The following is a 144,179-nucleotide window of genomic DNA, read 5'->3' as shown; positions in this document are numbered from 1 at the left end:
TTGAACACCACAATCGTCGCAGTTTCAGACAGAGATAATTACAATAACTACATATTTTCTATAGTGACTTGAAAACGTCTAAAAAGCTTGGCCGTCAATTTAATTTCATCCAAACAACTACCAAGAAGATTTATTTGAGACTTTGGTATCTCAATAGTTTACTAACAATTTACATTGCAGTTTGGCGTAGTCATGTCGTACTATAATAGGCGCTTGTTACCCAGTAATGGACTCCTATATAAGTTGTCTCCATCAGTAGCCTAATCAAGTATATACTCATACAATTCAAAGCTTATGCCGTGTTGTTAACAAAAACGAGCAAAATTCAGTTTAAAAGGTATATACCATATGTCAAATAAATCTCTTTCGACACCTAACTGGTTGCTTGCTCTGTCAGTTAGCCTATTCATACTCTCACATGCCAATCACTGGCATTATTGCTCACCGCAAACCTTCTCTGATTGCGGCGATGCCACAACCATTCTACGAGTGTAGTTGAATAAAGCAGTGACTTTAGAGAACTGCTGAGTTTATAGTGAGTAAGAATTTTTGTAAGCGAGGAAAAAACTGACAACTGATTAATGTTGTTATATCCCGAAGATTTCAATATAGTATAAAAAAACTTATTCACTCATTTTCTGTGGGATTTTGAATGCCAAAAAAATGAAGCCCAATGGAAACAGATTACATTATGATTCATAGACAAAGCTTATCTAAAATAATCTGAACGATTTTTAATATTTTCGCTACGAGAGTGTAGAGAGTTTTTTGAAAACAATATAGTAATGAAAGAAATGATTTGTTATATCCGACGTTTTTTAATCTCCCGCGTTGTCTGTTGTACTAGATTGATGGCAACTTGCAACTAAATTTTCCGCTTAATCCACAAGAAGTGACGATCTGGTATGTTGAAGTAACCGATTGAAATCTTTTGTTGACTTCAAATGTTTCCTTCATATTTGAGCTTTCATTAAAGCCCAAACCTTTTCTATTGTTTTGGATTCTGGTGACTATGTTGACCAATCTGAAGTATGGACTTCCTGCTTCTATGTTTCAGAATATTGTAAAACATTTTCACTTAACCCTTTTTATACAATCTATCCTTCAGGTTTTCTGTAAAGCACCTAAAAAACCCAAATCCATGAGCGGAAGAGTATGCATAAACATGTACCTTCTTTGAAGAAATATTTGTCATTTTTTTAACAATACAAGCCTTGTATCAACATACATCATTTAGGTGTCATGATGAGTTGTCTGTCTGTCTCATCTTCAGAGACATCAAATCGACATGTTATAAGGCTTAAGTGGTATTATGTGGGTATTCCAGTCAAGAGGCCTGAATTTAGAACGTGCTTTAGCAATTGAATACAAAATTCATTGAGAGATGACACTAAACGGTTAGCTCGGAAATAATTTGACTTTTGAAAAATTTTCGAAACGAAATATTTTCGAAAACCTAAACTTCTAGAAGCACAGTTGAAGAAATGATTCAATAATTAATAGTAAGCTAAAAGTAAAGCTTAGTCAGAACCAGTTTCTGCGAACAACATTCTACGATAAGCAAAGCATAGTAAGAATTTTTCCAAAATTTTAAAATTCCACATTTATTTTACAAAATCTATACCACCATTGTTAAAACGGTTTCTCCGGAGCGGTCGTTTGCTGAATAACCAAAAGTCACACGAAGTTAAATCTGGCGAATTCGGTGGTTGTGGCACGATTCTAACTGAAAATGGGGCGAATAGCTTGAATCTTCGTAGTGCAGAAACCAAAAGATGTCGGCCAAACAACGCATAATACTGAAATGGTATTCCTTGTTGACAGTTTGGCCGACCGGAAGGAATTCGGAGTGCACCACACCTCGGTAATCGAAGAAAACTGTCAACATAAACTAGACTTTTAACTTGCTTTGACGTGGCTTTTTCGGCTTCGGCTCACTTTTCTCACCATACTCGGCCGATTGATCGTCTGTTTCTGGATCGTAAGCAGAGGTTCAAATCTCATCGCCAGTAATAATATGTTTAATGACATTCTGGCAGTCTGATAGGATTGTTTCACAGACAATAATGCGATTGTCTTAAATTAATTAAATGGTTATGGAATTCATTGCGCTTTCACTTTTCTTAGACCCAAATGATCTTTCAAAATGATTTTCACTAATCCTTCCGATATTCCAAGATTGCCATTAAGATCTCTAGCTGTTAAGTGTCGGTTCTCAAACACCAATTCTTTTATTTTATTGACATTTTGATCATCAGTTGAGGTCGATGGTCGTCCTTGACGTGGTTCTTTGAATAATTTGTATGAATCAAAAACCTTTGCTTGCGACAAACAATTATGACCGAAGGTCTTTTCCAACATTCTGAACATTTCGGCAGCAGAAATTTGATTTCGCACACAAAATTTAATGGAACTTCTTTGTTGTATAGTTTGGCTCTTCTAAAAATGCGTCGAATGTACTTTATGTAGAAAGACAAGCGTATACTAAACACTAATGACTATTTTGATGTAACATTTGGCATAAATGTGTCGGACAGTCATACCAACTTGGAAACATTTTTTGCGACATATTGCTTTTCGCGCGAAATTTCAATTAAAAAGTCTTACTCTTTTTTGCCCACTGTAGTATGTCTTAAATAATTTGAAGTTAATGCCCTTGGCATCATCAAATAATAATGGAAGTACTCGTACAGCATATGTATGAGTACAATTCAAATATAAAATATTTTGTATATTCATGAAGCATAGCTGACAACGGGTCTGTGTAGTGCAAAAGTAGTCAAAATTATTTTCAAATGTATTGTATTAAGATACGAGGTCTGACAATTAAGTAATGAGACTGATTCCATAAAAACCGTATATTTGAAAATTATTCTACAACTCTGCCATCCCCTTGGGCAGCCCTTGGACAGCGATTCCAGCGCGTTTTCCATGCTTCGTAACATTTCTGGAACGCTTCGACTGGAATGTCCGCGAGTACCCTCGTCGAGGCCGTCTGGATGTCCATAATCGACTCAAAATGGGTTCCTTTGACCACCGATTTTGTTTTAGGAAACAAAAAAAAGTCACTGGGTGACATGTCGGGAAAATAAGGTGGCTGTTGCAGCACGGCGGTTCCTTTAAAGGCCAAATATTGGGAAACGCTGAAGGCGGTATGGTACGGCGCTTTGTCGTGATGAAGTATCCAGTTACGTGCGATGTCTGGGCGCACCCTGTTGACTCGTTTTCGCAATCTTTCGAGTGCTTGGCAATAGTAGACTTGATTCACAGTTTTCCCCGGGGGAACGAATTCCTTGTGGACGATTCCGTGGCTATCAAAAAGGCAATAATCAACGGTTTTCAGCTTCGACTTGCTCATGCGACCTTTTTTCGGGCGGAGGGCGCGCGGAGACAACTATTGTGAGCTTTGGAGTTTGGTTTCAGCGACTAAGAGCACTATCAGCGTACACTCTTACAATTTGAGTGTACGTTTCCGAAGCTGTTTCGCCCAATCTGGCGCAAAATTTTATCGCGACGCGTTGCTCTTGATTTCGTTTTTCCATTTTCGTGACGAGCACTACAAACACACGTCTACTCAACTTGGCGCAGCAGGCGAACTAAACAAGCAAGAGCGATTGTACATATATCAATGGAGAGTGGAGGGATGATGATAGTACACTCGTATGATAGTACACCATGTCGCATGAGCAACTCAGAATGCATACATCACTTGCATGTATGCTCAAGTCATCTCATATATTGTATAACTTTACATGCTTATAAATTTGAAAAAAAAAATAGATTTTTTGTAAAAAAACTGTGCAGAACTTTTTTGTAGAGCGGACAATTTTGTATCCGAATATTACCCTTTCAAAGCTATAGATTTACCTTCATAATGCAAAATATTAATAAAATCCATGTTATATTTTATTTCTTACGATAAAAACTTAAGCTTCAGAGGTATCTGCAAAAAAGTAAATTTGAAAAATAACGGACATCCTGTTACGTTTTGCTATAAGGTGTAGGAACTTATAGTGATGCTTTTTTCTTCTATAACACTATAGACTCTATAGCGTTAAAGAGCCTTAAGCATTTTTTAAAGCTACGACGAAGAGCTAAGTCCGTCTTTATTTAGCGCCAATAAAGACCTGGATCCTGAGCTAATTTATTGCAATTTCATCAGCCAATAGGAGGTTATGTTAAAAATCCATTCTAATCACTAACAGGCACATCGAAACATCCTCGTACACGCAATTCAGCTTATTTCGCTGGCTGGTCAGCGACGCGTTTGACCGGCAAATAGAGAAAATCCACACATAAATGCACACAAACACATGAACACATGCAGGCGTACAAATATAATCAGCGAGTCGTAGCTGCTGACAGCCATGGCGCAGCATGAATGGCAAAAATTTTCAAAATTTGTTTCGTTTAATTGAAACGAAAAACTTTCAAAGCCTTTAAGCATGCGGTGCTTAGCCAACAAAAACAAAAAAAGCAACAACAACAAATGCGAAATAATAGGCGCACGATCCACAGGCAATTCAGCCGAATGAATGCCAAAATGCTAACGCAGTTTACACAATCCAATGAGCAACCCACACATACACATAGAAAAATAAACATACACGCATACAGCAATAAAGTCACACACACACATTAACAAACAAATGTGCACACATACATACATATATAATCACGTCGTGCAACCGCTAATGCCAATGGCCGCATTACGTGCTCGCACATAATTACACATACACACATGCTGTCGTCCACACACACACAGCCACACAGTCACACGCATATATTGCAAGTACTTTATAAAACCGAAATTACAAACAAACACGCTGACTCACACTCGCTAGAGTAAAGCATGATTTTCGAGCAATTACAGCTTTAGAACATTTAATGAATAAATGGGCGCAAAATTTTGTGGAATCTTACACACACACACCCATAGACAAACATACGCTTTCGCAAAAATAATAACTCTAATACAAGCCAGGCCCTTGTGTGCTTTTGAATTTACAGTTACAATTTGCTTGTATATTTTTCGCAATTCAGTCGCTTTCGCTCACTCGCCAGTCTCTGCTCACTAACGCATATACATATGTGTGTGCTTGTGCCTGTAGTTGATTTTATATTTAGTTTTTTGCAATCGTTCGTTGCAAATTTCAGCCAGATTTTCGTTTGCTCGAACTCTGTGCTCAACTATACCGCAACTGCTGGCCGCCTCTCGACCTCTTTCGCTTTTTGCAACTTGTTATTTTTTCATTTTATATAATTTTGCTCTTTCCTTGATATAGTCGCCGTGAGGCGTTGCAAATTAGTGTGGACACTGTGCGATTATTTGCTAATTTCTTTCGTGACTTGGCTGGTAGGAAACACTTTCTGATTACAGTTATATTTTATATTAGAAATAGCTTTTGCCATACTAAAAAGTTACGACAATCTTGAACACGTAATATCCCAAGCTGCCAACTAATATTTCTTTTGGTTTCCTTTTAGTGTATATTCCGTAAAATTTCAGCGTTTCATGAAAATCATCAAAATATATACAAAAACAAGAAAAAACGTTAACTTCGGCTGCACCGAAGCTAATATACCCTTCACAGGTGCATTTCTTTTAGTAACTATGTGTTCAGTTTGTATGGCAGCTATATGCTATAGTAAGCCGATCTGAACAATTTCTTCGGAGATTACATTGTTGCCTTAGAAAATAATCTATACCAAATTTCGTGAATATATCTTGTCAAATGCAAAAGTTTTCCATACAAGAACTTTTTTCCGATCGTTCAGTTTGTATGGCAGCTATATGCTATAGTAAGCCGATCTGAACAATTTCTTCGGAGATTACATTATTATCTATGAAAATAACCTGAGCCAACTTTTGTGAAGCTACATTGTCAAATGTGAAAGTTGTCCATACAAGAACTTGATTCCGATCGTTCAGTTTGTATGGCAGCTATATGTTATAGTGGTCCGATATCGGCAGTTCCGACAAATAAGCAGCTTCTTGAAGAGAAAATGACGTTTGCAAATTTCAAAACGATATCTTAAAAACTGACGGACCAGTTCGTATATATACAGACAGACGGACCTGAGAGAGTGTGAGATGGCCCTACCTAATTAAAGCTCATTGCTTCAAAAGCGACAATAAAGAAATCATATTGATATTGAAAAACCCGCTCATATATTTATACTTAACATTTTTCTAAAATACATTAACCCTCTTTATTTTAAGTATTTTTAAAAATTTCTTTAAAAAAAAATTAATTAAAAGTACAGTGGATCTTGTTCTCAGAGTCCTATACAATTTCTTTGGAAAGTTACATGCAGCTTAATAGCCTTTTACGCACGAGAGATGTGGAGCTCTCTTGCCTTCTCTCTAACGCTTGCCTAACAATTTTCAAGCACCATTTCCTTCACTTGTTTAATATTTTCTTTAGTTTAAAAGGTCGAAGGTCGTCTAGAACGAGGCATGTCTTCAACGATCACTCGAGCGCCTTTGAAGTCTTTATACCACTTGCAGACTTGCCTGGAGATAGAGTGTATTCTATAGTAACATGTTCCAAGGACATTCACAATAGACTGTGCATTAAGTGAAGGTTATGTAAATAACTAAAACTTTCCCTGAAACTTTTGCGAAAACGGCGCCGAGCAGAGGTCGCAAAAGATAAACTTGACAAGGTCGCTGAGGATCCTACATGCACCAAATACAGCATCACTGATGATACAACGTGGCTTTATGAATATGCCATCGAAATTGCGAAACAGCCTAGCAGATGGTATAAGAATATGAGTGAGCACTTCATCCTTATTTTAGAGTAGAATTTTGTTTAATATAGATTTAACGGGTTGAATATGGATCCTGAATATCATAAGAAAAAAGTATAAAGTTTAGAAGAAAAGCTGTGATAATAAAACCAGTGTTTGATCTAGGTTCAAGGCCATTTGGAGATTCCAGCTGTAGTCTGGTTCTTCTCCACCTAATCTCTCGAACGGAGTGGAGGTTTTCTTCTTCCTCAGCTTCTCCCGGCGGGTACTGCGTCGAAACTTTCAGAGCTGGAATGGTTCCGGCCATTCGGGCGACATGACTTAGCCAGCGTAGGCGCTGTCTTTTAATTTGCAGCACTGTGTCAGTGTCGTTGTATAACTCGTACAGCTCATCGTTTCTTCGCATGCCATATTTGCCGTTGGCAATGCTCAAAGGACCATAAATCTGCCGCACATGCTTTCTCTTGAAAACTCCTAGCTTCAACTCATCAGTTGTTGACATCGTCCAGGCCTCTGCACCATATAGCAGGACAGGAATGATGAGTGACTTATAGAGTTTGGTTTTTGTTCGAGAAAGGACTTTACTTTTCAATTGCCTACTCAAACCGATCTTGCCCCTGTTGGCAACGGTTATTCTGCGTTGGAGTTCAAGGCTGTTCTACAACATCGAAGTTATGATGGCCAAAAGTGACGTGGGAGCCAAATCGTGGATGCGACTACTGTTTGCTTTATGACAGTAGATATTTCGTGTTGCCCTCGTTTACTACCAGACCCATTTGCTTCGCTTATTTGTCCAACCTGGAAGCAAATGATAGCGATGTCATCGACGTACGCCAGCAGTTGTACACTCTTGCAGAAAATTGTGCCCTTCCTGCAGCTGGAATTATTTTCTACAGAAGGAGATTGAACCGATAGAACCTTATACGCGATGTTGAGAAGGCTTATCCCGCTCTTGCTTGATTTAAGAGGCTTATCTCACGGCAGTTGGCGCAGATTGTGGGGTCTTCCAGATTGAGCAGAGCACACTTAAATTCCAATCATCAGGCATGCTCTCGTCCGACCATATTCTACAAAGAAGCTGATGCATGCTCCTTATCAGTTCTTCGCCGCCGTGTTTGAATAGCTCGGCCGGCAATTCATCGGCCCCCGCCGCTTTGTTGTTCTTCAGACGGGTAATTGCTATTCGAACTTCTTCATGGTCGGGCAATGGAGCGTCTGCTTCATCGTTATCGATTGGGGGATCGGGTTCGCCTTCTCCTGGCGTTATGCATTCACTGTCATTCAGCAGGATGGAGAAGTGTCTCTGGGCCTAGATCACTAGATCACCTTTGCGGGTTCTACAAGAGTATGCTCCGGTCTTGAAATCTACTGTTAGTCGCTGCATCTTTTCGTACAACTTTCGAGCAGATACAATTTTCCCTAATGGTTGAAGTTGGATACACGATAAATGGCACTAAAAAGTATGCTTTATTATTTTCCACGGTCTAATACGACACGATTGATTGAGTGTTGCCAGCTCAATTAGGCAATGCAGGAAAGGCAAGAACATGTTCACCGCTCATCGAGTGCATAACCTACATTCTTGAAAGTTGAAGTTGAACTCCAAATGAGACCATGGTGCTTTTTGGTGCGAATTTAAACTCGAAAACATATTTTGTCCGCTGTATATATATAATTGGCCATAAGTTAAGAATCTTTGTGGCTCAAATCTTTCAAATTATTCACGATTAACGTCTAAAAAACGATTTACTAGAGTTTTCATTCGGAATCGGTTTCTCATCCCAACGAGTAAGTATCCAACGCGGATTCAAATTGAAGAAAAGTGCACAAAAGCATCTGAAAACGGTATATTTATTCACCTTTGCAGCCAAAGTTGTATTTGAATATATGTCTGAATCTCTACAAATACACACAAATAAACAGTGCTGCCAACAAGCTTAAATTAAAACCTCAACACAAATTAAAAGTCCAGCAGCAGGTGACCTCACCAGTCTTAAGCAATTTCATGCTAAAGCATTCAAGCAAATTGTTGCTAATCAAATTCGATGCAAATAAATTAGCTACGAACGAAATTCCCAATTGGATTTGAGCAATAAATGCAATGAATGTGATTTACGGTTGCAACATATTGATGATGTTGCATATATGTATGTATGTATGTATGTATGTGTGAGTTAGTGCGCATACTACTTGTTATTGTTGTTGTTTTTGTTGAAATCTATGGTTATATTTGCAGTCAAGCAGGTTAAAATCGCCTTATTGGGTGCATGCCACAAAATCGCTTGCGGCACATTGCACGTGCTCGCACACATGCTGTCTTTGACAAGCTTGCAACCCAACCTGCAACATATACACATACATACATATATGCAAACAAAGTTAGCTGTACTTGCTGGCGTGTAGTTGTGTTGTGCCGAGCGCTGTTGCTTTAGCGGCTGCTTCCTGTGGTTGCTTGCTTCATTAATGACACTCGTGCCTGCCAAGGAGGGGCGGTAAGTAGCAACAAATAGCAACAGACACAGTAAAACTAGAAGTGGCATCATGCTGTGCAAGGCACTTCAACTACACATATACAGCTGCGTACACGCACACACACACACACATACTTATAAGTGTATGCGTTTGTAATAGTGTTAGTGGAAGCTGGGCGAGTAATCGCTGTCCAAACGGTCGCCGAGACAAACGAGCGCTGTCGGGCGCCATTAACACGCAATACTTCCACTAGCATACACACACATACTCATATATACATATACACACATATAAACTCTTTTACACATACATACACACATACAAACACATACATCCCTGCATAAGCGTGTGATAAACTTTCGCCATTAGTAATCGTTATGCTATGCGCTGTTGCTTACCATTCACACACACACACATACATACACACATGCATGCCGTCCGGAGGTAAAATGTTGCAAATAAAAGTGGAAAGGTTATGTTGCACGCTGTGACTGCTAACTTTGCTCAGCTTTGCTGGTGTTAATAATATTTAGTTACAAATGTAAGCTGCGCTGCGGCAAATTGCATAAGCAAGGTTTTATAGAAAACCCGTTATGAGCGTTCATATGACTGTTGCATGCGGTTAAGTGGCAAGCAAGTTTATTTCATTGTGGTAAGGGCGTGTGTATGAACAGTTATTCTTTTTTATTTGCTACAAATTTTAAGTAGATTAATTTACACGAAATAAAAGCGACGAAGTGCCGACCAACACACGCTGCTTAAGAGTGAATGCGGTTTACGAAATGTGCTTGAGGCACATGAATGTTAACGGCAGATAAGCAGCGTATTCTGCAAAATAATAAATAACAAGAAAGAAAAAAATCACTTCACTTGCACCAAAGCTATAATACCTTGAAAGGGTATACAACATCTTTTTTCTTGATTTTGGTCGACCAGTTTGTATGGTATTGTAATGTCGAAAATCGAAAGTCCATCAAGATCTATACCAAGAGTTTGAACCCATTTACAAACCTTTTTTGCCACTCTGATTGAGATATCTCTAAAACATGCTTTTTGAACTCTTCAAGTGACGAAAAACGTTGACATTTTAGTTGATATTGGATAGTCGAAAAAGTCTTTTCGTATTTGGCAGTAGGTATCGTTGTATATATATATCGTATATCTTCTGTGCTACCAATCACATTGTTTCATGCCATATAGTTTTGGAAAGGTGAAATTTTGAGCTACACTCAACCGGAATAAAATTAAATTCGGAGAAGTTGAAAAAAAGTTACAGCTGTTCAAAAATGAGTGAAAATAATGAAGAAATTCACTATATTTTGAAATTTTGTATAAAAAGGGAAGAATGCCACACAAGCTATCAATGAAATTTGTGAAGTTTACGGAGACGATGCTGTATCAGTTCGTGTAGCACAACAATGGTTCGCTTGCTTCCGTTCTGAATGGACGTGAAAGCTGCATCTCGCTCTGGTCGACCTGTCGTTGAAAAAGTCAATGAAATTATGTAAAAGGTTGACCAGAACCGAGACATAAACAGCCATGACATCGCTAAGGAACTTAACATTCATCATCAAACGGTTTGGAACCATTTAAAATAGGCTGGCTACAAAAAGAAGCTCGATGTTTTGGTACCACATGAATTGTCTGTGAAAAATTTAATGGACCGAATTAACACCTGCGATTCTTTGCTTAAACGAAATGAAATCGAAACATTTCTGAAAAGAATGGTAACAGGAGGCGAAAAATGAATTAAATACGACAGTAATGTGCGAAAAATATCTTGGACCAAGCGTGGTGAAGCTGAACAAATGGTCGCAAAGCCAGGATTGATGCTTCGAAAGGTTGTGCTGAGTGTTTGGTGGGAGTAAGAAAGGAATAATTCACATTGAGCTGTTCCAGTCTGATCGAACGATTGATTCTACATTCTACTATCAACAACTGATGATATTGAAGCATTCCATCGAAAAAAATTGCCAGAACTGATCAACAGAAATGGCTTCGTCTTCCATCAGGACAACGCTAGACCACACACATCTTTGATGACACGGCAAAAGCTGGGAGAGCTTGGCTGGGAAGTTTTGATGCATCCACCATATAGCTCTAACCTAGCATCATCGGACTACCATTTGTTTCGTTCAATGCAGAACTCCCTTAATGGAGTAAAGTTGGCTTCAAGAGAAGCCTGTGAAAATTACTTGTCGCAGTTATTCGCTCAGAAACCAGTAAAGTTTTACACTGATGGAATATAATGTCTCTAGCGAAAAAATGGGAAAAAGTAGTGGACCAAAATGGTACACATTTGATTTATTAAAGTTTGTTATAAACATAAATAAAAAAATAAGGTGAAATTTAATTAGAAATATGAAAAGTCTTTTTCGACTACCCAATCTAGTTGAGATATCTCCAAAATCTGCCTTTTGAACGCATCAATCGCCTCATCAGGTATAGAAAAACGTTGAACTGTTAGTTTATCTTTTACGTAAGAAAATAAAATAAGCCATTCGGTGCTAAGTTAAGACTTTACAGTGCTTTACTTATCAAACTGGTGTTTTGAATGCTCAAAAATGCAGTTGTCGATGTGTGAGAGCTCGCATTGGTATTGTAAAGACTGATCCGTTTTTGGTGGTTGATTTTCCTGATTTCTTAAAAGGCAACTAGCAAACAAATGGTTGTATACCACTTATATATCGTCTTGCAGGGATCTACGACTCCGATTGAATTCGTTATATCATCGATAAGCGATGGCTCAGAGACAATAACACTCATCTGCAGTCGGTTTACGACTAAGATGTTAGAGGCGGTTTCCTGCTAATATTGTGTTGCTTAAATCCAAAATTAAAATACAAATTTCCTAACGAGTAGGATATCTGTGTTGTAGTAGAGTGATGTAGGGGTCGAAGCTCTACCATTTACTGAAATTTTGTCATTTCATTAGCTATTTTAATAGCTATACGTTATGAAAAAGCATCACTCTTCAAATAACGGGTGATTTTTTTGAGGTTAGGATTTTCATGCATTAGTATTTGACAGATCACGTGGGATTTCAGACATGGTGTCAAAGAGAAAGATGCTCAGTATGCTTTGACATTTCATCATTAATAGACTTACTAACGAGCAACGCTTGCAAATCATTGAATTTTATTACCAAAATCAGTTTTCGGTTTTTTTTTTTTTTTTCGGACAAATTTTGTTCAGCGATGAGGCTCATTTCTGGTTGAAATGGCTTACGTAAATAAGCAAAATTGCCGCATTTGGGGTGAAGAGCAACCAGAAGCCGTTCAAGAACTGCCCATGCATCCCGAAAAATGCACTGTTTGGTGTGGTTTGTACGCTGGTGGAATCATTGGACCGCATTTTTTCAAAGATGCTGTTGGACGCAACGTTACGTTTGTGAATGGCGATCGCTATCGTTCGATGCTAACAAACTTTTTGTTGCCAAAAATGGAAGAACTGAACTTGGTTGACATGTGGTTTTTCAACAAGATGGCGCTACATGCCACACAGCTCGCGATTCTATGGCCATTTTGAGGGAAAACTTCGGGACAACAATTCATCTCAAGAAATGGACCCGTTAAGTTGGCCACCAAGATCATGCGATTTAACGCCTTTAGACTATTTTTTGTGGGGCTACGTCAAGTCTAAAGTCTACAGAAATAAGCCAGCAACTATTCCAGCTTTGGAAGACAACATTTCCGAAGAAATTCGGGCTATTCCGGCCGAAATGCTCGAAAAAGTTGCCCAAAATTGGACTTTCCGAATGGACCACCTAAGACGCAGCCGGGGTCAACATTTAAATGAAATTATCTTCAAAAAGTAAATGTCATGAACCAATCTAACGTTTCAAATAAAGAACCGATGAGATTTTGCAAATTTTATGCGTTTTTTTTTTTTAAAAAGTTATCAAGCTCTTAAAAAATCACCCTATAGGTCACAACCCTCTTAGCACGTAAGTCGCAAATTTTTGCTTTAAACTTGTTGAGTTGTGTAATTTATATACTCTGTACGGAATATATTGGGTGCGGTACGCTGATGGTAAAACTCGATTTTTTTGCTCAGTTTCAAACAAATGCTGATTAAGCTAGTTGTCGAAGAAAAACAGATCTAAGAAGCCTGCAATACTTGTGTGCATGTCACTTACAAACTTTAGAACGTTTTGAAGTCATTTTATCTGCGTGTAATCTAGATCTGGACACAGTGATATGTTCTAAGATACCTGGTCTTTTAAACAAATTAGAGGTCTTGCGCTACTCCCACTGGCAGGTATTGAATTGAAAATTTTCAAAACTGGAGTGTGTTTCATACATTCATTAGGTCGGCCTGATCTACCCAGCGCAGCCGCTGAGTAGGACGGGGATGCAGTGACTTGTAAAATTTGGTATTTGTTCGTCGAGGGAGGAACATCTCTCTTAGGAGGAACTGAGAATTGTCTACCCAGTCCGAAGTAACACCTGTTGGTGAGAGTTAATCTGCGTTGGATTTCTAGGCTGGTTCCAAGATATGGGAAATTATCTAGAACTTCGGAAATATGACTGTTAACAGTAACGTGGCATCCAAGTCGCGAACGCGACTCCTGTTTGGTTGATGACAGGATATATTTTGTTTTGCCTTCGTTTACTACCAGACCCATTTGCTTCGTTTCTTGAGGCCAATGATGCAAATATCATCGACGTGCGCCAGCAGTTGTACACTCTTATTGAATATTATACTTCCTTTATTCAGACCTGCAGCTCGAATTATTTTCTCCAGCAGCAGATTAAAGAAGTCGCACGATAGGGAGTCCCCTTGTCTGAAACCTCGTTTGGTATCGAACGATTCGGTGAAGTCCCTCCCGATCCTGCCGAAGCTTTAGGTGTTACTCAACGTCAGTTTAAATACTCGTGTAAGTTTTGCGAGAATACCAAATTAAGACATCGCGGCATAAAGGCTGCTCCTTTTCGTGCTGTCAAAAGCAGGTTCGAAATCGACGAAGAGGTGGTGTATTTCGATTCTCTTTACACGGGTCTTTTCCAAGATTTGGCGCATGGTGAATATCTGGTCAATTGTTGTTTTTCCAGGTCTAAAGCCACATTGATAAGGTCCAATCAGTTCGTTGATGGTGGCTTTAATGTTTCACACAATACGCTCGATTGAACCTTAAATGCGGTATTGAGGAAGCTTATCCCACTGTAGGTGGCGCAGATTGTGGGTTATGCCCTTTTGTAAATTGGGAAAGCCTTCATCCACCCACATCTTACAAAGAGGTTGATGCACTTCTTCATGGTCGGGCAGTGGAACGTTAAAAAAAGAATCCATTAACGTTCAACATATTAGCAGAGAAATTGGCACTATTTTGATTCAAACCACATTTCGAGAGATATTTTAAAGTCCCTACCCTCTTTTAACATCTCTTCTTCCTCATAAAATGTCCACTAAAAGTTTATCACTGTCATAATTTATCTTTGACAACCCATTTGGATATACTTATGAGTAAATCAAAGAAAAAATCTTCAAGAAGTAAGCACACTTATATTTGGCCTAAAGTCATAACCTATAAAATTAAGGCTTGTCAGTTGGTTGTGACAAACGTATATACTTGTACGTATATGCTGTTACTATAAAAGGTAAAACAACAAATATTTTGGCATTTTGCATTTCAGTCATGAAATAGTTAACATCAGCTGCTGCTAGAGGTCGAAGATACATAGTACATGTATACTTACATACATACATATGTATGTGTGTATGTATATATTCAAATTTGTATGTGCAATTACATGAATATTAAATTTCACGCCAATAAAAACCATTTAGAACACTACCACAAATAAAATTTAATGAAAGAGTCTAACAACTTCGAATAATTTGCACACTCACACCAACAACAAAAGCAAATAAGAAGTAATATATTTTCGAAACAGTTGTAAATCCCAAGAAGAACAATTCAAAAGGCAATATACAATTTAACCGTTACTAGTTTCATGTCTGAGACCTAAAATCTTTCGGCTTAAAACAACAAAAGCAACAAAAAACGTCGAGTAATATCGATTTTATGCTAACTATGCTGCCAACATTTAATTTAGTTCGTTTTTGCTTTGTTATTGTTGCTTTGATATTATTGTTGTTGGTGCAGTTGTAACACTTGTTTTTGCCATTAATGATGATGCTAACGATGCTCTATGTAAATGACGGTTATGTTGAGACAGCCGTAGATATGTGTGTAGCTATGTATTGGTTGGTAGTTGGGTGCAGGTGTGAGTACAGTTTTGGGAGAAAAAATTTTATTAGTTTAACATAATGAAAGAAGAGCATACTAGTGTTCCTTGCCGACAGTTTGGCTGGTCGGAAGGAATTCGAAGTGCACCACACCTCGATAATTGAAGAAAACTGTCGACATAACCTTGATTTTTGACCTGCATCGATGTGGTTTATTCGCCGATTGATCGTTTGTTCCCAGATCACAAGTATAGATCCAAGATCCATCGTCACTAATAATATGTTTCATCACATCCAACAGTCTTTTGATGTAGAATATTTATGGGGTTTTTGTATAACTAGAGTAGCTACGGATTAATCTCACAATAGTTCTCTCCACAAACCTTAACTTCTACAAATTTTCTGCACATCACTGTACATGTGAATGTAGCATTGCTTTGTTTGAATATTCTTATATATATGTACATACATGTATATATGTGTGTTGGTTGTTAGGATGCTGTTGACTCGCTGATGAGCAGTACGTGCTATTGTTGCTGTGATATGTTGTTATAGTTGTTGTTGTTGCGCTGGGCAAACACACAAAATCGACGTTAGTGGGCTTTGTCAATGATGAGCATGTCTGCTTATGTAAATATGTACATATGTATGTACGCTAGTTGCCGATGTGGGTGTGTGGGTGTGCCTACATATCGGCGTTCTTGTGGCCGGCACGGACCTTTGTTTGCCATGCCGTGGCGAAACCACGCAAACTGCTTGTACAGAAATAAAGGGTGATTTTTTAAGAGCTTGATAACTTTTAAAAAAAAAAAAACGCATAAAATTTGCAAAATCTCATCGGTTCTTTATTTGAAACGTTAGATTGGTTCATGACATTTACTTTTTAAAGATAATTTCATTTAAATGTTGACCGCGGCTGCGTCTTAGGTGGTCCATTCGGAAAGTCCAATTTTGGGCAACTTTTTCGAGCATTTCGGCCGGAATAGCCCGAATTTCTTCGGAAATGTTGTCTTCCAAAGCTGGAATAGTTGCTGGCTTATTTCTGTAGACTTTAGACTTGACGTAGCCCCACAAAAAATAGTCTAAAGGCGTTAAATCGCATGATCTTGGTGGCCAACTTACGGGTCCATTTCTTGAGATGAACTTGTTGTTGTCCGAAGTTTTCCCCCAAAATGGCCATAGAATCGCGAGCTGTGTGGCATGTAGCGCCATCTTGTGTGAAACACATGTCAACCAAGTTCAGTTTCTTCCATTTTTGGCAAAAAAAGTTTGTTTAGCATCGAACGATGATCGCCATTCCACCGTAACGTTGCGTCCACCGCATGCTTAAAAATGTCCAAAGAATTACGATACGGTCCATATGATTCCACAGCGTAACAAACCACCAACAGTGCATTTTTTCGGGATGCATGGGCAGTTCTTGAACGGCTTCTCTGGTTTGCTCTTCACCCCTAATGCGGGCAATTTTGCTATTTACGTAGCCATTCAACCAGAAATGAGCCTCATCTCATCGCTGAACAAAATTTGTCGATAAAAAGAAAAGACCGAACACTGATTTTGGTAATAAAATTCAATGATTTGCAAGCGTTGCTCGTTAGTAGTCTATATCATGAAATGTCAAGCATACTGAGCATCTTTCTCTTTGACACCATGGTCTTAAATCCCCCACTGTCTAAAATCTGCAATTAAATCCTAACAAAATGAAATCATCCCAAAAGAAATTCACCCGTTATATATTTGTATAGGTTGCTTGCTTGGTGGTTGCCATGTGTAGGCAAACTCTTGCATAAATTTGCATGCATTAGCTTTGTATATGTATATATATATATATGTTTATATGTGTGTTTGTGTTGCTGTTGTTTGACGCATGAATTTAAATTTCAATTTAAATGCGATAACGGTTAAAATGGAAAACAGTTACACGCACACATGCACACAACTCCTGTGCTCCTTTCCATCTTTCTTTGCCGCTCTGGTTCCATATAAGTTTGTATATGTGTGTGCGTAGGTATGTGTGTATGTAAGCTAACTGCCCGTAAAAGATATTTACGACTGTAGTGAAAGTTCAAGTTTATGGCACTAGCATAAAGCCTTCGAAAGCTAACTGTTTAATGTTGTTACTTGGTGGATGGGCTATTCTGATAATATTTTTCTTTTGGTGAAATTCAATTATTTATATATATTTTATATGAAATTTCCTATTATACTATATACAATTTTTATTATATGTCGGAGGAGACATATTGAACTTATACCTACGAATTACATGATCATCTCCCATTCACGGAATCATCTTTTAAATATAAATAAATCACGCAGATTTGTAGAATAACTAGTTAGTTTAGGAAAACATACAAAAACTTATTTGATTCGATTTTATACGAAAAAAATTAAAGATATTCAATAATCAGTACGACAAAACATATGATTGTTATTCAGTATTTTATAGCATAAGCATTAATTTTAGTTACTTCACTGTATCTATTTGGCATAAACTTTTAAGATTTGCTTAACTTAGAGAATGCTAATATTGCAGCTTTCACTGGCAGCTTTTTTGCTTTTATCCTGCAGCTTCACGAAAAATCGTGCTTTCTATCTTCTTCTATCTTTTTATTTATTATCTCCCAAAGATTCTCAATAGGATTGGCATCCGACGATAGAGCTGCCTACCTTAGAACATTAACATTTTCAACTACGATCCCATTTGCCACTAGTTTCGACGTGTGCTTTGGGCCGTTGTCGTGTTGAAACGACCATGAAAGTGGCGTATTCCACTCCGCATGAGGAAGCATCAAGTTCTCAAGGATATTCTTTTATATGAATCGATCCATAATGCCATTGTTACAATGAAGAAGGCAAAAAAAAAAAACGCAAAAACATCCCCATACCATAATGTCACCTCCACCATTCTAAATCGTATCTTGGCAATTTCGGGAACTAACTTCTCATTTTTGGGTGGTCGAACTCTTTTCTTTCCACTTGAATATTTCAAATTAAATTTTTATTTAACAGAGAAAAGTATTGTTTTCCATCGTTCACTGGCCAGTTGATGTGTTTCCTAGCAAATTGTAATCATCTTAGTCGATTTTGTTTAATATAAAACGCTTTTGAGCTGTCCTATAACTTGTAAATTTCCTTCGTATAAAATGTAATTATAGTATATTAAAAAAAAAGGATAGCAGGTTGGTATTTAACCTTGAATTACTTTGTAGACTTGAATTACTTGGCTTTGACCGTAGATTTGGGTACTATAGATTTATTCTTATATAGATTGTTATTCTTGTATTAATAATACGTCTTCGTTTTCTTATTATATATTTATTAGTATATTTTTTATTAATTATTAAAACGTACTCGTATTTATAAATCCAATAAAAATGAAAATACTCTGGATATTTATATGGGGAATTCACAAAATTTAGCGATACCTGTCAATATAAATATTAAAACCTTAAACTTACTCAGAACTTTTTTCTAGAAATTTATAGTAATTTCTGTCCGGTAACCCTGTTTCAGTAACTCTTGTACAAACTGTCGTTAAATAATTATGCAGTCAGTTTGATATCGAAATTTTTTTGAATTTTTTTTCAGGTCCAGCTTTTTTCGGCGTAGCAAAATTACTGCGTATTTCTAGATAATCTCTAGTTGTTTCGCTCTACAGCATGGCATCAATTAAATTGCCCACATTTATTGTTTATTTTATGTGTGCAATACACATTTAAAGTATGTGTGTTTTGTATCGTCTTTCTGTCGTGTTATTAGACATGATGGCTCTACGACTTTGCACATTCTAAGAAGGTAATTTCTGAAATATTCGGTATTCAGGTTCGGATATCAGCTGTGATGTGTAGAAGTCGACTTTTACAAATTTGCAACCTGTCCATAAGTTAAAAATAAAACTGGCCGCCCATTTGCCGCGACTCTCATTTATCCCATGTCCCTAGAATATCCTTAGTCATTTGTGATATAGTAACTCTATGTTTTCTGTAGCGAGCTGGAGGTTATGTGAGTTAAGATACTATATCTTTGCATCCGCATTATGACCTGATTTAGCTTTCTTGGGGCTTTTGGTTGTCTCGAGCTGTGATTACTGCTGCTATGTCGCCCATGTAGCCGATTAAATATGATTCGTCTGGCATTTCAAGTTTTGGTATTCCGTCATAACTATTGTTTCACAGGTGTAGGCCTAAAATGGATTCTTGTGCTGCTCCTAACGTAACCTCTATTTGTCGTGATCCCACTCTAGTCTGATACAGTAGTTTTCTGTTAATAAGATAGCTCCACACCACAGCAATGAGCTAATCGGGGGTTCTGAATTTTTTTTCTAAAGCGGTGATCACGTCTGCCTCTCTCGCGCTATTGAAAGCGTTTCAATGACGCTTCAGATAGCGAATAGAGTTGAATTTCCGGGTCTAAAATTGTGCTGTCTGAGGAAAAGTCCACCAGCTTCATCGATAGCCGCTTTCAGTCTTGGTTTAAGTAGTCCTTCATGGAGCTTTCCTGCTATAATGTCGAATATTCATAGTGATCGTTTGCTGATAGCAAGCTGGGATCTCCTTCTACCCTCCTGTTGTTTTCCAAGTTTGTTTCAATAGACATCTTAACAATTTCAAGCAGTTCCTTCAAGCATATTTCAGCTTGATAGCGACGCTGTGTAAAAATTATATTTTAATTGGCTTATAACGAAATAGATGGTATCATCCTTTTTTGCGTTTTTTTTCAATATTTTCGATTTTCATTTTATTTTTTATTCTTCAAATATTTTCATAGCTTTAAGTTTATAAAATGTATTGCTAATACTGGGAAAATTGATCCAGACATTTTTCAACCTACTTTACTGACTTTCCTTAGCACAAACAAGCTTTCTCTTCACAAATAAAGCCTTGTCTGCGTAAATACAAATAACTTAAAAGCCATTTCCTCAATAATACATAAATATCTAACAATTTTCGATTGCTTCGCCATATGCGCTTTAAAGTTGAAATTTATTCTTTTCCTCACTTTTCTCCATCAATTTTACGAAAGGTCAGACTATGGAACCTTTTTCGCAAACATAACATTTCCAATTTTATTGCTGATAATTTGTCCAAACACAAAATTAGTTTAAGAAACAACAGCCAACTAGGCCACAAGCCTCCGTGCGGCCAATCAAGCGAGAATTTGGCTTTGCCCTTTTCTTGTCGGCTTGCGGGTGCCTCAAATTCATTTCGACTTTTCACTTCACTTTTCAATAAATTATCATTAATCTTTGGCTAACCATATTTTACAAACGTATATGTATTTATATGTGTATGTATGTATGTATATTTGTATATAAGGTAGCAAGTAGTAGGTAGTTTATTGGGTAGTAGCAGGGAAGCAACGATAATAATAATATTATGAGTTTTATAAACAAACACACACAATAAACATGAAAAATTTTGATTTATTACACATAAGTACATACAAATATATTGCATGTAAATATTGTATATGTATATGTGAATATCCTATATAAATTTATATATTCAAATGCCTGTCTCGACATCTTCATCATCACTTTGGCGCTTTGCTTTCACACCAAAGTGTCAGACTCACCCAAAAGGTTTAATATTCTTGCCGCCTTAGACAGCAAATACAAATATATGTTTGTGTGTCTTCAACGCGTTGTTTATGTGTTTGTGTACTAAGAATAATGGCAGCTTTTATTAGCTTCGGTGTGTATTTTATGGTTTAAGAAGTCGACTTTCAGTTGAAAGTCGTTGAAAAATCACTTTTAGTGATGTTAACTAATTGGAGTTGATTAACTTCACGAGTTTACTTCATGGAGTCAGGTAGCTTTACAAAAATCGCTAGCAAAGTTCCTCTAAATTCAATTATTGTTCTTGAGTTCTAATCTTCATATACTACATGTACATCTTCACAGAAAAAAATCTAACAGTGTGATATCACATGATTCTAGTGGCCAACCAACCGACCCAAAACGTGCCGCTCGCCCAAATGATCTCTCCATTGATTTATGCGATGTGTGGAAAGAGGTGCCGTCTTGTTGAATCAAAATGTCGCCGAGAACACGAGCTGCCATTTCGGGTATCAAATAGTCGGTTATTAGGTCGCGGTCCCACAGTTGATTTCGTTCGATCGAATATTATCCAATAATGAATGCTGGGTCTCTGAATGGGTGGTGCTGTTGCGAATATGGAATACCCGTTATTAATGCTCATCCAGCACCGATCTACGTGCCAAATTTTTGTTTGGAAGCACAAGCAATACTACGATATACGAGTATATTGGAAAATATTTTCGTAAGCTCAAGGTTTGATTTAGGTTAACAGAAAAACAATATTTTTATATTTTTTAGTCTTTATTATAGCCTTGAAAATAAGCTCCTGTTGTACCAATACAGTGATCCCAACACCTTATTCAATGACCGTCCGAGCCTGCAGCGAATGACTTTTAAAGGCTTTAATGAAAATAAAATGCAAGTCACAGGGAGCCAAATCTAACATATAAGCTGTCTGAGCAATGGCTTTCGTTTCGTCTACGGCCAAACAGTTAGTCACAAAATTGCAAGAATATGGGGGCATATTATCATAATGAAGAATCCATTAAATTTCAATCCAAAAATTTGGAAATAGACATCCTGAAATGGTCATGTAGTAATTCTTGTTTAACGTATGGGCCTGTGGACTGAATACATAGTGAATTACATCACGGTAATCAAAAAAAAAAGAAAAGATGAGCATCACCTTGTATTCTCATTTTTGGCTTATTGTTTTCGGTTTCGACTCATTTCTGGAGCTGTTCCTGCTAGATTATTGGACAATTTCGACGTTGTATTCATAAACCCACGTCACATCACTAGTAAGAAGTCGTTTGATGAATGTGGAACCCCATCTACGTGGTTCCACCTCTCTTTTACTAACATACCACTACTCTACCCTTTTCGTGTTTGCAAAAGAATTCGATATTTTGGTACGATTTCAGCATTGCCGCGTTTTATCCCCAGAAAATTAACCAAAATATGTTGTGTCGATTCATAAGACATATTGAGATCCTCTGTTATCTCTCTGATGACGATTTTCAAGCAACATTTCTATAATTTTTTCGCTGTTATCGTCAATAACAGTGGCGACTTTGTGCCAGAGAGTATCTTATCTTTACGTTCTTAATCCTTAATATAATGACTTTATCTTTTGTTTTGGCCTACTAAACTCTATCAATAAATCACATGAAAAACTCTCAATAGCCTTCAGCTACTAAAATTGCACTCTTAAAGCTATAAAAAGTAATTTCGTTGCATGTTCTAAGAAATTTGAATAAATCGGCCATTTAAGCAGATATATAATCAAAAAATATATTTCATTTTAATTAAAAATATCTCAAGAGTATTTAATTATATGGTTGCCTTATGAATAATAGAGTGTGTATGGGTGTGTGTGTTGGCATGAATATGTGTGTGTGTATGTAATTAAAATGAGAACAGGAGATTGTAAAATTGTAAATGACTTAAGCTGCTCATCAAATGAATATTAAAATCGTAAAATTACCATGAACTGCGTAAAGCGTACTACCACAACACAGGGTGGTTCAGAATATTAATTTTAATATGTTTCAATGTACTTATACCTTGAATAGGGTATTTTAAGTTTTGCATTGAAGTTAAAGCACACATAAGAAAGCGTTGGAGATCCTCTGAAGTATATACCATATACATATAAGTTACTAGCATGGCGGGCTGCGTCGATTATGCCATTTACTTCTATATTCTGTTTTTGCATCTGGATATCATATATTCGAACTAGTGCCTCAGTTTTTGAAATATTGCTCTGAAATCTTGCATACTTCCTTTACTCCCTAAGTGGCTGCTCATTTGTCGTAATGGTAGGTATAGCTTCACTATAGCATATAGCTGCCATATAAACTGAACAATCAAACTCAAGTCTATGTATGAAGCACTCTCTTAATTGAAAAGATATCTTCACTAAATTTTACATAGACTATTGTACAAGCAAATGCTACAATTTACGAACAAATTGTACAGATCGAACCACTATTTCATATAGCTGTCATACAAACTGAACGATCAAAATCTAGTTTTTATACAGAAAACTTTTAAATTTGACAAGTTATCTTTGCGAAATTCGGCATGGATATATGTCCAAAGCAATGTTATAATTGTCGAAAAAAAATTTTCGGATCGAAGCACTATTTCACATAGCTGTCATACAAACTGAACGATCAAAATCTAGTTCTCGTATGAAGAACTTTTTTATTTGATGAGATATCTTTACGAAATTTGTCACAGATTATTATTGAAAGCAACACTATAATCTCCCAACAAAATGTTTAGATCGGACCATTATAAGATATAGCTGTCATATAAACTGATCGATTTGAATAAAGTTCTTGTATGTAAAATGCTTTTATTTGGCATTATATTCATACAAAATTTGGCAAGAATTATTACTATAACAATCATTGTTACAATCTCAGTAGAAATTGTTTAGATCGGACCACAATAGCATATAGCTGCCATACAAACTGACTTATCAAACTCAAGACATAGAGCCTTTTATACCCTTTTATGCTATATGAAATGCAACTGTGAAGGGCATATCATCCGAAAACATTTCTCTATTTTCTATTTAATTTTTTTTAACCCTCTTAAATCCACTTTTTATGCATGTGTACTACCCCTTGCTTATACGCAAACAATATCACGTGTTACACGGCGTATGAGCAACTTTGATTGTCAACCTTCAAAATGGCAAATAAAAGTGAATGCACAAAGCATTAAATAATTTTCAATACACACACACACACATCTTCATACATATATTTACACACATACATATATACATGCATACTCACACACACATACACGCACATTTAGATATATGTAAACAATTAAATTATATGTGTGGTCGTAAATGAAATGTGAAAATGTGTCATTTCAACTGTAGCACTCGCGCAACAGAAGGCGTTAATGAAAGAGGAAGCAACAAGCCATGCCAACAAAGCGTTGAAGTAACAATGCAAAAAGTAAAAACAAAGGTAAAAAACAGCAAACAAATAAAAAAGCGTGAGCTTGCTATTATTTAATGCAACTTGATGCGACATTTATCCAGCACACCCCCGCCACTCACGCCTCAGCAGCGCTGCGCCCGCGACAACTCACTGTATAAGTGTGTGTGAGCGTGAATGTGGTGCGACAAGCGCTTTGGTTGAAATCTCTTTGGTAAACCCAGACATGACACCACGGTAAGACTTTCGTTTGAAAGCTGAGATCAGGCAGTCAGGCAGCTCTGCACGCCAACGGGATCAGCAGCAGTGTGGGGTGAAGGGAAGAAGGAAAACTCACGCACTGCTGTGTTATCATCAATGTCAGCGGCGAAAGCGAGTGTAATGACGCGTCATTGTTGCTGTGGAAATCAAGCTGCAGCAGCGTGGAAATCAAATAGCTAGTGCCATCCAGCAGTGCTCCCACCTGGCAGCCGCTTTACTGCTATTACTTCGCACAGAGAGACGCATTTTGCTTTTACGAGTGAAACTGCTGAGGGGAGTAGTCCTTGAACAGCATGGAACACGGTGTAATTTTCTTTTATTTACATTTTGGCTTTGTTTGTTGCTGTTGAGTTGGTCACCGCTGATGCGGTGCATTAAGTGGACACTTTAACGTTTGGTATTGTTTAATAAACCGCACTTAAATCATTAGTTACTTCACAATGTGTATGACATACATACACAAATAGCTTGAATAATATGGAGTATTTTTATATTATATATTACAACAACAACAAGAATTTTAAACTTCTCAAAGCAACTAATAAACGTTAGGCGATATGTAGGATATTTCATATATACATAAACCCGCGTGAACCAAACAGCAGTTATAAATTATTATTTCGATTCTCAAACCTTATGACATGAGTTTTGCATTTAAAAAATGTGGCAACGCTTTTTTAATATATGTACATATATATACCATGAAGTTATTTTGCTTTATTAATATTCCACTTTATTTATTTTTAAGTCAAATGTTTCAAATTTTGTAAAATCTGGCAACTCTTTTGCAAAGTTAATTTCCACTATAACCTTGCTTTTTCCCTTGGATACCAAAACTACTTTTATAAAATTTCGCCTTACTTACTTTTTGTTCAAATATTTAAAAAAATTAAAAATCTGGCAACCTTATTCCAAAATCAATTTCCACTGTAATTTTGATACTTTCCTTTGTTACCAACAATGTGTGATTACTTTATCGTGTATGTTTTTTAAACTTAAACAATGTAGCAAGTGGCAACTCTTGTCTAAAATATTTTCAGTAGAAAGCTGTGTTCTTTGATAAACATAGATTAATCATTTGTTTTATTTGTCTTTTTTTAATTAAAATAAAGTTTTATACAGTTGGTAACCCTGCGGAAAAGCATTTTGATCCCATAATTTTTGATTGCATTATAAAGGTTACTTAACGGTTCATTTTATTTATTTTTAAAGATTTTGTTTAACATTTCCCACATTTCTCCTACATATCGTGTAACCCTATTAATTTTGCACCTCTAATTTTGATTGTAACGTACAACGTCTATAAATGTTGCTTTTTATCGTGCATATATTGTAAACAGGTGGCAACTTTTGTCTAAAATATTTCCAATGAGAATCTGCGTCATTTGATGATCATAATTTAATTATTTGTTTATAAAAAATTTTAAATTTAAACAGCTGGTAACCCTACACAAAAAATATTTTCATCATACATTTTTTTTTTTGTTAGGCCGTAAGGAGGGTTTAAAATGCCTTCGCACCATATAGGGATCGTCATCCTACGTGAGTGGTGTACCCACTAAAACACTCCCCCCCTTCTATCATTGAATTTGTTTCCCTACCCTGGGACCGCTTTCGCATTACTTCAGGGCAAGGTTTCCTGATGGACCCATTACAGGTCAATTCCTACTCTCCCTGCGTCCAGAGTTGCCTACGATTTTGTAGCCAGCATCAAGCTATTTGGCTCGTCTTCTATTGGGATTCCGACAATTCTTTTCCAGTTTTCGCTGTTAGATATCATTTTTTCTAAGAGATTTTCCGCACTTAGTTCTCCGAGTTTCTTTTGTACAGTCTTTTGTCCTTCTCCTTTGCGAGAAGGTCTATTGGGATCTATTGGGCTTATCACTAGCACTGCGGATTCGGATACAATGCGGTACGCCGAGGCGACTCTCAGGGCTGCTGTTCTCTGCACTTTAGCAAGCACTTTTCGTCTATGTTCTGCATTTAATGTATCGGCCCATATTTCGCTACCGTATAGTAGCACTGTTTGTGTTGTGTCCATAAGCAATTTCCTTCTACTTGCAAGTGGGCCTCCGGTGTTTGCCATGAGCCTTGATAGCGTCACGGTTATATTGGCTGACTTTTTTGCAGCGTGTTGGATTTGAGCCCAGTACGTCAATTTGTTGTCCATTCTTATTCCTAGTTAGTTTAGGGTTTTCGTCGTTTTAATAGTTTCTGGCCATGTGGCATTCCATAGATCTGGTCCAAGTATTGATCCCTGCGCTGCTCCAGAGGTTATTTCCTTACTTTGCGGGCCGTCTCTTCCATATTTCTGGGAAAATACCCTCGTTCAGATATGCGTTACACATGGATAGCAGTAAGTGCGGGCGTTCCATAGCGATTAGCTTTAACACTTCCACTGGTAACCCATCAGGCCCAGGGGCTTTTTTAGTCTTTAAAGTGTTTGCTGCCGTGTTCATTTCCTCCAAGGTGAAAGGCGGACATGAGCTCTGGTGGTTGTGCTCATACATATTAAATATGAGCATATTAAGTTATTATAATATTCCTACACACATATTTTTTATATTTAAAGTTTAAAATTTTTTAAACATCTGGTAGCTTTATTAATTTTTTTTCCACCAACAACATTGATTCTTACTTTTGATGACAACAATATGTGGTTTCTTAATCTAACATTTTTTCTCAAAATTAAAAATTTTAAACATGTGACAAATCTTGTTTAACATAATGTTGTTTGATTTGACAAACATATTTTAATAACACTTTTATTTTTTTACTTAAAAAATTATATACATTTATAAATTTTAAACAGTTGGTAACCCTGCACAAAAAGTATTTTGAACTATAAGCTTTATTTTTCCATTGTATATCAGTAAAATAATGTTGTTTTATCTTATAGTATTTTTTTATTTATCAATTCAAATTTCCAAACAGATGGCAACCATTTCAAAAGTGTATCAGTAAAAATATTTTTTCACCTGCAACATTGATTCTTAAGTTTAATGTCAAGAATATGTTGTTTCTTAAACTTACATTTTTTCTCAAAATTAAAAATTTTAAACAGGAGGCTACTCTTATTTAAATTATTACCAACATAATGCTGTTTAACCTACATACGTATGGATATATTTATTAGCATGTTTATTTATTTTTTCAAAACTTATACATTTTAAACAGTTGGTAACTCTACTCAAAAAATGTTTAAAACTGAAAGCTTTATTCCTCATTGTCAATCAACAAAGTTTTGGGTTTACCTTATATTTTTTTTGTATTTTAATTTAAATTTTCAAACAGGTGGCAACCATTTCAAAAATTTGTTTCAAGAAAGTTTTAAGTTGTAATTTTTTTTCAATTATTATTACATATATACATATCTATGACTATTTTCTAAATTTAAATTGATAAAAAAATTAAAACTGTGGCAACACTTCACAAATATATTTTGACCTAATACTAATCAGTTCTGTCATCGATTTTAAGTTCTCATAGCTATTTAAAAATTTGCAGCCAAAACAAAATAAAAATTTTAGCAGAAAAAATTAAATGTGTGGCAACACTTCATAAAAATATTAATCAGATATTTCGTCGATTAAAGGATTGAAAGCTTTTAAAAATTTGCAGCCAGAAAAAAAAAATATTTTACTGAAAACTTGGCTTGAAGAGATACATATTTATGTTAACTTCGGAATCGCCTTTGAAACCTATTTCATTTTTCTGTGGATCCGTTGTCAAAGACTACATAATGGCTTACATGAAAAAAATTTAATATCGAATCAGCTATTGACCATATTTTATTTACAGCATTCTGTTGACATTCTTACACCTGGAAAATGGGAAGAATCGAGCTTTCAAGAAGGTTTTAATTTTTGAAAAAATTTGTATGTAGATACTTAAAAAATTTAATTTTTAATTAAGTTAAATATTGAAACAAATTTTTCAAAAGTACTTATTACCATATTAAACTTCAACCGATAAACAGTTAATACAAAAAAGCAAGTAAAATGAAAAAGCTTTAGCGTTCAGTTATAAAAGCTCTCAAAGCACACACATATTTGTGCGCTCTCTCTCCTTTCAAGCAGCAATTCAGCGCAGCGGCAGCTAACCCAACAGCGAATTCGCCTCAAACTCGCACAACAACTTCGGGATAGACCTGCACATGCACAGTGCTAACAACAACAAAGAGTATACAACAACAATAAGGAATGAAAGCGCTTTTTCCCGGAGCAGATAGCGAACTAACGGCAATGCGCTGTGGCATACAAGCAATGCGTGTGTGGGAGAGTGCGTGCCGATAACTGTATACAACGGTATGTGTGTGTGTGTGTGCGGCGCGTACTCAAGTCACACACTTTCGAGGCATCGCATGCATCAAGTGAAAAACAGTTTTCCCGGGAACGCGTAGCGTGTTGAACGTACAAGTTCGAAAGCAGCAGCGACCAAGCGAAAATTATGAGAAAAAAATATTGAAAAAAAAACACCAAAATATAAATACAAAAGGCAAACAGTGAAAGTGTCTGGCAAAATAAATGAGCAGCTTAACAATCTAACGGAAATTGTGTGCGGAATTGAAAATAAAAGTTTACCGTTAACTTGTGTTTGGAGGATTTCAATCACAGTGTGGCGGAGATCAACGGCCATAATTGAGTGGAAAATCAAAAACAGCAAAAAGTGACAACACAACAGGCATATTAATTAGAAATACGCTTGTTTACAAATATAACGGCAAACATTATATATGTGCTTCGGTAAAAGTTGAACTAACGGTGCTTTTTTTTATTGAAAAACTTGTTTTCGAAAATTCGCGTAATTTCGCAGTGCTTAAGTTCTTAAGAAAGTTGCGACTCTTCAATAACAACAACAGTGTTTGTTGTTTACTAAAGCAACAAGCAAGGTTTCGCATAACAACCACACAGGTAACAACAACAAAATTACTGGCTTATATTTGAAAAAGAACACAGCACAAAAAGTGTTGATAACTTCTTTGGCCTTTCGAAAATGTGGAAACACAAACACACACATATACTAATACACACATGTGCGCCATTTGATACGTTTCGGGGGCAGCGCATGTCGCGCTGATAACGGTTTAGCATGCGTCCAAGGGGAATTGTGTTGCGCTCGCTTTTGGGCATTGAAATGAAGGTGGCAGTTAAATTAAAACGAATGCGATTTAACTGTAATTCCGCGCTGTTGCGTTCGGGCGGTTTATCAAACACACACACACATATATATATGCATTTGTTATAATTCAAGCGTGTGCTTGTGGGCTTTATAATCTCTTTTTGTATGAATTTTTCATTGTTTTCGCGAATGTGCGCTTCAACGAAATTAAGCCGTGACAAATTACCGCTATAAAGGCAGCGCGTTTTTTCTTTAAACAAAGGAGGTGATTATTTTGTATATGCGAATTGAATTGAAAGTCAAATGTCATGTGATGAGACCTCAATCTTATTAATGTTTTCAATTAAGCAATCAATTTCTTAAATAAAAATTTTTAAACTTAAAATGTAAGCATTAAAATTTTTTATATGAACCACGTGAAAAGTTCCCGGCCTACCATAATAAAACACATTTTTTTTTGACAAAATTGTTTTTTTTTTTTTCAATATAGTTCCCTTCAAGGGTGATACACTGATTATAATGATACCATTTTTGTAGTAGGATTAGATCCTTGTTTCAAAATAGGCCTTACTTAGGGACATCGTCTATTTATTCGACAACAATTTCTTCCCAGCGAGCATTCATTTGAGATCTGAAAACAGAAAATATTCGCATGGGGTCAGATCTGGATAATGCAGTGAATGCAGAGGCAATTTGAAGAACAATTCATGGATTTTTTTCATCAATTTGAGTGTCTTGTAATGTTATGTAATAATCGCTGTGTATGGTCCTTCGTTTTTTAAAGCAGTCAAGAAAGAAGTAAAGAAGAGCAACTTGCAGTAAACAAAGCCGTTTTACCTTAAAGTGTAAAACGTCAACCAGAGAATCGGATAACTCATATACTAAGCGACATATTCGGCATAAGAATTGTTAGAAAAACAAAAATAATTATATGTAGTGTTGTTATTGGTTGGGTCAAGCTTTCGCCCTTTAATTTTCATTGAGATAACTTACATATTCTCCGATATATGCGGTACAAAGTCACCCACATGTTCGAAAATCTTTATATTAGGCATATGGAGACTCTAGGGCGAATTGACTCGACTCCACCTATTTTTTATATACACATATACTATCATCTGGAAAGGCTTATTTCTAAATTTCAATTGTATTATATATCCCATATTTTCGGTCAAAAGTCAACTGATACTGAAGTCCACATACTCGGTACCTAGGGGCTTGAAGAGTTTTTTCTGGACTTGTACAATTTTTGGTCATTGGTGAGATACTTTAAAAAATTATTAGTGCAAAATAGTATGCTGTTATATTAATTAATTCTTGATTTGTGTACTGAAAAGTGGAAGAATGCCACGTACTTAATTTAGTAGAAATCAGTTGATCAGGTCCCGAGATATGCGAATTTATATCGGCCAATAGTCAAGTGAGATCCTTTAAAGCCCTCTCATACTATCTTGGTGGTGAAATTGAATATCTCTGACGATTTTAGATTCTAATTTAACGCGCTTTTAGTAATTTTCAACATAACCGTTATATGGTGAGCGAATAGGGATGTCATCTGATTTCATCCATTTCTTCACTGACGGTAGAAATTCTTATAATATTTGAGCTTAGCGAATTTGATTTTGTAGCTTGTGTAGTTTAAGATATATGGGCATTAAACTTCTTAAGGGGCGGAGCCACGCCCACTTTTTAAAAATTTTTTGCCCACAGATGCATCTTACTACTGCCATCCCCTGGACCAAATTACAGTTTTATATCTCAATTTAGAGCTTAGTTATGATACCTTTAATGGTGATTTAAACAGCAAAAAAAAGGAAAGTTATCGGTAAAAGCGCGGGCTACTAACTCCTAAAGCTACTTATATTTGTCAGTGAGGAAAACAGCATTTGTGTGTGTAACGAAACATTTTTTTTATTATATTTTGCGGTATATGGGGTCAGTGTCCCATATTTTTGAACATTGGTTTTTATGTAAAATTTAACGAAGAATCGAATGGAAAAGTCAATTTTGAAAAAAACTTGGAGGAAAATCCCAAAAAATTGTTTTTTTGGAAAAAAATGTTTTCTTTTTGGATTTGGAATTTTTTTTTTGGATTATGGTAATATTTTTATCAGAAAGCTGAGAATCTTTTACATAAAACTGGCCATATAAAATTTTAAATTTAAAAAGTCAATAAAAAAAATGACTTGATAAATTTCAAAGTTCTAACATTTATTTAAAAAATTGTTTTTTTGAAATTTATTAGTGGAAAACAATTTCGGACAAATGACTACCACGGCTGAGTTTACAGTAGCTTATCCGACCACCCATTTTTGGAGTACTTTCTCGATGGTTTAAGGTCTTATGGCAGCTACAGCAGCCTGAATCTCGTACTTTAGATCTTGAATTGTTTCTGGATGGTTGGCGTAACATTTATCTTTAACAGCTCCCCACAGAAAATAGTCCAACGGAGTTAAATCACAGCTTCTGGGAGGCCAATTCACATCACCTCTTTTGCTGATTATGCGATTTTCGAAGATAGGGCGTAAAAGATGGATTGTAGCGTTTGCTGTATGGCACGTAGCGCCATCCTGCTGGAACAAAATGTTGTCCAAGTCTTCTTCTTCAATTTGCTTGAAGAAAAATTCGGTTAACATTGCGCGATGTCGCTTCATTCATCATATCATATCATATTCTTCATTTTCGAAGAAAAATGGGCCGATGATTCCACCAGACCAAAATCCGCACCATACAGTGATTCGTGATGGGTGCATTGGCTTCTCAACGATTACGTGCTGGTTTTCTGTGCCCCAAAAGCGACAATTCTGCTTGTTAACGTAACCATCGAAGTAGAAATGAGCCTCCTCCGAAAAGATGATTTTTCGGTAAAATTGACCATCCTCGGTCAAACGATCTTCTGCCCAATCTGCGAACTGTAGACGACTTTTTTCTAGGGAATAGCGACCCATTTCGTAAATTTTAGACTTTTTACTGAATATCTGTCACTTTCCGAATGGTATTTGACGTTTCCAATGTCGAAATATAGATAATTCAAATTTAAAACGTTAGATGGCCCACCCTGTATAAAAGCTACTGACTTAAAATATTTTTGAAAGTTTGGATTAGGATTCATTAGTACATTAAATTTCAAATATTTGAGTATGTTTAGAAGTTAAGAAGGTAAATTTACACCAAATTCCTTGAAAGAAAAAAATTTAGGAATTTTTTACTTTTATTTTCAGTTTTAGCAATCCAAAATTACCAAGCAACAGCCCCTAACATCACAGTCGCAAATTGACTACAAACTAGTTTTATATAAATTTTTCCAACCTCAAAATAAAAAAATTTGTTTTTGTAAATATTTAATATTCGTGAAGATTCCATGTAACAAAAAATCTTTTAACAAAGCAAATCCTTTACGCTACTTAAGCGCTAATTTAATATGTTTAATCCGCAGTTTTTCACATTTGCCAAAATAATATAGCATTTAGCTTATAATAAACTGACAACGATTTAAATATAACTGTACAGATAACCATTTTATTTCATTACAAAACGATTATTAATTCACAAAGTTAAAAATTATTTAAAATATATTTAGATCCTTTATCCTGCACTAGTTTGAATAAATTTTAGTTTTACTGCATTTCTAAGTGCTGATAATTGAATTTTGGCTAGACATTAGCACACATAAAATTACAAAAGGCTTAGTGCCGTTGTAAGCTACTTAAATTTACAACCACAAAACGAATTTTGTGTCTACTTACACAGAATATATATACAGACAAACCTGCGCTACCACAAGCGCATTTCACGCTTTCAAAGCAACGAGTTCGCATATACATATGTTACTAGTATTGTGGTTATGTAAATATGTGAATATGTTTGTATTCATATGAGTATGTTTGTCTATGCCCACTCACAATTGTTTATTAATGAATTAATCTTGTTGGTTTTATAATCGCGAGTTTGTATCCCAAAAACCCCATTCACTATCAGCTTCGACAAGTTCGCTGCTGCGCATTTTGTTACTCATACGCCGTGGCAGCGGCGTCGGTGGTTAATGGAAATCAATTTTAGTAAGCGTAATTTTTCGATGTAATTTATTTCTGTTACACGCGTGAATATTCTGCATAAATTTGCAATATTTACTGGCATTGTGGTTAAGGTTTTTCGAACTCTGCGTGCTTTCGACCTGTAAGTTCACTTCAATTTTATGGACACTTTGTGGTGAACTTGTTTTTTTTTTTGCAGTGTTGTGGCGCAAATTGAATGTTGATTGCATGAAAATAGCGGAAATTGTTTAATAATGAAAGTTTTTCACGAAAATTGTACATATGTGTTATTGTACGCCTTGCATCTGTTGAGGTTTGCAGAGACTACACAGCGTATGAGTAACCTTTAATTTTATGAATAATTTATTGGGAGTTTTTCTGTGTTTTGGCATAAGTTTTAGCTGTTTAAAGAAAATTGCACTAAAAATAAAACAATTAGCAAACTCGTTAGCACAATGACTGAAAAAATTCTTGTTTTTTTACAAATAAATATTTTTTCCCCGAATTTTTTATATTATATATTTTTTAATGCTTTTGTGGGGTTTTGAAAAATGAAAAAAAAAAATTGGAAAACATTTTTTCATGTAAATGTTTGTATTTTCTACTTTTGATTATTTTTTTTGCATTTTTTTTGGCATTTTGAAATATTTTTATTATGTTTCTTTTTCAGATAAATATGTTTTAAAGTATTTTATTAAAATTATTTGAATGCTTTTTTGGAATTTTAGATTTTTTTAATTTTATTTTAAAATAAATTTTTGGATTTTTATTTGAATTCTTTTATGGAATTTTCGATTTCTTACTATAGCTAATTTTTTTTAAATACAATTTTTTACAAGTTTTCTATTTTTATTTTTAATGCATTTGTGGTATTTTGACCCTCAATCTCGTAAATATTATTGGTGGAAAATATTTTTCTAATAAATGTTTACACAATCTATTTATTAAATGTTTTTTATGATCTTATGGCATTTTGAAATATTTTTATTATTTTATTATCGTTATGTCTTTTTTTTTCAAATAAATATTTCTTTTTAACTTCTTTACTTAAAATTTTGAATGCGTTTTAGTTACTGAAATTTTTTTCAAATAAATATTATTTTATTTTTTTAATATTAATTTTAGATATTTTTCAATTTTTTTATTTTTTTTTAGAATTTTTTTGTGATATTTTGAAATCTCGTCAATATTAGTGTTGGAAATTGTTTTTTCAAATTAATACATATATTTTTTTATTATTTTTTGGTACTTTATTTTTATTATTTAATTATATTTAATTATCGCTAAAAAACGTTTTTTTCAAATAAATATTTTTTAAATTTTTTAGTTTTTCAAATTTTAGACATTTTTATTATTTTACTATTGCTGCTGTATTCCTCAAATAAATTTTTTTTTTAATTTCTTCTTTTATTTTTTGAATTTTTGTATAAAATTTTGAAATATTTTTATTACTTTTATGTCACAATAATTATTTGTTAACAATAAGTTTGATTAAACAAAAAAATACCATATTTTGTATTTTAATGCTGGTGACTTTCATATTAAATTTTCCTTTTTTCATATAAATAAATTTTGAAAATTAATTTTTTATGACATTTTGAACATTTCTTTATTTTTTACATCAAAATAAATATTTATTGAAATAAAATTGACTATATTATAATATAATATATTTTTTTTATTTTTTAACTTCCACCAAAAAATTTGAATAAAATATACTTTAATTTTTTTTGGGTTCGGTAACCCTCAATTCCCTCCCTACACACTTCAACCCTTCCTCCCATCAAATAGACATTTTAATTAAATCACCAGAACAGCTGTTGTATTTCTTGTCCGTCAGCTGCAGCCGCTCGAAAAGTTCAGTTGCAAGCAACAACAATGCAAACTAGAACACATTAGTCTGTAGTAATACCGTTAAATAATATTAAACACCGGGCGAGTTAAACATCATTCAAAGCGAGCGCAGAATCAACAAAATATGCGCACTCAGCGCATGAATCATTTCAGTCAATGTGTAATCTCATGTAGCGTTGCTTCGAAACCAATCCATTTCAGTTACATTCATAACCGCGCATATGTGTGTCTGTGTGTGCTATTGTGTGTATGTTTGTTTAGGGGTAATGGCTGCAAATATTTCGCCTTCACTCAATATCAAATCGCAATTACTTATCAAACAGTTAACAGTATTCATGGTGAACCAGCAGTAAATTTGCACGCGCACACACACACAGACACACACGTGCACTTGCGTGAGCACACGCATATGCGCCGAAAAGCATACATCATTTCAACGCTCATTATTTGCATAAACGCAGACACCAGTTAGTGGTTTACAGCATTATGGGCAGATTAAATGCTGAATTACTATTGTGGCAAATAGAATTTTGTGTTCACTAATATTTGCGTGCCATAAATTTCGCTTATTTATTTATTTTGTTGGATTATTTAGTTTTTGGTGTTTAATGTTTGTTGTTCAGCACTTGCTTACTTTTAATCTGGCTTGTTTGAGTTAGAATTCTAATTTTTGTTTTTAGTTAATGAATTATTTTTTTTTATAAAAAATAGTATACATGTTAAAATGGAATAAAATTATTACAAATTAAATAATGGAAAGACACTTTAATGTTTGATTTCATTCGTAGGAAAAAATTGATATTCAATAATTTTGTAATTAGTGCAAATAAATTCAGTATAGAAACTATTTAATTCGTAATAAATTTATTGTCTTTTAACATATATAAAACTTTTTATATAAAATAAAAATATTTATAAAAACAAAAAAATAAAAAAATTAATGCTAAAATTTCCTTGGCTACATAAATTAATTTTTTGGTTAGTTCCTTTTTGGAAGTAAAATAATTAAATATTTTTAATTAAAATCTTAAAGATTTTTTATAAGAAGATATGTTTTAGTAAATTTGTTTTAAATTTTTTCATTTTCTGTTTCTTTTAATAAAGTTTAGACTCAAATTAATTCAATTACTTAAATAAAATTTATATATTCAAAATTAAAAATTCTTTTTTAATTAATTTAATAAATACATAATTTTATTCTATTTAAATTTATTAAATTAAGTTCAATATTAATTTAATAGTAACAAAAGTTGATGTTCAAATAAATTTTTTTATTACAAATAATTTTGATAAAATGACTTAATTTCAAAAATTTAAATTTTATAACTTTTTTTACACTTTACATTAACATTAAATTATGTAATAAAAAGATTTAAATAATTTTAGTAAAAATAAAAAATCAAAAATATTTTTTTAATTTTTTATCGCGATTAAAAATAAATTTTTGATCCCAAAAATAAAATTGGGAATTTTAAAGCTAAATACAGAGTTGAAAACAAGAAAATATTATTCAGTTTATAACTAATAATTAACAAAAATTTATATTTCATTCTAAAAAATTAAGCAAAATATTGTTTTACCTTTTTGTAAGAGGGATGATATGTTTTAAAAAAAATTCTACACAGTTTAAGACGCTTTGTCTTATTTACATTTAATTATTTTTAAATAGAGTGTTTCAGTTAGAAATATGTGAATTTATCCCTTTTCATTTCAGCTTCTTATTTGAAAAATTTAGTTCTTTTTTTTTAAATTAAGAAAATATTTTATAAATTTTCCATACTGATTTTTCAGTAAAAAATTAATTTATAAATTGTAGTCTTCATTGATGTGTTGCATTTTATTTCTTTATTATATTTTATATTATTTTTTTTTCATAAAATTTAATTTCTACTTTTTATTATTATATTTAAAAATTTACTTAATTTCGTTTTATTTTAATTTAATTCAATTTTATTTTATTTTATTTTATTTTATTTTATTTTATTTTATTTAATTTAATTTAATTTTAATTTATTTTATTTTATTTTATTTTATTTTATTTTATTTTATTTTATTTTTTTTTAATTTATTTAATTTAATTTAATTTAATTTAATTTAATTTAATTTAATTTTATTTAATTTAATATAATTTAATTTAATTTAATTTAATTTAGTTTAATTTAATTTAGCTTAATTTAATTTAATTTGTTTTAATTTAATATAATATAATTTATTTTTTTATATTTTTTTGTATTTATTTAGTTTTTTTATTCAAATCTTAAAGTTTTTATTAAAAAGATTTTAATTTTGTATATATTGATTTCATTTTTATATTTATCCTTCTACGTTTCACCTTAGCTGGTATTTTATTACATACATACAAATATTTATCAATGAGATAACAACTCTTCCGGGTTACTTTCCATAACATTAACCTCACCAAACCAACCCCTCCGATAAGCTTTATTACCTACACATTCCATATCTCTAACAAAAAAATTTCAACCAACAACTTCATGCCACGCACCCGCCCCACAAACAGCTGCGCCAGTATTTTTTCATTAATGTCCAACTGGTTGGTGTTTTGTTTTTGCTTTGCTTTGTGCTTCGCTGCTACACAATCGCATTGTAAATATACTCATCGCCTGTCATAATTAATTCAATGAATTTGCAGATATCGTAAATTACGGTCGACTAACGCCATATTTCTTTCATAATGCATTTTATTGATTTGCAATATCCTGACTAATATCCACAGCAATATTTCATATACACGCATACACATATAAACTTACACTTACCATATAAACTGTCAGTTATGTAAACACAACGTTATTTGAAACAATGAAGGGAAGACTTTGCTTATTTTTTCTAATATAATATACTATATCTCTTATCGAAAAGTGCCTTACTCATCTAACCAAATATGCGGGTTATTTATTGCCCACAAATAAAGAGCGCAAATGAGCTGCTAATTTTGTTTCTAATGTGCTCACGATTTTTTTTAATGTTAGGTATGAATCAGCGAGGTGGGCACGCACTACAGGTGTTAGTTTTTGATTAGCCCCAATTGCTGTTGTTGCTTTTTTCATCTTCATACTGCATGCATAACCCTCATAGTTATCAGGAATACATGTATGTAAATATCCGATTTCTTCTTTTAATGGTGTGGTTACTTAGGAATGTGATCAGTATGAAAGCTGTCTTTTCAAATTAACGAAAAAGTTAGAATTTTTCACGAGGATAATTCTATAAACGTTTCTATACGCTTTGAAAATCATCCGTGACAATTTGTTTTAAAACACTCTAACTGATTCATTAGATTTATTACTACTTCCAGCTCAAACTTGTTATCAGCAAACTTGCAGAACTGAGTGGTTTAGATAATATGATATATATCAGGTAACAATTTCAAATCGAATACCAGGTGAGCCAACTGGTTTTAGAATCTTTTGATAAATCTTATGTAGTAGGTAGGCTAGAGTATAGTATACTATAAACGAACAATGAAAATACTTTCTTCATAATTTGACTTTTTTACTTAATCTTGAAAATAGGTGTCGTTCCCCTCAAAGTAATCCCTCATTGGCTCCAATACAATTGTGCCAACCTGTTTTCCAATCTTCTAAACAGTTGTTAAATTCCAATCTGTCACGTGGTTGTCACTGATCCCTCCAATATTTCAACAATTCCGAAAGAATGTTCGACTGTGAATCGTCAATTCTTTTTATAGTTTTATAATATTATTCCCCCATACCCGTTAAAAGATCGTATATTTTCTTAGCGTTCCCAACGGTTTTCCTGAAAGCGTGAAAATATGTATGTTTTAAGTTAAATACCCAGAACGTTTTGAGATTAAAATTCCTTAGACTGCCACTTTATTTGGATACTTTAAGCAACAGCAGGTATGTGCATGTAAAAATCTGTCTGGAACGTAATTTGAAAAAAAAATTCGATGTACCAAAACTATAATATTTGTATACCCTGATAGTTTGCCACAAAGTTTGTAACACCCAGAAAAACGGACGGTTTCATATAAAATACTCGTATAGATAAATTAGCAGCAAGGCGAACTGAGCCGAGTTAGCTCTCTGTATATACATTACATGATCTAGTCCCTAAGTTTTTTTTTTATGCTTTTCGCTGTATCGTTACAGCAGGTATGCCACTTGCAGGTCACTAAAAAACCAACCTACTTTCTTTAGCTGCCACAGTTTTTTTTCTTTTGTACGCTAGAAGGTCAAAGGGAGCATTATGGCTTATGACTAAGATTGCATCACCTGATACAGTTCGAGTTGCTCCTGCAACTCTGAGGGCTTAGTCGTTTGCAAGTTTATTACGAGAAGAAAATGCTTGTTCTACATGCTAGTTTTGAGCTTGCCAGTGGCCAGTTGCAGTTTCTCGAAGGTTAACTGGGAAGTTCCGAGAGTCTTATAGGTTGTTCTGGTTCACTGACTCGTTTTTCGTGCGTGAGAAAAAGTGTGCTAACGATGCCATCCATTTTGGCAGCGCTTAAGAGAAGTGGCTTGATTCGAGCACCGAGTTTGCTAACTATTTTATACTTAAGTCCGCAAGAATTATTGTTAACATCCTCGCGTAGTTGCTCCAACTGCTTTCGACTTGCCTCGATGGCATGCTTAAGCTCCTTTTTCACCGCTTGTTCGACTTCTTCGGGTGTTGCTCCTTTGCGCCTAGATCTAGTGTATGATCTGCGAAAGCGAAGACATCTGCGTCTAAGTTGAGTGATATTTTCTGTACGTCTACCAATAAACTGTTTCTTTTTCCTGAGTGAAGTCCTGGGCATTTGATTTGAGAGGTTTTAGATATCGATCTGAATTTTGGCATAGGGCTATCATACAAACTGAACGATCGGAATCAACAGCTTGCATATAAATCTTTTTCATTTTGCAAGATATACACAAGAGGTTTGCCGTGGTTTATTGTCCAAAACAGCCATACAATTTCCGAAGAATATATTCCAATCGAGTCACTAAAGTAATTCAAAGAACCGTGAATAAAAAAAGTGTTTGTAGAAATTTATAGTAAACAGAGATGCAGTTTCACTACGCAAAATAATGTCTTCCGAAATCAGTTTGTACTCGTAGTATAGGGCGTGCTAGCCATCATAGGAAATCAGCGTTACACGACAGAAATCTCATTATTATGATTTAGCAGGAAAATAAAGGTAACTTCCAACAAGTTTGTGCTCTTTCTCCAACTACAAAAAATACGCTTTTAATTATCTCCCCAAATACCCCGAACAGCAAGAGCCAGGCAGCAATTAATGCCGCTGTAAGTCAGCAAAAGCTGCTTTAACCAAAGCTTACTTCCAACTAGGCTAAAAATAAGAAACTAATTTTTAATTATTACAAAATAACAACACAGGAGAGCATAAAAATGTATTTACCTTTTAATTGCAAAAAAATAACAGTCCAAAGGAAGTATGCTTCATGGCTGAAGAAGGAAACCAATTTAAATTTAGCAGCAACAACTTAAAGTAATGGCAGGAAGAATAATATAAAAACAGAAAACTAACAAAAAAGTTAAAGAAAAGAAAAGATAAGGGAAGAGAAGAGAAGAAAGCTTGCTGGCACACAATCAATCAGGCTTGACTAAGCGCTGTAGTTGTGTATGTGTGAGTGTGTGTGTGACTTACCTTTGAGCGTTTTTTGTCCATTTGCCCACAAGCTGGCACTTACAAATGGGAATTTAAAATCCACCTACACGGATGAGACTACAGACTTACATAAATACATACATACATACATGCACTCATACATACATACCTACATACATACTTGCAACACACATCCATACATATATACATTCAAGGGCGTACTAGTATCAAACATACACATATATATATTCACCTAAATTTATATAGCCCAACCAAAGCTGAACGACATCATCCACACTAAAATTTTCTGACAAAAATCCATTATTATTTTTATTTTTTTTGTTGCTGTTGTAGTTGTTGTACTTTTTTCGAAAGAATTGCCATGATTAATTCAGAATTTCGTATGGGTGTTTAAGCGTTCGCCAGCTGCCAGGAGTCTAAGCTGAGTTAACCTTTAAGTGTGTGTTTGGTAGTACGGCAAATACAACAACCTACAGGCACACAGACATACGCACATGCATATATGTAAGCACTTGCACTTACAATTATGAATGTGTTTGCTTTTATTCATTCACTTTGCTGGCAATATTTTAACACAAACACACACATGTCAGATGATATGTGCTCTCATGTGTGTTGGATGCATATATGCGTGTTTGGATACATGTATGTGTGCAGTGTGAATGTGTTTATATTTGTACATGTATGTGTATAGCTAAGTGCTCGACAGCATGCTTTCCTCATCACTTAATTTTTATGTTCGCACTAATCTAAGCGTCCATTTCGGTTTAATGGCCAAATTTATTGAGCGCTGCCGGCTATAATAATTTTCCAAAAACACAAAAAAAAACCAAAAAAAAAAATCGTAAAAAATAAAAAATAAAAACAAAAAAACCAGAAAATAAAATTAAAAAAAACAAAAAATATGAAAAAAAAAAATTAAAAAAAAAATTACGTGATTTCCATTTTTACTTCATACTCGTTGCCTGTATTGCTTGGCTGAAAGTTCACGCCACCGTTCGTTGCTTAAACTCAATACAGCTGGGAATAAATATCACACGCTTAATACACTCACGGCGATAAAATACATATATAACTGTATTTATCTCACCAAACATAAATATATAAATACACACATGTCCTTCGAACCTTTTGGCCAAATTTACGAGCTCTTCAGGTAACCTTACTTAGCATTGCGGTTTGGCTAATTTAAGTGCCCAATTTCATTCGATCATTTTGATTTTATGAAAGCGCTTCCAAATTTGCTTCACAAGTGTACACATTTGTGGACTTTTAAGTGATTTGTTTTTGTTATGAAAAGCAATTTAATTTCACTTGCCGTATATGAATAAATCTCCAATTTACTCTCTCTCTCTCTCTCTCTCTCTTCATGTGCCTTTGTATAAACCTGATTATCGTTCTTAACGACTCAATTATTCAAGCCGGAGATTAGCCGTTCTTGAGTGTGGCTGAGAGTCTGAAGTGCGAATATGTTTGAGGTTCGTGCTGATAAGATTACTTTATGATTGAATATAGAGAATGATTGAAAAAAAGATTGCAAATTGAACAAAAAGCTGAATTTTCGATTAGGACTCTTAAACCGAAAATATGTTATATATTATAATAAAAAAATATTAGTTATAATAACCTTATTGAGTTGCTTTAACTCAGTTTAATATTCCTCTGAGCTTACCAAGCTCGCGCTATGGCTTTAGCATACCTTTGACCTCCGGCATTTATATTTAAAAGTCAGGATAGGTTTTTCTGGTAGGCTAGTAAGCCATGCATAGACCAGTTTTAATCCTTATATAGAGTCATGTTACGCAGTCTATGAGAAGTAGTCATTCCTTATACTGTCTACGCTTTGCACGAATTTATGAGACTCTTTATTCTCACTAGCGATATCTCTTTTAGTACATCATAACGTGATGATCCCAATTACTTGAAGTGTTGCTTTGCCTATACGGGAGATGTGCACATGAGAAGCTCCATTGTTTCCATGCTGCTTTGTTCTTGACATCTCCTGCAGTTTTGTCGATCTGTCAGCGCCATTTGACTGGCATGCGCCACCCGGAGACTTTGACCTGTGAGTATTTCAATCAGGTTGCTACAGTCCCTTCTATCAAGTGCTAGTAAAAACCATGTGTATTTCTGATCTACTGCTTTAGACATAACTTTTTGCAGTTTTGCATCCAAGTAGATCATTTCATCTTATTTTAACTTCCTTGCCATGCTCTTGTCAAATGGTCGTAAGGACAATGCATGGATTTATCAATGTCGGTCACGATATCGGATAACAGACCCTCCTTGGCAATCGCGCCCACTTTATTATTGTTTTCGTTGCATTTGTGCCTTGGGACCCGGTAGAAGTAAGTTTGCTTGTTCCTAGCGACACTCTCCACTGTTGTCTGTTTAAGATACTCATGATTCCTGATTGCTGCATGACTGTCCTCATAGATATTAGCTCTGGAGTTGCCTGCTGATATATTAGAGGCTAGCTTCACGATGGCTTTCCCAATAGCAGAGGCTTGAATTATACTGCAGTGGTTCGATAGCTGCAAAAGTTGCTTACGCCTAACTGTAGATAATGTATCCGGCTATCAACTCTGTGCTCCATTTTCGAGCCATCCGTTTATTCAACCTACCTTTAAGCCAATCATCCCTTGGCGGTTTACTCCAAGCCTTCTTTTACAAATGAAAAGTGGAATTCTGGAATCGATGATCATGAAACCACAAATACTCAACGAGCTATGCCCAAAGGTTCTAGTATATATCTACATTCTCCCTCAGCCAATAGTAGTTCTGACGATTTTTCCGCAGTTTTCAGCGAAGTTGTCTATAGGTGACAGATTCAGCACTAGTTGAACTAGTAGCCGACGGTTCATAGAGCTCCCGTTATGCATAGCGCAGCCAGCCGTAAGCCTATTTACCTAGCTGCTGCATCGTAGAGCATAATTTATTTTACAATCGCTTTGAAGCGCCAGTGTATGAGAGAGAAAGAAAGACACTAGGTTTTACCAAGCTCTGGCTACATGCATTTCTCACTCATTCTATGACATTTCACTTCCACAGTACCTTGCTGTTGAAGAATATCCCAAGGTACTTGGTGCGATCTTAGAGAGAGACAGAGTGAGTCCCATTTATCGAAGAGGGCCTCCAAAGAGGGATAGATGCGTTTCTTAGTGAAAGGAAGTTAATCAGTTTTCTTCAAATGCAAACTCTGACCGACTTGCGATGGCCATATACTTCTTAACTATATTGAAAGTGGTCGTTATAATACTACTAATGGTGTATATCCATCTTTCCGTTATTAAAATGGTTCCTTAACAGTTTATTTACCACTAGTGTCCATAGAAGCGGAGATAGCACTACACCCGAGGAAGTGCCCCTAAAGACTCCCTTGACCATTCTAGCGCTATTCTTTTCTATTTTTATTCTTCTAGAAATGAAGAAGCTTCTGACCCAAAGTTGTATACGACCCATTGATCCAATATAATTCAGAAAAGATTCCATAGATTCCCTGATATAACCAAAATGTTTTGATTCGTCATTGCCTCACAAATATATCTGAGAATCGTGTGGAAATTTTCAGTTTATCGGTCCAATTGTTTCAGAGAATTTTCTCTTATCGACTTTGAAAACAGCGTTTCGAGGTAACCGCTTTTAAAGTTTTGTGAGCCGATTATACTAAGTTAAATATATACACGTCCCTTAAATTAATAATTTCCTCTTGAGAAGTCTAAATGGTATCATCCACTGAACTATAAAAGACTAAACCTATATTCAGGACTATTTTATTATGAACATAATAATGAAGACTAAGACACTTTTCTTTATACAATATGTTAGTGAGATCACTTTTATTAAACATTTCTTAGAATAAAATTTCATTACTAGCTGGTGCTATGGCTATGCTCTATGTCCTGAACTTTGCTGAAACGGTTAACTCAAGCACTCGTAAATGAGAATATTATTAAGGGATCGAATTTCAAATATCAATTGATTCTCGTATACGTCGTCTAAAATATGTCATACCGAAAAAACGTTGCCTACATTTAGGATGAGAATGTTTAAATGCAGCAACGAAACAATAATAGTTATTGATCAGTGAGGAAAATTTCCTCAAAACCCATCGAAAAATGTTGAAAATTTTGCCAAAGAACACACAGGCTTTTCCAATTAGAGTGATATGAGCAATCGAAAAGGCAGCTTTTTGCTTAAGCCTGCTCTCGATTGTTAGCATTAGGAGTATTTAGTTTTCTAGCCAACTACAAACCAACTCGATACTACCTGGATTGAGATATCAGAAACGTCATAAGCGTAGTTGACTTGAGTATCCGAAATTATATTTGAGGACACAGAGAGTATTTAGTTATATTTGACATTAGAAAACAACGATTTTTGGCTGTCAAAAATAATATTCATTTTATTATTAACAAAATCGATAAACGTTGCCTACATTTAGGATGCCTTTGAATTCAGAAAATTGTCTGTGTATCATTTTTACAATAATTCAAAAAACTGAAGCTTTATTATAACTCTATCACTGAGATGTATTCCCCTCTTTCACACCTTTCTTCCAACACTTAAGAAGTGTGCTTTTCTTTCAAGTTCAAAGCAATAATGTTTTCTACTCCGAACAAAAGATTTAATCAATTGTTGTTGTCGCTTTTTGTTAACACAAGCAAATAACAAGTCTTTAAGCTCATGTTAAACCGAACTTTTAACAACCCAGACACCGTTATGCACGACACAGCAAAAGCAATCAATGACAGCAGGACAACGATAAATTTTAAAGTATTCACAAAAGTTTAATCAAATTCGTTTGCGCTGCGAGTAATTTAAATTTTATTTATTCTTCACACCAACACACACGCACACTCTCATGCATATTTGAGTTGCTCATTTTAGTTTGAATAAATTCCATATATTCATGCTCTATACAAAAACATATATAGATGGTGGCAGCGCTTGCTTTGCTGACGCTGGCGGCTAAAACTTTTAATGTGACGAAAATGCTAATGCGAAGCAACAATAACGGTACGCACTGCTGCGCACAAATATATTTGAATTAAAAATGCGTTAAAGCATTAAGCATATTGGCACATGAACATACACATATGTATAGTATGTGTATATAGAATTATTTGGTTGTATATATCAGTGGATGCATGGAGGCATATAAAGCGCACCTGCGGCTGTGAAAACACCACAATCGAGCTCATGCAACACGTGTACGCACAGATATGTTCATAAATTTGTTCGCAGATTATAGATAAATACCCAACGGGATCTATTTTATGGTTCATCAGTTTCGATTGTTATTGCAGCTTTAATATTTTCGCTAGAATAGAAGCTTGAATTGCATAAAATTGTGTTTTTATTTAAAACTGGAGGCGATTAGAAAAATTTGAGGCAATTTATTTATATTTTGAAAATATTTTTTCTTATTTCTTCACTCTAAAGCAGAGATCACCTTTAGTTTGCGGCTGATGAAATCTTTATCTACAAAAGCTTCCTTTTTACATTTAAATGCTTATTCTTCAATGGAAGATTATAAAAACTTGTGATGCGGGCGTAATCCAACAGACAGGTTTATTGCTTACAGCATGTTTTGAAATATGTGTCTTGTGAAGTGCATGTAAATATTTCAAAGCCTTTTTGATCACCAGAAAGAATGTCGTGGTTATTCTGTGAAAATAAATTACAAATAAATTTAATTATTGATCAATTTTTATTTTGTCGCCTTCGAAGCAGATCATACCTGATGTAATACACATATGCCAAGGATTTTTCAAGTCCTCGAAACACTTTTCATAAGCATTTTTGGGAAGGCCCTCAACTCCTCCAGCGAATTTTGCTTTCTGTCTTCGATCGACTGAAAACGGGTTCCATTTCACAGGATTGTTGACTTATTTGCTTGTCAAACGCATAAACCCATGTCGCATCGGCAGTGTTAATGCTTTCCATGAATGTCATTTAACCAAAAGTAATTAAATTGAGGAAAGTTGAAAAAAAGGTTACAGCTGTTCAAAAATGAGTGAATTTCGATTTACACTGATGAAAGTTTTCTTGGCCAAAACTGAAACTCTACAGGTTCTATATTCGCCACACATGGCCTTTTTCAAAAAAAAAAAAAACAAACTATACAAATATTGGCATGTCTCAATTCTTATATATCCGTCCAATTATATGCATTGGTATTGATCAGTAACACACCTAAATGTAGGCAACGTTATTGCTTCATGTTCTTACTAACGCTAGAAAATTTAGTTGTTTAATTTTGGTAACAAAATTAATACATTGCCTACATTTAGGATGATTTTATTTTGAATATAATAATAATGACCATTAAACATGTCTTAAAAAAATTGTTTTAAGTAACTTAAACTCTCGTGATTGAGAATATAAGTAAGGGATTGGTTACAGACGTTATAAACTCAATTGATCCTAGTATATGTTATACCGAAAAATGTTGCCTACATTTCGGATGAAAGTGTTTGAATGTGGCTAAGCAATAATATTTATTGATGAATGAAGAAAATTTCGTCAAAACGTATTAAAAAATGTTGAAAGTGTACGCCAAAGCATACTTTTATACAAAGTGTGATACGATTCTTTTAAAACAAAACACTAATTGCCAAAGAAATTATATTTTTTATTTAATGTGAACTACAATCGATACAATCAACAAAATTCTGAAGAGAACGTTAGCCTCCACGACTTCGTTTGCAGGAACGAATCCGATGAACCCAATTTTCGAGTACTTTACTACTGTCAAGATCGACTTCTTCAAATTGCAGTCATAAAAAGTTGGTTATCAATGATCTCTACTACTCTCCACTGATCAGAACTGGAGAATATTGAGAATTCGGAGGCAATTTGAGGCCCAACTTATGGAATTTTTCAACGTTTTGACTGACTTGTGACACGATACGAACGCCATAACTATGCCAGTCGATTATTGCATTTTTCCATATTTTGAAGCGGGTTGACTATCGATTGGACTTGGGAGTGAAATAATGGAGCCATGTTTCATTGATTGATCACATATCGGCGCAAAAACTCGTGTTTATTACACTTGGATATCTCCAAATACCGCTCCGAATCATCAACTCGACGTTGTTTTTGGTCAAAACTGAGCTCGCGGGGCACCCACTTTGCACAGAGGCCTCTCATAACTAAATATTTGTAAAGGATATGATGTGCCGTTCAGTTGATATCTTGAGAGTACCAGCTATCTGGAACAATTTTACTTTACGGTCATACAAAGTTATTTAATGGACTTTTGAATTGACCGGTTATAAGCGTTAAAATCTTATTTCTGTTATCGCTGAAGAGAGAAATGCTGAAGTGTTGATTTTAAGTCCCAAAAGAAAAAAAAAACTATTTATTTGACTATAGTATTCTGTATTAAATATAGTATCGAAATGTGTTGCCTACATTTAGGATGATTTATAATTAAAAACTAAACGTATTATATGAGGAATATGTAAATCTTTCATCCAAAATTTTAAAGTTGACTATATATCTGATGAATTTAAAATTATATCATAACATACATTCGTATTTCAACTTAATTCTGAGAAATCTATATCTATCTTTACTTTCGAGTTGAAAAAAGTTGTATATTCAAAGAACATTTTAAGATTACATTGATATATGTGAGCTTAATATATCACAGTGCATACATTATAGATTACACAACAGTTAAGATGGATTTACTTGAAGGTCCGCACAAGTTACTTACGTATATATAAAAGTTCTTATATACCTTCTATATATAAATATATTTATACAAATACCGTAATACCCATACTTAAGCGCATTAAAGTACATGTAAATCCAGCTTTATGCCTTTATAATGAGATATCGGCGCATAAATTTGCAACTAAAGTATTGCCAGCGGCTTACACACTTACTTTTCGGTGAGCTGGCTGATTGCTGGTTAGTTGGTAAGCACCGGAGCCGGCGACATTATCGGCAACGCAAGGCCTGCTGCGTATGTATGTCAGCAGTCATGGTTGGCCTGCAGGTGAATAATTAAGTGGAACAATTGTCATTTATTGCGATAGCAACCGCACATATCACACACACGCATACAAAAAAAGATAAAAATGTCGAAATAAATACAAACAGGCAGAAGCTCCCGGGCGGCGACACACAATGACACAACGCGATTTCCGTTGAGCGAAAAAAAAGCGTTTGAGCCGGAAAAAACCGGCGTAAAAAACCTGATAAGCCCGAAATAGCAAAAAAGACAACAAGAAAAAATTAAGCGAAAAACGAAACCAGAAATAAATGAGCGTATGAAAAAATAGCAACGGAAGGCGATAGGCTGCCAGCCGTGGCGCCAGATAGACATGGCATGAAGTGGGGCAAAAGCAAGAACAACAAAGACGATAACAAAAAAATGGCAGGAAAATTTGCCAGGCAATTAACGCTGTGCTTATCAGCGGCGCCCGGTGGCTGTGGCAGCAACCTCACCACAATCGACAATGTCCGTCGTGCGACTGGACTTGACGCTGCTGCACGCCGCAGGGACACACGTACGAAAATATGGATATTACGCAGCTGATGTGCATACAAAATCACTCGTTAGTGTTTTTTTCAGTGGGAGGGACAACATCTCGCAAGCCATATATAGTTTTAATATATATTAATATAAGTATATATAATATATATATCCCGGTAGACTTACGTAGTGGACTCTGCAATAAAATGTAGTGCACTTGAAATTCAAGCTATATCCGGTAGGTTTAATAGTTTTTAGAAATTTATAAAGCCTTCGAGAGAAATTAAATTTCCAATATGATTGCATATAGGAGACGAGACTTACAACTAACAGGTCACAGAACTATTCGAAGAGGCAGCTCTTGCAAAAATTAAAACAAAATATGATAACTTACAAACATATATAAGAAACAACATGAACAATCATTTATTCTTGAGACTTTAAAATGGATAAAAAGTAATTTCGCGTGTTGATAAAATATTACCTATAGCATTGATAAGTTTCGTATTACTTCTCTAGGAAAATCAACCATCAAAGATTGATATGTCAAGTTTAGAGGTGGAAAAAGAGTATCGAAAACGGTGGACACCCAGGTTGTTACCAACGAAAACATCAAACCAGTCCAAAAAATAATTTCCAATGACCGTAAAGTGATGTTGTTCGAGATAGTTGCTACTATACTATATCAAGTGAACATAGGCATTATATCATTCACGAATATTTGGATATGAGAAAGTTCTGTGCAAAGTGGGTGCCTTGCAATATCACCTTTGACCAAAAACAATGACGAGTTGATGATTCGTAGCGGTATTTGGGGATGTTCAAATTTAATAAGCGAGAGTGTGTACTTCGATATGTTACAATGAATGAAACATAGATTCAGCGTTGCACTCCGTAGTTCAATGGACAATCATGCGATTGGACTACACATGATGAACCCTCACCGAAGCACGAAAAAACACAAAAGCCGGCTGGCAAGGTTATGGGGTCTATATATAGAGATGTGCATGGAATAATTTTCATTGACTACCTTAAAAAATCAATGGCTGCTGCAGTGATTGCCAAGGAGTTTTTCTTGTGTTTGTCAAGAATCTTTATCCCGTAATTCTTGTAGTTCCTCATTTTCAAACAGTTTTGGCTGCGAGAAGACGTTCTTCGTCTGTTGGGTTTTCCTCTACTATGAATCTCTTTCTTTTTTTTTTAGTATTTACAAAGGCTTCTGTGTTAGTTGTCATTGTTGTTGTAGCGGCAGAAAACACTCTTGAAGTAGTTTTGAAGAATGGTGACGAGTTGAAAGTACTTGGCTAGATAAAAATCCAGGTCCGTTCCAGTTATTTAGACCCAACTGTCGTGGGAACGAGCTTCTGAACTATTCAGTCTATATTTGCTGGTACGAAAAATCTTGAAAATATCAAATATTATGTTCATATCAACAGCGGAGAAGTTTTCATTGAATTTGAAATAATAACAAACAATAATTTGCCTTCTGAGAACAATTTACAAAACAAACAGTTGCGCAGCAATGCAACCTTGTGTCAACAGTTTCTGCCAACAATCCAACAATTACTTAGCAAACGGCTAACAGGCAATTTTTTACTAGTTTATGGACTGTCAAGAAATAAAAGCAGCCGCTGCTTTTCCCACAAACCTCATTTGTGCAATGCTGCTCTGCGAATATATACATATATGTATATATAAGTACACACATACATACAAACACTTGTCTGCACCAACATTATTGCGTTTTAGCGTTGTCTATGCGCTTGTCTAATTTATTTTGCCGTTGACTGGTGACATTTTAATAAAGTGACCCAAAGCATTTCACCACTAATAAGACAATATATGACAGCGTGTCGCCAGAAGATATGCGACCAGCATGAACAACTCGCATACACCCGCTGCCCGCCGATCCTCGGCTCCTCAACAGCCAGCACATGTTTTTGCGACGAGTGCTGCCTCTTCTCATGGCTCATTTCATACACTACTCTAACTAGGTTTCTCATTAGCGCGCAGATTTTCTACTCGTAACTGCAGTTTTCCAGCTCAGCGAGCTTTTGGGCGTGTGCAAATGCCTTAGCCTATTAATTACTGTGTGGACGAGAGAGCGGGCGACGAAGAGAGAGGCGTGTGCAGTTTTAGCCGACGAAGAAATGTTATGTGAGTGGCATGTATATAATTGTATTTCATTTCAGCTGCTCTTATCTAATCTTATCGTCATTGTGATTATGTAAGTGTGTGGGTGTGTGTGTCTACATTTGTAGAAATGTATGTGTGTGTGTTTGGTTAATTCTGTTGCTAATGAATTTAGGTGTTTGCCTAATTTGCGCTGCATAATATTCCGTTTAATTAGTCGCTTTCTATTACAGAGACTATCCCTCTTACACAAACCCTTACTCGCTCTCTCTCTCCTTCTCTCTCTGTCTTTAGTATTCATCTTCTGTGTGCAACACTTTACCATTTCATGCTCAAATGACTTGAGAAATGCGTTCAGCGGCCGCAATGTCGCGCTTCTAATGAACCTGCAAATCAAGTGGCGGCCCACAAGCAATTGTCAATTGGCATTTGAATGCGCTTGGCTTCTGCTTTAGTGTGGTTTCTTTCTCTTCGCGACAACCGCCTTTGTTGAGTGGTAATTAAGCATGCAGCTTAAGTAAATGAAAAGGCGGATTTGTGGCGACTTCCAATTGTCTGACTTGTGAACTTCTATGCTATTTGCGTTCCACTAAAGATGAACGGTTTTCAACGCTTGATTTAGCAGAAGGTGGAGCGCTACTTAAACTTGACTGCAGAAAGACACAGACGGCTTGGGCGGGTTATTTCTATCCACCGCGCTTAGAAGTCATAAACAAATAATTTTAAATTTAAAAAAAGCTTTGGTTGCAAGTTTTTGGTAAAAATTATGTGTTGTTACGAGATCGAACCAGTGAATCTGTGAGTTGTATACGAATAAAGGAGACGCTGTGGAGTGAATTTAATTCCCTAGGGAGGCAAAATCACAAAATAAAATTATTTAAAAAGCTCGTGTTGTAAGCGGCTCTGAAAAACAGCCAAAAATACAATTAATTTTTAAGTAGAGTTGCCACCTATGTAAACATAATTGATTATTTAATTTAATGTTTTACTTTTAATCAATACTAACTTTCGGACAAATTTGGTGTGTGTGTCGTGTAATTTTTAGACTTCAGCCCAGTGACCACGTTACCCGATGCAATCCTTGGTTCCTCGACTAAAGCCACGTCATAGCCGCCGTCCTATAAATTGAAAACAACCTCGGCAGAGGCTATCTTACTCTAGTAGAGGTTCACTTGGAGCACCCTCAACTCTTGGTTTTTGGCCTTCACACTGTTGACTGGGTTCTTCCTTAACCTCTATTTCCCATAGAACGAGCGAAGTAACCACCTATCTCCAACGTTTTTTGTTGCCGTCCGCAGGGTGGCGCTTCATGAGTCGAAGGAATACGCTTTCCACGCTCGACGCTATTTTAACCAACTTCGCGTTCAGATTATTATCTGACGCCATATTAATTTGGAGAATGTAGCTTTGGCCGCCATCTTTGTTGATCGATTTTGTCACACTTAACCACCTCCAGACACTAGTTGCACGTCCGAATTCTGTCTTTGTAACAACCGCAGAGCATGTTCCGGGTCACCACGCGAGGTATACTCGTAGTTACTTTCGCTTGGGGCATTGATTGAATACTGCTGTGGTTCACCACCTCCAGCTTCGCTCCTTCCCACAGATTTGAAATCGTTCTGACCGCTCTCCTTACCGATGTTGGCGTCGGGTCGTCATTGCATTTCAAGATTTTGACTTCGAACCTGCTCTATCAAATGACGACATGGGTGCGCTCGGTTCGCCGTCCATTCTTCAGAAAAGGGTTTCCAATAGGTTAACTTCTACTATTTTCCACCGAACCTGTGACATTTGCCTCAGCGAGTTACTGCGGTCTATGAGCGCAACGGTCATTTGCCGTCTCGAAATCTCATTTGCCGCCCTCCTGGCTTGGTCGTTGTCGGTTTGTCGTCCGCATGCTTGCTGTCTAGCCTCCTGGCAACGTCTTTACATTTCCTCTTTTTCAACGGTAGCTTCGGGTCTCTCTGTGTCGAACGCTGCCTCTTTCCAGCCATATGCTCCTCAATGCGATTAGGCTTGGTAGATCAGAGGTATTACACCAATTTCGATTTGCTAAGTGTGCCCGGCCGTTCTTCACCTTTTCTCTAGCAAAAGCCAGCCGTTTCACCTCTTCATCCTTTAGGCTGGATTTGTCTTCGAGACGGTGGCATTTTCCGACCGCCGTCTTGTACTCCGCTTTTGTCTTCAACCCCTCCTTGCTTGGCTTATTCGGAGTCCTCTATGGCTGCCAGAGTTTGAACCCTCGCCTGCACAGGAGAGCGAAGAAGTTCTTCTTCCCTTTCCGGGATCGGACTGATAACCCAGTACGCTTCGTTCCTTTGTTGTCCTCTAGTTTGAGTTTCTGATTCGGAGGTTTCCACACCTAGCGTTTTATACCTACCGCCAGGTAGCTCATTAGAAAGGCCGTTGTATTACCCATTCACTTACTACTTCTGAGGATGTATATAATGCAGCTCAACATAAGGGGTGGATAGAGAAAACACGTCAGCCTTCGCACTGACAGGAGCCACCTTGAGATCATGACATTATTAGCAGCGACACGCATTGCCCAGTTGACACCCGCGCGGAGCAATTTTCGCAAACCAGCACACTAAGAAATTTAAAGCAAAAAAATTAAAAAGGGTTGCCATCTTTTTTAAAAAAAGAGTTCAAGTCGATTTGAAAGTTTTGTTAATTTTAATAACTTTACCAAATTTACATTTGAATTTTTGTATAAAAAATTTTGGAATAAGGTTGCCACATAATAGAAAAGACCAGCTTGCATAAAAATCAACGAACGATTTAATTAAAATAAATCATTGAACACTCAACATTTCAAAAAAAAAATATAAATAGAGTTGCCACTTTTCTGTTACGTTTTTCCAAAGGATTTAAGCTTTCTGAGATATAAGAAAAGCATAAAATTTTACAAAATTCAGCTAATATCAAAAGCATACTTGTATTTCTCCACTTCAGTGTAAGTAATGATTTGCTGCCTTTCACCTTTTGACCGCGAACCTTGAATTTTAAAAAGTGTAAAACCAAATAAAATTATTTATTTAATACCCTAAATTCTATTTATAGTCCAGTCATTATAGTAAGTTCACCTCGGAATTCGATATACCCATTTATATGTTTGTAAATACACACTAAACACTAAAGGGTATACCGACCATATGTAGGTTTTGAGACAACTTTAGGGTGTCAATATACAAGTATTTACAGACATATAAATGGGTATATCGAATTCCGAGATTCATACCTAATTTGAACTTAAGTGACTGGACTATTATGGTATATGTGCATTAAAACTTCCAAGAAAATAATATGTAAACGTTTTCGAAGTAGTTACTCATACGCCCCCACCAACATTGCTTACCCAGGCTAGCTTTTGTTTAGAAGCTTTTTACCGATATATATTAAAAAAAAATGAAAAGAATATTTTTAACAACATCTAATATTATCTCCACATTATATTTAAATTTAATTATCTAAAAATAACTGATGTGTAATAACATTCAAATAGTTACTCATACGCCCCGACCAACACTGATTACTTTATTTTTGGTATAAAAGCTTTTTACCTAAATTATTATTAAAAATTAAAAAAGTAATTTAAACAAATCCAATATTTTGTTAAAACTATTGAATACTTGCAATAATATTATATTTGAATATTTTATACCTTAAAATAACAAAAAATAATAATTTCCAAAAAGTTGCTCATACGTCACCGCCAACATGTGTTACTTCTGTTATTCTCATATATTTAACGCTATAACTACAAAAATTACATACGAATAGAGTTACAATCGCGCATTTCTATCCGAATTCCACTAACTGACTGAAAGTGATAGCCTTGAGGGATCCTCCTAACATTTTCACATGTACATATGTATATTTACTTACTTATATTTTTAGATTTCGCCAAATACGCAAACGAATACAAAATAGTTCAAATAATCTCCATTCAAACTATCTTCCTCAAAATACGCTATCATTTCTACCGGCTTTAATGTCCTATCTATATACAGATATATAAATTTCTATACTCACACACACATATAGGTATGTATATAGTACATATACACGTGGCATTGTATACGCATTTGTTCACTGTCGAAATAAGTGGGCGGTAATGCTTACTGTTCAGCTGCTTATGGCTCTTAAGCTTATAATGAAAACCTACAAACTTCGCATTTTAAAGTGCCTTGTCAGGTCGGTAATCCGCTTTGCCTTAGGTGATTACAGGTAATGCTGTCAGATGACAATGAAATATAGATTACTAAGCTGGAATTCCAATGCTCATTCCAGACATAATTCACATCTATTTTTGCCATATTTAGATAACAACAGAAGAATATTTTTAAAGCAGCTTTTGATTGAAGTGGTTGGGAAAGTAGAGGATTTCCAAAATAAAAAAAATGTCAAAGAACGCTTCATTACTAAATATATCCTTCCTTTAATAGAATAGGAAAAAATAAGAAAAAATAATAATAAAAGTCTATCACGAATGTACATACTTGTAGAGAACAAAAAAATATATGTAAATCAAGTAATAACTCCCATGAAAGCAAATATATATCCAACCACTCACTTTAAAACAAAAGTTTTGTTTCAAAAACCCAAACTAGTTCTTTTGGTCAATAGTTAATGAAACTGCAAAGCCGTTAAGAGCAATTCTCTGGGCTATATTACACGAAAAATATCATGCAATTTAATCACTGATATTAAATTCATATTTAAAATTCCATATTGCTTATTTTCAAGCATATTAAGCACAAAACTATAATAACCTTTGAGAAAAAAAGAAAAAAACTTCCATTTCAAACTCTATTAAAAATAAAGCAGCCAACAAAAAGTTGTACTTAAAATACTTTTGCAGACTTTATTAATACTCAAAAGCGAAGTTCTGCACTCTAATAATATAAATGCGAGCACTTGAAGGTATAGATATATATATAGTAATCTATATGGACAGTGTGTATGGTGTGCATTATGTGCGCACAATCTATCAAGCGGAAAAACTCGCAAGCTGAACGAAAGAGATTTAGATCAAGTTTCTAACGCAATTTTCATGCTACTTTATTTTCAATAAAAGATTTACATATAAACACCAGCGCTGCTGACGTAGGAGCAGCATGAGGGGGCAGTTGCCACACTGAGTTTGAATTACTGTTGCAGGAAGTGTTGTAAATTGAATGTTGAAGAAATAAATTTACATTCGCATAACAAAGTGTACTAATATATAACTAAATACTAGAGGATAGAATTGGTGCGTGCAGGTATAGGGTGTTTTCAAAGGGACAAACGCAGGAAAAACTGCAAGAAAAGTAGCAGCTTGGTTCTTACTATAGATTTTTTCCTTACTGAAGGCAAAAAATTAATGTTTAGATTTCTTATCAAGCTGAGAAGCACGTTAACAGCTGATGGCTATGAAACTCAATTCAGTATTATGAGCTACAGAGAGGAATATTAGAGTGTAAGTATAGCGTTTCTTATGAATACACCTTTCATTCGGTGAAGAATGAAACGACTAAGTGGGGTAGTGAAAGCTTCTTTTTCCATTCACTGAAAGTTGGACCTTAGTAGGACATTAGAAGGATCAATTCCTACAACAGCCAGTTTTACGACACAAGAATTGACCCAGATTTTACCCGGCCAAGGACTGTATTTTCGGATTAGGAGAAAAAAGTATCATCACAGACTTTGAAAAAATTGCTCAGTACAGATGTAAATCAATAACCAACTGCAAGATAACGAAGCCCAAATATAATAAGGCTAGAACCAGGGACTTATTACATAAGTCCAAGAATATTATTTTCAGAATTACAATTATTATAATATGGCACTGGCCTTTTGAAGTACACGCGCTATGGATGGGTCTACCCAATAATAACATTTTCCACAGCTGTAATCTAGAAGGGGATATAAAAACAGTTCTCAATTTTCTCTGGTGAATGCCCAGCTCTAACACAAGTTAGACACCGAATATTTGGAATACATCAGGCACCAAACTTTGACTGACTGTCCACAAAAAGCATTGTAGACGTAAGTAACATAGTTTCATGGCATGTAAATGGAGCATCCAGCGCTAAGTTGCCCGAAGTGACAGCATTCTAACCAGAATCCAGAAAACATGTTGCTCCGACGGATTTGCTCCATAGGGAGAGGGGTCTTGGATGAATTGGTTTCATTTGGTAGGAAAAGAAGTGGTTAGAGACATGCCGGGACTCAGGGACCTACCGGACATATATCTGGCATATCTGGGTCGATTATGGATAGATAGCAGTTTAACCTTATACAATATCTAAAAGGAAGTTGCGTAGGTTATCTATAGATTCTCCAGGCAACTCGAGCTTTTCGTCTACAATGGGGGTGGTTTAATTCCAAGTACGCCATTCATTGAAAGGGAGTCGGTAAAAGTGTTGATTACTCCACTGTGAATGACGGTCAGTGTGTGAATAAAATTTTCGGCATTCCGTATTGTTATTATATTAGTATTGCGGCATATTATTAAGTGTCGTCGACTTAGACAAGCAAAGACTTCTTGAAGATCTTAGAAGGGAGCTCTGTTTTAAGCAGACGACTGCAGAAACGAGTTTTGCGAAAGCACTGCAGATGAAACTTCTTGGGGAAAAGTACAAGTACCTTAACCGCAAGCATGCAGGTCTCACTATACGGGTGTTCGGCAGGATACTCTAAGAAGCAGCCTGTCATTGTACGAACTATCAAATTTAGCAACATCTGCATTTTCACCACATCTAGGCGACTACATCTGTGCTTCGTCGATAATTTCAAATTCTATGGCCCAGAAGCTCATAAACTTGACTCTACTTATCACATATCTGAATGTAGCGTACAGAAAACTAATTACAGATTGCAAAATGTAAAGAAAAAAGAGGTTAAAAGTTAAACTGTTGGAACTGAGCGGCTACACTTTAAAACCTTTAACTCAAAAACTGTTCGAGATAGAGATTTAAAATTTTAGTATGCTATTTTCAATAGTAGTACACATCAAAATATGAAAAAAACATAGTAATAAAAAAATCTTTTTGAAAATTTTTTTGAAAATAAATTTTTTTAAAATTATTTTTGAAAATAATTTAAAAAAAACATTTTTTTTTAATTAAAAAAAAAGTATTTATATATATTTCTTACATAATTCAATTACATTCGACAATATAAATTATTTTTTAAGATTAAAAAGCAAAAAATACAAAAAAAACACAAATTTATAATAATTTTTTTATTAATTTTAAAAAATATTTTACAATATCGAGTAAAAAATATTTTTTTTGTATTTTAAAATTTGTTTTACATTGTCGAATATAATTGAAATATGTAAGAAAAAATAAATAAGTATTTTTTTATTATTATTTTCCAAAATTATTTTTTTTATTACTTTTTTTTATCTCTTTTTTTACATATTTCACAAAATAAAAATAATATTTTATTTTTTACACATTTCGACGGATAATACATTTAAAAATAACATACTAAAATTTATTTTTTTTTTATTTAAAATGTGCCCCAACAAGGCCTCTAAAGTCCAATTCTGTGCTCTTATTAAATCAGATTAAACAAATATATGTCCTTAATGTCCAAAAGGTCCAACCTTTTGAAACACCCTTTACATAACTCAAACTCGAACAAGTTACATTGCTACAATTTAACCAGCAGAGTTTTGTCGAGCTTAGAATCTCAAATTGATTTCAATGACAAATCTACTTACCACACATTTCACTACACAAAGTGTGACAAGTATGGCTTCCAGAAGCTTTACATGCCTTAGCACAACCAGCTGCCACACAACGCATGCCGAAAATTGCTCAACAGGAAATGTATAGCTATGAGTATATGTATGTGTATTTGTGCAACACGACAGACTACACAATAATATTTAAATAATATGAGCACTTCCGTTTGGCCATATTGAACATCACTCGGAAATGTTTGGAAAATCCCCTAAGCCACTAATCAACTAACGGAGAAATTGCTGGCAGATTTACATGCTTATGTATATATATTCTTGCTATAGATACTTAGAAATATATATATTTGAATGCATGTAACTCCGGGACGTGTAAATTCGTGTGTATATGTGTGCGTGTGTTGACACTTGAAATATGCAGTAGTGAATTTTCGGCAGCTACTGGCAACCGCAAAAGTGGCCAGCCGCAGAAACAACAGCAAAAAAAAATACAAAAACAAATATCTATCGATTGTTGTGACATCCAGCTTAAACCACTTAACGCAGCGTACACTCAAGGCGTGAGTGCTTAATACATGCTTGTGCATTTATTTGCGTTTGTATGAGTGCATGTGCATATATATATACATATATGTACATACAATATTACGCCTGAGCCATGAGCCGCAAAAAAAGCCATGTATTCATGTATTCTAGCACAGATTTCTGCGTATCGTGATATGAGAGTGGATGTGTAAGTGTATGACTATCTGTGTGTGAATGTATAACTGAATGTCCCTGTGTTCTGCGCAGCACAGCGTAACGAGTCAATATTTGCTCAAGCGCTGCTTGTATGGAGGTGCGAACGGTGTGATATTGCGGACAATGTTGTGCTGATGATGATGATGTTGATTTAGAGATTTCCGCCAGTGACTTCACTACAAACGATCACAGTCGCCTAGGCAGCTCGAAGGCGAGCATGAGTTGGGTACACATATGAATAGAGTTGTTCGCCGTTACATTCAATGACACGCCTCAAATGTATTTCATATCCGATACTATCAAAACAAAAAAAAACAAAATACATGGCGAAAAGATCAATATTAAGGCATGTGAAAACTAGTCTTGCCGATAAGAAAAACGTGTGTGATTATATTTTGCTTCGTGGAAGCAATAGCTCAAGCAGTACTTAAGATGTAGAAGATTCTATAGCTGAGTACATTTATTGTTAGCTATACCAATGGTTCAGTGTTACATTAGTCGATGACTCTTTTGTTCAAAGTTTGCTTTACTAACAACCCACCAATTGAACAATTAATTAATCTACGCACCACCACCAGTCAAAGTTGGCCTTACCTTTTCTACGTGAATACATATATAAAAAAATCGGACCCATCCAATATGTACATACGTGATAACCACCAGAAATCAAATTTGGCGATCTCATATGAGCATCTTCCAGAAAATAATGCATCAAACTTCGAGACTACAGCGCTGTCCTTTATCTATAGAGAAAATGCCAAACCGGATTCTTTTGGATGGCTAGTTGGCAACTAAAGTGTTTACTGATCGAAAAGGCAATCAAGAAACTTTAAGAAATGGAACTCGGTCATATAGTTATGGAATGCAAAATTTTCCATTCAAGTGATGGCTCAGGACATTTTAGTTTCATATAATCCTGCTTAAAACTATAGATGGCAGAGAACCACTTCCAGCCCAGGAAAATCTCTAACACTTACAGAAATTTTGTTTACAACAGACTAGTAAGGAGGATAGAAAAGATACAGACCCCGAAGAAGACAAGCTGTTTTTTCCAATCTTCGAAACAGTTGTTAAAGTCTATTTACGGAACAGCCTTCAATGTAGGGATTCACTTTTAATGTCTTCAATTGACTCAAAACGGTTTCAACGGAGCGGTCGTTTGAGTTTGCTGTATAGCCAGAGGTCACACGGAGCTAAATCAGGCGAACACGTAGCGGCACCATGTTCGTTGAAAATTTGGGAAAAACTCACGAAGAATCAATACAGTATGCGACAAGGCATTATCATGCTACAAAATCTAAGATTTGTTAGACCTTAATTCCGGGCTCTTTTTACGAAAGTTTCGCGCAAATCCCGCATAATAATAAAATAGTATTGCTTGTTGACAGTTTGGCCGGTCGGAATGAATTCGGAGTGCACCACACCTTGATAATGGAAAAAAACTTTCAAAATAACCTTGATTTTTGACCTGGTTTGACGTGGTTTTTTTGCTTTGGCTCCACTTTGTCACGATATTCGGCCGATCAATCGTCAATTTCCGCGACGTAAGCAAAAATCCAAGAGTCATCGCCAATAATAATATAATATGTTTCAGGAAATCCTGTTAAACGAAAGCATTGTTTCACAGACGTTAACGCCACGCAGTTTTTCGAAAAAATGTGGTGATTTTGGAACCAATCGTGCTTTCACTTTTCTTATGCACAAATGATCTTTCACAATGGTTTTCACTGATCGTTTTGATATACCAACGATGCCAATAAAATCTCTGACTATTAATCGTCGATTCTCAAACACCCATTCCTCTACTTCATTGACGTGTTGAACATCAGTTGATGTTGATGCGGTTCGTCGTCAACGCGTTCTCGACCCTATTTAAATAATTTATATCAAGCAAAAACACTTGCTCGCTACAAAAAATTATAACCGAAGGCCTTTTCCAACATTCTGATCGTTTTGGCACTACAAATTTATTTCTGATTGACAAGATTTATTGAAACTAAACACTAATGATTATTTTGATGCGAGATTTGGCTCAGATGTCACTGATAGTTACATAATCTAGAAAAAAAATATTTTGACAAATAAGTTTTCGCGGGAAATTTAAATTAAAAAGTCTTACATTCTTTTGCTTATAGTAGTATGTATGTATCGCAGCCTGTCCTCAGTTATTCTCTCGATCTCTCTTTTAAATGAACTCAACCTTTTTACGTTTTTAAACACCGACCTGAGTTACCAAAATACAAGGGTTTTCATTTTTCCAATGTTTAACATTTTTGCACATCATTTCGAACAAAAAATATTATCGGATATTTGTAATGAGATTACCCTGGCAAAGGAATGTATTTTAATAATTTTAGGTGGATTATATATATAGTATATGTTTGAAGAACACACGCGGCTTCCGTCGTTTTCCAATAGATGTCTCTAGGGTCAGCCACTAGTCGATTAAATCGTTTTATATCGATCTTGGACATTTGTGTCAACATTAACCCAACAAAATATTTATAGAGATCTATTTGCATCCCAAACTTATTCTCAACTGAAAATGTCACTTTTTGCGCCGAATACTCGACATTTGCGGGAAATTTTGCTTTTCGTGTTTAATTCCAAGAACAGTGCGTCTGAGGACCCGTCCACGTTTACTGAGGATGACACATACATAGATGATACTATTACTCTACTACTACCATCTATATGAAAAAAATATAGAATTTTTATAAAGTAACTTGTGTTAGTTTACAAAAAATGGATCATAAAGCATTTCGTGTGTTAATTAAGCATTGCTTTTTGAGGAAATAAGGGAAATCACTTTTGGACCGTTTTTATACAATAAAGCCTTAAATTTGCAAAAGTTGTAGACCTAATAATTTGAACAAAAATTTCATTGAGTTATGCGTTCTTAAAACAAAAGGAAAAAGTGCAGTGTCCTCGTTGCCATTATTTCTTCCCTTTGGTCATCTGAAAAATAATGCAATTAACGATATTTGATTAGTGCGCATTACACTTTCTCAAGGAGCTGCGAAACTAAAAAGAATTCCCCCACAAAAAGGCGGCTACTGAAAATAAAGGCCGATTTTTTACTAGCTTTTTAACTTTTTTTTAGTACCTCAAATTTAAAGTTTCCGTGATATATAAAGTATATTCTTGCCACATTTCTAGAAAATCGGTATATTTGAATGTATTGTCGCAACTGCATCGAAATAAATAGTTATAAAAACCTTTACAGTTGCCATGACACTAAAATGGCTATAACATCGGAAATAATTTAAATTATGAAAAATTATTTAAGTAAGATATTTTTGAATACCTCAGCTATCGAATTATGATAATCGATTTTTTTAAATTTCCAGGCTGGAATACCTAATTAAATCCAGAGGAACTTCCAGCAGAATTTCGAAACAACTGAGCTCTAAACTGGCTTAAATATCTTATATTCCATCACGTAATGCTTTACAATTTTCGAACACTCAGGCAACTATATAGCCTTGTTCACCTTTTTGTAATAAACCTCTTCGACGTAGCTGTAAAAAATACAGTTTTAAGGCTTTCCATTTCTACTTTGTTTGCCCTTATTTTGACTTTTCTTCAGCTATATGGACATTTCTCCATAAAAAATCTAAGGAGACTGAGAACTCTTGTGAAAAACGTTTTGCTGAGCTATTTCGAACATTTTAAACTAGCAAAAGCAGAAAATGTCCAACAACCATCTAAATACTTGTCTTGTATGGTGTTATCAACGCAGGCAAATAATAATTTCAAGAAATTTGTAAATTGAACATTTTTTTCGTCACTTGCTTACAGAAAATTATAGTGACGGACATTTGGAGATATCGCTGATAGTTTTGGCATATCATTTGGTTCAGCCCAAACCATTTTAAATAATGTTTTTGTCTGAAACGTACAAAGCCTTGATTGGTTCTTTCAGTATTCTTAAGCTCCAAGTCATACTGCATTGTTTCTTCGCGACTTTTTCACGCAATGTTCAACTCATAACCTTCCTCTGTATGCTCCTGATTTGGCTCAGTACGACTTTTGACTTTTCAGCATAAGGCTGTCGCGTGGACACCAATTTGAGACGATTGAGGAAATAAAAACCAAAACAAAGAAGTTTCAGAAGGCTATACCGGAGCTAGATTATTCCGACTGTTTCGAGGACTAGAAAAGATTGGCTTTGGTCGGACGAGGACTACTTTGCAGAGGATGAAATTGATTTGGAAGAATAACTAAAGATTTAAAAGCAAATCCCCTTGATCAACTTCAACTTATGATCAACGCGTCAATAAAATAAAGGAATCAATGATTAACCATCAAAAATTTCGCTGGCCTCGTTGGAATATCGGAAAAATCAGTGAAAAGAATTCTAAAAGATTATTTTGGCCTAGAAAAGTGAAAGCACGATGGGTTCCATAATCACTCATTTTCCGAAAAACCACGTTGCGTTAATGTCTGTGAAACAATTTTTTCCGACCATCAGGATGTCATGATACGTATTATTACTAGTGATGATTCTTAGATCTGCACTTACGACCCGGAAACAGCCGAAAAAAAACAAGCAAAGCAGGCCGAATATCAAGGCTATGTTGATAGTTATCTTCGATTATATCGTAGAGATGTGGTGGAGCATCAATATCGAACATTAAAATCTTCTGACCAAAACTATGAACTTTAAATAATGTTTACTAATGTCTTAAGCCACATTAGAAGATTTGTAGCCTTACCTTCAGTTTAATAGATTGTCTATATCCGGGTGAATCATTTATACTTATATGTCGATAGAAGAGTTTCAAAACTGAACTCTCTACACTCAAGTATTAAAATTTTTCGACAATGTACACCACATTTAGTAGTGAAACCTCACTTAATCGTAAGATTCCTACCGTCAATGTGCCAAGTCTTCATAGGTACACCATAAATGAACCTCTCTCGCGCTCCATCGGCGTTGTGCCTGGGCTTAGTAACATATTTTGCATAATGACACCTTTACCAAAAGTCAACGGCAGTTCACTCGTGCAACGTTAAGCAACACACACACCCACACAAGCCAGTAAGGCTAAACAAAAAGTGTTGCGGTTACGGATTAATGCTCATTACGACCGCTTTGAAAGGGTTACGTTTCCATTTCAAGTGACTACAGCCAATTTGGGCTACACTTATTACCTTTCAAGGAGTCAAAAATAGGCCAGATGGCAGGTGCAAGTCATTTGTAAGTATTTACAAAGGTATATGTGTGTGTATGTGCTTATGTGTGGGTAACTACCGGCTAATGCCAAAAATAACTGGCAGATTCGTGGAATTTGTCACACAAGCACAACTACACACCGACACACCGGTAAGCAGCACGGTGGCTGCTGTAGATTAACTAAAACACAGTCACATACACATACACATACACACATATACGAACACACACATAATGTGGGTAATTTTGTGCTCGACGATGCACTTTGCCAGTCATTCAATGCCACGCTCGAGAGGCAAATCAAGTTGGGGCAAAAATTAGGCGCTCAACGCGAAAAAAGTTAAAAAAAGGTATGAAAAATAAAGAGAAAAGAGAAATAAGGTTAAATGGTAGACAAAAAAGGAAACAAAAACTATGAAAATCATATTTAGTTGAGCCATAAGCAGGGCAGGGGCGCTAGTGTGTCTATTTATCTACACAGAGTTGTATGTATATGTGTGTGGGTTCTACCTTCCGCTGAGCGAAAATTTCAAGTGTCAAAAAGCCGTACATATACACACACATACACATTCCACACATATGCACTCGCTTATTGCTACAGTACGCTGCGCACTTGAGCGTATGCATATTTACATACATACATACATACATTTGCATATTTGCTCGGTAAATGGCTAGAAAATTGCATATTCATTTCATATTCACCCACGGAAATTTATTTTTATTCACTCGCTCACCTTTTCCGCACACTTTCCTTTTTTCTGCAATTCACGCGTTTCTATACATATTTATTTAACGGTAAATTCTTTGTTGTTGTTTTGCTATTTTTCTATGGAAACTGTTCGTATTCAACGCCATTTTCAATTTTGTTTTCGAATATGCGCGATTGAGTGCTTTTGAATTGCTTGCTGGCGAGCAAGGGCGCCATAAAAAGAGAGATAAACGAAAATTGCGGTGGAAAATAGTTAAAGTTGCGGTCATATGTGAGTCATGTATAATAAATTTCCACGTACGCTTGACACACACTAAGCGAGACTATAAATATATTTTGTGGAATATTTTTTTTGTTATCATCTTAGCCATTTATCATTAACCCGGTCGGTTAGCTGTAACTAATGCATATCAGCATATCGCTTTGATAACAGCTATGGTGGCCTTTTGGCACTTCAGTTATATAGATTGTTAATTGGGGAATGCACTGCCACTAGTGGTCAATTGACAAATCTAAGAGACTTAGTAAAGCTGCTGGATTAAGCTTTGTAATACGTTCTCTCCGGTGTTATATTTCCGTACTCCTGACTCTTTCGTCTTACGATTGCATGGCAATTAGTGATTATGTGCACTGGTGTCTCTGCTCTTCGGTCACAGCAGCAACACAGATCCAAGAAACAGTACCCTAATCTAAAGAAATGATACCTTAGCCTACAGTGGCCTATATTAAATTCCAAAAGCTGTTTAATGTATTTCTATGAAGAATTTTTAGTTTCTTGAACCATTTTGGAACGAATTCTCGGAGAGATAGCCTCGGCTGCCAAGCCTCGGACAATTATTTCTAGTGCCGATAACTTCTAGCCCGTTCCTCTTTCTGAATCTACTCTGGTAAAATATGGATCGAAGATCGGTTCCGGTCATACCATTTCTGTTTGAATCGAATTTTAGGAGAAATAGCCACGACTGTCGAAGCCCGAATACTTATTTTCAGTGCCGGTAACTTCTACCCCGTTCCTCTTTTTGGTTTTCCTCTCGTAAAATGTGGTTCAAAGATCGTTTCGAGTCATATCGGACTGGTTGCTGCAGACTGTTTCGCCAGGAGATCAGCAAGTCCATTTAAATTCTTAAACTGTTTTGGATCGAATTTTCGGCGAAAATCGGCTGTCGAAGCCCTTAAGCCCTAAAACACTTATTTCCAATAACGATAACTTCTGACCCGTTCCCCCTTCCAGAGCTTCTCTCGAAAAAATTAATCGAAGATCGGTTCCAGTTATATCTATATACCTATTAATGGCATAGACCTCAGCTGGAAAAAGCTTGGAAACCTGTCCATGGGTACTGACAAGTTGGTGTAAGGACCACTATCTCAGTCCCAATTCCATCTACCGGTTTCGAGTCGTCTGTATACCATTTCAATGAGCACCTGCAAGAGTACTCCTCGAGAATAAAGTCTTTTCATTGACTTTTACAGTGAAATCTTCAATCTTTTTTTTTAAATAAACCTTTTATCTTTCTCAAAGTATAATGGTGTTGTGATTTGTAAGAAAAAGTGCCATCGATTGACTCCAACGACACTCTGGACGGTTGGACTTATGCACATAGCATGCCAGCTTCTGCACTTTCGTCAGCTCTTCCTTAAAGGTTAAAAGTAAGACTCTTGATGCCCACGAATCAGCTCCATATTTGTCTATGGGCCTAACTACCTTTCTAGTTTACAGCCCTATGTACTACCAGTTAGGGTTTTGAACGCAATCAGTGACTTGGTGGCTTTTGCGTTTAATTTCCATGTCCCCCAATTCGGAGATATCTGAAGATATCCGTTCCCAAGTGTTTAGGTCTTGACCTCTTAAACGCGGGACAGTCAGGAAGAAAGTGTTCGTTTCCACTTCATCTTTTTCCACACAAGTTCTGCAGATGGCGTCAGGTAAGATTCCCAACCTTACAGTATGGACGCCAAAGGGGCAATGGCCTGTCTTACTGAAGGCACCGAGATCTTTTGCGATCGATCTTGAGCCAAAAAGCTTTTGCGATTGCGCATGTACCGATGGTGGCCCAGCTTTCGCAAAGCCTAGTTATCTAGAAGTCGAACACAAGAGGGTACGTCCGCACCGACCCGATCCTATTTAGTTACTTTCAGAAGTGGGTCGGCCCACAGCCACTGAGATGAGTGAAGAGGCAATCCCCTGCAATACTATATGTTACATTCATACATTCAAGTGTAGCCAAGTCTTTCTCCCCTTCGCCTTTCCAAAAGAGTGAGGGTCTTCCTCTTCCTCTGGTTCCCCGGCAGGTACTGCGTCTCTGAGCTGGAATCTTTTCATCTGTTCCAATGACATGATCGAAGCCGCTGTCTCTTATTTCAATGTCATATTTCTCGTACACCTCATCGTTCTGTCGTGTGTGGTATTCGCCGTTGCCAATGCGCAAAGAACCGTAAATCTAGCGCAGAATCTTTCTCTCGAAAACTCGTAACGTCGACACCTTTGATTCCATTAGTCTAAATTAGCCCCTGTTAGCAAAAGTTATTCTTCGTTGGAGCCAAGTAGTGAATGTGAAGACTTTTTGTTTGATGACAGGAGACATTTCGTCTTGTCCATTTGTTTCGCTTCTTTGTCCAACCTGGAGAAAACAGAACTAACGGCCCGGATGTTAAGCTTTTGGTTTTTCTCAACGATCTCCAGTCCAGTATTGTAGCATTAAGGCAGCGTCTTTTCATGATGCCGCTTTAAAATGGAGACCAAAAAAACTACACATATAAAAATTGCTCCGCTTAAATTAATTTTCTTGCTAACATTCGAATACATCTACCTAGTCAGCTCACTAAAATTAAATTTTTCTCCGAAAAATACTTGAATTTTATTTCACAATTCAAGCGCACTGAGAGAGCTGACAACCCAAATGAAGTTATGAAAAACCAAAAATGAACCAAACATCTGTGGCTTTACCCACAACGTGAACTTTTGCTTTCAATGCCACAAACTTCAAATTATTTGATATATCAATTTAGGAATTTAATATTCTTCAAAGAAATTCGAAACATAGTTTTCATTACAGTTGCCACTCTGCCACAAGGAAAACTAGAAACAAACACTGAAAGGAAAATAAAGAGTGATTTTTTAAGAGCTTGATAACTTTTTTTAAAAAAAAAACGCATAAAATTTGCAAAATCTCATCGGTTCTTTATTTGAAACGTTAGATTGGTTCATGACATTTACTTTTTGAAGATAATTTCATTTAAATGTTGACCGCGGCTGCGTCTTAGGTGGTCCATTCGGAAAGTCCAATTTTGGGCAACTTTTTCGAGCATTTCGGCCGGAATAGCCCGAATTTCTTCGGAAATGTTGTCTTCCAAAGCTGGAATAGTTGCTGGCTTATTTCTGTAGACTTTAGACTTGACGTAGCCCCACAAAAAATAGTCTAAAGGCGTTAAATCGCATGATCTTGGTGGCCAACTTACGGGTCCATTTCTTGAGATGAATTGTTGTCCGAAGTTTTCCCTCAAAATGGCCATAGAATCGCGAGCTGTGTGGCATGTAGCGCCATCTTGTTGAAACCACATGTCAACCAAGTTCAGTTCTTCCATTTTTGGCAACAAAGAGTTTGTTAGCATCGAACGATAGCGATCGCCATTCACCGTAACGTTGCGTCCAACAGCATCTTTGAAAAAATACGGTCCAATGATTCCACCAGCGTACAAACCACACCAAACAGTGCATTTTTCGGGATGCATGGGCAGTTCTTGAACGGCTTCTGGTCGCTCTTCACCCCAAATGCGGCAATTTTGCTTATTTACGTAGCCATTCAACCAGAAATGAGCCTCATCGCTGAACAAAACACGCGCGCGAAACACATTTCGAACCGAACACTGATTTTGGTAATAAAATTCAATGATTTGCAAGCGTTGCTCGTTAGTAAGTCTATTCATGATGAAATGTCAAAGCATACTGAGCATCTTTCTCTTTGACACCATGTCTGAAATCCCACGTGATCTGTCAAATACTAATGCATGAAAATCCTAACCTCAAAAAAATCACCCGTTACAAATTTTTTTTGGCAAAATGCAAGCAAGCCATAACCAAAGCATAGCATACATATCTAGGAATACTTTGAAATTTTTGCGCAAAATTCCAGTGATATCCTTTACTGTTTTGCTCTGGCTTCCTTTCATCCTCATTAAGCTCGCTTGAATGCGCACTTAAACCCTTTTTGTGCTTGGTTTTCCTGTTTTTCTACACAAAACTTTGCCTAGGCAAAGAGGCTGCGGTGCTGAGTTGGCGGGTGGGGTTGGAAGGGGCGGCACGAATGCCACTGAAGCGGAAGTAACAGTAATTACAACGAAAAATTAGGTGTCACGGCTGAAGGAGAAATTAATTCAAAATAAATTTACAACCAATTGAGGAATGCTTATTTGCATTAAGCTACACAATAACAACAGCAACAAAAGCAGGAATAGCAAGACCAACTAGCTTGGCAACGAACAAACAAGTAAGGGGGGATCAAATTTGTGAGGAGCCGACAGCGAATATGCCGAGTGCAATATTTCTTGGTGTCAGAGCTTCAAACTGGCCTTCATTTCTTGACTTTTCGGTCCGTTTAAAGTATCTTGGGGAAGAGAACGAAGAGATTAACCAACTTTGGAGTTTTTAATAGTAGTACTATTTTTCTATCGAAATCGGAGGCTCCCTGTTCTCTCAAGAATGCAATGAATGTGATTCTGTTAAGAAATGGCCACATGAGAGGGTGTGGGCTTAACACCCGGGCATGCAAGCACATCCCCTTATGCCAGAACATGTAGAAATTGTACAACCATGTTAGGGACCATAATGAATCCAACCAGTCTCAGTCCAATGAAAGAAAACTTTGCTTGGAAATCAAACCTCCCTTCCTCTTGCTTAGGTTGATTCGTCTTTTATGTGAACCAAAAAATTTTATCAGAAAAATGGTGGTAAGATGTTGATAACCTCCTCTTCATTTCACATTGGAGCGAGTTGTTCAGTAACGGAGCTTTCTACTTTAACATCGAGAGCATTGTTTACTGTCAGTTCTGAATAAGAATGATCCTCAACCCAAAGATATCAGATTGGCTCTTCCAAAGCTTCGTCTTTGTCAAAACTCGCTACGCAAAGCTTCACAAAGGCTGGTCACACATCCCGAATCATGTCTATTAATATTATAATGGATCCAAGAACACCCATCGGGCAGGAAAGTGCGGTCGAACACTCTACTATTCCCAGCGAGTTAGAATTTCCTTGACTTTTGTCCCTTCCAATCAGTCAGACATTTCACTGTTTTATAGTTAAAGTTCCTACCCGGTGTTTTCTGCAGTAACCACGTCGTATGTTAAGTCACATTACCTGGTAAACCAACTAACAGACCATAAGTACAACTATATCTCGAATGAAATTCCAAAGATACTTTCGTAGGAAAATATAGAGTACGAACCCACAATACTTTTCCGCTGGTTGATTAGGTCTAGATTGCCAGAACGGACTTGGATTTATATCCAACCGAGGACTGCAAACTCGACCGCATTTTTCAACATTATTTTGGAAATATTCTCTGCCGATACAAAAACGACAGTTGAGCCTGAGAACATTACCCATCTTTCCTTCATTTTTTATAGTAGAGAGAAGCACCGAAAGCCAGAGGGCGGAACTTTAAACTGCTGGTTAGGTTTTACTCTCAGAACCACGGCATTAAATACTACTTTGTGCGAGGGATGACAAGAAATTTGAAGTTGACTCTATTGCTGGACGGACGAACACCTTAACTGTACAAAAAGTCTCAGTTTTGTCAGTTTCGCTAACAGATTTATATTTTTCTGTTGACTGACACGCGAATGTCATCAAAATTTTGACCGCAAGACTCGGTGGTAGTCTTTGTAATCTTTAGGTTTTAGTGTTTTCTTTGAAATATGTAGAGATAGCTTCTGTGTCCAGAGGGAATCCAGATTCACATGTGGTACCAGCCTCTGTGTCCACCGTCCTTTGGGTGAGATATTTCGGAATAATGTCATAGCAGAATCTATACAGATGGCTTCCAGAGCTCACATGCCTCATGTATTTGGGTCGAATGGGAATCCAGGAATTGGATGCCAAATATCAGTCTCTGCGTCCACCGACCTTTGGGTGAGGTTTTTCGAATTAGTGACATGACGAATCTGTAGAGAAAGCTTCCAGAGCACACTTATATATATATATTTTCCCGTAGTTCCTAGGTGGAACATAGGGCCTCAATAAACAAATTATAATTAATTTTATTTATAGCTAGAAATTTTATTTCTCTCCAAGAATAACCGCTTCTCTGTGCTTCTGCTTCCACTTCCCGTCTCCAGGTGTTGGCTGGTCTCCCGCGTCTTCGGCTCCCTTGCGGATTCCAATCTAGCGCTGTTCTGCTTATGTCGTCGTGAGGCTTTCGCAGAGTGTGGCCGATCCATTTCCATTTACGACGTCGAATTTCGATGTGAATCGATAGCTGTTTGGTTACGGTCCAGAGGTTAGCATTGCTGATAACTTTAGGCCAGAATATCCGCAAAATTTTTCGAAGACATCGATTAAGAAAGGATTGCAGCGATTGCAAAACATTCAGTATATCGGCTGTTGACCCACCGTTTTTAGATATGATGCTACCTAAATAGCAAAACTCGTCGACTTCTTCGAGGCATGTTCCCGCGATCTGTAGATTTGGAGTTTCGGCTGTATTGATGCGCATGAATTTTGTCTTCGCTATATTAATTTTAAGTCCAGTTTGTGCAGCGATATCACTAACAGCTTCAAGTTTCACGGAAATGTGCGAATATTTATGGGACAACAGACAGATATCATCCGCATAGTCCAAATCTTCAAGGCTACCTCTTAGTATTTCGGTTAGTTGGGAATCCAGGTCCCCATGTAGTTTTTCAATACTTGGTTGGATGTCAAATATCGACGTTTGTGTCCACCGACTTTTGGGTGAGGATTTTCGGACTAATGTCATGGTGAAATCTGTAAAGGTACCTTCCAAAGCACACACGCTTACTTAGCATTTGAATCGGATGGGAATCCAGAGTCCCAAGTCTGTTGCCTGGATCCATATTGGAGCCGCATGCAATATTACTGTGCTCATTGCTCATGCGGTTATAAATCTCCGGATGGAACCCCGCAGCCTCTCTTTGTCATCACCCTCTGATAAAGCGCCTTCTCAGTCTTTATTTAAGTCAATGCCTCAAGCATCAGTTTATTCAACAAATTGATAATACTCTTTAGCAACACATTGCCCTCGGGGTATAAAAACACACTTAAGATAATGGCATTTCGAGCGAAGAAGCGCATAATTTTCGGCAAACAGACTGCACACAGCCGCCGGGTCTTAAGCAGCACTTTGCGTGAAAAGGCGGTACACAAATGAAATTTCCAAGACATAACGGTTGTTGGTGCTGGGTGTGAGTTGGCAGTTGAGCGCTTACAATGAACTTTATCTGCTGGAATTACAGCTACCAGAGGACCAACTAACTTGGCAGCCAGCTCGCTGCTGCTGCTGCCTCGCCTGATTGCCTGTCGCTGTGCGTCCGTCTGTGCGCTGTTGTTGTTATGTTTATTTGGCATTCGGGAGCCACTACTGGCACAGCAACACACATACAAACACAGTTACGAAGTGCTTTATGCATTCGCCATCAGGTTGTTTGTATGTGCGTGTGTGTGCGATGTGTGCCACTTTACTTCGCATTTCCACTTTCCATTTCCCGGCGCATTTCAGCGCACAATTTCACTTGGCATTCGCCTCGCTCGCATTCTCTCATTTTCCGGGTTATTGCGAAGCAACAAATTTGCGGTTATAAGAAATGAGGTTGAAAAGTCAAAGTTTGCATAAACTTCAGCACAATATCACAATTTATCTGGGCCATGGCGTATGGCACTCGCTTGGAGATGGCAAGTAACGCGCATACATATGTAAATTTGTATTTGTATGCAAGCAGTTTGCTCCAATACATATGCACACACATTCGCACATTGCTAATGCAGTCAATTTAAATTACTTCAGTGCTTGTTTGTTGGTTTGTTTGTGTGTTGTTGTTTACTTTACGCTCTGGCGGCGCGAAGGCGACACACTCTAATGGCTCTAAGTGCATTCATTTTACGCAAACACTTTTAATTAATCTATTTGCGTGTAATTCAAGAACTTTCCGAATCAAAAATGATCACATCCTCTTTTACTCAAATATCAATACGGAGATAAAATTGTTGGCTTTCATGCAAACATACTCTGCAATGAAAAATATTTTTTTTGTGTGTTATAACAACTTTAAGACAACCCGTGAGTTTATAACACTTTTCACTGTGGTTTTGTTGCCCCAGATGTAAGATCTATTTTGGATATCTTTGTGCTCCCAATTCATGACACTATCAATGAATTTGTAAGATTTTACATTTTAAAAACCATAAAACATGAAACCAAATTTCAGGAAAAATTGCAATTAGTGGCAAGGATCTCCAGATCCGACGAATTTCGTAAGACAACTGCTTCAGAGTGTATGTGCGTCTTCCAAGAAGCTTCTGTTTAATATATTTAATACATTTTCAATAGGGTTTGCATCGGGCGACTTCGACGGCCAATCGAATGTAACGATGTCAGATTGAGTTTTCCACTGAGTACAGAGCTTGCTGCGGTGTTTAGGATCGTTGCCCTCCTGCAGAATCCAATCTTCATTTTTTCTGATGAACCATCGTTTGGCAGATAGAAGTAAAGACTTTTATCATTTTCTCGGCATTTAGGTTGTCAGTAAAAAGGTACAAAGTGCCGAATCCCTGCTTTGAGAAACAGTCCCAAAGATGCACCTTTGTTCCATGTTTTACGGTCCGCAGAAGAAGCCTATTGGTGGAAGTTGACCAGGCTCGCGTGAGCCTGTAAAAATGACATTTTCAAAATCTCTATCAATATTCTCATGCGCCCAGGCGAGTCGCTTTGTCCCAAGTTTTTCAATCAACAGAGGCTTCTTCATTGTGTTGTGCCATTTCAGATCATGAGTATGAAGAAGGGTTTTGGTAGTTTCGTAGGATATATCTAAACCTTTTGCCATTAATTTTGCTTGTCCTTGCCGCAGTGTTAAAGCAGGATTCCGCGAAAGCAGATTCACTATTCTTTTTTCATCTTTTTTGTTCACTTTTCCTATCGAACCACGTTCTGGTAAATCATTGATATTTGTAGCCACTTTATATCGCTGTATCCACTTCTGTACAAATGCTTTCGACTTTCTCATATATTTAGCAGCCGCTGATTGCGACATTTTGGGACCTTTCGGGTGAATGCAAAGGAACACAGCTTCGTAGCGCGACGCGTACTTAGCACTCATGGCGTTTAACGTGATTCTCTTTCAAAAAATCAAGGACAAAGCTTCCCTCTATCGGCTCGCGAAGGAATTAGAGCGAAATCTTTCATTAACTGTCGGTAAAGTCGACCACACTCTTAATTGACAGATTGTTAGTAAACATAGAACAAATCCCTAAAATTTATGTTACTTGTGACAAAAAAGTCGTCTTCAAAGTAATCCTCATCAGATATAATACACTTTGCCAACGATTTTTTCAGCCCTCGAAACACTTTTCATAAGCACTTTTTGAGATTGCCTTATGCTCCCTCAGCGAATTTGGTTTTATCTCTTCTATCGACTAAAAAGGGGTTCCATGGAGCGGCAATTGCAATTTGGGGAACAAGAAAAATAACACGGAACCAAATCTGGTGAATACCGTAGTTGATCGATGGTATTTATTGTATTTTTGGCTTAAAATTCGGTCACAATCCTGGCTCGATACGACGGTGCATTATCATCGTGCAAAATCCGGTGGATGTTTTCACGCAAACGTATCAATACAGCCAAATAGAACTCCTTTTTGACCGTCTGCCTCTCTGGAACATATTCATGATGCACCAAATCACGAATATCGTAAAAGCAATCAGATCATCTTGATTTTTTTTTTTGGGTTCAGCTCGTTTTCTCCTCTCCAAACCGCTAATTATTGACTTGTTTGCATGTCAAACTTATAAAACCATGTCTCATCAATAGTGCATCGATAATGCTCTCAATGAATGTGGGTTCGGAGTTCGTACGATCGAGTATGTCCAAAATGACCTATTTACAGTATCCTTTTTGAGTGACAAACCGAGAAGGAACGCATTTCATACCCAAAATATTAACCAAAATCATTTGGTCTCACGAGAATGTCGAGCTCTCTTGTCATTCTCTAACACTTGCCTGCCAATTTTGAAGCTGTTGAACAGAGTTACGTACACGCAGTTTCAATGTAAGATGACGACTGACTTTATTGAATAAAATATACATAACACAGTATAAAAGGAAAAGGAAGTATAGTGATGCCAGATTTATAATATTCCATAACAGAAGCACCATATCCTTTTTTTTTAATTTTCATTAGTTTAAGAGGTCCAGACCGAGGTATAGTATCTACAATGATCTCTCGACCGTCTTTGAAGGTTTTGTACCACTCGTAGCCTTGTGGGTGAAACTGAATAACCGAAAGCCTTTTACAACATTCGGAATGATGTAGATATATTTTATATCTCAATTCAAAGTCTTCTGCGAATTTTTCGTTTTAAATTTTCAAGTCAACAAAGTCCTTTTAATAATCAGCAATATTCTGCCATAATGGGATCATACTATCTACCATGATACTTTTCTTTCATCACGTTCAGATTTTAGTGAAATCGCTCTTCCTGTTTCTCACTATAATTCCCTTAATTATTAAAAAACTCATACAGATGATAGCGAAGATTGCCCTAGAACTCGAAAATTCGTCGGCATACAATATATTGCTTAAATTCTGCACAATTTGTTGCTTTAAGATCACAGAGGGAATTTTCGAATATTAACTCTAAACTTTTCTAAGCTTCACTTTCCGGAAGAGTCATATCTTTCATTAAATCTCTAGCTTCCATTGATTGCCGTATTTTACGACCAACAAATAGTTCACCTTTCGACTTTTCTAAGAAAATATTAGAAACAAGTAAGGAAGGGCTAAGTTCGGGTGTCACCGAACATTTTATACTCTCGCATGATGAAATGATAATCGAGATTTCATTATCCGTCATTTACATATTTTTTTTATTTTGCTGTAAAATTAATTAGAATTAAATTCTGAGAGATTTACCGATATTTTCGATGAAAAATTAGGTTAGGTTATGTTAGGCACTGAGTTCTTCGTGTTCGATATCAGGGACCTTGAAAAGTTATAGTACGATTACGACAATTTTTCCACAAGGGATACCTCAGCTCAAATACCGTATTTGTGTAAAGTGCCCTGGAGACGATCAAATAATTGCGTCAAACAGTGCATATGTGTTAGTGATGTTCAATCGTGTGTTGCCCGCAAACGTTCAAATTAACACGTCAAACATCAGTTTATTTTTGATCTTGTAGCGAATGGTCGTCATGTCATCGTCGGATGATGATTATCTTTTATTGGCATGTGCTGCAATTCTTATGAAAAAAAAAAATGAAAACTTTTATTATTTTAATTTATTTGATTTGTTTTGATTTTATTTTATTTTAGTTTATTTATTTTATTTTATTTTATTTTATTTATTTTATTTTATTTATTTTATTTATTTTATTTTATTTTATTTTACTTTAATTATTTTATTATTGTAATTTATTTGATTTGATTTTATTTTATTTATTTTATTTTATTTGATTTTACTTTAATTATTTTATTATTTTAATTTATTTGATTTGATTTTATTTATTTTAAAATTTTACGCTTATTTCACTTAACTTTTTTCTTCTTCACTTCACTCTTTTTCGCTTCACTTCACTTTTCCGCAAGTATGTATGTCCTCTTCGCTTGAAGTCTTCACTGCAAATGAGTCATGCTTGTCAACATGAGTGGAGACGATCAAATTATCGTCCGTCAAATAGAAATATCAAAAATTTTTGATTTTCATCAAACAGAGCCGACAACAAGTCGGTGTAGCGTACGTGTAGCCGACGAGAGCCGACGACACCAACACAATTAAAGTGTTTGACGCAATTATTTGATCGTCTCCAGGGCACTTAAAGTTTTATTCCGCTGTCATCATTGGTTCCTAATGTATATATTAGAGAGATGTATATACAGAGAAGGCATCAGATGGAATTCAAAATAGCGTTATATTGGAAGAAGGCGTGGTTGTGAACCGATTTCACCCATATTTCGTACATGTCATCAGAGTGTTAAAAAAATATTACAAACCGAATTTCAATGAAATCGGTAGAGTAGTTCCTGAGATATGGTTTTTGGTCCATAAGTGGGCGGCGCCACGCCCATTTTCAATTTTTATTAAAAGCGTGAGTGCAGCTTCCTTCTGCCATTTCTTCCGGAAAATTTAGTGTTTCTGACGTTTTTTGTTAGTCGGTTAACGCACTTTTAGTGATTTTCAACATAACCTTTGTATGGGAGGTGGGCGTGGTTACTATCCGATTTCTTCCATTTTTGAACTGTATATGGAAATGCCTGAAGGAAACGACTCTATAGAGTTTGGTTGACATAGCTATAGTAGTTTCCGAGATATATACAAATAACTTAGTAGGGGGCGGGGCCACGCCCACTTTTCCAAAAAATGTATGTCCAAATATGCCCCTCTCTAATGTGATCCTTTGTGCCAAATTTCACTTTAATATCTTTATTTATGGCTTAGTTATGACACTTTATAGGATTTCGGTTTCGGCCATTTTGTGGGCGTGGCAGTGGGCCGATTTTGCCCATCTTCGAACTTAACCTTCTTATAGAGCCAAGAAATACGTGTACCAAGTTTCATAATGATATCTCAATTTTTACTCAAGTTACAGCTTGCACGGACAGACGGACGGACGGACGGACAGACAGACATCCGGATTTCAACTCTACTTGTCACCCTGATCACTTTGGTATATATAACCCTATATCTGACTCTTTTAGTTTTAGGACTTACAAACAACCGTTATGTGAACAAAACTATAATACTCTCTTTAGCAACTTTGTTGCGAGAGTATAAAAATGTGCCAGTGCCAACTAGGCGTATCAGTGCATTGGCAATAGCTTTCTTTATCAAAAATGTATAGTATAGCGATTTTCCATTTCACATAAATGTCATTCAGTCTTTAACGAATTTCATTGTTTCATTGTCATTGCTGAACCTCTATTAACTACATGCCTTAAGCACCACTTTTGTATGTTACGTATACGCTCTGACACACCAGAGCATATTTACATTCAGCATACAATCAATAGTTTCAATTATTTAAGCATTAAAATGAGGCTTTAGCTCAAATTTTCTAAGTGCGTAATTGACTTAATCTTAGAAATAAATAATGTTTATAAATACGATTTCTTATTTCATATTTATTTTCTGCTATAAACATTTACTCAGTTGTAAACAACCCCTCTCTTAATGCATATAAACTTCCGCTGTCAAATTCTTAATTAAACGAATGAAATGTACAATTTATGCTGAATTAAATGCCACAAACATGTTGACAAAAAGGCCAGAAAATTTTAAAACAAACTCAAGTACAAAGCAGCACTTTCACGTCAACACATTCGCAGAAAGTCGAGAAAAGATAAAAACGCGCAACGACAACATAAATAAATTAAGCTACTCGGTAGTAACGGGTGATTTTTTTGAGGTTAGGATTTTCATGCATTAGTATTTGACAGATCACGTGGGATTTCAGACATGGTGTCAAAGAGAAAGATGCTCAGTATGCTTTGACATTTCATCATGAATAGACTTACTAACGAGCAACGCTTGCAAATCATTGAATTTTATTACCAAAATCAGTGCTCGGTTCGAAATGTGTTTTATCGACAAATTTTGTTCAGCGATGAGGCTCATTTCTGGTTGAATGGCTACGTAAATAAGCAAAATTGCCGCATTTGGGGTGAAGAGCAACCAGAAGCCGTTCAAGAACTGCCCATGCATCCCGAAAAATGCACTGTTTGGTGTGGTTTGTACGCTGGTGGAATCATTGGACCGTATTTTTTCAAAGATGCTGTTGGACGCAACGTTACGGTGAATGGCGATCGCTATCGTTCGATGCTAACAAACTTTTTGTTGCCAAAAATGGAAGAACTGAACTTGGTTGACATGTGGTTTCAACAAGATGGCGCTACATGCCACACAGCTCGCGATTCTATGGCCATTTTGAGGGAAAACTTCGGACAACAATTCATCTCAAGAAATGGACCCGTAAGTTGGCCACCAAGATCATGCGATTTAACGCCTTTAGACTATTTTTTGTGGGGCTACGTCACGTCTAAAGTCTACAGAAATAAGCCAGCAACTATTCCAGCTTTGGAAGACAACATTTCCGAAGAAATTCGGGCTATTCCGGCCGAAATGCTCGAAAAAGTTGCCCAAAATTGGACTTTCCGAATGGACCACCTAAGACGCAGCCGCGGTCAACATTTAAATGAAATTATCTTCAAAAAGTAAATGTCATGAACCAATCTAACGTTTCAAATAAAGAACCGATGAGATTTTGCAAATTTTATGCGTTTTTTTTAAAAAAAAGGTATCAAGCTCTTAAAAAATCACCCTTTATAATGTTTGTTTCTTATAAAATCTTACTGTGATATATATATTAGGTTATGTGGTGGGGTATATGGTACGTTGAGTAGTATGATGAAAACCTTAGGCACATACTTTCAACGAAAGTTAAATTGCTGTTGGGGTCTCTACGCTGAATATCACCATTCCTATCCTTTCCACTCTTGTTATCTTCTTCTTGTCTACTGACTGAGCTGTTTTGTCGTTAGTACCTGCTCCGTTGAACCTCTAATTATATAATCCTAGTATCTTCAGCTGATTGGACTTGTTGTGTGGTTTGGGCGCATTTTCTGAAATATATTTACACTTCCCAACAGTTCGGTGGAAATTAGTATATATCGCGGGTAAATATTTATTCCATTAGATAAGTCCCTTAGAAGCCTGTGTAACTTTCTTTAATTACAGTGAAAACTTCTGTTAAATTATACTAGATCCAAGCAAGGGGATTTATAATTTAAGACAAACCTAGCTTATGTCTCTAATGAAACTACTTAGAGCGTGTAGATTAACTCAACTTATTGTAAGGTGCTGAAAAATTTAAAGTCTTTACAATTTCTAAGTTCTACCACAACTGGTAAGGAAACCCATACAAATTCTCGAATTTATCATCACATAATAATTAAAATGTAGTTGCAAAGTGGTTGCTTATTAAGAAGTTATCTACTAGCGTCTCTATGAAATGCTAACATTCAAATGACTTCTCTTTTGTTGCTACAAAAGTTCATGGATAACTATATTTCATAGCTATAAGTATAATACTGACTATATAATTACGCTGAATGATACCTTTTATGATATTTGTGTTATTCATAAGGACCAGTATCCACCCGTAGTTGAATACAAGCCATCTCGCTTAGATTACTAACATAGTTACATAGCAGGCATATCAACTAATACTTATCTGTATCGGTTAACATCGCAGAGGAAAAATAATGTTATGCGCCTTTTTAGACACCGAGGGTGCTTTTGACAACACTTCCCACAAGAGCTTAGCCAGAGCACTGAAGAATCTGACGCACCAAACTCTCCATAACTATGGGAAGTTTTCAGAACAAATGACAAGCAGAAACGTCGGAAATAAGTTGGTGCGTAGAGATAAACCTCCAAACCTACTATAGCAACGAACGTATAACCATACTTAGCGACAGTCAAGCGGAACTTAAGACAATCTCTGTCTACGACATCAAATCGCTGCTGATGCGGGAGTGTATCTGGATGCTCGGTCACAAAGATATAACCGGGAATGGACTGGCTGATGTGCTCGTCCTCTGCGCAGCATCTACTAGCTTGACAGGACCTGAACCCATCATCGCGGTACATGCTTATACTAAAAGGGAGCTGCTCCGCAAAGGACTTGGTATTGGTAGGTAGGATTGGCTCAGCTCCTTAAGCCAATTGTCAGTTCTGTGACAGGGAGCTTGAAACTCCTGCTTATTTACTGCATATCAGTCTGCAGACTCAGGATAAAAGCCCTTGGATCCATGTTTCCATATAGGGATCATAGTAATTATTATTGATGAGGTCTAAGTCGTCCTAACGTCCTTACGACTCTTTAATAAACAAACCGATAACAGCGCCACCTACGAGGTATGACAATTAAGTAATGAGACTGATTCCATAAAAACCGTATATTTGAAAATTATTCTACAACTCTGCCACCCCCTTCAAAGAAGTCCCATTGGGCAGCTATTACGCGATTCCAGTGCGTTTTCCATGCTTCGTAACATTTCTGAAACGCTTCGACTGGGATGTCCGTAATCGACTCAAAATGGGTTCCTTTGACCACCGATTTTGTTTTAAGAAACAAAAAAAGTCACAGACTGACATGCCGGGCGGATAAGGCGGCTCCTGCAAACGGCGATCGCTTTAGAGGCCAAATACTGGGACACGCTGAGGGCGGTGTGGCACGGCGCGTTGCCGTGATGAAGGATCCAGTTACGAGCGATGTCTGGGCGCACCCTGTTGACTCGTTTTCGCAATCTTTCGAGTACTTGGTAATAGTAGACTTGATTCAGAGTTTTCCCCGGTGGAACGAGTTTTTTATGGATGATTCCACGGCTATCAAAAAGGCAATAATCATCGTTTTCACCTTCGACTTGCTCATGCGAGCTTTTTTCGGGCGGGGGGCACGCAGAGGCAACCATTGTGAGCTTTGGCGTTTGGTTTCCGGGTCGTATTAGAAAAACCAGCTTTCATCGCCTGCAATAACTCGATCAAGCAGCGTGGGATCGCTTTCCACTTGTTCCAAACACTCTTCTGCGACGGTCATTTCGTTTGTTCTTGATTTCGTTTTTCCATTTTCGTGACGAGCACTACAAACACACGTCTATCAACTTGATGCAGCAGGCGAACTAAACAAGCTAAAGCAATGGTACATATATCAATGAAGAGGGTAGGGATGCCGAAAAAGGAAAAAGAGAATTTTAAGGTCACAGGTTTACCATAAGCGCGGCAATCAAATCAGTCTCATTACTTAATTGTCAAACCTCGTATGTTTTCAGCACCACATATTTAAAGTTCAATTTCCTACAGGGCATTCACTGGCATATGCTCGAAGTAAAAGTGTTTGGTTGTTGAATTTATGAAATCCACTTTCCATTTACAAAATAAAAATTTCAAATTACTATTTTAAGCTTGCTAAAAATAATTTAAAGCATATTTACATTGGCATAAAATTTTTCCATTTCAGTTACAGTTAGCTGGTCGCCATTGAGGAAGGAAGTGCTGCAACATTTTTGCGCGCGGAAATTGCCTAAATACTTTTGCACCAATTAGAGCGCCAGCAAAGCGCATAAAACCATTTGCATATTTGACTGCGGCGAAACACAGCAAAACGTTAGCGTGGATTAAAAAATACAACACAAACAACAAGTAAACACATTTGGCAACTGCTGCTGGTGGAGAAGACAACATTTTGGCAGTAAATATTTGTGAACGAACGACAAGTGACAGCAACGAACAAACAAAAACAGCAACAAACAGTCGTGCTTGGCATTTTGTCGACTGTTTGAGGGGAGAATTATGAAATAGAGAAGGAGGGATAGAAGAGATAGAAGAGAGAAGGGGAGAGAGGATAGCAAACACTCCAGAAAACGCTAAAAGTCAATATTTTAGAGGACAAAAAAGACGAAAGTAAAGCAAATAGGAGGAAATACAAAGAAGTCAGCGTGACGAGCTTTAAACTCACACACACGCACATGCAAACAAAGTGACGTTGAATACAAATATTAGTGTTATAAAACATTGTGTGCACGCCTCACAGCTTTCGCTGTCAATATATGCGAGTGTGTGTGTATTTTTGTATGTATGTGTGAAGCGCTATTCCCCCGGCAGCAGAGCAGCTCTTAAGACGAATCAAGCAGAACACACTGTCATTGTTGTGAATTATCCAGCGGATATTTAATACACACAAGATGTTGCAAAAAGCGCCTTAAAGCGTGCTAAAGAAACAGCAGAAAGCCGCAGTGACAGCGCGACAATTGAGCCAGAGCAGGCTTGATTGCTAAAACAGCAACAACAACTACAAAGCGTTGGCTGCTTGATTTATAGCAACGCGCCGCGGAATACGAGCGCGACAGCACAACAACAACAAGCGTGATAGCGCATTAACTACATTTGTTGCAGCCACAGAAAGCAACAACAACAAAAAGGAAAACAACAAAAAACAAGAAAACAAAAACAAAAAAACAAGAAAATAACAACAAAAATAAGAAAACAACAAAAAAGGAGAATCGTGTAGCGCTGAGCTCAAACGAAGATAACCCGAAGTCATAAAGCGCGCAAACGAGTTGCTGCTTCGACACAAGCAAAGCAAGAAAAGCGGCAAAGTAAAGCTTCACTCATCAGAGGCGTGTGAATAATAGTTGTACCGACTCGCGAGACTCATCATTCTGGTATTGCAGCAATTGTGACACAACTTGAGCTGCAGTTGTCACAGCGCTTGCTTGCGAAGCACTCACCTGTAGTGCAACAATATACTTGAGCGCCGCTGCGTGTGCGCTGTAAACGCCCTTTGGCTTTTGGAATTTGCACACGTCTTCACGCGCCAGCTTTACTCGCCCAGCAATTGCCGCTTACGACGCCAAAATGCGCGGCCGCCACCTACGCAGACGTTTCAGCTTGCAGCCGTCCTTCATGAAGGATGACAGCTCGGAGGATAAACCGAAACGCGACAAGTAAGTCTTTGCAGTTGTGTTATTCCAAAACATTTTTGGGTTTCTTAGCTCTCTATTTTGTCTAAGTTAGCCTTAAGCTTCCTGCGTGTAAGAGAGATGAGTATCTTCAAAAGCTTGCAAGGTCAGGAAAAATTCAAGTGAGTGCAAAGTACATATAAAGAGTGATTCCTTTCTAGATTTCCTACTCTTTTAAAGACAAAACACAGAAACTTCAAAATTAATTGGAGATGTTTATTAAATGTTGGTCGCAGCTACGTCTCAGATGGTCCATCCTTTAGTCCAATTTTCAATGACTCGTTCGAGCATTTCGTTTGGTAACTGGCGAATGACACACGAGATGTTTTGCTGCCAAGCCCTGGATCAAAACGGGAATGTCCGCATAGACTTCAGACTTTACATATCTCTACAAGAAAAGTCTAACGGTGTGATACCAAACGATCCTGGTGGCCGATTGACCGACCAAAACCTGAAATTATCTCCTCACCGAAGTCTTGTTTGAAGCCAAATATCGCCAAGATCACGAGCTTCAATTTCAGGCATCAAATCGTCGGTTTTCAAGGTTCGATAATGGTCGTGATTGAAGGTGACGGCATAATTTTTGAAGAAATATGGACCGATGATGATACCACCGGCCCACAAATCACACAAACCCGTATTTTTTTCGCAATGAAATGACAGCTCTTGAAAATCTTCGGTTGCTCTTTGTCCCAAAAGCGGCAATTTCGCTTGTCTAAACACCGATTGAGCCAGAAATGGTTCTCATCGCTGAACAAAATTTGGTTGGAAAACGATGAATTTTCATGGAACTATTCAAGAGTTTGGGAAGTTCGGGCGGAATTACTTCTTGCACAAGTTGTATTTCATCAAGTCGTTCCATACGTTAGTCTGAGTTGCTGTGAACGGCACCCAATCGAAATCTTTGTCAGCTAATTGCCGGTCTGTTATGATACCTAGAAATTCCATAAAGTTCATCATTAAGACCCTCATATGTATATCGAAGAAGCGCCTTGAGCCAATCTCAAATGTGATGAGACGGCTAAGGTCAGTTTCAGCTATGTCTTCTAGTTCGCCGAAGGTACGACAATAGAGATGTTCCAGCCTCAGTATTGTTAAGGTTGGACAAAAGAGGAAAAAGTGCCTGGCTGTTTCCACTTCATTCTCTGGCAAGCAACTTAAACAAGATTTCGAGCCTAACAGTAGGTGGGCCTATTAGACAGCGTTCAGCAAGAACTCCTACTATTACGGCAAAATGAAGCACGCTTATCAGGTAGTTCAGTAGATCTCCTGCGTTCTAATCTAAGTCGAAACGATTTCACAGTCACAAAGGAGCTGTTCGTCGACCAAGGTGTGCTAAGGGTATGTGAGATCCATAGTGCAGTCCTGGAACACGCGCCAACAATAGTACTTTAACCTGTTCGGTAGCTCATAGTAAACCCTGACGGAGAGCTTACGGCAGACTCCCCTTTCAACCTAACTTCATCACAACTTCGAACCATTCATGAAAAAACTCACCGGGACTCTCCTGAGTGGAGAAACAGCAGCCAGGTGTAGCCTCTCTGATGCAGTGATCCAAGTTTTTAACGATACAATGGAAGGATGAGATAACTCTGTTTAGACCGTTTTATTAGCGAGCTTATCTAAGCCTTAAAGCTACTTTCGCAGCTAAGCGCCTGACGACAATATCCACAGGTGCTATATATTAGTAAAGTGCTATTACTAGCATATTTCGCAGTGCGCCGTTGGGTTCCGGTCTTTGGATGTTCAAGCGTCTTAGCGAGTATAGCCTTTTCGAGCGCGAGCTATCGGACTAATATATTATACAACATTATTGATTTCACTACGGTTTCATAGAGTCAAAACACCACCTTTGGTGAAAGTCTCCACCTCTTCCACTACAAGTTTTCTATAACAATCTAAGGCTTTTGTTCGCTCACCCTGACTTCCTTACTCGCTCCTCAATATTTGGTCTATCTGTATATAAAAGAACCAGTACCTTGGGATATGGATCTGAAATTTTGCGCATGTCCTTTTCTCTCCAAGAAGCTCATACAAACTAACTGATCAAAATCTAGGTGAAAATGTTTTCATGCACTCTTGAACTATAAGAAAAACACCTGTTTCGTTTGGAAACATTTCATTATAGGTAATAAGCTTTTGCCCACAACTGTATTTACCACGAAATCTTTCCACTTCAAGCGCTTAACGGTACCTGCCAGGGCACAGCCTATCTTCACCCCAGCAACATGCTTTGCATTCTCGCTCCAATTCGTGATTCTTATTTGTATTTGTTGGTATTCCAGGGGCTTGCTTGCTTGGCTGATTTGTTTGTTTAATTTTTTACTTGTATTGTCATCATTTATCTTTACTTTTTAGCTTTTTTTTTTGCTGTCTTTCATTTGTGACTTCTTTTTGCGAATTTCGTGTTCAATCTACTTGCTGCTTTTAGTGCATTTCGTTATTGCCAGCAAGCATCTGTCACATTGTTATGATTACCTTCATTGTTGTCTTTGTCGTCGCTGCTTTGTCGCAGGCATCATTAGTGTCCTTGTGTCGCTCCCCGCAGACAGCGTCCACAGTCAGGCATATTTCGTGTTTTAAAAGAAACACAATTTTTTTCTCATATTTGTTTAGATTTGCAAAGATTCATTCATTCTGCTGTATTCTGCATGGACCGAGGCATTTATTCATTGTCATTGTCAATTTGCTTATTTGAGAATTGCAAATGTGAAGAGAGCGAAAGAGAGATAAAAGGGGGGAGCAGAATATAGCTTGGGGCCTAGGACGCAGAGCGGGTTTTTTCTGAAATGTGTACTTGTTGTGCTTAAATTTAGGTACTTTGTGATATAAATGTAGCTGTTTATTTACAAATACACACACTATATTTACCGTTGTTTATTTGCCTGAAAACCAAAATCATTCTTGAAATTAAGTCAATCGAAGCGTAACTGTACACGGTTTTTCCAACTCAGTGAATTACCCGTACCTTAGGAACAAAAAGTGATCTATTAAAATTGGTCTTTCTGGGTGAAGAGTTGATTGAAAGAGAAAGTTTTCTTAGAACTCGAAGCAATTAGTATACATTAATATACTACTGTTTAATAATGAATTACTTACCAAATGTAAAGTGTATCCTGGTTTTAGTATGTAATTTCAAAACCACGAAATTTCCTTTTGTGAGCGATCAAAATTCTTGAAAGTAGAAACAGTTTTAACTACTATTCAATCGAGCGCACACGTGAGCTTAGATCTCCATTAGTATCTCTAGCTTTAGCCAACTGATATTTCCATCAGTCGAAGCCACATTTATCAACCAAACCTCATAAAAACGTATTACCGGTTCATCTAGAGAAACTCTAAGAACTTACTCAAAATATCAGTAATGTTTTCTTCGATTCAGTCTCCTTAAAGAGGTATCTTCTAAAATTTTATTAGCTTCATTCACTCGAAATTTTCTATTAATTCTTCTCAAAGCTTATTTTCATCAAAAATAGTTTAAAAATTCTCGCTCATTCCACTCTTTAGATTTAACCTTACTTTATATAACATAACCTGTCACATAATAACGAGTGATCCAAGTAGAGCTAGCTCTTTAATAACCTTTGTTTGACAGATCGCGCGTGAGTCATGTCAAGCTGTCACATTATTTCTTATAGTTTTTTTTATCTTAATTTGAAAGCGTACAAAATATAGCTCGTGCAAGAACTGAAGTCGCTCGACCTTCCTAATCGACATCGCTTCGCCCTATGGGCTCTTGAAAAGTTCCAAGAAGATCCGACGTTTTCAAAAAATTTTTGTTCAGGAACGAAGCCCACTTATGGCTCAACTGATATGTAAACAAGCTAAATTGCTGCATTTGGCCCGAAGAGCAACCTGAAGAGATTCAAGAGCTGCCACTTCAGCCTGAAAAAACAATGGTTTGATGTGATTTGTGAGTCAATAAAATCATCTGTCCATATTTCTTCAAAAGTGATGCCGGCAAGAACGGAAACGTCAATGGTGACCGCTATTGGGTCACGATAGCCGACCATTTGATGCCTGAAATTTGAGCTCGTGATCTCGGCGACATTTGGTTTCAACAAGACAGCGTCAATATCCACACATCACATCATTCAATGGTTTTATTGAGAGAGCACTTCGGTGAGCAGAATTTTGGACCGGTCGATTGGTTACCAAGAACGTGTGATATGACACCGTTCAACTTTTTCTGAGGGAATATGTAAAGTCGAAGGTCTATGCATAAAATCCTGCTTCGATTCAGGACTTGGAGCAAAATGTCACGGGTGGCATTGGCCAGTTACCAGTAGAAATGCTCGAACTAGTTATAATTGGACTCTGATATCTGACACGTAGCCGCGGTCAACATTTGAAAGAGCTAATCTTCACAAAGTAAATGCCAAAGATTGATGTTTCGAATGATAAAAATTAAATTTGAAGTTTCGGTGTTTTTTCTTTACAAAAATAGGTAACCTCGAAATGTAACATGATATTAAGATCTTTATAACCAGTTCTGTAAGTTTTGAGTTGATGTTTAACAGAAACCTTCTTCTAATGTGAACTGTATACCAATGAGAGCGTTCTGAATCGGCTGGAACAATGGCAGTCAGAAGGAGAGAGTTTGGGCTATAATGCGGGTGAGGCAAACCTTCACAGTCTTTGATTATCAAACAGTTTTTGACCGGCCTGTCAACATAAAGCCTACCATTGACATGATGTCACATTATTGCTCCATATCTAGTCGCGATTTCGGACCTTTTTCGGAAGTATCTTGCTTCAATTTAATCAATCGTTGCCGGCAGCGTACCACATTAATGATTTCACCCGTTTTTGTAAGCTCAAAATACCCGACGCCCATTTGATCTTACCAAATACAGAGAATACCTTGGCGTGTTGGATATTCGGTTTTGCCATTATTATGACAAGGTTTCGCTAATATTTTTTTGCGATGATTCCACCGGGCCACAAACAATACCATACCGTTGGGGTTTCTGGATGAAATTACAGCTCTTGAATCTGTTCGGGTAGCTCTTCATCCCAAATGCGGCAATTTATAGCTAACTCTCTAGAAAATTATCATATATACTTCCAGAAACTGCATTAGAAATATTCGAATGTCTATTTTAATCAGTCATAATTCATGAGACGAAGACAAAATATTTCACAAGGTAGTCGGTGTCACATAACACAATATCAATACACTCAGTAAATTTCCATCGTAAGCGACTTTTTCAGAAAACTGGTGAGCCTTTGAGGTTTACTTATCGTGGAGGAGGGCGAAAAGTCTTCCTACAGCTCAAACACAAAAAACTAGTTGAATCAGTTCTCTCCAATTCTCAATTAAGTATAAAGAAATCTACTAGTCTTTGAAATCCAATTCTCACTGATTCTCAGTATCACCTTTTTATACAAACCTTTTAGTCAAAACATAAAAAAACAATTAATTCTCTAAAACCAACCACTCAACTTCTGTATCAAATATCAAAATCTTCACAATGAAAGAATGCTTTTAGTACATTCGATTTCATATTTTATTTATTATTAATCAAAGCAACATTTTAATAGCCAAACGACAATTGTGTCCCCAAGGAAACCATCAGCAATGATTGCTTTGAAGAGCTTTGCATTTGAAATACAAAGCAGCTTCATCCAACCCAGTAAGCAATTAAAGTTGCAGCAAGAAAATAATTTCACTTTTATGATCAAATGAAGAAGTAGAAGAATACTCCTCTAGAGGTACAAATAGACACAGAGTTTATGTCATTGCATTGTTCTTGCTGTAGTTGCTGTTGTTGTACATGCAATGCATATTAAAGTTTTAATTAAAGTTACGCTTTCTGCCATTGCGTTCGAGCAAAAGACAAAGCAAACGAAGAGTTAAACGAAAATATCTACCATAATATACAAATCGGTTGCCCAAACCACTTCAACAAAAAGTCGGTACCACGCCAATTTCACCACAACACACCTTCAAAACAGCAACAACAAATATGTGTATGACTTTCCTGTTTGTTTTTCAAGTTGGCACTGCACAAGCCCTGCAGGAAATTGCACCACTACTGAATTGGTTTAGCTGTAGTGTCTCGAGAACAATTATCTTTAGGTCTTCGCATTCGTTCGGTTTTCATTCAAGCATCGGAAGAATTTTACACAGAGATGTCCTAAGTGGGGTTCATTGTAGCTCTTTCTATACTTACCTCTATGCAGAACACGATTACTTTTGTTTTTGGAAAAATATATACAGTTGAAGCTGTAATGTAATACTCAGATATATATCCGTCTGCGTACTCTCGAGCTTAGATGATGTACTTATCTTTGTCTGCGAACTCTCGAATTTCGTCAATTATCTTAGATAAAAAACTAAGCTGCAGAGAACACATTGAGAGCAGGGCTTTCAAAACCCTTTGATTCTGGAGCTCCTTCAGAAGAAAATGCTTACGGTTAGCCGGCTCATGTTTTTAGACCATTGGAAGCAGACTTTGCGTCAACACGGGAATGGTATCATACTCGGCCTTTTTACTGAACTCGAGCTAAATTGGTAATGCAACCGTGAAAGGGAGACTTTTGACGAAGTAGCCATAACGTTATCATTCCCCAATAGAGAAGAATGAACCAATGGTATTGTGATCGTGAGATCGAACGGCCTAATTAAGATGTTCACCGACGGAGCAAAGGATGAAATAAGAACCGAAGCTTACTTTCTGTGTTATAATCCATACGCGGCAGAACGCATCAAATTAAATTACTATAATTCAGTCTTTCAGGCCGAAATTGTGGGCACAACAGAAGATGCCAAGTGGGTTTTTGCTCTAACAAGCAAATCTATAAATATTCTGGTGAATAGCCAGTTGTGGCAGTTAAGGGTACCCGTAGGGCGATACTAAGTCTTACTTTGCAAGCAGGCAATAACTAGACTAGACTCTCAGTAGGTAACTTCAGTATCACCATCTGGCTTCAGGGTTCTAAAGGAATAGATAGAAATGAAAATAGAGATGAGCTGGCCCTCTCGGAGGCGACTGAGGACACAATTCATCTAAGCTACCCCAGGCCGTTCAACTCTTTTAGTGGTAGTTTGAAGCAAAGAGCCCTAGAGGAACTCCTTAGGTTTTGGAACACAAGCAACACAAGAACAAAGTTACTTTTAGGTAGTATTAATGACGAACAGAACAAAAACCTCCTATTTCTAAGCAAAAACAAGCTTAGTAACATTATGGGGATGTTCACAGGGCACCTACCCTTAAGATCCCAATGCAATGAAAAAAGTGAAGTCGGCGGAATACAAATCATGCCCGAAGGATGGTGAGACGCTGTAATATTATCTATGCCAATTCCCAGACTTCAGCCGTATGCGACACAACATATACCGTGGATCCTAATGTTCCATCTTAAAAGACATTGGAGAGCATGGTTGGATGAAAATAAGGTATTTTACAAAATCCGCTGAATTGCTGGATAAGGCTTAATTTGGTTAAGATCCGAAAGCCAAATGGACCTAATTATGACCCTTGGATCCTAGCAAACCTTTTCCTTTGGGTCTTTCCAACCATGCCTGATGGGTACTGATTGGTTAACAACATTTTTGTATTCCAAAAATTTTCCCGAAAGGGTTGCCACGTAACATTTCAAAAAATACAAGTATATATAAGAAATTTAAAGTTAAATTAAGTTAAGCGTCGTTGCATATTATGCATAATTACAAACCATAGCGTAAAAATAATTGATAATTTAAATATCTTTTCAAACAGAGTTGCCAACTAACATTAGAATTGAAAAAGTATACATATATGTGAAGAAAAAATCACACACTAATCACATCATAGAAACTTTATTGCAAAAAAAAACTGAAATGAAATTGTCAAAGTTGCCAACTAAAGATATATACATACCTCTTTAATAAAAAATGCTTTTGGAGAGACATGTCACTTACCTCAATTTTCAAATTTTTTCATAAATAAGTAGTCGTCGAAGTTTTAGTCTAAAAATATACTCATAACTCCCATGATTTCAGCTTAACCATAACCCCCAAAAAGTACCTACAGGGTTGCCTCAACTATCACACTCACATTCCCACTCTCACTGCTTTCAGGTTTCACCTCCAAGGCCATTTTGACTGCAAGTTGCAACTGCTTGCCGGGTTTGTCAAGTCATTCAGCAGTTGCGTTACACGTAGCTTCTGCGCAACGCTTTCTGCTGAGTTTTGACTGAGTTTGTTGTGTTAATAAAGTTTGCACGTCAAGTCGAGGTGTGCCAGCGACACTCAGCTAACTTATTTTCCTGTGTTTGTGTTTGTTTATGTGTATGTGTGTGTGTGTGTAATTATGCAACCGTTGCACATATGTGACAGGCAGTTAAAAAGTTTTACTATTTCAGTGAGATAGCATTCATCCGACTGGCGGAAAGCTGAAGAAGCTGCAAGTGACATTTTCGCCGTGAAATTAATGTATCTTTGTTCCTCTGCTCGGATTGTTATGATTTCGTGCAGAGTTTGATTACATAAGCTGGCATATAGATTGTATGCGGTCTTAACTTACCGAAAGACATTTTTCATTTCTCAATGGATTTCCAGTATTGATTGCTTATGAAGTTGCTCTCTATTGAATCGGATTAGATTAAAATGAAATCATTTCGTGAATATTTTGGTTGAAACAAACTCAGATAGAACTCACTACTTCATGATGGCAACACCTCGGTATTAGCGTCCCTTCTCAGTAAGCCACTTTTACACTCACGACTTCTTATTTTCGCTCGCTGGCTGCTTTGTTCTTAAATTTTACCTTTGTGAGGTATTTAACGAAGGTATTTCATAGACCCAGCATCCAAACCGAATTACATGTAACCTTATGATCCAAATAATAGTTCTTTTTGTCAACATTTGCTTCTTTGAACCAATGTAAAGTTCTATACTTAACACTTTTTGAGTCCCTAATTACAGCGGTCCTAATAAATACTTACTCGTATCCGTTAACGTAGCTCTTCACATTTTGTATACATAAATCAAATTCACCGCTAAATAACCTATAACAGTTTTAGTCTTGTGCTCTTAAGCAACCCACAATCTCGACAATTGCCACTCGTTTGTAGCCTTGGGACGTGAAAGCTCGCTATGATCAAGTCCAAGTGCGAATTGAAGTCACTTCTTTCAGGAAAGTTTCCACGTTTCACTAACAGCAGACGACGGAAACGCGGTCCTCATAAATTGCCTAAGACCTGCAATGGCTCGGATTGGAACGTACTCTATAGAGGACGTATCACAAAATTACTTTAAAAAAAGTGCTTGGTAGTGATAAGAGTACACATAGTAAAATGGAATTGGCAGCATGTAAAGCTTGTACTGACCCTGATAAAGCCTTGAACCATTGCCTCTGTGATTTTCCAACTTTCAGCTGGTTCAGACCGGATAGCTTCTATTGTACCAAACCACAAGCAATAAGGCTATAACGCTAAAGCTATAAGCTATAAGGCTATCTCTTCTATAACGCTAACAACTTCTCCGTTTAATTTCATCTGAACCTGATGATAGCTTAAATGCTACCGTGTGCGTCTAACATACTCTCGACAAGCCTAAGAACGAAACGACAAGCCGAAGAACGAAACGAACGAACAAACCAATAGTTTTAAATATCCGACATCTTCGCAAGGAGGTAACCCTTATAAAATAACTATAAAAAATCGAAAATCATCGTTGAGAATTAAGAAAAGTATTAGACGAACTGATAAATAAAGACGGCAGAGTAATGAGCTGGGCTCAGATACGGCAATTATCGATTCATCCAACAAAGAAGTGCACTTAAGCGGAGTTCTGAAAGGCACAACCGCAATCTGCATGAATTTTGTAACAAGAGTCTTTCGATGTACTACCAAAGTCAGTAAGTCGATCTGAGAACCCTGCACCAGATCAAACTTAAATCGCTGAAACTTCCATCAAGATCATAACGGCAGCACATTAGTACATATGCAAAAATGTTTAATGGAATGGTTGCATAAAATAATTGCAACAAAACCCACTTCGTTCTCAATATTTTACAGTCTTAAGCCCCTTTCCATGCCCAACCTATTTTATAAATTTTGACATACCTTTGCTTACTAACGGGTAATCCCAAATCAGTTTCTAACACATCATTCTCAAGCGTTGGACATCTTTGTGACGTCGGTGTGGCGAATTTCGCGAAATGATCATGGTCTACATCCTGACAAGATCGAATTGACGCAAGAACTGAAACCACTTAAGCACCAGAATCGTCGTATGTTCGTGAATTGGGCTGAGCAACAACTTGAAAAGTATCCGGATTTTCATCGAAAAATTATCTTCAGCGATGAGGTTCATTTCTGGATGAATGGTTTCGTTAATAAGCAAAATATGCATTATTGGTGAGGCAGCAATCCAGAAGTACTCCATGAGTCACCATTGCAATCCGAAAAAGTCACGATTTAATGCGGTTTATCGGTCGGCGGCGTTATTGGGCCGTACTTCTTCCGTGATGATCAATACCGGCGCGTTACTGTGAATAGGAACCGTTACCGCTCAATGATAACCGAATATTTTTGGCCCGAATTGGATGAAATGAACTTGGGTAATATGTGATTCCAACAGGACGGCACCACAAGCCACACAGCGAGTGTCACAATGTATTTATTGAAAGCCAAGTTTGGTGGATCACAAAATAGTCTAATTAATTGGCCTTCACGGTCGTGCGATTTGAAGCCTTTGGACTATTTCCTCTCGGGCTACGTCAAGTCTATGGTTTATGCCAACAAGCCAGCAACGATTGACAAGTGCTTGTATGGAGAAATTTTTCATTTACGAGATATCTTCACGAAATTTTACACGAATATTATAAGTTTGGTGCCACCAAAGTAAGCGTTGTACTTTATTTTTTATTTAATTAGGCAATATTTAGTAGGAATAACTACTGTTGGACAAAAATATAACTTTTCCACAAACCCTCATCGACTTTTCCAGCGCACCCCGCACACTCAAATATGCATTAAGGCCAGAGTGCTTGCATTTTGCTTTTAATTTCCCCAAAGATGTACTTAGAAGCGCTTCGTGCACATTACATTTTTAATTGAATTGACTAGCTCACCTTCAGCACTTCAAAAACGGTTTGTCTACGCATTTATTTGCCACTCGACGCATATCCGCGCCATCCATCGTTGACACCGCTGACGGGGCCGCGAAACTTTGGCACCATCATAAATCATCTTGCCACAATTTAATTAGAAAATTTAAAACCACACGTCTAATACGCAACCACACCGCGCGCACTCCTCCTTACCATTGCGCTCACAGGCCTCCTTACACAAATACACACACATAAAAGTCTAGAAAATCGTTTAAAAGTAATGCGTGGCTTATCCGGGCCTCTGCCATTTGATAGCACGCACACGCCCGCCGCCATCCTAGCGATTTACCGTTAGCATATACAATTACGGGCGCTTGAGTTTGTGCCTCTGTCAGCGCTGGTTGCTGGTTGCTGCTGATCCATTATTTAACTGTGTCATGTTAAACCAACTTCCGCTGGCAGAAGATACATGTTGCTGCTCATACTTCGGAGATTTTTTGTTGTTGTGTGCTGTTGCTTTTAATATCTTTCATAACGGCCATTTCAATATGCTTTATTTATGCATTTGCGTTTATTTGCTCTTCTCACAAATGTTGTTCTTTTTTTTCTCATTTTGGCTTCATCGTTTCAGAGTTGGGCGCAACAATGCCGTGGATGACGCCATTGGACCCGCTAACGCACGTCACAAAATCGTTGTTATGGGTGCGGCCAAAGTGGGCAAAACTTCCATAATCACACAATTTCTGTACAACACATTCACCACGAAATACAAAAGGACCATCGAGGAAATGCATCAAGGCAACTTTTCAATTGCCGGCGTTAGCCTGACGCTGGACATTCTAGATACGGCCGGCTCCTATGAGGTGAGTGTGCGAACATGAATGAATTCTATTTCAATACCATTTTACAGCCGTGTATGCGGATGTGCCTGTGAGTAAGTTCACTGAACATGGATGATGATACAGTCAGCGCCCGCTATTGCCATCTATGGACAAATACTTAGATTGAATACAGTCGTGTTTTTTGGTTCTACGCGTCGCTTTCAATTCAAAATGATGATTCAGAAGTCTTTTGAACCGTTCTTATGAGATCGTCTTTGGAAAAACGTTGTATAGATTCACTATTTGACAAATATGAATTGTTGTTCCCACGATTATCATCTCAATGTAACCAGATATATGAAAGATATAACTTCGGCTGCACCCAAGCTGTAGCACCCTTCAAAGGTACATATTTTGAAGCATTAAAGCTTTATCTTGACTTTCATTGGTCAGTTTGTATGCTATAGTGGTCTGATCTGAACATTTTGTTCGGAGATTTAAAGGTTGCCTTGGAAAATAATTCATTCAAAATTTTGTGAAAATAGCTTGTCAAACAAAAAATTTTCCACAAAAGGGCCGATAGTTGCCCAGTGCTCTTCAAGCTCCCTCCGTACCCAGCTGTCCAATAGGATACCACAAATGGACAGCCAAAGTCCGACTCGTTCCCACTGCAACCCCAGCAAAGCTGAGGTGCCCTATCTTGCCAACTTATCAGCTCTACAGTTGTCTGCGGTTCCGTTATAGCCTGGGGCTTAAACTAGTCTTATGCAGTAGTAACCCAATGCCGTCGATAGTGAGTTCAAAGCTAGTATTGCCGCCCTACCATCCAGGTGGCTTTCCTGAAGAAGACTCCACACTGGAGTAATATATCAAATGCTACTTTGATATCAGCTTGAAATGCTACAAGAGCAGAAAACCTGAAAACGGTAATGGTGGATAGTTTCCGACAAAACACATCTCCAACATCCTTTCCCCAAACTTTGACCCATTCATACATACGTAAATAAACTCACTGCCACTCTCTTTCAGTGGCTTCTCGCAAAAACCACCAACTCAGAAAAAACTACCAAAGCTTGGTTCGGCGACTTTGTGGTCCGACCAAAGAGCTAAAACTAACTGGGTTAAAAAATTCGTTCGATTGCTCCTACCTAATTTAGTCAAAGTTAAAATTTTAGTTGGGAAAGCTATCATAATAATTTGAAAAAAGGTCTTCAAAATGTCGATGAGATTCATTACTCATTAACTGACTTTTCTTCAAATATTTTGGTAACATTTACAGCATTCTTAAAGGGGATTTTGTCATTCAGAAGCAGACAGCTAGAAATGATTAATATGATCAAATTCATGGGCCTCGCGCTGGATTCCACTCTGCGGTGGAAGCAGCATGTGGACCCAACCATAGTCAAGGCTACAAAGGCACTCATAGTGTGCAATCGACCAGCCCCAGGATTTTCGGGCAATCCAAGGATTATTACGTGGATGTACACTACGTTACTAAGACCGATTATTACTTATGGACCTCAAAAGGGTATTGGTGCAGAAGTCACAGGACATGGAATATCCATTCCCATGAGAAGATTTCCAAGCATAATCTAAGGGGAAGTCTGTGTTATAAGTGGGCGTGTAGAGATATACATCCAACGCAACCATCGTTACGAAAGTATTGTCTTACTCAACGCTAGTTAAGCGGGACTAACAGGGATTCCTGGTTATGAAATTAAGTCGCTTCTAGTGCCGAAGTATATAATAATGCTGAACAGCCTATCTGAACGTAACCAAGTGCACGTTATTTGGGTACCTGGTCATATGGGTATATCCGATAATGAACTGGCTGACTAGCTCGCCCGCTCTGCAGCTTTCACAAGAAGCTTGGGGGACCGGAACCGTTGCGGTTGGTTCTCATACTATAAAGGAACAGCTCCGTAATGAGGAAAGAGAAGGCGGAGAGAGAAATTGGCAACATCCTCAAGGAATGTGCCTTGTCAAGTTGCTAATAGGTGGTTACAACCTCAGATGGTTTAAAGTAGTAATCAATCTCCACAGAATTTAATTCCGGCCACTGTCAACTCAGGAAGCACTTACACAACATGAGCCTGGCCTCATGTGCAAACTGCTGGTTCTGTGACATGGAGCCGGAAACCTCAGAAGCAGTCTGCGGACACAGGATTAAGGCCCTCGGATCCATATTTCCAAATAGGGATCTCATCGCCTAATTAGCACCCAGGCGCATACTGGACTTCATCAATGTGCTGGGGCTAAGTGATTTCTTCGACCTAGGGGAGTGCGCCATAGATCCCAGTGCATATCTCACTTTCCAATCTAATCAAATCTCTTTTTCCCAAATCTTATCCAAAATTCTTTAAAATCGAGCTCGTACTGTAAGCGAAGTAATCTACGGTCTGCCAGTCCCTTAAGTTTTGCTTTACTGCTTCTCAATGCGTGTGCTTCCGTGTATCTGTTGTATGTGGTTGGCGGTGTGTGCGTGAGATTTTGTCCTGCATTTGTTGCGGTTGGTTGCGGTCACTTGGGGGAAGCGCGTGTGCGTCCAAGATTACATTGTTCAATGGCAACCGCAAGGCTCATAAAGCGCAACCAATTTTTTATGTGGTAATTGCTATTATTGTTGTTGCTATCAGTAATACAGCTGAGCCACACGCACACCGCGGCAACTGTTACTTGCACATACATATGTGAGTGTATTCGTGTGTGTGCGGCTAGGACTTTTGTATTTTATAACCGCTGCTCGGTCGTTTTTTATTAAATTTTAATTTCCATCATTTGCGGTTAGAAATTGCGCTTCCGCGTGTGGGTTTATAGATGTGTGCGTGTTTGTGGTTGTACGTGTGTGCCGTGCGCGCTATCTGTTTTTCAGTCTGCCGCCATCCATCACTCAACTGATTGATATTTTCTATTTACTTGTGAAGGAGGCGCTACTAACTATTCTTTAACAACATATTTGCAACACGCTGCGGTGACACGAACACGTGCTCACACACACATGCCCACATACATATGTATGTGTTCATATGTTTTGACATTGATGGGTAAACAATTTTGAAACGGAAATTACTGTTTGAATTTCAATTGAATTCGCCTTTTTCCTGGATCCTTTTACACATATGTATGTAAGTGCGTGTTTGTATCATGCATAAATGTATTGTGTATATACAATTGGAAGTATTCAGGGTATACCTGTTACACCTTCGCATAACAAATTCACAATCAACTTTATTTTATGTGAAATATTTTCGCGATAATTTGAATATTTAAATTTTTTTGAATTCAATGGCATTGTTGGAGGATTGAAGGTTTATCAACAACTGAATTTTAAGGAAATTTAAAAATACGCTTTTCATAAAATTCTCCACTAAAATCTGTAATACTAAAGCCGTTTATCTTTTATCAGACTATTATAGACGTAGACACTAGAGCTTGTTGATTTACAGAAAGCCAAAAGCATGGAAAAAATCGGGTATGCGAAAATGTTCTACGGATCATTCTAAACAACTTTCCTTAAGAAACTATGGGTGTAAAACTGGTTTGAAGCCTGCGATTTTAAGGCGAATTTTTTAAGGATCGTACAATTTTTTATTCAGTTCCGAATGAAATTCAATACGTAGGAGTATTTTGATATTCTATTAAGCAATTGTCGCAATCGATTAGATCGGACAAATATATCACTTATCTCCCACATACTCGATTATTCACATTTTCAAACCCATAGCTTCTCAGCCAAAGTTGCTCAGAATATTCCGAAAGAAATTTTTGCATACGCGATTTTATAGAAAATGAAATCGACCCTCCCTACTAAGTACCCCCAAACCCATTGAAAATCGTATAAATATGTCAGAGATCTTTTGACAGGGTTCTTTCTCATACATACAGTCTGTCAAGTAAGAGCGTGGTCGACTTTACTGACCGTTAATGAAAGATTTCGCTCTAATTCCTTCGCGAGCCGATAGAGGGAAGCTTTGTCCTTGATGCATTGTCAACAAACGTTTAGTTGACATTGATCTTTTGAAAGAGAATAATGGTAAACGCCATGTGTGCTAAGTACGCGTCGCGCAACGAAGCTGTGTTCCTTTGCATCCACCCGAAAGGTCCCAAAATGTCGCAATCAGCGGCTACTAAATATATGAGAAAGTCGAAGGCATTTGTACAGAAGTGGATACAGCGATATATAGTGGCTAAAAATTTGAAAAAAGGGTAGTGAATCTATTTTCGCAAGGACAAGCAAAATTAATGGCAAAAGGTTTAGATATATCCTACGAAACTATCCGAACCCTTCTTCATACTCATGTTCTGAAATGGCACAACACAATGAAGAAGCCTCTGTTGACTGAAAAACTTGTGACAAAGCGACTCGCTTGGGCGCATGAGAATATTGATAGAGATTTTAAAAATGTCATTTTTACTGATGGATGTTCTATATGGGCACTGTCTGTCCTCAAGCGAGCCTAGTCACCTTCCACTAATAGGCTTGTTCAGCGGACCGTAAAACATGGAATAAAGGTGCATCTTTGGGGTTGCTTCTCAAAGCAGACATTCGGCACTTTGTACCTCTTTACTGATAACCTAAATGCCGAGAAAATGATAAAAATCTACAAAAAGGCTTTACTGCTTTCTGCCAAACGATGGCTCATCTGAAAATATGAAGATTGGATTCTGCAGGAGGACAACGATCCTGAAAACCGCAGCAGGCTCTGAACTCAGTGGAAAACTCAATCTGGCATCGTTACATTGGATTGGCCGTCGCAGTCGCCCGATGCAAACCCTATTAAAGATGTGTGGGCATATATTAAACAGAAACTTCGTGGAAGACGCACATACACTTTGAAGCAGTTGTCTTACGAAATTCGTCGGATCTGGAGATCCTTGCCACTAGAATACGCCGTCAAATTAGTAGAAAGCATGCCAGGCAATTATCGACGCCGGTGGTGTTTGGACACATTATTGACCAAATTGCATCATTGTTTGTAATGTGTATAATGTATGTATATATAAATATGAAAGTTTCATAAAATAATTTTTTGTATAAATTATCCCGACCACACCCTTACTTGATAGACTGTAACTCATTTATGTTGATAAAATATCATTAAATCCTGTTTAAATGTTGGAGATTATTATTGGCCTATATTGTGTTTTATACAGTTCCTAGATATGTGGCCACATCACAATTTAATTAAACTCTTTCAGCAACATAATATATCCTTTCTTAAGTATATAAAATTTAAGAGTTCCAAGATGATACTCAAACAGATAGTTCTCTGTGGATTTGTCAAACCCTCATCCCGAATCATTCAGATGCCATTTAAAAAAGTACAAATGCTTCGTGTCCGTGTCCGTTCCGGTTATCTAGACCGGACTGTCCCAAGAACGACGAACCTACCGGTTCTCTATATTGAATAAGAGAAATGAGATTTATAACTGGAAGAAAAGTACTGGGGATTCGTACCACATATTTTCCTGAGAGATTGTCCTTAGAACTTCGTCCGAAATACAGTTGTACTTATGGTCTGTTTGGTTTGTTTAGAAGGTAATCCGATCTCAAAATATACAAAATGGTAATAGAAGAAAGAGCCGGGTCTGAACTTTTACCGTAAAACAGTGGAATGCCATATTGATTAGAAGTGCCAGCAGTCAAAGAAAATTAAGATCGCTGGTAATAGAAGGGCTCTCGACTGCTCTTTCTAGCAAGCTCAGCTGCAACGAGCGCTGATGGGTAATCCGGAGCTCGTGCTCATTGCTATTTTTCACAATGAATTCATTGTGAGGCTTGATACGCTTGTTGTAGAATTTCTAACTAATATCTGACACTGTTCTGACCATCCTTACAAGATCGTGCCTCACGCTTAGTGCTCTTTCAATTCCATTTTTTTTTGTTGGCCTAGATCTTTTCTTTATCAGATAACCACCAACTAATAGCGATGCGCTAAAAATTCTCCAACTCTAGTCAAGACTAAACATAAAATACTTCACCAGAATATTAATATTAAGCTCCTTGAGTGAAATTTGGTTAATAATGTCAGATAACAAGGGAATTTCATCTATGCTTTTCGTTCCCAAAAAGAAATCCTTTCATTCCTCAAGATTTATTAAGACCATGGCTGATAGTACGCTTTTGTGAGCTGTCATATCAACAAACTTTGTATCAACATTAATCGTTTAAATCCTAGCATATGTTCCTTAGAGGAAAGACGAATTATTTTCTGTTTTTATAAGAGTTCTTTATAAGCAACCCTCATTCACTACCAAATATCTACTTCACCACCAGTTCTGGGTAGCAAATTCCAAGTTGGCTTCATCATCATATGAAATCATCTAGCAGGAGGCCCAGGAAATGTGCTGTTTCGAAGCGGTGGGTTCACGGAGAAAAATGTGTAAAGTGAGTTTGTTTTATAAGTCATGCAAAGAGGTGGTTAGAGTCAAATTGGAATTCGTTGCAAGAAGCTCATCGATTTGGTACATCAGGGTTTTGGATTAGTAAGATTTTAATCTGGTACAGTAATCCGAACGAAGTCGCGCAAGGTCAAATAACCATCATATGATTTTTTCGCCTGATTTTATTCAAATTTTTTCGAGAATTACTTTTCGAAGAATCCATTAATTCCCTATCCACAAAGTTACCGAAATAATGAAATAAATATGCTCATAGTCGTTTATTCAATAAATATTATTATCTTTATATATATAAATCTTCTGACCGTGTGTTTGCCTTGAGATTGCTCCTAAACGGATGGGCCGATTTTGATGAAATTTTGTCTGTACGTTCAAGGAGATTCGGGAAAGGTTTATGTTTACAATTTGGTCCACTGGAAAATGTTTTTTAAATTATTTTTTTCATTTTTAATCAATTTTTAATTTTGTAATGTTTGATCGATAGATGGCGCTACCATCGCAGTATCCAATATTCAAACCTTAAATTGGCGTAAACGTGTATGAAACAAAACGATGCCAAAGTAAAAGGCGATATCGTTGGATATATATCATTATGAGGAAAAGTCGGAAAATTGGACATTTCTAAAAAGTAAATTTTTTCCATACACATTTTTTTTTCAATTTTTGTTTATTTTGTTTTTCAATATTTTGATTTGTAAATTATTTGATTCGTTCAATTTCGGTCGCTTGCTTTTTTTTTCGTCTATTCAAAAGAAAAATTATTGAAAATTATTCAGTGAAAACTTTACGTGTGTTTCACACAAAGAGGTCAATTGCAGATTGAAATTTGTTACGAAGCCACCAAGAGGTCGACCTAATATCGGTCGGTGTTCTTTTTGCCAACAAAGTATGGCAGGCCAAGGCAAGGCAAGGCAAGAAGTACTCCCAGGATGCGGAGACATACGTTCGGAATTATAATTCGCGGTCAATCAGCAAGTGATCGTCACGATGTTACAGCACGACTTTTCCTACAACAGTTACGATGTTTGATTGTCTTTATCTTGAAGCAACGTATATGTGGTGCTGTTGGATGAGATGTATTTTGTTGAGTGGCAAAAACCTCTATTTTGCATGCACACATTCTTCTTTGGATGATGGTTACACCATAATATGATTCATGGACCTTGCGGACATTACAATCCCACTTCGGTTTGTATGTCTGACAATAAATGCACGAAACACTATTCACTCTGCTTTTCTTTCGGAAGCACAAACTAGAAATGGTAGATATCAACTCTATTGGCGTCGCTCACCAGATAACAGAACGTTCAGCATTCAACTTAGAAGAGTGAATATCGAAGTTGACAACACATGGATCGTACTGTATTCACCATTATTGTCTAATTCACATTCAAAACTCATATCAGTGTTTAGTATTGCAGTTTGGTGAAATCGATAAAATACGTTTGGAAATACGTGACCAAAGGAAGCACAACTTTCGTCAGTGATCCATTTGCAAGGACATTCGGAAATACTTTGATATTATAATTGGGATGCATCGTCGAAGAAATAGTTACGCAGAAAGCAAGGCCAACCAGTAGATTGACATCCAGGTGTCTTATTAACTAATGCATTAGGACGAATTTACACAATCCACCCGAAAAACAACGATTGTTTCTACCTTCGGTTGCTATTGATTAAGGTACGCGGTTCAACTTTATTTGAGTCATTGTTTACTGTGAATGGTATATGGGAATATGTGAAAGTTTTGGAGAAGTAAGCCAGCAATTACAAATGCTGGAACACGTTAATCACTGGAATGAAAATGAAGTTCGCATACTTTTCGATATAAAGATTGTCAAAGACATTTTACATCGTCTTCGCTAAAAATTGGAAATGGTACAATAACGGTTGATACTTCCGGTGGTTCGATATCAATTCCATCTTCCCTTTATCAATTCACGAAAGATGAACTCATCACGAATGTTCGGACATTGGCCAAATTATCGTAACTACGATTCCTTAAGTGCACGCGCAATGTTAGCTGCCAAAAATACCGATGTTGATGACTTAAACTGGAAGATTCAAAGTCAAATTCCGGGAGACTTGCGTTCATACAAATCAATCGATCATCTTGACAATGACGACGACGCCGTCAATTATCCAGTGAAATTTCTAAATTCTTTGGAGAGGCTTGGTATGCCACCGCATCCTGTGCGTCTCAAAGTTGGACCTGTCATTATTATGTTTCGCAATCTTCATGCACCGAAACTGTGTAATGAAACCCGACTGATTGTGAAGCACCCATCGAAAACAAGGGCGCAGAATGCTTGATTGTACGAATTCCTTTGAGTTCTAACGATTTGCCATTTCAGCTCAAATGTATTCCGTTTCCAGTGAAAACTGAATTTGAGATGACGATCAACAGGATAGTCGCATAGTGGGTGACATAAATTTGAAAATGCTATGTTTTTCACACGGCCAGATATAAGTGGCGTGCACACGAGTTGGAAAACCATCTTCTCTGTACATTAACGCACCGGGACAGAAACCAAAAAATGTTGTTTATCAAGCTGCGTTACATTGAAAAAAATGTAGAAAAATCTCAATTAAATGATATCAACACAATATGAATTTTCATTTCAAATTTCTTTTCATTTCAAAGCATATAATTTCACGCAGGACAACGGCTGCGGGGTCAGCTAGTTATTATATAATTTTCCCATTATAAGCGATAATTTGACATTACATAAGTATAAACATCCGTTACTTTTTTCGCTACACACTGTTTTTACACATAGTTTCTTTTGTAAAAACCATGCGCTTTTTTGGCTTTACGTTATTATAAAAACGAACAGTTATTAAAAGCCCTCCGCCAACGCAAAAAACTTGCATTTTTAACGCGAAATTAATTGTGCGAGCTAATGATGAATTTACAGTGAAATTAAATACAAACAGTTAATATGCGCCACGGCGTGTAAAATATGTTAATTAAAATACAAGCAGATCATTGCTTTCGAGCGCGAAGTGATTAATTTGCATGAAATATTTGCTCACTTTTTCAGCACAAACACAAAAAAAAAAAAACGCATTTGACTCTTCTGCATATTTTTCATACTCAAACATTAATGCGAGCGAAAGTATATGTATTTACGGAGATTTAAAAATTAAAAAAGTTAAGCAAAGAATGTAATACTGAATGAATGGAAAAGAAAAATGTATATTCCCCTCAAAACTATTCGACCCCCTTGCAGCAAATTTAGTAAAAAGCATTCTTCTAAAGACATTTTAGTGCTCCCCTGTTGGAGAGATTGCACCGCAAACACATCTGCTTTAGAAAAAAATATGTATTGAGTCAATCTATCAGATCCCTACGAAATCCATTCTGACTTTATTAATCTCCCTACTTCAAGTTGATTTTATACTGTACGAGGGCTGTCCGATAAATAACCGACCTAACCATGATGCATGCGACTTTTTCAAAAATTTTTTTTTTATTTTTCTACATAGTCTCCTTGTAACTCCACACACTTCTCCCAGCGATGCTCCCATCTCTGCAACCCTTCCAAATAGTACTTGGCGTCTTTGTCTGTAAAATACGAGTTCACGAAAGAGATTGCCTCCTCATTTGACGAAAATCTCTGGTCACCGAGCGCAGTTTTAAGTTGAGGAAACAAAAAAAGGTCGCTTGGTGCTAGATCCGGTGAATAAGGTGGATGGTCAAGCAGTTCGCACCGCAATTCGTGGATTTTCGCCATGGCGACTGTTGAGGTGTGAGATGGTGCGTTGTCTTGGTGGAACAAGACTTTCTTTTTTTGCAAATGTGGCCGATTTTTCGAAATTTCTTCCTTTAGCTTGTCCAATAATGATGCGTAGTATGCTCCTGTTGTAGTTTTTCCAGCTTCGGAAACGTAAGCTAAAATTGTAAGAGTGTATGATGATAGTGCTCTTAGTCGTGCCCAGGCTCACAATGGTTGTCTCCGCGCGCCCCCCGCTCCTAAAAAGCTCGCATGAGCAAGTCGAAGGTGAAAACGATGATTATTGCCTTTATTGGTAGCCGTGGAATCGTCCACAAAAAACTCGTTCCACCGGGGAAAACTGTAAATCAAGTCTACTATTGCCAGGTACTCGAAAAATTGCGAAAACGAGTCAACAGGGTGCGCCCAGACATCGCTCGTAACTGGATCCTTCATCACGACAACGCGCTGTGCCACACTGCCTTCAGCGTATCCCAGTATTTAGCCTCTAAAGGGATCGCCTTATTGTAAAAGCCGTCTTATTCGCCCGACATGTCACCCTGTGACTTTTTTGTTTCCTAAAACAAAATCGGTGGTCAAGGGATCCCATTTTGAGTCGATTACGGACATCCTCGCGGACATCCCAGTCGAAGCGTTACAGCTTTGTAGAATAATTTTCGAATATACGGTTTTTATGGAATCAGTCTCATTACTTAATTGTCATACCTCGTAGTATTAATTTCGGTATTCGACCTTATAGTGTATACCCGAACCTATGACTAATATTTGCCTTAAACGATGAATATAGCGATTTAAATTGGCTCACTTGACTTCGTATAATATATAAAAAGCATCAGTTATTAGAAAAATATGAAATACAATATAATATGACCTGCACTAATCAAACATCCATACTAATTATGTTCAAGATGTAAGATAGACGATAGTTTGCCTTTTACCTTCGAGTGATGTTGCTTACACCACAAAAAGTTAAAAAAAAATCGGAGTCGAAAATCGTCATATTGACATTATAGTAAAATCAATGATTTCAGATCTTTTGTAGATTAACTTAACACATTTTGGTGGACGTGTCACCGCTAAGCCTGTAAGAAAAGCTTGAAGGCGTGGCGCAAATCAGCGAAATGTTGAAGAACTTCGCTTTCATGCGGATTGTGGCTAGACGTTCATTCACCGGGGTGAATGACAGGGCACAGCGACGGGGCCTCTCTTTCACCACGAATCCCACAAGAACCTACTCGCCCCAATCCGTATCCCGTCAATCGAATTTCTTGGACGGCAGAGATGTCAGTCTTTACTCTAACGAAAACATCAACCGACTGGGCAGCGGCACCTTCCCAATTAAGGGACCGGACATTCCAGGTGTATGTCCTCAAAGCATAATCCTTAATACGTTTACCATGGTCGTCATTAAATGGAGTGTCTCTCACCCGAGACTGTTGTTTCGTTTTCATTCAGGACATTTTTTATGTGACGAGTCCCAAACCCAGCACACAACTCTGGGGAGGGATGGTTCGACTTCAAGAAATTTTCTTTAGCTACCTAGAGCACACTTAGTCTAAGACCGGAAGTTGTGAGCTGCTTGAGTCATATGTAAAATGATCGTTTCTGGCAACTCCAAAGTGAATGGCGCTCTGAAAACTTTCCTCACTTGCGTGAACTTCTACACAAAACTCTATTCTCCGGTTCTTTTGAGACTCTTCTTATAGTGGAATTTACTAATAAAAACTTTGTTTACTAAATTTCCAAAAGTATTATTATTTTCTGTTTGCCATTCTAGCTTCCTTACTCAATTTAATTCAAAAGGCACCAGTACTAATTTTGGACAAGGGTATCAGTCTGCTTTCGTATATATAAAATATCAAAATTCTTTCTACCAAAGTATAATTCTACCAGTATTTACTCAAGATACGTGTCTTAGTGATATTATGCAATCTTTCAGCTTTTTTTGTGAGGAACATACCAAGCTTATCTCGATAACTTCGCTTGGCATCACCCTAAAGGCAAAGATATACACTTTCCACTTCAGTTAAGCTGATGCATAGAATAACTGTTAACAATTCAAGTTAAAAAATCCGTGTTGAATGCGTAAACTATTTTACCATTCACGTAAATATTTGAGTTGGCAACGTTGCAACGTGGCAATAAAGCAAAAACTGTGGCATGCAGCAAACGCATTGAATGAATTTACGAGCATCGGTTTCGTTGCACACTTACACATTGGCAAGTGCTACAAGCACTTCAGAATATTTACTCGCATATCGCACACATACACACACTCACACATAAAAACACGTAAAAACGTTTGAAAGCGAACACCCGAGCGCAGTTCAAGTGACAAACGAAAAGCGCAAGCGAAAAGTTCGCATTTATTTCATTTTTGCAGCGATTGGCTCTTGTGGACGCAATCATTGGCGATGCTGGGCTTCAAATATTATTTTTGTTGTTTTTATACTTTTTTTTGTTGTTGCCACCGCTGTTGGCATTGTCATTGTTATAGCAATTACACTGACAGCTGCTGTGGCAGCAACCAACCTGGCGCGCCTGTCACTCAACACCATTGTAACGGTCGCAGTCACCGTCGCCGTCACAGGCACAGTCACATGCACCGCTACAGCGTTAGTCACCGTTACAGGCGCCCCACACGCCGCCGCTAAATTGATGACCTATTTTCCGTGGGACAAGCGCCGTTGACAGCAGCACAAAAACAATGTGCAACTGTCGACATTCAACTGTCAGCAGCAGAAACAGCAACAGTGACAACAACTACCACCACACGCACACACATATACCGACATAAGCAAACGCACACACACAGCGTCGAAGCAATGAAGCAATGAATGAGTATGTAACGGTTGTAAACGGTGTCATAAACGGAATCAAAACAACAAGCATCACCCCCCGCAAAGCAGCGCCGCTCCAACGACTAATGAATACCATTTGTTTGCTATTAGAGTGTATGTGGCAGCACTCACATAGATTTCTTCACATGCAACGTTACGTTGCACCCACACCGAAGGTTGCAGATGAGCGTAACAATCAGACAAATGGTTTTATGTATTGCACAGTCGGGAGTAATACCAGTTAGTAGTTAGTAGCAGTAGCTAGGTCAATGGTGGCAGTAAACTAAGAGTGCTTGAGGTTTCGAGGAGCATGTCGCATAATGAAAAATGTTAATGGAAGCAGTAATCTGCCGACTAGCAGTTCCGAAAACTAGCAGTTATAGCTAGATGGGCTGTATTTACTAGAGAGCGTAGATAGCAAATTTTAAAAGCTCCTTTTGAGGTTTGAAAAGCGAGTGGGTATATAAAGACGAATAGGTATAAAGAACACTTGATTTTGGTCTTTAATAAGATTTCGAAATGTTTTTGAGCAATAAGTGAACATAACTTTGCGAACTCTCATCTTTTTTTAATATAGTCAATCGGGCGTTATTTTCTAAGAATATCTATTTTCCTTTTTTTTGATGGAAAGATAAAAAAATATCCTCCCGAAAGCAGCACCTACCTAGAATAACTGTAGAGTTTATAAGATTGAAACCATTTTCTCATTTTCTGTATCAACTTTTGAAAAATTTTAATTTATTAATGATACTTACAGTCAAGATTCATCGTTTTGGACACATTGTTTACTTATCATACATATCACATTTCAATTAAGGGCAGCCCACTTACTCAAAATTCCTCTTCTACCTTATTAGGGTAGACACCCATTACGCGGTTATAGTCGAGTTAACAAAAGCGTGTCAGTCGCTCTTCCTTTTCGCTGTTTGGCGCCTATTAGAGATTTCAAGTGTACCCAGGTCCTTCTTCACCGGGACGTTCCAACGGAGTGGAGGTCTGCTTCCCCCGGCGGGTACTGCGTCGAAGACTCTCTGAGCCGGAGTATTTTCATCCATTCGAACGACATGACCTAGCTAGCGTAGCCGCTCTCCTTTCGCAAACCCATTTCTTCGAAAACTCGTAAACTTAGTCCGGAGGAGTACTTGTTGGCAAGAGTTAGTGTTAATGCTAGTTCCAAGGTAGACGAAATTATCTACGACTTTGACGAAGACAATTTATGACCGTCAACAGTGCCGTGGGGCGACTAAGTCAGCGCGGCAACTATTTGTTTGATGACAAGAAATATTTCGTCTTGCCCTCTTTCACTACCAGACCCATTTACTTCGCTTATTATTGAAAAAGTAGCTCGATAGGGAGTCGCCTTGTCTGAAACCTCGTTTGGTATCGAACGGCTTGGAGAGATCCTTCCCGATCCCGACGAAGCTTTTTATATTGTTCAGCGTCATTTTACAGAACCGTACGAGTTACCAAATTCAGACATGGCTCTTTATCAGCTCTTCGTCGCCGTGTTTGAATAGCTCGGCCGGCAATCCCTCGAACCCTGCAATTTTGTTGTTCTTCAGACGGGTAAGTGCTACTCGAACTTCATGGTCGGTCAATGGAACGTCCACTTCGCTGTCATCGATTAGCGAAACGGGTTCACTACCTCCTGGCATTATGCTCTCACTGCTATTCAGCAGGTTGGAGCAGTGGTTCCTCAATAATTTCAGTATATTCTGGGCATCAATCACTAAATCACCTCGGGGGGTTCTTCAAGGGTAGTAGAATGATAGCACCTTTTGTTGAGTATAACAGCTTGCAGACCGACCTACACGTCGTCGGTACATTTATATTAACTTTAACCTTTAGGAATATGAGAATTTTTAGATTTTTCACGCCCCTATCTCTAAGTTTCGAGATGCAGCACAGTCCAGAAGGAAGTACTGACATGATTCTACTTCCTCTTCTTACAAACGACAGAATTTTTAATTCATCACATAGGCTTCTATTGGAAACCGCATTGGTGTCTATGGGACTATAACTGGTCAGAATCCTTACTCCTAGAGAAAACCGACAATTGTCAGTGCGAGAAACTCACTGAACTTTTCCATAGATTACTAATACAAGACTGCATTTATTTACAAGCTTATTAGCACCGCAGTTCCCCGGTATTCCATCTCTAGGAACTCCAGTTCCCACAACAAGTAATCTCGAGTGCACGTTCAGTGAGTTCAAAATTGGTATCGCAGGCTTGCATGGAGTAAATATTCATCTCGGTGAGTCTACTTCTATCTCAATAGCATTCTCTTATGCTTCGAAGACCCTGTTAATAGGCTTGTAACGAGAATCGACTTAGAGGACCATGACGAAATTCATGAGTCTAAGACAGAACGAAAAGCTGCGTTTTTGGTGGCTTTGTGTAGATGCTTGTAATACCTAAACTCATCTAAGGTACTGAAAATTCTGTTGCTGAATAATACAATCGATCTTCAAAATTCTCTAAATCAACTTCTATTAAACGTTCTCAATTGTCCATTAATTTCCACAAAACTATTTCCATTTTCTTACCCACCGCTGTGTAGACAAATATTCGCTAAGGGAACACACTATTTTTTGCGAATAAAACTGCAGCTCCTCAGTGGCATTAGGCGTTTTCGAATTTTTCATTGGTTTTATGCAAACAACAATTGATTTCTCAGCGGAAAACGTCGCACAGCGAGCGCTACAAGTTCAGATATGAATTTGTAAGTATGTATGTTTGAATGTACGTGTGAACCCACCAAGAGCAAACCGTTACACATACACATACAAGCCAAAACACGAAAGCCCTACAACACTGTTGACGAAGTCGCACCACAAGTTCGGTTGATTGTGACTTTTGTTGCAGCCGAGTTGGTGAATTGGATTATGAATTGCTGAGTGGCAGCACTGAATGCGGCGGCCAAACAAACGCAATGTGGCAACACACCGCACTTGAAAATGGCAAAAAAGCACCCACTTGCAAATGCAACGCACGCTATATTCCCAACTGTAATACATACATACATATGTACACACAAGTGTACTCGCCTATGTGTGCTTATAGTAAATGCAAGAGTACTTGGGAAAAGTGCACACACATCCCCCTCCTGCGCAGAAATTTTCTTCCATTTTTCACTTTTGCTCCACAAGGTTCCATTGAATTTCGTCTCCCTAATAGATTCATGGCAAGCGGATTATGCAGGCGCTATGCTCCCATATACACACACCCTTACACACGTACATATATATATATTTGTATATATGCATGTAGTGGTAGAAATGTAAGCCAACACGTATGCACTTATGCCGTTATGGCTTTGGTTTGTTTGTTCGGCAAATTAAAATTCGTTTTTCCATTTTCCCTGCGTTCATCCACTTTTGCTTCGTTCCACTTTTTCTTGTTTTTAATTTCAAAGTGCTATCGAAGTTCAAAAAAGTAGTTGACTTTTTCATTCGTGCCCACAGCTGATGTACATATACATATACGTGCATACATATATAGGTACATATGTATAATGAAGGGGACCATTAAAGTTTATTATGATTGATGCATGCTGTGCGATGGAGATGAAGTGTGGTTTGGCAGAGGTAATTGTATGATGAAGATTTGAGGTGTTTCCTCATTGAGTCACCTGTGAACTTACGACTTTTTTTAAATGGTAGCCTTAAGAGAGTCATCATTTCTGACAGAAAACCATTTTTTGTGAAATGTATTTAAACAATGAATTTTTATGACGATCTGGCATCACAAAATATAATAGAATGCTGAAATTCGAAGAAAGAGAAATCTTTTGAACTCTGGTATTGATATTGAGTCGTTCACTAGGTTAGGTTACATGGCTGTTCAACGATCGCACTTGGACCGTTCGCTCCCAAAATGAAAATGTTAAAGTCTTGACCTCTCAAACGCAGAACAGTCAATAAGGAAGTGTTGAGTTGTTTCCACCTCACCTTTTTCCATACAACTTCTGCAGATGGTGACTGTTAAAAACCCCATAGCTAGAAAGAGGCTAGTCTTACTAAAGGCAAAAATATATTTAGATCTCTTGCTATTGATCTTGAGTTAAAAGACTTTTACGACAGCGAATGTACCGAAGGTGGTCTAGCGCTGGCCAAGCTTCTGCGAAGGCCACCTATCAAGGAGCGAAACACATCAGCTTTGCAATTTCAAATTGCAATTGCTATTGTTAGCGAGCTTAGACACTCCTTGACCAACCCTGAACACACTATTAATGAGTTCAAGGCTAGTGTCGTCGCCCTGCTATCTAAGTTAATGGTACTTCTCTGAAGGACGCTGCGCTCCGGAGCAGTAAAACCCCTCCACCAACCTTCCCACCAAGCTTTGACCTATCCGTACTGCCCCTCACTCCAACGGCTTCTTCCCATCCGCGACTCCCTCGCCGGTACATGAGCAGAGAACGAGCCGCAGAGTATAGTTTGGCGACTCCAAGTGATCCGTTATGAAGTCAAAATGTGTTTACGTGTTTTTACAGGAACCCTTATCTCTGAGTCCGATGGCAACTTTCACAGCCATAAACCTTCCCATGATGTCCACGAGCATTATGTGAAAGATAACATTAAGTGTTTGAGGTTTGATTTAACCCCAAGATCATCCAGAGCAGTTGCGACTACTTCCGGCTGGACTTTGTTGAAAGCTCTCTCAATATCAAGGAAGGTCCCAACAGCAAATTCTCTAACTCAGTGCCTTTACAATAAGCATGTTGCGCTCCTGATAAATGATCACTCGAAATGCGCCTCTTTTTGTACCAGTCCATCAATCTTTCTATAGTTTTTAGTAAGAAGTCCGGAACATGGGAGCCCCTACCAGCCTTCGGGATGAATGTAACACTGACTCGTCTCCAGGCCCCCGTGACATAACCCAGTCTTAAGCAGTTCGCATTGATAGGTGTTATCCGAACCCGGGGATTGAGAGGTCAAGTGCCGTAAATCCAAAAACTAGTACCCATATAATATACTTAGAAAGGAATTTCTATTTCCACACTGTCTTCGTCATTTTTAAATATAAAATGTTATTTTGATAATAACAGTAAAACGAGATACTATAAACCTTTTAAAAAAATTAAATTTCTTTTTGTGAATTTTTACTAGCTTGTGATTCATACTAAATATTTTGGCTTAAATATTTGTTCATAGAACTACTCACTAGAAATGATAAAAGTAAATGCCACTAATTCCCGAAAAACCAGATTCACTTGCATAATTAAAGTTAAACAGAATAGAATACCTTGACTTAGGTGCAAAGCTAAGAACCAAACCAAAAAATTCAAAGCAACTAAGCAAGAACACACATCTAAGACTTGCATGGTATTTTTTTGTTGTTATTTCTGCTTTCTACACAAGAAATCTTCATCAACCCCTGATTTCATTACTTGATAACTTCATTACACGCTCAGACATGTGCACATACATACTTACATATGGGTACAAATATATATGAGCATGTGTTTGCTGCAAATTTTAAGGGGTATGACCTTGAAAGGTTTTGTAAAATAATAATTTTTAAAAAATAATGTAATTGATTTATCAAAGCATGAATGTACATTTCTGCGGATTTATGTTTCTATTATGCTTCATTTAGATGCCAAAATCACCGAAGAATTTTTGAAAAAATTTTAATATAACTTTATCGAAGACAGAATAATGAGTTTTCAAAAATTTTAGATTTTTAGAAAGTCTCTCTCTTGAGAGAGGAATAGAAAAGAGTTTTATTGAACATTTTAAGGTATCTTAGACCAAAAATTATTTTTAAATTTATTTAAAATTAATTTTTATTGAAGCATTTAGGTCAATCTAGAGCCCCGCAAATTTTTTGAGACTATATTATGGTATTAAGAAACAATATGGGTTTGACCAGGACATTTTTTTACAATTTTGTTATGTTTTAAGACCGTAAACCTTAGAGTTAAAGTAAAAAAAAAATAATTGCTTTGGTGAAAATTTAATACTGACCTTACCCCCTTAAAAAATTTGTGAAAGTCTCATAGTAATTTAGTTTTTACTAAAGGGTGATTTTTTAAGAGCTTGATAACTTTTTTTAAAAAAAAAAACGCATAAAATTTGCAAAATCTCATCGGTTCTTTATTTGAAACGTTAGATTGGTTCATGACATTTACTTTTTGAAGATAATTTCATTTAAATGTTGACCGCGGCTGCGTCTTAGGTGGTCCATTCGGAAAGTCCAATTTTGGGCAACTTTTTCGAGCATTTCGGCCGGAATAGCCCGAATTTCTTCGGAAATGTTGTCTTCCAAAGCTGGAATAGTTGCTGGCTTATTTCTGTAGACTTTAGACTTGACGTAGCCCCACAAAAAATAGTCTAAAGGCGTTAAATCGCATGATCTTGGTGGCCAACTTACGGGTCCATTTCTTGAGATGAATTGTTGTCCGAAGTTTTCCCTCAAAATGGCCATAGAATCGCGAGCTGTGTGGCATGTAGCGCCATCTTGTTGAAACCACATGTCAACCAAGTTCAGTTCTTCCATTTTTGGCAACAAAAAGTTTGTTAGCATCGAACGATAGCGATCGCCATTCACCGTAACGTTGCGTCCAACAGCATCTTTGAAAAAATACGGTCCAATGATTCCACCAGCGTACAAACCACACCAAACAGTGCATTTTTCGGGATGCATGGGCAGTTCTTGAACGGCTTCTGGTTGCTCTTCACCCCAAATGCGGCAATTTTGCTTATTTACGTAGCCATTCAACCAGAAATGAGCCTCATCGCTGAACAAAATTTGTCGATAAAACACATTTCGAACCGAACACTGATTTTGGTAATAAAATTCAATGATTTGCAAGCGTTGCTCGTTAGTAAGTCTATTCATGATGAAATGTCAAAGCATACTGAGCATCTTTCTCTTTGACACCATGTCTGAAATCCCACGTGATCTGTCAAATACTAATGCATGAAAATCCTAACCTCAAAAAAATCACCCGTTATTTTATTATGTTTTTAGGCTCTAAACTGTCTTTCAAGTAAAAAAAAAGGATAAATGTTTTGGTGAAAATTTTTGACAGACTTAACCCCTCAAAAACTTGTCGATTTTCAAATAAAAAATATTTAAAAAATTCCAAAAATTTGTAAACTTTTTCTTCATTGTGTTTTTGCTAAATTTAGTTATGGTTTTTTATAAAATTAAAGAGATTCCAATTATACCAAATTTCCAAAAAAAAAACTTTCAAATAAAAAATATTTAAATTCCAAAAAATAGCAAAATTCTTAACAGTCCCACCCCTTAAAGCACATAACCAGAAAAGTAGTAATAATAATTGAGTGATCCACATATGCGCTATACCCGGATGAAAGTAATTAAACTAAGTGCTTACAACCCATTTTAATTGTATATTAATGGCTTTGGTTGATAAGCGAAATGAGCGCAAGCGATTAGAGGCATCTTATATACAAGTGCGTGGCGTTATCAGTAATTTCGAACACATAGCGAGAAAAATGGAGATAACCTCAAATACAAATACACAGCCACACACACAATAGTACTTATCTAGCATGACATTCCGTGCATTAACCAGCAAGAATTTACGTTTCGCGTGTTTACGGCGCTTTAGTGACCTTGACTCAATCGATGGCACACGATAACGGCACATGAAATATTTTGTTCAATCAAATGTGTGTTTAAGTTTTGCTTTACCCAAGCATATGCGTGGACAGTTGGCAAAAATAGCTGAAATTTGAACAAAAATACTCTTGTTATATTCATTTGTTTGTTAAATGTTGCTCATACGCCGTGGGTGGCGCAATAAAATTTTACATGTACCAAAACAACATAATTCCATTTTTATTCCTGCAATTAATTTAAGTGAATTGAACACGTAAGCAACAAGAAAATTTTATGAAATGATAAACAATGATCATGCAGTTATTGAAACAAATTAAAGTAAACATGAATTTTAGTGTAAACGTAGTTATGCTGAAATGTTGCTCATACGCCATGTAGGCGTTTCGTTTTGATACAGAATAAATATGTAATGAAGAAACAGTTAAGCCATTTTGAGCTTGAATTGCAATAAATGTACGTAATTTGAATTTCATATAACAGTTATCAAATTATTTGAAAAATTCGAAATTTTTATTTTTGTAAAATATAAAAAATCAAATTTATACCTTTTCGGTATTCCATGTTTTTTCGAATATGCTTTACTTTAAGAGTTGTTTACTGATTTGTATGAAATTTTGTCAGAGTGTTTACTAAAGTTTGCCATTTCATTATGGAATTTTTTCTTCCTGAATTTAATTAAATGAACCAACAAGACGTTACGCCGCTTCATGTTTCATGTCTAAACATGAACACATTAATTGAAATTTTTGCGACACGTTAATTTCGAGAAATGACCCAGTCAAATGGCCGCCAATAACTGGTGATTTAATGCCTCTGAGCATATCTTTAAATTCAATTAACCAAAGCTCGAGGAGCGAAATTCCAACCGAAATTTAAATCGAAAGTTCTAAATAGCAACATATCTCGATTGCTTACTGTTTTATTTTCTAAGACATGAAATATATGTAAAAGTAAGGATTTCAAATACTAGTATATTTCAGTGAATAAGAAATTTTGGTAAAAATAAGCCATTATTGAAAATTTTTCTTTCATAAGCATGCGTAGAACAGGTCATATTACAGCATATACCTGAAAAAACTTCCCTCAATGAAGTAATATAATATAACATATCATCCACTCTTAATGTATTGCCCCAATTTAGTTTTGTTTACCGATGCCTAAGGCATATTCTTAAGGTTTGTATAGCCAAAGATCATTTGCAATGATAACCTATAAAAAAATCAATTTCGGAACCCATGGTCAACCATATCAAGTTGTGAAAATAGATATGTATAGGTAATACGTTGCGTAAGTTTCCAACAAGCCCTGAACTAAAATCACCAAGGAAATCATTAAAAAGTCTATACTAGCGTCATGTGGTGCATATCACTACAAACAGTAATCCATGAAGTTTGAAAATCGTGGAAAGAACTAAAGATACTAGCAAAAAATAACAAGCCTAGATGGAATTGCTTTATAAAGATGATCCAGTGGGAGAAACAGGTAATTATCATGATGAATAGGAGAGTAAGGTTTTTAAATATGAAAAGAAAACACATAATAATCCGTTTTCGTTTCACCTTTTCTGTGCTCCATATCATTGAAAAATTGTAGATTGGAAAATCACAAGAGAATTAGCGAAATGAAATCGTTTACACAAGAGTATGTGGCTGCCTTCGTTTCAAAAACCGGGAAAAATTATTTAGAAACGTTGTACAAGCCTAGAATGAGAATGTTTCAAAACCAAGTATTAATCAAAATGTGTTGAGTCAATCGATAAAAGATGTTGCGATTATCTGCTATCCCTTTGATGCCAACACAACGATTTGCTAACACTGTTTCTCTAGGTTTTTCGATGTTGTATAAAAAGAGGTGGAAAGAGCTAGATATATGAATTTCAAGCAATATTGTTGTTAAATTTTTTTCATGATAAAAGTCGCCAGACAAACTTAACACCTGCTAAAATCGAGCCTCGCACGAACTAAAACAAAGTTGAACTAATCTCGAAAATAAAATTTTGATACGGTTTGTAACACTCCGAGTTAAATTTGATCAGATGGTTAGTTTGTTCGATTTGATACTCTCTAAAGCATGGAAAAGCAAAGACAGTTGTTTTAGAGATCACAATGATATATATTAATTAACAATATTCCTTTATTATTATATTATAATAAACAAATAAGTCTGTCTTCCCAACGCGTATATTAAGCAGAGACAATGGCTCCTAAAACTCCTTTATAAATTTTTATTCTTAAAATATTCTGGCTTTTCATTGGTTCAGCCTTTATCTGATATATTTTAGAAGCAATAAAAATAGTTATTACATTTTTCAAAAATGTCTAAAATTTAAGATAAATGACTAATTGAACTTTTGAATCATGGAGTATCACTTTCCCTCCAGAAATACTTTACCACAACTCTTCAAAGAACGTCAAAACCAGATTAGAACTAACTAAGAGCGTGTGTATGCAGATGCGTCTTTGATAAAGTTTCGTTTGACTTGTTTTAATAAAGTTCAATTTGTTCAAACTTAGGACCTGCGGTTATTGCCAACTTAATTATTACAATAATGCAATTACAGCAACAACTTGAGAACATGCAACGTATTCACCTTGCTGCACACACAGCGCTGGCACTTCAACTTCAACTAAACAAAAACAAAACTAAAACCAAAAACAAAAACAAAAATAAAACATAGAAGACTAAAACCAGAAACAAAAACAAAAACAACAAAGTGAAAGTCTGTCTTTTTGGACTTGAACAAAAACAAAAACAAAGTTTGCTGGCTCCTCACCCACAAAATGTCAATGCAAAATTCAATTCACTAATGAAATTAAATGCAAATTTTTGTCTTTTTTTCAGCTTTTTTATTTTTATTTCTTATTGTTGCTGGTATCTTGCACTGCGTTTTTCATTTTTTAATGTGCAGAAAAATCCGATTACAGTTTCTTATTTTTTTGTTTTGTTTTTCATAAAATATGTGCATATCTAAGAGAAAACAATAATAATATGCAAATTTTACATTATCTCTCATTGTTTCCACTTTCTCTTTCTCTTTTCCATATGATGCCATTTGCTTTGCGTGGCGCTTTCCTGCCGCACAATGTCATTGTACCGTTGCGTCTTCCTGTCGGCACAGTTTCCTGCAATGCGCGCGCTCTCCATCTCATCGGCGGATGCATTCATTCTGGTGTATGATGTCACCGATGCGTCCACATTCGAGGAGGTGCGCATGAAACGCGATCAAATACACGAGACCAAAGCGACCACAGCTGTGCCCATTGTGGTGGTGGGCAATAAAATTGACCTAGTTGCCGAGAAGGAGGACGCCAGGAAGGTGAGTGAAAGTCCATTTTTTTATACAATTTTTATTTAGAATATTGTCTCAAAACTTGACTTGAAGATTTAGTTAGGGAAATTTGTTGAACATTTGATATGTTTTTTATTTATTGCTATGATATTAATTGTCTGTTTTCTCTAGCAAATCTCAGCTATTTCGTGAGCTCTGTATGATAGAGCTATAAGTTTATCTAGTGTAGCTTTCGTCTTCTCAGTTATACATAGCAACTTGTTGTAGTGGATGAGTTTTTTTATCGACACTCTTCGCTGTTCAGGCACAATAAGGATTTATTGCCCTACATCATCATAATCCGTATTATATTGTATCACTTATTCGGAGAATACACTCACAGTAGGGGTTCCCAAAGTTATTACATTTACTCCTGAATCTAGTCTTTTGGATAGAGTGAGTATTGCGAATATTTCTGATCTCACTTTCGACATCGTAGCAATGTAGGGCCAGCGTTCTTCTCACAACGAAAATCACATCAACGAAGCTGAAGAGATCTCAGAACAACACTAAGCATGGCTCTTAATCTAATTCCAAACTTACTGCCAACGGTTTTGTTCTACAAGAAAATAACTGCGAATAAAGCTCTTAGACTGGGGGAATCCTACCTTTTAGTTGCCAGTAACAAAGGATATTCTATGATATTTCAAAAACTCCCGTTTCTTCTTATTATCTTGGAAATCCTACAGATTTGAATCTAAAATTGGTTTCTAATATTGCCTTCCCTATCATACAAGAGTGGAAAAGGAGCGAGGTAAACAAGGGCGCAGGGATAAGCAGCTATGCGGATGGTTCCAAAGTAAATAATAGGGCTGGAGGTGTCGTCTTCGCTGCAAAACTAGATACCAAAATCACCCTTCATCTATCATACCATTGTGGTGTATTTCAAGCGGAGATCACAGCAATTAGAAAAGTATTCTTGCTCTATATGTATACAGATAGCCAGACGGCTTTGAGATCATTACAGTCTCTTTAAAGATAGTAAAATAATGTCTTGATCTTTTAGTGGATCTGACATCATAAGTATTTCACGATACACCCACAATGGCTTCCAGGACGTAGTGATATCCCAGGGAACTGTGAAGCAGACGAACTAGCCAGAACAGACACCATCATAACATTAGACTCCGGAAAAGAGGGAATTTATATACATCTGACTACTTACAGATATCTAATCGGCAAATATGTTATAAATGTAGTTGAGTCTCAGTGAAATCAGACCCTGATTTGATCAGAAAGCAGACAAAAGTGGCATGGGTGGAACAGTGTCCGCAAAAGCCGATTTTTTTAATTTCAATGGAATGATATAAGAGTTCTAGTAGAAGTACTAACAGGTCGCTGTCCAATAGGCAGATCTACCCACAAACCAGTAACACCTTATAAATACTAGTACTATAAATAGAAGTTGTCAAGAGATAGAATAGTAAGAGACTATCAAACATCTTCTAGTGGTTGTTAAGCTCTATATAGATAAAAAAAACGAGTCGAGTGTTTCTTGACATGTTCCAGAGAATTCTTGGGAGTATGTTGGATTTCGAAACTCACATCGTTATAGTTGTATAATATTTCTTTAAAATTCTCCCGACTCTGTAAGATCAATTATAAGCTATCGGTTCCATATTCAAGGCTGATTTATCTGAGCTTGTCAGAGGTGTGATCTTTGGTGCATGCTAATTCATAAGGAGGGTATTCATCATGACGATCGGTACAATGCAAGCGTTTTGAAAGAAATTTTGAACAATCTCTCAACTTTGATTGAGATCCTTCAACATCACATGATTTGATTGGCATTCTTCTGTTTGCCCAGATATTTGTAGTACTCGGGAGAAATCGTCGGAGCCGTATAAAATGAATATATAAATGATGCCTCACATTAAATAATTATAATTATTCAAAAAATTGTTGAAGCACTTTTGCCACTCTGATTGAGGTATCTCAAAATAATGCCCTTTAAACGCCTCAACCACCTCTTCAGGAATAAAAAAAAAGTCATTTGGTGCCAAGTCAGGACTATTCGGAGGATGACTCATCAAATCTATGTTTTGAGTGTTCAAAAATACAGTTGTTTCAATCGATGTGTGAGAGGTCACATTGGTGTTATGAAGAGTGAACCGTCTTCGAGACTTGGTTTTGCAAATTTCGTGAAAGACAAATGACACTGCGGTTGTGTAGCACTCAGAACTTACTGTTCTGCGTTGTTCTAGTGGTATGATTGTGACAAATCCAGGGTTTCCAAAAAACATGCAACCATTTGCTTAGGAGTGCTGCGTGAGCGAACATTTTATACGTGTAAATTCATGATTTGTCATCTGTGACGGTTTCACAGACGTGTTTCGAAGCACCATATATCATATTTTTTAACGTTTCTCTTGACCGATCGTTACGAGCCCTCTTTTATGCTATTGACAAATTGTGTTCGATCCAACGTAAACAATTTTTTTTACAGTTAAGGGATCAGAGGGGTAATCAGGCTTGTTTTTTTTCATAGAAATTTTTATTCTACAATAAATGATATGTGAACATGTGGTATATCGTGGAGTGTTCAAAATTTTTTGATGACATCTGTCGGAGAAATGGCTGGGTGCGTGAGATGCGTTTTTTCACTGGCGGACACGATTTCTTATGTATGGATCATCTGAAAACACAAAAACCCAATTTATTCTTAAAAAGTACAAGAATGGTTATCGTCCCTACTAGAATCGTTTTTTTTTTATGTGGTGAAGTGGGTTTCTCCAATAATTCTAAGGGTATAAGGGAACAGTAATAAAAAAAAAACAAATTTGAAAAAAGATTACCCTGCTGACCCCTTAAATGTATTGAATACATGCTGGTCCCTCTGGTGCCTATTTCTGTCTCATCTTTACGATAGGTCACATTTCAATCTTGCCATATTAGTCCTTGATGGAGCCTCATCGTAAAAAATTTAATTAAGTACATCGATGCATTCTTGCTGCATTAATTCACCTCGAATGTAGTAAAATATGATCGCCCAAAAATGTTACCGATTTAATTCGATTTTTTGAACGAGGTGAAAATTTTAAGTTACTGTAAACAACATAAATAGCACTCGCCTGTCAAAACGTGCTAAGTCCGTATAACACCAAAAATTTCAAACTTTAGGATAAAGTTGTGAGCCGCCAGATTGCACACTGGAGTTGCCAAATCTCGAAGTATAAAAGGTGACCTACTAACAACAATCCCTCTCTAAATCCCTACAAAATAGTTGCCTAATTGAGCCGCCTGGCACTCGCCGACTAACTAACTAAGCGGCGCTGTGAGTCTATGGCAGCTCAGTGAACAATTTGCTCATTATGCAAACGACTGCTGTTGTTGCTATTGTTTTTGTATTTGTCATGCGCCGTTTCACACATAATTTAGTTGTAATTTCATGTGCCACTTGTTCGCTTAGCCCTCACGAAAATGTATATGCTGTGTACCGTTATTAAACGGTTGAGCGGACCAGTGGGACACTGAACGCGCGCAAATTTCCGCTGCAAACTACAGTTATTATTCATCAGCATTCGCTTGATGGCGAATTCCTAGAGGAATACTTAGCATTGTTGAATGGGTTGTGACATTGGCACAGATTTCGTGTTGCGCCCAAAAGGCACCCTTTCATTCACGCCCCCACATACACTTTCTCATTCTCGCTCGCTCGCTCTCTCACTCTTTTCCTGTTGCGAAGGTAATAAAAATGCAAATTTGCCTTATTTTAAAATGCTAAATTAACTTTGCTTATTGTTGTTTTTATTGCATTTTAGCATTTACGTTTTTCGACTATTTTCTTTTGTTTTGTTGTTTTTGGTCGTAAAAAGTTTTTAACATCATCAACAAATCCTCCAATATTCCTATACAATCTGACTTTTAAACGGATTATTCGACGCTTGTGCCTGATTGCATTTGTTGTTGCTCTAAAAGACGGTAGGCATAGGAGTGGGATGAGTATTTTGAGGAGGGGCTCCGCAGTTGGTCCAGAATTCTTATAAGGCTCAAAAGGAACCCTAAATACTTTTGAACATCCAAATATGCTTCACATTTCTAGAATTATTTTCTCCAATACCAAGTTCCTGTAATGCCTGACCTCTTAATTAGAAAGATGAAAAGTGTTAGAGTCACCTACTACTTACCGATCCAAGCAGGGTTAAATCGTCGAAATAATAGCCTTTGGTCGGAAAAAGTTCTCGTCAATTCCAGTAACATAGACGCAGTGGTTACGAGAACTAAGTTAGTCTTGTTCGCTGGCTCACTATTAATGCAATAGTACGCCTTCTACACAACCTCGAAGTAAACTTCATTCTCCGAAACCTCTGAAACAATTTGCTTACAAACCTTCTTAAATAGTAAGAGAAAACCTCCTCTTTTCATTTTCACCCCCGTTATATCATTCAAGGGACTACCTTTAAATTTTGATTGCACCTCTTTAGCACAAACTTAGCTCAACTTAACCTAATTATTACCATCCCACCCTGAAACCTTTAAAAAGTGTACAAAACCCCCAAGCGATCACTGGTGACACCTATGTGCCTCGCAAGGCAACAGCTGTTCGCTTACTTTAATTTCTTTTACATACCTCTCCGTTATTTTTTCGTTAATATTAAAGAAGTTTCAATTTACTTTGGCATTCTTGGCTTACACGCAGCATTTAATTCCCTTCCATGCGAGTAAATTCCTTACAAATATACTTTGTATCCCTTTTGTTTTGGGACTTTGCTGAAGTTTGCTCATTTGGAAGAAATAAACCAAAAATTATGCACTCTGAGTGGCAGTTATTCATGTCCCTCCCATGAATTTTCGTATACGTAGACACGTATAAATATTTATTGTATGAATATTAGGGGTGTCCTTTGTTAAAATTTAGTGGCAAAAACAATTTTGGGGTAATGTCGGGTATTTCAATCCTTTTCTCCCGCTCAGCAAAGTTAGCCTCCGCGAAAAACGCCAAACACAACCTTTACGAAGGGAAGTATTATTTTATCTGCTACTTAGACTTTTCATAAATTCCGTTATAAAGTTGGCAATGTATACAGCGAGGACAAATTCGCAGTTTCTATAAGATTTTATTTGGCTTATATTGCATTCGATGGACCTCACTCCGTTGGGAAGACTAGTTAGAGAAGGACCTGGCCCAGGTAAACAGTGTCTACGCAATAATAAAGAAGAAAATGACAGTTACTGCCCGAAAGAGAAGTACTTGTCTGCGCGCGGTTCGAACCAATTCAGACATAAACCATGTTCGCAAGCGCACTCATAGAAATCCCCTTAGAAAACAGAAAATGATGTCTAGGAAAATGAATAGATCGATCAGATCAACGTCAAGACTAATTCGAAATGATTTTCACATGAAACCCAACCGTCGGACATCTAATCATCTAATCAACGCGTTTGAAGCGAACTAGGCTTAACAGATAAAAGAGGATTCGCGTTCAACGGTCATGAAAGTAACCTTTTACAGATGAAAAATGTTTCACTGTTAAAGAAATTGTAATAAGTAATACGACAAAATCTGCGTAAAATGTTCTAAAGATGCAAGTTAACAATGTTATACCAAGGGAATAATGTGGTCATCATCCAGCTGCTGTAACGCATTACGTCTATTCAATTCATCGAAAAATACGTTAAAACTGGGACATAAGTGTACCAGTAGAATGTTTTTAAAGTCGTAAAGCAGTTAGGCAATTCTCTTTTAGATGGAGAGCATTTAATCTTCTAGCAAGATTCTGATAGAGCGCACAAAGCAAAAACATCCCAGCAGTGGTTCATAAGCATTATTTCGGGCTTTATAACTGCAGATGATTGGCCGCTTTGAAGACCAAATTTGAATCCATTGGACTAGAGTCTCTCCCATAGAAATGTGAATAGTCTCGAAAATCTTTGTTTCGACCAACGTTATCAATACGAATAGAAACTGTGCGTCTACTATTGATCAATAGCAGTCCTCGAAACAATTTTCATAAGCACTTTTTGGGATGACCTTCAGCTCCTTTACCAAATTTTGATTTATCCCCTCGCTCGACTGAAAACGGGTTCCTCAAAGCGGCAATTTCAATTTAGGGAACAAGTAAAAACCACACGGAGTCAAATCTGGTGAATACGGAGGTTGATCGATGGTATTCATTGCGGTTTTGGCTTTAAAAACAGTGGTCGGCATGAGAGGATCTGTCACTGTGTTGGTGAGCACGAAAAAAAAGTAGCCCAGTGAGAAATTGGAATTAAAATTAAGCAATTTTAATTATTAATTAATAGTATAATGAAAATTAACAAATTGTCTTTTGAGGATATATTCCCTGTTATCTTTAAAAGACTTGGAACATAAAAGGCATTGCATGGCATCAAAGGCATTTAGAACCATAAAATATTTCTCGCAGGGCATATTTCGTTTTGCGTTATAGTCTTGCGTGACGTTAATTCGTTGATGGCTCGACAACGACTGAACGATAGAGCGTAAGCGTACGTGTGAAGTTAGTTTGCAAAATTTTGCTATGAAATGCCGACCACTGCTTTAAATTCGGTCACAATTGTGGCTCGATGCGATAGTGCATAGTGTTAAATTCATGAATTGTTCATCCAGAACTCCGACTATTTTCGACGGATATTCTCACACAAACGCCTTAATTCTGCCAAATAGAACTATTTATTCACCATCTGTCACTTTGAAACAGATTCATGATGCACCAAACCACGAATATAGAAAAAAAAATGTTTAATAACCCCGATTTTTATCCATGGTTGTGCGATCAGAATTCGCACGATCAAGCATGTTCAAAGAGACCTATTTAAGGTTCTCTTTTTGGAAAAATTCAGTTTTATCGGGACTTGTTGAGCAAGAACGCGTTTCATACCCAATATATCTACTAAAATCATTCGAACAGACACTCGAGAGATATGGAGCTTCTGCAGAACCGTCGCCCACTCTGGAACCATATTTGCATTACTTTAGGGTAGCGTTCCATTTTTCTTAATGAGAGATTTACATCTGCGTCCATTTATTCGGTCAACCAGGTCTACTAACTACTTCGATGCGCACATTAAAAGAATGCTTGTTCAGGGTCATCTTCTGTGTCGTTATTTTAAGGCATGACAGCTCTTCAACTTTTTCCATTCTGTGGAGGTACTTTCGGAAGTATTCGTGACCGGATAACAGCTGAGTAAGTCGACTTCTTCGAATTCACGGCTTATCCATAACTTTAGGTACTTATTAGTCTGGCCATCCATCTACCGCGACTCTCATTCTCCCATCTTCGTTTCCATGTTGTTATTGTATGTTTTTTTACTGCGCTCTTCTTATTTTCGGATGTTTTTGGGTCATTTCGTGCTTATAACTAATAATGTATCACCTGACACTGTTCGGCAGGCTGATGTAATTCTGAGGTCTGCGGTGCGATGCACTCTGGCCACTACCTTACGCCGATTTTCTTTTTTAAGCACATCTACCCAGATCTCAGTGTCGTATAATAGAATGCTGATTATCGCCGACATAAGAAGCTTTCTCTGCTGTTGAAGGCATTTTGGGCATCTAAAGTCACGAGCAGCACTATTGTTTTGTATTTATACCATCTACGCTTTGCGGCTTCTACACTTTCAATGACACATTTTATTGCTCCTCGAGTTGATCTGGGGGGTCTAAAGCCCTGTTGTCTAGTGGAAAGTCCTCCAGCTTCGTTGATAGCCGCTTCGAGTCTGGGTTTAAGTAGCATTTCTTAGAGCTTTCCCGCTGTGTCAAGCATGCAAGTGTGTTGATGGCACGTTGGGATCTCCTTTTCCTTACTTGCAGCAGGTGTTGCTTTTTCCAAATTTCAGGGAATATATAAACTGTAGTATATAGCTGCCATATAAATTGACAAGTTCTTGTAAGCAATTTTTTTTATTTATTAAGAGTATTTTAGCTTCGATGCAAGCCGACTTTAAGTTTTCTCTTATTTTTCCGTTTATTTAAGAACAGCTCTAATGTGGCTATCTAAGTTATCTATTTGTACATCCATAAACGCACACAAATATATAAGACAATGAAATTTGTTTGTAAGCATTTTTTGACGTTTGTTCGTCAGGCGCTCCCACCACAGCAGTAAAAGCTGCTTCCGCTTACATACTCGTATACTATCAAATATATTTCTTTCTGGGATTTGGCTTGTCGACAACTCAAGCAAACCGAAAAATCTTGTCGCTTGATTTCGTGCAATGTAAGCAACTTTATTCTTTGCGCACAAGACTCTACATACATACACGTAGAGAGGTGATGCCTAGGCGATATGTATTGACATATACACATACATATGTATTATACGGTGTATAATAATATATGTATGTATAAGTTTATAATATATATATTTTCCCCCAGCTACTTTCGCTGTGGGTCAGGCTGGTCACAATGCGTCTCCCGCTCTCATTTTAGGCATCAAACGAGCTACGGGCTATAAATTTCAGCTTCTGGTAAATACCGATAATTTCAGTTACTGTTGCTCTTCAGATTGCCGTTAGCTCCTTTTTGCTGTTTTCGTTGTATTTTCGCCGCCTCTTTTTATTGGCCCTCCTACTTACGAGCGCATACATACAGGCATACGTATATATATACATTATATATATATTTACTTATAAGGCTTGTCTACGGGATGGTCCTTTTCGCCCCCTCCACTCAGTTGTTGTTGTTACATTGTTGCTTTCTCATGTCGCACGCATCATTTCTCACTGAGCCGTCGCTTTATCAACCAACTTAACTTCATATAAATACTTATATGCATATGTTTGTATGTGGTGTATGCGCTTGGCTTAATAAATTCTTTGCCGCTTCAATTATTACATGATTTAATTCATTCGTTGACATAATGGGATTTCTGCACATCTTTCGTACACTTTATTTAATGATCTTACTTGTAGTGGCCTTGGTCCGGGCGATTAGTCATTTTGTCATAATTCGAAGACATTTGTAGGGTCTTAAGTGTAATATCCTTTATTTATTGTTGGCTTTTTGAAGCTATTAAAACTGGTTTAATTGGTTTGAAAAGATTTAGGTTAGATTTGGTCACACGTAAAGTTAATAGTTTACCCGGAGATGGAAGAAGATATTGAAAAGATTGGCAAATGGTGCAAGCTATCTGCATTCTCTTCAGCTAACTTTTTTCTGTCCAAAGCCACCAAAACACTAATGATATGCAGACGCCTTTCCAGCAGATTCAGGGGGCAATCCAGGTATCATAAGGTGGCTGTATATCATGTTAGTAAGACCCATTGTCACTTATAGAGCGGTTGCTTGGGCATCTAAGGCAATGCAGTTCTCCTTAGGCCTTCAACTATCGACATTGCAAAGACTTGCCTGTGTCTGCGCTTTAGGGGTTATGCCGACTTGCCCCACTGAAATCATGCTGGAGCTAACACCGCTGTATCTAGTGATTGAATTATAGCGAAACGTACCATGCTACTAATGGCAGCAGAGATTTTCGGAAGGGAAGACAATTAAGCTGCGTCTCAACAAATGAAGAACTTAAGAGAAAACTCTCCACTGGCCCTTCTTCCAAAGGACCGCGTTACAAAGAGGATTAACTTTACAAAGAATTTTAAAGCTACTTTTGGCAGTAAGGCGGAGTGGAATGACTCCTCCTCAGCAGTATAAAAAGGCTGAGAGGCAGCACTATCCAGTGATACACTGACAGCTCGAAAACACCGGAAGGCATTGGAATAGGCAATGCGAGACCGCATACCAAATTATCCATACCAATGGAACGTGCTCCAAGTATTTTTCAGAGACAAGTCTTTGCTATAACTCAGTGTGCAAAAATCAATCTTCACCGCAACTATCGCAACCAGCGTATCGCCATACTAAGCGAAGATTAAGAGGCACTAAAGGCGATCTCAGCATATGGGGTTTAATCGCTTTTCAGTGTACAACCGGGTACACCCAATCTGGATGCCGGGGCATAAAGGGGTAGCCGGCAATGAACTAACCAACGAATTAGCCCACTCTGCGGTAGCGTCCGAGATGATGGAGACAGAACCATGCATTTCAATGGCTCCCACTTAGCTATTAAGGAAATGCTCCGCATGGAGGAGGTAGGGGGGAGAGAACAACATTGGCAGCAGGCAGCAGGAATGCGCCAAGCCAAGCTGCTTCTGGGAGGGTAAAACCTCGCAAAGTTTAATAAAAGGATCAACCTCCCCGAGACAAATTTCGCCTCCTTATCGCACTCTATACAGGGCTCTGCAGGTTCAGTAAGAACTTGTCCCACATGGGCATAGTCTCTTACACAAACTGTCGGTTCTGCGACATGGAACAAGAAATCCCAGAACACCTGATTCTGGATGACTCAGCAATTTGCAGAAGCTTTCTAAAGGCTCTAGTTTTCATCTACGTTCAGGATGCTGGACAATAGACCGTAGGTCGCAGTGCAAAATCTCAGTCTTCACTATTTATCTCTCTATCTATGGAAGTTACATCATTTAGAGATAATCATTACCACAACGATATTCCAGAAGGAATGAAGCCCTCGAGTGAGTTTCAACTAGAAAGTTCGCCTTTTTTCTTTACTGGTAGACACCGATTACGCGATTATAGGCGAGTGAACAACAGCGCGCCAGTCGTTTCTTCTTTTCGCAAGGTGGCCCCAATTGGAAATGCTAAGCGAAGCCAGGTCCTTCTCCACCTGGTCTTTCCAACGGAGTGGAGGTCTTCCTTTTCCTCTACTTCTCCCGGCGGCTATTGCGTCGAATACTTTCAGAGCTGGAGAGTTTTCGTCTATAATGTAAAGATTACTACTTAATGGCTCAGTATAAGCTACATTTAATCATAACTTATCCTATGATCTTTGCCATTCCAAATCTTATCTACAACCGAGTTTACTGAGTTCTCCATAACCCTAGAGTTAAGTATAGACACAAGCTTCTTAGGAGCGGCTTATCATAATCATTGTAAATAAAAAATGAGGTCCAAGCTTTACAGTCTTGAACAAACCGTCAGATTTAATTTAATTTATATGCTCAGAACAAACCACAGCAAAATCGCTGAAAACTGTAAAACCAATGACCTTTAAAGATAGGGATCTCTTGTCTTTGAAACATCTTCAACATTTTGCTTTCGCTAAACCAGAGTTTTAACTTCTTGCATGTCATCCATTCGAAGCGTTTCGTCAATTTAAGATGGTCTTTTGATCCATAACCAAAGATTTTTACTATCGGATCGAGGTTTCAACAGACTAAGTGAGAAGCTCGGTGATCTCTATTGCAAAGATCAGCTCCGAACCCTAATCTTATCAAAAAAAAAGCGAATATCCCAAGTGCATCATGAAACTCCACTAGGCATCTTTACTTCAACGAAAGCCATCTTCTTTGAACGGCATTTGTGGCAATATCTTACATATTGGACTAGATATCCTAGTCCTAGTCCTTCTAGATTTCATGTCGGTTGACCAGTACGGTCAATCTCTGGATAATGCTCACCCGTTCTCTCAGTATAAGTCTGTTACTTGAAAGAGAGCATTGAGAAAGAGAGATAGTAAAGGAAGGAACGATATGTAGTAGCAATATTCAGTAACTTTATGAAGGAAGGTAGACTTTGGCGTATAGGCTCTTTTGTGATAATAAGTCAATTTATTATATATAAATATTGGAATATAATTTATTATTAATTTATTTAACAACTTTTGATTATTCATTTATTACAATTAATTAAATTTCGTCGTTTCTTGTTCTTAACTTTTCCTCCCTTAGGTTGAATATGCCACCACAGAATCTGTGGTCACTCTAGACTGGGAAAATGGCTTTGTCGAAGCGTCTGCGGCGAAGAATGAAAACATCACACAGGTGAATATTTAAAATTTAATAAAATACCTGACTCTCTTCACAACAAACAAAAAAAAGCATTTATTTAATCCCCAAAACTTCGCACTTGCAGGTCTTCAAAGAGCTGCTGTCACAGGCGAAAATCACGTACAATCTGAGTCCAGCACTGCGGCGCCGACGACAATCGTTGCCACAACAAGTGGGCAACAATGGAGCGGGCACGCCCACCCATCACCATCATCCATCGCATGCAGCCAACACGTCGGCAGCGGGCAGTGCACACGGCTCCACATTGCCATCGCATGCGCCAACAGCCGCGCAAATACAACATTTGCAGAGGATACAGGAGCGGAGTTTGGGCAGCAAACGGAATTCGTGCACAATATCCTAAAGTCAATATGCAGCAGCGATGGGAGCGGCAGTGGCAGTGACGAACTACTGAAGAAATGCACATTTATCTGCAAATGCATACATACATACACACAAATAGGTAAATGAAGACTCGCCCATACACTAAGCGACAATTGAAGGTTTACAGTCACAAGTAAATATTAAAATTAAATTACATCAGCGTATTTTGTTTATTATTTCTTCTTCTTCTTTATTGGCGTAGACAGCGCTTACGTAGTTATAGCCGAATTTTCAACAGCACCACCGTTTTCTTCCTTTCCTTGGGGGGTGTTTGTTATATCGCGGGTCCAAAGCCCAGTACACAACCCTGGGGAGGGATGTTTCACCTTCTCACTTTAGCTCGCCTTCAAAGGGGTGTTTTTTGGTTACCCAGTCGATACTTGGTCTAAGACCAAAAGTCGTGAGCTGCTTGAGTCATATTTAGAAGAATCGCTTCTGGCCATTCCCAAGAGAATGGCGGTCAGAGAACTTTCCTCACTTGCGTGAACTTCTACACATGACTCCATCCTCTATTTATTATTATATTATTTCATTTAACTTTTGGTATTTCGACTCATTTAGCAGCCTTTAAAGACACGGAGCTTCCCAACATTTTTACTTTGCTCGCCTTATGCCCCACATTTTATTGCCTATGTAGATACAACCAAGTTTTTTCAACAGAATTTAAACCACGATTGTATATTTTTATCGTTTCTTGGTCGCTTGGAACTGCAAGGTTGATAAGCCGGCGATGAGAGATATCCTCGAGCCGCTCATATTGGAGCAGGACGAATTGGTTCTCGGTTGTCATCTTGCGGTTCTTGACAACCAGGTCCTCTGAGTGTACGATATTCTTCTGGCCTAGAGGATGTTAGAACGCAGGGGATATACTGAACTAGTACTTACCCTTAGAAAAATTATCTTGTCGCAATCATAGGAGTTCTTACAGGATATTTTCTAGTCCGACGCAAATTGTAAAAGTTGTATGGAAGAAGGCGAGGTAGAAACATGCAAACAATCCTCTATTATCTAGCCTGAGATTGAAACCTCTCGGTAGTGATATCTTCGGCGAACCAGGAGACATAGCAGAAACTGACCTTAGCCGCCTCAACAAATTTGATATCGGTTCAAAACACTTTTCGGGTTTATGAAGCTGTTTATAATTATTTATAGAAGGTTTTAGGAACAACAACGGGCAGTAGTTCTGAGAAATTTTTTTCTAGGATCGATGACAAAATACTTAGATGTAAACAAATCCCGCGATATGAGTTAAGTGGCTCGAACTTATATCCTCAAGTTTGGATACCAAAAATTGCCCGGACGCAGATAAATCTTTGTGAATGCCGTTAAGTATAAAATGGCTCTCTTCTTCTCCTTCTTCTTCTTCTTTAATGGCTCTCAATTGTCCTCCATAGTTTTGGCCTTGTTTGTGTTGCATGAAATGTGGGCACTTCATGCAATGATGACTTTTTTTAGGATGAGAAATAACTTCAACGTACTGATTTATTCCGTCTTATTGGGATTTTCGGTAAGCGTTTAGGTGTAACGCTAATCCCAAAGGTTTTGAATCATATATTTTTTATGGTTATTTCTCCCCGTTCCTCAGAAATCAAGACATTTATTCCTAAATCCAAAAAAAAGAGAATGGAAAACAAACAAGATATCGTCAGTTCAGGAAGTGTACCAAGTTTCTACTGAAATTTCCATGAGGTCTTTATTTAATAGATTATGTTTAGGGTATGAGATCCCTGGTCCACTTTTTAACCTTCCACAATCAGATTCTAGTTTTCGTACAACTGAAGTTAACTTTTCTTTTCCTTCTTTATTTCAATAAATCTTTGGACCAGAAAATCACCCAGCTGTGCACTTTCACTTGTCGCTTAGTGTACCCACATAAGTTTAGCATATGAACGATTGGGCACACAAAAAACGAGCCGCACAACTTCGTAATGGACATTGATTACGGCAGCTAAAAGCAAATGTTTGTATGTATTGTAAACTATTGCGATATAACAATGCAAATGTACAGTTATGCAAACACTGCATATGTATGTGTGCATTTCTGCGCATCAGTGAACAATGCTATAACAAATATTAGAATAAACATTAGATTTATATAAACATATATACACATATATGTATGTGTGCTACTGCAGAACTCACATACAAACACATAGCGATAAATATACTTACATAAAAGCGCATGAAATATGGATGCAATGACGACAGTGGCACAGTGGTGCGAAAACACTCTTCGAAGCGACAATTCTTCAAAACTTCTTCCGTTCGAAACAAACAGTGATTTTGCAATGAATTACCTGATTTCACACAAGCTACAAATAATTTACTTCAACGGATGAGAGACAACAAAAACAAAAACGCAAATACATACAAACATACTTATATACTTATATAGAAAAAGTTATTGAAATTTATGCCTGCAACTATCCAAATACTTTAACTGTGTAACTAATGCAATGTAAACACATACAAACAAACATATTTATACAATAATACAAAGATATATTTACGTGCGATTTATATACAGACGTGCGTTATGACTGGTTTCCGCATAATTATTAATTAAAACAACAAAAATGTATGCAAAAAATATTTAAAAAAATAGCCGAAATATACATATATACAGATAATTAATTATTATAGATAAATCGCTTCTCAGTTTTATGTATTCCAACTTATACGCCACTATTTCAACGACTTATAAACATAACCTCAAATTCCGCAAATATCAAAACTTAATTAATAACTATTACAATAATGTATGCTATGAAAACTAAATCTGTAAGCAGTCAGTATATTCATATAAATATTATATTAAGGTAATAAAATTATTATATTAAGATAATTAGTAAATAAAAAAATTTAAAATATTAAAAAAATACAATTTAAATGAAAAACGTATGGAAAATATTGAAAAATGTGAACAAATAAATATTTTAATACTTAAAATTTAAAAAATAAAAATGAAATTCTTTAAAAAATTTAAAAAAATAATTTCCTTAACAAATTAATTTATGAAATAACTTAAAAATAAAAATTTTAGTAACCAAAAAAAATAATAAAAAATAACTAAAATGTAAATATAAAAGATTATAGCAAAAATAATAATAATAATAAAATAAATGTTTATATAAAATACAATATTAATTTAAAAAATTTTTGAAAAATATTAAAAAATATAAATGATTAAATATTTTACTACTGTAAAATTAAAAAAATAATATTTAAATGCTTAAAAAGATTTAAAAACATAAAATTTAATTAACAGAAAATAAAATAATAAAATAGTTTAAATATAAAATTTTTCATAACCAAAAATATTAATAGTAAATAAATAAAAAAATACTTAAAAATAAAAAAAATAATTAAATTAATTAAATATACTATAACTAAACTTGTAAAAAAATTAAACATAAAATTATTGAAAAAAATTAATAACCAAAATATTAATAAAAAAAACAAATAAAATATAAATATAAAGGGTTATGATAATGATATAAGCAATTAAATAACAAAATAAATTAAAATAAAAAGATAAACAAAATATAAAAATAAATAAGTATCAATTATTAAAAAAAAATAAATAAATTAAATGTAAATATGGAAAATATGAAAATTTTCGAATAATATAAATAAGTATATAATTTAAAATAAAAAAATATATATAAAATACCGTGAATATAAAAAAAAATAAGAAATAACATATAAAAATTTAATTAACTGAAACTTAATAAAATTAGTAAAATACTTTAAAAGTAAAAATTTTAATAACCAAAAATTATAATAATAAATAAATATCAATTAAATTAAAAATAACAAATAAATTAGTCGAAAATAGAGAAAAGATGAGTATTTTTAAATAATATAAACAATTAAAAAATTTAAAATAAAAAATAAATACCATGAAAACAAAAAAAAAACATAAATAAATAAAAAATAAATTTATTCACGAAAACTAAACAAAAAATAATAAAATATTAAAAAAATTAAAAAAAAAAATTTCAATAACCAAAAAAAAAATAATAATAAATAATATAAAAAAAAATCATAAATAAATAAAACAATGAAAATATAAGAAAAATTTAAATAATATAAACAATTAAATATTTTAAAGTTATAAACTACATATATATAAAATTATATACAAAATAATAATAAAATACCTTAACAATTAAAATGCATATAAAAAATTAAAATTTAAATGACGAAAACTTATAACAAAATAAATAATAAAATTAAAATTTAAATAAAATAAAAATTTTAATATTCAAAAATACTAATAATTAATAATTTAAAAAAAAATTCAAAAATAAATAAAACAATAAAAATATAAGCAAAATTTAAATAGTATAAACATTTAAATATTTTAAAGTTATAAAATATATATACACATGTATATAAAAATAATAAAATACCTTAAAAATAAAAAAAAAACATAAAAAATAAAAAAATTTAACTAAGAGCAAATTATAAAAATTAAATAATAATATAATTTTAAAATAAAAATTTTATTAACCAAAAATATTAATAAAATTAAAATATAATACTTAACATACTTAATGGTAATATAAACTATTAAACTATTATAATTAAATTTAATATTATGATTTTCAGTTATTTAAATTTTGAATTTTTTTTAGTATTTTAATAAGTTTTCTAATATTTATTTTTAATTTTTAATTATTTTTTCATATTTCAATTTTTTAGTTTTAATGGTAATAATAATGAATAAATAATAATTATTATAAATTTTTCTTTTAATTGTTTAACTATTTATATTTTTATTTTTTCATTTCAAAATTTGATTCTAATTTTTACTTTTAAGTTTTTTGAGTATTAAAAACTATAAGTAACTACAAATTAAAAAAAAATATATAAAATAATTACATAAACCATGCAATCACAAAACCTACGAACACACATAAAATAACCGTCTAAATACTTAACTAACTAAGCGAATAATTTTCTCTTGCTAATCAGGTATTTAATCCATTCGTACCTGTCTAAAATAAAAAAAAATCTCTGATATATATAATAAAAATCTCTTAGCTGAGGATAGTTCGTTACTTTCCAACTACGGGTACTTAGCGTCTATTATATAAAATACCTACATACATACATACTTACTTATGTACTTACTTACTAGGTATTAACAGACTATATAGATAACCCTCTTAGTATTTATATAATATAAACTTAAATGCATTATTTATATATGTATAATATATACCTAGCTATATAATTACTAATGTAGTTTACTATATAAGCAATTAACTCTAGTAGCTTGAAAATTATAAAAACTAATACAAAAACACCAAAAAATTAATTTAGTTTACTACTAATAATCGTATCTGTATAGCCATCTGTATGCTGAAATTATTATTATGAAAAATAATCAAAGTAAAAAATATTAATTATGCGTTTAACAATATCAATTCTTGTAGTTGTTAGCATATCAGCTGTTAGTAAGTAAATAAATATAATTTAGGTATATGTGTTTTGAAAATTTTGTATTTCTTTACATATTTTGTTATTAATATTATATTAATTAATATTTAATTGTAATATTACTGCAATCTTTTTATTAACATAATTATTTTATTATTTTTTATTCTCGCTTTTACCAATGAAATTCTTTGGATTATCATTCCAAGAAATATTTTTCTAACATGTTCATTGCACTCAGGACCTCAGTTGCCATTGAAATTGTACCGAGTGATACCTTTTTTCATAGTAAAAGTTACCAAAAAAAATATATCACATTCCAAACAAAGAAATACCACCCATATATAATATAATTCGATTAAACGTCATACAAAAGTCAAAAATTTGTTAAATATAAGTTAACGAATGCATTGGCAGTTTGCATTGACCATCCCGTGCGTATGAGCAACATTTTCATTCAAATCAAATCTTAATTGATAGAACCACATTATGTATTGGAAGTGAAAATGCGATATAAGGAACACTAACAAATACATACTATCTGGAATTCTTACCTTCGACGAGTTTACAAGATATTGATAGGAAAATGTTCCCTCTTCTTCTTATAACTTATTTGCCAATTTTCACTGACTCGCTTGACTGGTAACTGGCCTGAATCGAAGCCGGATTGCCGGCATGGATTTCAGATTTTACATATCCCCACAGGAAAAAGTCTAACGGTGTGACATCACATGATCTTGATGGCCAATCGACCGGTGCAAAACGTGAAATTATCTCCTCACCGAAGTGTTCTCTCAATAAATCCATTGATTGATGCAATGTATGGGAAGTGGCGCTGTCTTGTTGAAGCCAAATGTCGCCGAGATCACGAGCTTCAATTTCAGGCATCAAATAGTCGGTTATGATGGCGCGCTAATAATTTTTGAAGAAACCGGCCCACAAACTACACCAAACCGTTATTTTTTCTGTATGCAATGGCAGCTCTCGAATTTCTTCAGGATGCTTCTGACACCAAATGCGGAAATTTTGCTTGTTTACATACCCATTGAGCCAGAAATGGGTCTCATCGCTGAAAAAAATCAAATTCAAGAGCCCATAGAGCGAAGTGATGTCGCTTGAAAAGGTCGGACGGAATCAGTTCTTGCACAAGCAGTATTTTGTACGCCTTCAATTTAAGAACTCGACGTAAAATGCGACAAGTCATTCCATACGTCAGTCCGAGTGGTACCGAATTGACTCTCCACGGTCTTCGCGTACACTTTCAGCTGCGGCTGCTATATTCTCTGCACTGCGTGCTGGATGTGGTCTATTCGGTCCAATATTATCGAATAATGAATGCTGTGTGTCAAGATGAGGTGAGGTATTGCCAACAGTACGCTCAATGGGCCGATTATGTTGACCATAAGTTCAGCGAAGTGCGCGACCCACATTCTTTACAGAACGTGAATTTTTGTAATAAAGTTGAACGATCTGTAAACGTTGTTCACGACTCACGCGCGATCAGTAAATAAAAACCTATTGAAAAAAGTATCTGTACTTGGATCACCCGTGGCTTGCTGTGAACTGTTAGCCTCTTGCCGAATATTGAGTAATGTTATTTGAAAGTCATATTCTTATATTATGTGAATCAGCTCTAATAATTATTGTGAGCATTATTATAAATTCATTTTTTTATAAATATTTTTTTTGAATATTTTTTTAATTTTTTATTTTCAATATTTAGCTATTTTTTAATTATTATTTTAATTATAGAATATTTCAATCGTCATGTTATAATGTATAATATTTTATTTAATATATTTACTAAAAATTTCTTTAAAAGATATCAAGCTTAATTCTACATAAGAAACATTTCAATTTCAAATAAATTTTATTACTTTAAAATAGAAAATATAGACGAAAAGCAATTAAATGAAATAAATATTAAATTTAAATTTTTAAAAATTTATTTTAAACGAAAAAAATTTTAATTAAATTTAATTTGCTTTCAAAATGTTTTAATTTGCATAAAAACATTTAAACAACAAAAAATCTTCCAAAAAATTAATAAAAAATTAAAAATTAAAATTATTGAAATAAGTTATTATGTAATAAGTGTTTGTATAAATGCATAAGTAGAGACTCATTTATAGGTTGCTGTTAGAGAATTGAAACTGCGTGCCGTACATACACACATACACACACACGCATCAATACATAAGCATGTAGATGTGACGAGGTACAAAACTGATGATATGAAATTGTAACACCAATCTTTTGAAGGGAAACGTATGCAATGCAATGCAATGTTTTGAAAGCGAAGACATTGAAAAAAAACAAAAATAAAAACAAAACAAAAGTTAAATTTAATTTACTTAAACTATAAATAATATAAAATAAAAAAATTAAAAAAAAATTAATAAGAAATAAAAAAAAAATTAAAATTAAAAATAATTAAATTTAATGAAAAAAATTAAATTAAAATTAAATTAAAAATTTAAATTTAACGTAAAAAAAAATAAAATAAAATTAAGAAAAAGATTTAGAGTATTACAACAAAAATTATAATTTCCATAATAAATGTGTAAAAATTAAGAAATAATGCAAAAATAAAAACACTTGTGTATCTTACTAAAACTTAAATGTGTATGTGTATGTGTGTGCATAAATAACTGTTGTTATAGGGCGTGTAATTTAAAATAAATTTACAACAATAATATTACTATTATTAATATTATGCTAATTAAAATAATGTATGCAATAAAAAACAACAACAACAGCAAATACAACTTTAGGTACTTGTAAATTAACTGTGTACTCGTATTGACAAAAACAACAAAACAAAATAAAATCAAAAACAAACAACTTTTTAAATACAATACATACATAACGGTATAAAATTACATATATGTACTACGAATATCAATAAATTCAATTTGAATGGCAAATAAAGAGAAAATTACTTTTTTTGTGTAACAGCTGGCAGTAAGTGAAAGGTAACGTATTTTGAATGGATTATTGTCAAGCGTTTTCTGAGAGAAAATAAAAAGTTTAAACCTCTGTCAAGTAAGGCAGAGAACTTGTCACAGCCCTATAAAAAAAATTTCTATATTACACCATTGGGCTTAGACGAGACTTTGCCCAATATCTTCCTTCAATATCTTTACCCTTTACATTTCCCTATCTCGACAATTGTCTCTCTCTCATACTGTTTCCATCTCCATTTCATATCTCTATAACACACGGCCATGTCTTTCTCATGATGAACGGATCATCAGAACTATACAATATGAGCACAAAAAATAAGCTGACCTTTCAAATTGTTCGATTCAGGCCTTGGAGCAAAACATTACGCGTGTCATTCGCCACATATCAGTCAAAATGGTGGAACTAGTCTTTGAAAATTGGACTCAACGGATGGACCATCTGAGACGTAGCCGCGGTCAACATTTGAAAGAGATAATCCTCAAAAAAAAAGTGCCAAAGAATGTTCCTTCGAATGTTAATAAACACTCCTCATTAAATTAGAAGTTTCAGTGATTTTTCTTCAAAACAGTAGGAAACCTCGAAATGGATCACCCTATATTGTTTTGAACGAAACCTTTTTCAGAAAAATATAAGCAAATATTGATTACTTGCCGATATAAAGAGACTAAAGAATCAGAGATCATCTGCGGAAGATTAAATTCCCCTTTCGCCATCCTGGTTTTGTTTTTTTAATGGCTGCTAAATCGGCTTAGTTTGTCACACTAATTATTTATACTATCCATAGACGTTTCCTTTTGGTTTATTACAAGCATAGAGGCATACCAAATATACTCTATTCAGGGTATAAATATTAAGAGTGACACTCAAAAAAAATTGATATTATGTGACCGAGCTCGAGTTGCCACGCGATTCTGATAACAAATCCAATCTGGTTCACGGTTCTCAGTTCAACTCTTACTTTTCTAAATTCTATCAAGTAGTAAGCCTTCGTATGGCATGTCACATTTTCTAAAACTGTTTATCTTATATTCTTTTCCCTATTTTCGAACCTCATTGAAGCACTGACTTCCTGGAACTCTGGACTTGGCCATCTAGGCTTGTCTTGACTGTTGCCTTTTAGCAATGATTTAGACCATTTATGTACATTAGCCTGTAGTATTCAATAAGATAGGTCCGAGAGGATTTCTACAATAAAAAATGTTATGACAAGAACCTTCCCTTTTTTACCCGAGGAACCTCTTAATGAAATTGTACACAGGTCTTCGAGATATAATATAGAAGATCTTGAAAGAAAGATATTTGTTTTCATCAATTACAACTATTAAAAAAAGTCGAAAATTTTTCACCAAAATTTGCTTCTTTAAAAAAAATAACTACTATTTAGTATGTTGGGGTCGATTCTGGATAGGTAGGAGCGTAATCTGCTACGTTATCCTAAACAAAGCTGGGCAAGAGTCACCATCGATTCTCGCGGTAACTCGAGCTGGTGGTTTGACTCCAAATACACCATTCATTAAGAGGAAGTCGGTGAAGGTGTTTATATAAGGAAAGACCTCTTGATGTTCCTAGAAGGCGGTTCCACTTTAAGCAGCGATGGTCTCTACGAAAACATCTTAGCATGAACTGCTTGTAGAGTAGCGCATTGTGCCCCTTATCTGGAGATGTGCTCCCGTATTAGTCCGTAGTGCAATGAATGTCTGAAGCTTCCTCGACTGCGTTTCACTGCATGCAGGCGACCGTATTAGTGCGACGATTGCCTTTTTTTTTATTAGTTCGAGGGAAGCATCAAAAGCCGGATTGCCGAACTTCGCTAAACCTAACTTACTGCCAACTCCAGGCTCTCCCACGAAACCACCTGATAACGTATTACTTCATAGGAGTGATAAAACACTTAAGTTTTCTCTATGGCACGGACTGACAGACGCCTACTCTACTCTATATGTCTCAATTTTGTCATGTTTGAGGCTGCAGCTTCGCTGACAGCTTACCAGTTTTCAGGGAACTGACACATGAGTGTCGTCAAATTTTTCACCGTTAAACTACCACCGAGTTGTTTCAGGTTTTTCCCTTGTACTTAAAAAGCGACGGCAATAAAATAATAAATACATGCTCAAAGTTTCTAATCACTCTGAACACGTTGGACAATTCGAAGTAATGTCCCGCTGGAATCTGTACAGGTAGCTTCTAAAGCGCCAGATCCACTTGTCATCTGTCGATCCACGAATAATATAATAGCTGTCATATGAGTGAAGGCGCATTGGAAGTCTAGTGTCACATTATAATTATTCCCTGAACAGGGTATATTAAGTTTGTCACGAAGTTTGTAACACCCAGAAGGAATCGTCGAAGACCCTATAAAGTATATATATAAATGATCAGTACGTCGAGATGAGTCGATTTAGCCATGTCCGTCTGTCTGTCTGTCTATATATATACGAACTAATCCTTCAGTTTTTAAGATAACGTTTTGAAATTTTGCAAACGTCATTTTCTCTTCAAGAAGCTGCTCATTTGTCAGAACGGCCGATATCGGACCACTATAACATATAGCTGCCATACAAACTGAACGATCGGAATCAAAGGCTTGTATGGAAAACTTTCACATTTGACAAGATATATTCACGAAATTTGGTATATATTATTTTCTAAAGCAACAATGTAATCTCCGAAGGAATTGTTCAGAGCGGATTATATAGCATATAGCTTTCAAACTGAACACATAGTTACTAACAGAAATGCACCTGTGAAGGGTATTTAGCTTCGGTGCAAAAAAAAAAGGTATTGTGCCCGCGAAACTGCTTAACCAGAATGAAGCT

General features: G+C 36.4%; 1 protein-coding gene and 1 pseudogene across 1 annotated transcript; one reads left to right on the top strand and one right to left on the bottom strand.

Moving 5' to 3' along the window:
* Positions 1–29,084: 29,084 nt before the first annotated feature.
* On the top strand, positions 29,085–133,756 carry LOC105224321 (ras-related protein Rap-2a). The gene is made up of 6 exons (XM_049455430.1): positions 29,085–29,600; positions 83,510–84,995; positions 96,684–96,915; positions 120,565–120,762; positions 132,469–132,561; positions 132,653–133,756. Exons 2-6 carry the CDS (start codon positions 84,907–84,909, stop codon positions 132,929–132,931), a joined length of 891 nt encoding a protein of 296 aa, XP_049311387.1. The 5' UTR covers positions 29,085–29,600; positions 83,510–84,906; the 3' UTR covers positions 132,932–133,756.
* Positions 53,606–54,359, bottom strand: LOC115066007 (uncharacterized; annotated as a pseudogene).
* Positions 133,757–144,179: the final 10,423 nt, after the last annotated feature.

The sequence above is a fragment of the Bactrocera dorsalis genome, chromosome 4, assembly GCF_023373825.1.
Source record: "Bactrocera dorsalis isolate Fly_Bdor chromosome 4, ASM2337382v1, whole genome shotgun sequence".
NCBI lineage: Eukaryota > Metazoa > Arthropoda > Insecta > Diptera > Tephritidae > Bactrocera > Bactrocera dorsalis.
This window is presented reverse-complemented; position numbering and strand designations above follow the sequence as displayed.

Coding starts and splice junctions, on each gene's coding strand:
- LOC105224321 (XM_049455430.1), top strand. CDS start 84,907: ATGCGCGGCCGCCACCTACGCAGACGTTTCAGCTTGCAGCCGTCCTTC. Junction 84,996..96,683: donor GATAAACCGAAACGCGACAA/GTAAGTCTTTGC, acceptor TCATCGTTTCAG/AGTTGGGCGCAACAATGCCG. Junction 132,562..132,652: donor AGAATGAAAACATCACACAG/GTGAATATTTAA, acceptor TCGCACTTGCAG/GTCTTCAAAGAGCTGCTGTC.